The sequence below is a fragment of the Hyperolius riggenbachi genome, chromosome 4, assembly GCF_040937935.1.
Source record: "Hyperolius riggenbachi isolate aHypRig1 chromosome 4, aHypRig1.pri, whole genome shotgun sequence".
Lineage (NCBI taxonomy): Eukaryota > Metazoa > Chordata > Amphibia > Anura > Hyperoliidae > Hyperolius > Hyperolius riggenbachi.
In genome coordinates this window covers 94,439,969-94,574,108 of record NC_090649.1, presented here as the reverse complement: position 1 = coordinate 94,574,108, position 134,140 = coordinate 94,439,969, and the positions used below count along the sequence as shown (strand labels likewise).

The 134,140-nt window shown below is 45.4% G+C and overlaps 1 protein-coding gene across 2 annotated transcripts; it reads left to right on the top strand.

Annotated features, from left to right (window-relative positions):
- The first annotated feature begins 34,692 nt into the window (after positions 1-34,692).
- Positions 34,693-124,730, top strand: LOC137570422 (isoamyl acetate-hydrolyzing esterase 1 homolog). 2 transcript variants are annotated; one of them, XM_068279095.1, is made up of 6 exons: positions 34,693-34,746; positions 36,133-36,185; positions 50,828-50,973; positions 101,717-101,884; positions 108,949-109,070; positions 123,488-124,730. In XM_068279095.1, the coding sequence occupies exons 1-6, from the start codon at positions 34,699-34,701 to the stop codon at positions 123,611-123,613; spliced, it is 663 nt and encodes a 220-aa protein (XP_068135196.1). In that variant the 5' UTR covers positions 34,693-34,698; the 3' UTR covers positions 123,614-124,730. The 2 variants fall into 2 exon arrangements, with proteins under 2 accessions (XP_068135196.1, XP_068135197.1); XM_068279096.1 differs by lacking the exons at positions 34,693-34,746; positions 36,133-36,185 and adding an exon at positions 46,501-46,583.
- The last annotated feature ends 9,410 nt before the right edge of the window (positions 124,731-134,140 follow it).

The window sequence follows — 134,140 nt, the reverse complement described above, 5'->3', positions numbered from 1 at the left end:
GCAATACTAAACAAAGAGCCTTGCCTTTTTCAGAGCATCTTTCCATCTTGCCATGATCCAGCACAATATTGCTTATTCACATTTTGTTTTTGATTTTTAGAACAGTTTGGTTGGATTCTTATGTTGCAAAAATTGAAATGTGATCCCTTTTCAGGCGTTAGTGTTTTTTGGAAGTAGAGGTAAAGTTACGAGAGAGCACATAAGTTGTTTGTTCCCACACAGAAAAGGGTAGGAATTTGGCTGTCCCCTTTCGCTTTACCAGTTAATGAGGGCATTGGGTCCGACTTCTGCAGCTCCAGCTCTTCCCTGGGCCACGACACACTCAAGACCCAAATTCATTTCTTAGCTTATTAACCCTTTCACAGTTAATTTATTTAGAGGCTTACAATTGCTCCAGGCCAATTTATTTTATTTTAGCTTATCTATTTCAGATTTTTTTTTTACATCTTGCTTCTAATTGTACTGCTGTAATGTGTATTTATGGCCATTCGTCACTAGGGGGCGGTATGAGACAAGAACAGAGGACTACAGCTTTCACTTTCTGTATTTTCTGCTAGAGAGAGATGAAAACATTCCAAGAATTTACAGCACGAGTCCTGCCATCTGAGGTCAAAAGCAGCGCACTTATCTCAAACGAGATAACTATTAAAGCTGCTAATGGGTTAATAAGGTGCTCAGTCACTGGATCGGTGCTTTTTAATCCCCAAGGCGATCACTGGGCTATTAAAAGGTCAAAGCAAGGATTGCAGTAGGTCTCATACGGAGATGTCCCCTGCGGTTGTTATGAATTGTTGGATTCAATTTTTTGGATTGGAATACAGAATTGTGTACTTTTTCTATTCACATTCATGCAGCTTAAAAATTGACCAATTGAATTCCACCTAGGAAGGATTTGATTGGTCCACTTTCAAGCTGTATACATTTGAATAATCTGGCATCAATTCTGAATACAGTAATTTGAATCTCATTGATCGGCATTACTGAGGTCATACAAAACTGAGGGAACTTAGGGCAATAAAACATACCTTATAAACCATAGTGCACGGATCCCAGTTATGGGTTCTCTGATTCAGGTCTGGTGAGATAATCCAATGACCTTTGCATACTTGAAGAAATAAGGAGAACCAAGTTTGGCGGGTCTCTTGGAAGACTTCTAAGAAATACTGGTGTTTAAAAAGGCAATCAATTTGTGAGACTTGCTGGCTAAACAGAGGGGGACAACCTCAACAGAATGGTTCTATCCTCTGCAGAATGGTGCTAAAATGCCGATATTTTCCCTAGTGGCAAAGCGATGGAAATCTATCTGTAGATCTCTCAGCAACCAGTAAGAATTCCAGAGTAGAAAACTGTCTGCATTCACAGTGCTCAGTTGCATAATGCAAGTTAAAATGTGTGGGAACTAAAATGATGACTGGGCATAGACATAAATACAAAGCTTGCATGTAATGCGTTAGAATAACGCCATATGTTACATCCAGACATCCAATTTTGATTGGACAATGATTCATGTAATATGAAAATTTTTAAAGGGAACCTAAACTGGGGAAAAAATAGCAGTTTAACTTACCTCAGGCGTCTTCCAGCCCCCTGCAGTCATCCTGTGCCCTCACCATGCTTCCACAATCCTCCAGTCAGGAGTGACGTGGAATGCGACATGAAGACCATCAGCTAAAGTGGTGGCATGGGTAACTGCCGGTGGCAGTGCTAATTTACATTTTAATTAGGAGTAGCTACGTACTTATTGCTACTTGTAGTCCACATCACTAATTGCTGCTACTAAGATTGTTGATTTAGATGCAATTTATTGGATCATCAAGAACTTCAAGGGGAGAGGTTCAGTTCAGAAGAAGACTTCAGGGCATTCAGAAAAGTCCACCAAGTATTAGAACCGTCTCCTTAACATGATTCAGCTGCAGCATAGGGGTACCACCAGTGCAGAGCTTGCTCAGGAATGAAGCAGGCAGGTGCCATTCCTGATCTGCACACACAGTGAGGTGAAGAATTTTGGAGGATGGCCTGGTGTCAAGAAAGCGGAAAATTGTATACTTACCTACCGGTAATTTTCCTTTCCTAATGCGTCCATGGCAGCACATTGGGTAATGGCTCCGCCCCGTTACCTCATTGGACGTGTAAATATTTAAATAGATTCCGGAGACAGGGCACTCCGCTTTGTAACTATTAATCACCGAAGTCAGGGTGGGGCCCCTGTGCTGCCATGGACTCATTAGGGAAGGAAAATTACTGGTAGGTAAGTATACAATTTTCCGCTTTCCTCATGCTTCCATGGCAGCACACTGGGACCTAACTATTGAATAGCAGGGAGGGAAACTAATTTGCAGTTTTGAGAGTAAGGAAACTTTATTTAACAGAACTTAAAGACGAGGAGATCACAGCTCTCCCAAATTCCACAGACGTGGATGCGGAGACATCAACGTGATAATGCGAAACAAAAGTATTTATGGAGGTCCAATTTGCTGCCTGACAAATCTTAGTCGGAGGGACCTTAGAGAATGCCGCCCAGGAAGTAGCCATTCCTCTCGTCGAATGCGCCCTGATCTCACTCGGGGGATCCGCCCCAATAGCCCGGTAAGCCTGTTGTATTATCCTCACAAGCCAGGAAGCTATTGTTCTGGAGGATGCCGCTTGCCCTCTTCTGTATCCGCCAGGGACAATAAAGAGTCTATCTGACTGTCTGAAATGCTGTGTTCTCTCAATGTAAGCTTTTAATGAGCGTGAGACGTCTAAAGAGTGCAACTGGTCTGAGTCCGTGTCCTGAAAAGCTGGTAGCGACCACTCCTGGTTCAAATGGAAAAGTGGAAGAGACCTTCGGCAGGAAATGGTCGACCGGTCTAATCTGTACTCTGTCATGGAAAAAGACCGTATACGGTTCTTTATGGGACAGTGCCTGGATTTCCGAGACTCTACGTGCTGGCGTGATAGCCACCAGAAACACAGCTTTCAACGTGATATTCCAGTCTGAACATTTATCCAGGGGCTCGAACACTTCAGATGACAGATAGCTAAGCACAAGCGGCAGGTTCCACTTTGGAAATTATGTCCTTCTTGGTGGTCTAGTTTTCAGAACTGCTGCCATAAACTGTTTTATCAGTGGTTGTGTCGCCCATCTGTGGTCTGTCAGAGCCGAGATGGCGGAGACTTGGACTCTCAGGGCACTGAGACTGAGATTTTTGTCCAGACCTAATTGTAGGAAGTCCAGGACTTGCTGTGTGGTCGGATTCAAGGGGTCAAATAAGTTTGATGCTGCAAAGCTATTAAATTTCTCCCAAATTCTGTTATACGTGGAGTTGGTTGAAGCTTTCCGAGCCTGAAGAAGCGTCGCCACTACCGCCTCTGAGCAGCCCAAGCTCTGCAGTTTCCCCCTTTCAACCTCCAAGCCATTAGGTTGAGCTGCCCCGGATTGGGGTGCACAATTGGCCCCTATGGCAGTAAGTCCCTCCGCAGCAGGAGGGGGAACGGATCGTCCATCGCCAGGTGAAGTAGGAGGGAGAACCACGGTCTCCGCGGCCAGTAGGGAACCACTGCCAACAGGGTCACCGGCTCCATCATTAAACATCTTAACAGCTTGTGAATGATGGGAACAGGAGTGAAGGCATAAGCCACCGAGAATCTCCACGGAAGTGACAAGGCATCTACTCCCTCCGCTCCCTGAGCTGACATCCTGGCAAAGAACTTGGCACATTTCCTGTTGCTGTTGGAGGCCATCAGGTCCACTTCTGGTGTTTCCCAACGGCGACAGATGCTCAAGAACACCTCCTGGTGTAGTGACCACTCGTTGTTGTCGAGCCTCGTGCGGCTCAAGAAATCTGCCTCCGTGTTCTGTCGCCCCGGAATGTAAATTGCCTTTAGATCTGAAAGATGCGCTTCTGCAAATTGAAAAATTTGGCTGGTCAGTCTCAATAACAGTGCACTCCGGGTGTCCCCTTGCCTCTGGATGTACGATACAGCCGTCTTGTTGTCTATTCTTACCAGCGTGTTTCTGCCCCGAATGTGAGGGAGAAAATACTGAAGAGCACACAACACCGCCTTCAGCTCCAGAAAGTTTGACAGTTTCCGGGAGGTTTGTCGGTCCCAACGGCCCTGGGCTGTCAGTGCCCTGCAGGTGGCACCCCATCCCCTCAAACTGGCATCCGTTGTAATGGTCACCGGCGTCTCCAGAAGTAAGGGAACATGAGCCGAAACGTTGGACTTCTCCATCCACCAGACTAAGCTGACCCTCATTGATTCTGAAATCGGAATCGTCTGACCCAAACTCAGCCTGTCCCACTGTCTCAGGAATCCCGACTGAAATCCTCTGATGTGCCAGTGGGCCCAGGGCAGCATCGGAATGGTGGAGGAGAGAGTCCCTAACAGACTGAGGCACTGTCTTCCTGGTGCTGAGGTCCTCACTGCCATGTTGAGTACTCTTCCCTGGACCACTGGTATCTTCTCCATGGGAAGGGATACTGAATTGACGTGAGTCCTGAACCGTGCTCCCAGGAAGATCAAATCCTGCGTCGGATCTAATTGGCTCTTCTGGGTGTTGATTAGCCATCCGTAATCCCTCAGCGTTTTTAGTAACAGAGTCCTGTGCCGGAGTATCAAGGTCTGACTGCTGGACAAGAGGAGTATGTCGTCCAGGTAGTGGTGGAGGCGCAGCCCCTGGAGACGGAGCATCACAACTAGGGCTACCAATACTTTTGTGAAAGTCCGGGGGGCCGTAGAAATCCCAAAGGGGAGACAAGCAAACTGGAAGTGATCTTCGCCTACCGCAAACCTGAGGTATTTTTGCAGGTCTTGCTGTATTGGAATATGGAGGTAGGCGTCCTCCAAGTCCACCGATAACATCCAGTCATTTGGCATTATTGTTTGAATGATTGACTGAAGGGACTCCATCTCGAATCTCTCCAAAGAAATGTACTTGTTGAGCTTCTTCAGATCTAGCACAGGCCGAAGCTTTCCGGTCTTTTTTAGCACGAAAAACAGAGGGGAATAGAACCCCCTGCCTCTTTCTTCTAATGGTACAGTTAAGATGGCCCGTTTCTGGAGCAATTCCTCTAGGTATGAAAACAAAACCTTCCGTTTTTCTGGAGATTGTGGAATTCTTGTAGCCACAAAATGGTCTTCTGGCTGTTTCCTGAAGGTCCAGAAGTGTCCGGTGGAGATGGTTCTGATGACCCAGGCTGACTGAATATTCTGACGCCATAGTTGAGAAAAGGCTGCCAGCCTGGCGCCTACCGGAATACTCTGGACTATACTTGTGTCAAAAAGACTTCTTCTGGGCGCCCCCTTCAGGGGAAGCCTTCTGTTTGGTGTCTCTCTGAAGGTTGGAGTGAGCGTTCTGCCAGTCCTTACGGTAGCTCCTCCCCGGGCGATCTTGCGGCCTTGAATCTATTCTGCTGAGAGGATTGAGGAGTTGTAGGCTTTTTGTTGCGACGCTCCTGCGGCAGTAGACCGGATTTGCCACCGGTAACCTTTGCGATGGCTGCATCCATTTTGTCTCCGAAAACTGACCTGCCATCAAAGGGAATCTTGCACCATTGTTGCCTGGAATTGGAGTCAGCCGACCATGACCTCAGCCACAAGGCCCTCTTTGCAGTCACTGAGTAGACCATGGCCCTTGAAGAGCATCTAACGACATCGAATGCCGCCTCCCCTATGAAGTCCGCCAAAATCTTCAGGATGTCTAGGGCGGCGATGATAAACTGCTTGTCGACGTCTCTGTTTAGAGCGTCCTCTATGCCATCCACCCAGGCTGAAATAGCTTTCCCGACTGCAGTAAGGGCAATTCCCGGCGCCCCCTGCGAGGAGATAGATCTTTCTTAAGTCTAGATCCGTTTTGCGATGAAGAGCGCCTGCGAACGAAACGGAATCATCCAAGAGTAGACAGAGGCGCATTGCCACTATTGGACCTTTTTGAGCTTGCACTCCTTGTTTGATGAAGCGGGTTATACCTGCGAAACGCGTTGCGGAGTGCCAAAATAAATTGTTATTTGCGATTTGAACAATCTTGATTGTCCATCATTTCAGGAGGTAAGTCCACCTGTACTCCTCCTTTTTAGTTGTTTTTAGATCATTTTAACCTGCCTGGCGCCTCTGTCCAAATTTGCACAGTATATAGTCCACCTTGGGTGGAGGGGACTGTCCCCTTCTTTCTATCTACAGAGAGCGACTTCTTAAACCTGAGTGGGGTCAGGTTCTAATACTCCCCACCTGCAGTTCAAGTGGTTGCCTATGTGGTAACCCGTGTTTGTGAGTATATCCACATCTGTTAATTATTTCGCCAACAATTGTTAGACTTACTGCACTATATTGGGCTCTCGGTTTTTCTTTTTGTTTCAAGTGCATCCAAGAGTAGAGTCATATGCTTTGCCAAGCGCATGACCGAGGCATCCATAACTGGGGCATTGTCTAGCGACCTTGACTCCTCTTCTGGCAGCGGGTACAGCTTAGAAAGCCGATTCGCCAGTGGTGGCTTTTTCTCCAGTTTTGTCCACTCCTCCTTGAATAGTTCTTCGATCTCCACCATAAAGGGAAACGTCTCCTTTGATTTATCCAAATGTTTGTAGTACCTTTTCTTTCCCTTAGGGTCTGCTGTTTCCTGCGCCGACTCTTGTTCCCAGTCAATCGCTTCACAAACCGACTTCACAAACGGTTGCACGAGGGCGAAATCGAAGCCACCCTCAATGGTGTCTGAGGCTTCTGATGCAGGCTGGGTCAGCTGAAGCTGCGGGGGTTGAGAAGAAGTGGAGGGCTGATTGGCAATATATGTCTCCATGGACTCCTGCACGGCCTTCTTGATAAGCTCAGAAACATCCACCGCCGAGTGTCCCTGTTCGCCTGCCATTTTAGCGAAACAATCTCCACAGACCCGTTTTCCAGGTAACACCTGGTTCCCGCAGGCCCAACAGCAGTCTCCCTGAGGGACGAAGTGTGATGGGTGAGCAGTATCAGAAGAGGGATTTCCTCTGTGCCCTGACGATCTTCTACGATGCGGTGATCGAGAACGGGATCTGTGTGCCGAAAGGAGATCTCCTCTTTGAGGAACGTTTCTTCGACTTGTGGTGATGGTGCGATCTTCGTGGGCTGTAAAAGGCCAAAATTATAACCATCAGCATCAGACTCCCAATTTTGCCCAGAACCTACCTGAACCCCCTTACCTATTGGTGCGGTGCTGGTCTCTTCTGGGCGCATGAGTGTCCATGATAGGCAGGAGCAAAACACGCTCTGCAAGAGAGAGGAAGGACAGCCGGGACTTAACTAAGGTGCAAGGCATTTAAGCTTCAACCCCTACCCCAACATACCCAACAGGGCAGGCGTAAGCAGGCACACAGATAACTTATAAAGGTGCAGAGAGGCCTATGGAAGCGAGTAGCAGCCAGCGACAGACAGCGCAACAGCCAGAAACAAGCAGCGTCCAGCAGGCTAGAGTGTCCGCAACGACTGATCGCTTGCACGCCATTTGTAGCGTCCCGCACCCGGAAGCTGACGCGTGGGGAGGAGCCAAACTGAGAGGGGACACAGGTCTAGCAGCGGGGCGTAAGCGGCCAATGGTACGCCTGCATGCGTAACACTACGTGTTACTCCCCGCGTCACTTCCGCATCACCTCCGTCCGCCGCCACCCCCCCCCCCCCCCCAGCTTGAACGCACGCCAACAACAAAGGAGGAAAAGGACACGGTCCAATATGCACTCGTTTAGAGTGCCGGCTAATCACCTTGCTGGCGCCTCAAACCCGGCCGACCAGTCTAGCCCCCAAGACCAGCAGAACGGGGCACCCTCATAAGGCTGCTTTACAGTCTGTACAGAGGGTCTTCACTCGGAGGGAGGGATCGAGTGGAGGCTACATGATGCAGCCGGGTAAGGGTAAAAAAAAAAAGTAGTATTGCAGCACAAAACTGCACACATCCACTGAGGTGAGGACAGAAGAAAAAAGCGGAGTTCCCTGTCTCTGGAATCTATTTAAAGAGACTCTGAAGCGAGAATAAATCTCGCTTCAGAGCTCATAGTTAGCAGGGGCATGTGTGCCCCTGCTAAACCGCCGCTATCGCGCCGCTAAACGGGGGTCCCTTCACCCCCAAACACCCCACTGCAACACTTGGTCGCTCCTAGAGGCAGGGCTAACGGCTGCAGCCCTGCCTCCAGTCGCGTCTATCAGCGGCGCATCGCCGCCTCTCCCCCGCCCCTCTCAGTTAAGGAAGACTGAGAGGGGCGGGGAGAGGAGGAGATACGCGCTGACAGACGCGCGTGGGGCAGGGCTGCGGCGGTTAGCCTTGCCCCAACCAGGAAGCGCTCCCCGGCTGTATGGAGGAGATTTGGGGGATCAGGGTCCCCCGTTAAGCCGCGGGATAGCGGCGTTTTAGCAGGGGCACACATACCCCTGCTATCTGAGGTCTGAAGCGAGATATATTCTCGCTTCAGACTCTCTTTAAATATTTACACTTCCAATGGGGTAACGGGGGCGGAGCCACTACCCAGTGTGCTGCCATGGAAGCATGAGGAAAGGTAGCGAGAAGCTACTTCTCTCAAAGAAAACAAAAAGGCCAGACTGAAATTTTTGTAAAGAGATAGTATTAATGAGTACTGGAGTAAAGACATTTTTTCTGATGAAGCCCATTTTCAGGATGTTTGGGGCATCTGGCAAAATAATTTTTAGGAGAAGCAAAGGTGAGCGCTACCATCATTCCTGTCTCATGCCAACAGTAAAGTATCCTGAGACTACTCATGTGCGGACTCGCACACAATTATTTTTGCCTAAAAACACAGGTATGAATAAAGAATGGTACCAGCACATTCTCCGACAGCAACTTTTTCCAACCATCCAAGTACAGTTTGGTGAAGAACAATGGATTATCCAGCATTATAGAGCTCATAAGGCCAAAATGATATCTAAGTGGCTCGGGAACAAAACACTGAAATTTTGGATCCATGACCAGGATACTCCTCAGACCTTAATCCAATTGAGAACTTGTGGTCAATCCTCAAGCAGTGGGTGGACAAACAAAAACCCACAAATTCTGAAAAAGTCCAAGCATTGATTACGAAAGAATGGGTTGCCACCAGTCAGGACTTAACCCAGAAGTTGGTTGACAGCATGCCAGGGTGAATTGCCGAGGTCTTGAAAAAGTAGAACCAATGTTGCAAATATTGACTATTTGTATAAACTTGATGTAATAGTCTATAAATGTCCTTGAAACTTATAAAATGCTTTTAACTATACTTCAGTACACCACAGAAACTGACAAAAAGATCTAAAAACACCATAACACCCAACATTTTTGAGATGACAAAGAGGGACACCTTTAAGACAAGCCCCTGCCACATACCCCAGTCACGCACCAACGCCCCTAGTCACACCCCCCCCCCCCCTAAGCAACTGGCATACCATAAACAATTCATGAGAAAAAGATGTAATTTAAAGAGTTTGAAGCCGGGGTAAGTATCCCCAGAGGGGTTTCTTTTTTTTACTTTACAGTCTCTTTAACCACTTCACCACTGAGGGGTTTTACCCCCTGAGCACCAGAGCAATTTTCACCTTTCAGCGCTCCTTCCATTCATTCGTCTATAACTTTATCATTACTTATCGCAATGAAATGAACTATATCTTGTTTTTTCCGCCACCAATTAGGCTTTCTTTAGGTGGGACATTATGCCAAGAATTATTTTTTTCTAAATGTGTTTTAATGGGAAAATAGGAAAAATGTGGGGAAAAAAATAATTATTTTTCAGTTTTCGGCCATTATAGTTTTTAAATAATGCATGCTACTGTAATTAAAACCCATGAAATGTATTTGCCCTTTTGTCCCGGTTATAAAACCATTTAAATTATGTCCCTATCACAATGTTTGGCGCCAATATTTTATTTGGAAATAAAGGTGCATTTTTTCATTTTTGCGTCCATCCCTAATTACAAGCCCATAGTTTATAAAGTAACAGTGTTATACCCTCTTGACATAAATATTTAAAAAGTTCAGTCCCTAAGGTAACTATTTATGTATTTTTTTTTAATTGTAAATGTTTTAATTTTTTTTTAATTACAAAAAAAAAAAAAATGGGGAGTGTGGGAGGTAATGAGTTAATTTTATGTGTAAAAGTCATTTATTTGTATGTGAAAAATGTGTAGGGTGTAGTTTACTATTTGGCCACAAGATGGCCACAGTAACTTTTTGTTTTAATGCGACCTCCAAGCTTCCTTCCGGAAGCTTGGAGGAAGTATAAGGAGGCTGGACACGTGAGTTTTTTCTCACAATGATCGCGCTGCCCATAGGAGAGCAGCGGATCATTGCGGGGCTTAGATCAACGAACGGGAATGGATTTTCCCGTTCATTGATTTCTGGGCGAGCGGGCGGCGTGTTTACGAGCGGGAGCGCGGACAGCGTCGGGAACGCGGAAAGTACGTATTTCTCCGTCCCTGGTTGTTAAAGGATGGAAAAAGGGGCGGAGAAATACGTACGCGCGGGGGTAAAGTGGTTAAAATAATACCACACAAATAATTACATGTTTGTATTGAACACACCATGTTCACAGTGCAGGTGGAAAGAGAATGTGAACCCCTAGACTAATGAAATCTCCAAGAGCTAATTGTAGTGAGGTGTTAGCCAGAGTCCAATCAATGAGATTTGATTGGAGGTGTTGGTTACAACTGCCCTGCCCTATAAAAAACACACCAGTTGTTGGCTTGCTTTTCCCAAGAAGCATTGCCTGATGTGAATGATGCCTCACACAAAAGAGCTCTCAGAAGACCTACAATTAATAATTGACTTGCATAAAGCTGGAAAGGGTTATAAAAATATCTTCAAAAGCTTTTCTTTTCATCAATCCACAGTAAGACAAATTGTCTATAAATGGAGAAAGTTCAGCACTGCTGCTACTCTCCCCTAGGAGTGACCTTCCTGTAAAGATGACTGCAAGAGCACAGTGCAGAATGTTCAATGAGGTGAAGAAGATGCTATATGGCATATGCTAGCATTCCTGTTAGCGATCTATGATACGTAAAACACTAAACAAGAATGCAATTCATGGGAGGATAATACAATACAATACAGTAATACAATACAATAACATTTCTATAGCGCTTTTCTCCCATAGGACTCAAAGCGCTTAGGCTCTCTCAGATTCAGTAATTGGTAGTAGGATGAAGTATTTACACAACAAAAGTTATATTTCTGCAAATGCCAAACTGAACAGGTGGGTTTTCAGTCTGGATTTAAACACGGCCAGGGATGGAGCTGTCCTGATCTGTTGAGGTAGGGAGTTCCAAAACGTAGGGGCAGCATGACAGAAGACTCTGGGACCAAAAGTTTCCAAGTGGACTCTGGGTATGACTAGATTATTAGAACCTGTGGATCTGAGAATGCGGGGATTGCTACGCAGCTGCAACATATCTTTCATGTATCCAGGGCCCAGATTATTCAGAGATTTAAATGTCAGTAGGCCGATCTTGAATAGGACCCTCCATTCTATAGGTAGCCAGTGAAGGGAGTGCAGGACTGGCGTTATGTGGCAGTGACGGGGTTGGTTGGTTAGCAGTCTGGCAGCAGTATTCTGTATCAGCTGTAAGGGGTACAAGACCTTTTTTGGAAGGCCAGTGTAGAGAGCATTACAGTAGTCCAGTCGGGATGTGATGAAGGCATGGACTAAGGTTGGCAGATCTTCTGGGGGGATGAGGTGCTTGATTTTTGCAATGTTCTTCAGGGGAAATTAGGATGATTTCACCACAGCAGAGATTTGAGTTCTGAAGTTTAAATTCCCATCAATTAGAACACCCAGGCTACGCACATGATCAGAGCTGCGTAGATCCGTGCCTCCTATTCCCAGTGATGAAGACTGCAAGTTAAGTTGTTTTGTTATCATGCTCTGCCCTCCAATCAGAAGGACTTCAGTTTTGTCTGCATTTAGTTTCAGCCAGTTGTTATTCATCCATTGCTGTAGTTCACGTAAGCAGGCGTTTATAGTTAGAGTTGGGTCTGTCTCACCAGGCTTGAAGGAAAGATATAGTTGGGTGTCGTCTGAATAGCAGTGGTATGTCAGGCCATGTTTTTGGATTAAATTTCCAAGTGGTAACATGTAAATCGTGAAAAGCAGGGGAGAGAGGATTGAGCCCTGGGGCACCCCATACTTAAGTGATACAGGGGTGGACAGGAAGGTCCCCATAGACACTTTGTGGGTTCTGCCACTCAAGAAGGATTGGAACCACTGAAGAACTATGCCATCAATGCCGAAGTATTCCTGTAGCCTGTTTATCAAGATGTCATGGTCAACTGTATCAAAGGCTGCAGAAAGGTCTAGCAGTATGAGGATCGAGCACTCTCCTCTGTCTCTTGCCATGAGCAGGTGGTTGCATATTTGGATGAGGGCAGTTTCAGTGCTGTGGTGTTTCCTGAAGCCAGACTGGAATGGGTCATAACTGTTGTTTTGTAGGATTTTGGCTTCTAGCTGGAGGTAAACAGCTTTTTCAATTAGCTTGCCCAGAAAGGGGAGGTTAGAGACAGGTCTGTAGCTGGTCATTGCATCTGGGTCCAGGGAAGGTTTTTTGAAGAGAGGCCTGATGATTGCTTCCTTCAGTAAAGCAGGAATTATCCCTGATTGTAAGGAACAGTTAACAATTTTGAGGAATACCGGTACGAACAGGTCGGGGCAGTTCAACATGAACTGTGTTGGACCAGGATCCAGTACACAGGTAGTTAGGCGGAGATGAAGGAGGATGCTTGATGTGACTTCTTCATCAATTTCTTTGAAGTTTGACTAAGGTGTTACGTTGTCGCTACTAATGGTCTTCGGCGCTATATTAGGCTCAGATGCTGTAAGTTGGATGGCGGACCTTATAGCGGAGACTTTGTCTGTGAAGAAATGGGCAACTTGGTCACAGAGGTCCTTTGAAGACTCGATATTAAGTTTTTGACATGCCGGGTTGCAGAGTTTTTCCACTGTGCAGAACAGTTGGGCTGGTTTGTTAACTGCATTTGCAATCTCTTGTGATAGAAAGGATGATTTTTTTCCCGTGATTACCTTTTGGTAGTTCTTCAAGTGGAGGATTAGGGCATGTTTGTCTTCTGGGGACTGAGATTTGCGCCACAGTCTCTCATGTTTTCGGCCTTGTCTTTTCAGCTCTTTTATAGCGTTATCAAACCACTGTGCATGATGGTGTGGAGTAAGATATTTGGTGCACAGAGGAGCAATGGTCTCAAAGGTGGAGGACACACATTTGTTTTATTTAAACACCAGAGTATCAGGGTCCAAGCTGGAGTCAGTCAATTCATCAAAGCTAAGGTTATCTTGGATATGTTGAGGTGTTAGGATAACACAGAGGAACCCACTGCTCTCCAAAAATAATCCCATTGCTGCAAGTTTAACCACTTGAGGACTGCAGGGCTAAACCCCCCTAGTGACCAGGCCATTTTTAGCAAAATTGGCCACTGCAGCTTTAAGGCCAAGCTGCAGGGCCGCACAACTCAGCACAGAAGTGATTCCCCCCCCCCCTTTTCTTCCCACCAACAGAGCTCTCTGTTGGTGGGGTCTGATCGCTCCCCCCATGTTTATTTTTTTTAAATAAATATTATTGTTTGTTTTTTTTTCTTTAAAAACCCCTGTTTCTTTAAATTTCTTCCCTCCCTCGCTCCTTCCCTCCCCACAGCCAGCCAATTATGGCGATCGGCTGTCATAGGCTTCTGCCTATGAGAGCCGATCGCTCTCTTGTCCCCCATGGGGACAGCCGTGTCACACGGCTGTCCCCAGTGCAGCGCTGCTACTCATCGCAGCGCTGCACATAGTAAATAGACGGCGTGACCGCCGTCTAACAGTCTCCCGAGCAGCAATAGCCGCTCGGAGACTGAAGGCGGGGCGGAGCTCCGCCCTCCGAGCATGAGATGCGCGCGCACCATGCCCGCGATCTCATGCAAAACAGAGCCCCAGGACTTTACGCCAATTGGCGTTAGGCGGTCCTGGGGCTGCGGCCACGCCTACTGGCGTGACGCGGGCGGCAGAGGGTTAAAGTTTGCAAAATAGCACCTGGATGTTCCACAGCAATACTGCAATATTCTGTGTACAGATGAAACCAAAGTTGAGTTGTTTGGAAGAAACACACAACACTATGTTGAAAACTAGGCACAGCACGCCAATATCAAAACCTCGTCCCAACTGTGAAGTATGGTGGTGGGGGCATCATGATTTGGGCTACTTTGCTGCGTCAGGGCCTGGACAGATTGCTATCATCAAAGTAAAAATGAATGCCCAAATTTATCAACACATTTTGGAGGAGAACGTCCACCAGCGTAAGCTCAGCAGAAGATGGTGTTGCAACAGGACAATTACCCAAAGCATAGAAATAAAACAGTAGCTTAAACAGAAAACAAACACATTCTGGAGTGGCCCAGTCAGAGTTCTGACCTCAACCCAATTGAGATACTGTGGCATGACCTCAAGAAAGCGATTTATACTAGACAACAGAAGAATATTGCTGAACTAAAACAGTTTTGTAAAAATTACTCCTGACTGTTGTGCACGTCTGACCTGCAACTAACGTTTGGTTGAAGTTATTGCTGCCAAAGGAGGTTCAACCAGTTATTAAATCGAAGGGTTCACTTACCTTTGCCACCTGCACTGTGAATGTTTACATGGTGTGTTCAATAAAAACATGGAAACCTTTAATTATTTGTGTGGTATTAGTTTAAGAAGACTGTGATTGTCTATTGTTGTGACTTAGATGAAGATCAGATCACATTTTATGACCAATTTGTGCAGAAATCCATATCATTCCAAAGGGTTCATATATTTTTTATTGCTACTGTATATCAACTTAAAATATGAGAATAAAATTGAGTCAATTAAATACATTTTTCAGTAGAAAAATCCATTTTATTACATACCGTCTTTCCCCTAAAGTAAGACCTACCCCGAAAGTAAGGCCTCCCTTATATTTCAAGCATGCTTGAAATATAAGGCCTACCCCGAAAATAAGGCCTAGCTGGGGGCGGGGCGCTGTGTGTATGGGGAGGTGCGTGGTCTCTTACCGCACCTCCCTTGTGGCTGCGTCCCCCTCCGTTCCTGGTAATTCCTCCGGTGGCGGCGGCATAGTAATCCATCTGTGAGGGCGCCCTGTGACCCTCACGCAGTACGCTAGGCCGGCTCTGCGCTGGCGCCCTCTTCCTGTCATCATGTGCGCCCGGCAGATGCGTCCCAGGCGCACATTGATTAATCAGTGTGCGCCTGGGACGCATCTGCCGGGCGCACATGATGACAGGAAGAGAGCGCCAGCGCAGAGCCGGCCTAGCGTACTGCGTGAGGGTCACAGGGCGCCCTCACAGATGGATTACTATGCAGCCGCCACCGGAGGAATTACCAGGAACGGAGGGGGACGCAGCCACAAGGGAGGTGCGGTAAGAGACCACGCACCTGCCCATACACACAGCGTCTAGCCCCTCCCACCCCCGAAAATAAGCCCTAGCAGACATTTCCTCCCCAAAAAGAATATAAGACAGTGTCTTATATTCGGGGAAAGACGGTAGATCTTTACATCAGTCCTGAACAAATGAGGAAAAAAGAGGGACTGGGTTCCAAAAGATGGACAGTTGGGAGCTCTGAAACACTGAGGATTTATTCACAGTGGGACGTTGCGGAGCTGCGACGCAGTTTACCGCACTGCCATGATAATCCTATGGGACAGTGCAACTTTAGCGTTGTATTGTAACGTATCTAAACGCACTCGTTACCAAGTACAGGAAAGCATACTTTTCATTGCCTGTATGCTTTACTGTACTTTATGCAAAGGTAATGCAGCATTAATACCTTTTGCGTTGTGTTGTGATGCTGCGTTGTGACTTTAACGTCGCATCACAACACAACATCCCACTGTGAATGAGACCTCAAGCAGCAAACTTACTGTAAACCTGTATTTGTGCCATTCTCAAAATTTTTGGCCAGGACTGTAAACTGCATTTAATCTAACTACAGTTTATGGGGATTGGCTGATGCCGCATAAGTGTAATTTCTGGTTGCTTGAGAGTCAATGTTAAAAATAGGCATAGCTAAAATAGCTAAAAATCAGTAGTATACTCTTCAGTGTATACCGAAGTCCACACTGTATAGTACCCAGGGCCGGATTTGTACTTCTCACCGCCCAAGGCCAACTATTACCAGCCGCCCCAACCGTATCCTACCACCTCTCTCCACACACATCCATCAAAAAAATGTTGGGCCGATGGTGTCCACTATTGTGGCTAGTGCCGAGGTCTCCATGGCAACGTGAAGTGAATCAATCATGTCACACGGGGGAACTGGTCAGTCAAGCGATCTACAGGTGATGGGCGTGGTGGGAGCCGTCCACCACACACACACAGTCAAAAGTGGCTCACAATTGGACATTGGGTGGGGTCCGCAACACGTAAAAGTGAGTCCTGTACCCACTGCTTTCTCCAGGGTAACAGCGCTGGCCTGGCCAATCAATAATTAAGAAATGGGTACTGTGAGAGGCTGCCTTCTGTATTCTGTACTATTTGCTGGTGCTGCCCCTGGTCCTTTCATCCCCCACACCAAGTGTGTGAGACCCGGCCTTCTGTAACTGCCTGCAGCTGCTGTTATGTCATTGGACAAGGTCTGGCTTTTTGCTAGTCACACACTGTTCACAAACGTTTGGTTAACGGACTGCAGCTGCCTGTAGCACAGCACAGGCAGATGCCAGCTGGTACTAATAGTGCAGTTATCCTGACCCCTTTCATTTGTTTGGACACTTGCAAATAATGCCCACTGTCTGCAGGCCGCCCCTTGTTTATCTGGTGCCCTAGGCCATGGCCTATGTGGCCTTGCCAGAAATCCGGCCATGATAGTACCATAAACCAGAGCCGGGACACTGTATACTACCATAAACCAGAGCCGGGACAAGGTCCTCTGGCACCCAAGGCTGAGACACCAAAGTGCATCTCTCCCACCCTAGCCGTCACACACTGATTGCTATTAGACTAAGAGGCACCCCAGGGCCCCCAACACCTTCATCTCTAATTATCTGGCTTGCAGTCACTGCCATGTATCCTCTTTTCTTATTTCTTTCTGCTTCAAACACAATAGGGTAATGATAGCTGAGTGAGTTGTGCGCCCCCTCCTACACTGCGCCCTGAGGCTGGAGCCTCTCTTGCCTCTGCCTCGGCCCGACCCTGCCATAAACTCTGTATTAATGTTTAAATACAGTAATTTAAAACAAATTAGGACAAAGGACAGGTTTCATTTAATGTAACAGAGGTTTATTATTGTATAAAAAAAAAGTGTAAATGTATATTTATGCATCCTAAAAGGCCAGAATTTTTTTTCTGGTTGCTTGAGACTTCTGGTTAACCAAGTTCTGGATAACAGGGTTTTACTGTATACATAAAATTGTTTATTAATAATAGCACCACCAGATGGCACAGCTGCACCTCATGGTCAGGGATGACCTGGCAGGGATGTAGCTAGTGCAGCACTGTGCAGGTAAGAGCCTTGTGTAGAGGAGGAAACTTGATTTGGTGGAGAGTTCCTCCTCCCTCCCATCAGTCTGCTTCCTTTTCTGGATACAGCTGCAGCTCTGTGAGTTTTTCCATGTGTGTCTGTTCCTTGTTCTAGATATCCAATACACATAAATGCATCAAAATGTTCTCTTATACTAATGTTTCTTCTCATTTCATTGGTATGTACTTATTTTGAAAACCTGTGCTCATAAAGTCCCCCCTGGTATGCACCCCTCAACACATATATATTTAAAACAGGGGCGCCTCTAGCCATTTTGTCACACCAGGCGAGAAAACCTGTGCCCCCCATGAAAATAATTGTAATGCGGCAATATTTCACCATAAAATACTTGTAATGCAGCAATGTTTCACAATAAAATAATGTAATGCGGCAATCTTTCACCAGAAATTTATCATTATCATATTTTATGGTGAAATATTGCCACATTATGATTATATGTAGCCAGGTGTATAGCTGTCCGACTCCCCAGTATATGCAGCCAGGTGTATATATCCCCAGTATATGTAGCCAGGTGTATAGTTGTCCCCAGTATATGCAGCCAGGTGTATATGTCGCCAGTATATGTAGCCAGGTGTATAGTTGTCCCCAGTATATGTAGCCAGGTGTATAGTTGTCCCCAGTATATGCAGCCAGGTGTATATGTCGCCAGTATATGTAGCCAGGTGTATAGTTATCCCCAGTATATGTAGCCAGGTGTATATATCCCCAGTATATGTAGCCAGGTGTATAGTTGTCCCCAGTATATGTAGCCAGGTGTATAGTTGTCCCCAGTATATGTAGCCAGGTGTATATACCCCCAGTATATGTAGCCAGGTGTATAGTTGTCCCCAGTATATGTAGCCAGGTGTATATATCCCCAGTATATGTAGCCAGGTGTATAGTTGTCCCCAGTATATGCAGCCAGGTGTATAGTTGTCCCCAGTATATGCAGCCAGGTGTATAGTTGTCCCCAGTATATGTAGCCAGGTTTATATATCCCCAGTATATGTAGCCAGGTGTATAGTTGTCCCCAGTATATGTAGCCAGGTGTATATATCCCCAGTATATGTAGCCAGGTGTATAGTTGTCCCCAGTATATGTAGCCAGGTGTATATATCCCCAGTATATGTAGTCAGGTGTATATATCCCCAGTATATGTAGCCAGGTGTATAGTTGTCCCCAGTATATGTAGCCAGGTGTATAGTTGTCCCCAGTATATGTAGCCAGGTGTATATATCCCCAGTATATGTAGCCAGGTGTATAGTTGTCCCCAGTATATGTAGCCAGGTGTATAGTTGTCCCCAGTATATGTAACCAGGTGTATAGTTGTCCCCAGTATATGTAGCCAGGTGTATAGTTGTCCCCAGTATATGTAGCCAGGTGTATATATCCCCAGTATATGTAGCCAGGTGTATATATCCCCAGTATATTTAGCCAGGTGTATATATCCCCAGTATATGTAGCCAGGTGTATATATCCCCAGTATATGTAGCCAGGTGTATATATCCCCAGTATATGTAGCCAGGTGTATAGTTGTCCCCAGTATAGGTAGCCAGGTGTATAGTTGTCCCCAGTATATGTAGCCAGGTGTATAGTTGTCCCCAGTATATGTAGCCAGGTGTATAGTTGTCCCCAGTATATGTAGCCAAGTGTATAGTTGTCCCCAGTATATGTAGCCAGGTGTCTAGTTGTCCCCAGTATATGTAGCCAGGTGTATAGTTGTCCCCAGTATATGTAGCCAGGTGTATAGTTGTCCCCAGTATATGTAGCCAGGTGTATAGTTGTCCCCAGTATATGTAGCCAGGTGTATAGTTGTCCCCAGTATATGTAGCCAGGTGTATATATCCCCAGTATATGTAGCCAGGTGTATAGTTGTCCCCAGTATATGTAGCCAAGTGTATATATCCCCAGTATATGTAGCCAGGTGTATAGTTGTCCCCAGTATATGTAGCCAGGTGTATAGTTGTCCCCAGTATATGTAGCCAGGTGTATAGTTGTCCCCAGTATATGTAGCCAGGTGTATAGTTGTCCCCAGTATATGTAGCCAGGTGTATAGTTGTCCCCAGTATATGTAGCCAGGTGTATAGTTGTCCCCAGTATATGTAGCCAGGTGTACATATCCCCAGTATATGTAGCCAGGTGTTTTTGTCGCCAGTATATGTAGCCAGGTGTATAGTTGTCCCTAGTATATGTAGCCAGGTGTATAGTTGTCCCCAGTATATGTAGCCAGGTGTATATATCCCCAGTATATGTAGCCAGGTGTATAGTTGTCCCCAGTATATGTAGCCAGGTGTATATACCCCCAGTATATGTAGCCAGGTGTATAGTTGTCCCCAGTATATGTAGCCAGGTGTATATATCCCCAGTATATGTAGCCAGGTGTATAGTTGTCCCCAGTATATGCAGCCAGGTGTATAGTTGTCCCCAGTATATGTAGCCAGGTTTATATATCCCCAGTATATGTAGCCAGGTGTATAGTTGTCCCCAGTACATGTAGCCAGGTGTATATATCCCCAGTATATGTAGCCAGGTGTATAGTTGTCCCCAGTATATGTAGCCAGGTGTATAGTTGTCCCCAGTATATGTAACCAGGTGTATAGTTGTCCCCAGTATATGTAGCCAGGTGAATAGTTGTCCCCAGTATATGTAGCCAGGTGTATATATCCCCAGTATATGTAGCCAGGTGTATATATCCCCAGTATATTTAGCCAGGTGTATATATCCCCAGTATATGTAGCCAGGTGTATAGTTGTCCCCAGTATATGTAGCCAGGTGTATAGTTGTCCCCAGTATATGTAGCCAGGTGTATATATCCCCAGTATATGTAGCCAGGTGTATAGTTGTCCCCAGTATATGTAGCCAGGTGTATAGTTGTCCCCAGTATATGTAGCCAGGTGTATAGTTGTCCCCAGTATATGTAGCCAGGTGTATAGTTGTCCCCAGTATATGTAGCCAGGTGTATAGTTGTCCCCAGTATATGTAGCCAGGTGTATAGTTGTCCCCAGTATATGTAGCCAGGTGTATATATCCCCAGTATATGTAGCCAGGTGTATAGTTGTCCCCAGTATATGTAGCCAGGTGTATAGTTGTCCCCAGTATATGTAGCCAGGTGTATAGTTGTCCCCAGTATATGTAGCCAGGTGTACATATCCCCAGTATATGTAGCTAGGTGTATATGTCGCCAGTATATGTAGCCAGGTGTATATTTGTCCCTAGTATATGTAGCCAGGTGTATAGTTGTCCCTAGTATATGTAGCCAGGTGTATAGTTGTCCCCAGTATATGTAGCCAGGTGTATATATCCCCAGTATATGTAGCCAGGTGTATATATCCCCAGTATATGTAGCCAGGTGGATATATCCCCAGTATATGTAGCCAGGTGTATATATCCCCAGTATATGTAGCCAGGTGTATAGTTGTCCCCAGTATATGTAGCCAGGTGTATATATCCCCAGTATATGTAGCCAGGTGTACATATCCCCAGTATATGTAGCCAGGTGTATAGCTGTCCGACTCCCCAGTATATGTAGTGTATAGTTGTCCCTAGTATATGTAGCCAGGTGTATATGTCTGGATACAGCTGCAGCTCTGTGAGTTTTTCCATGTGTGTCTGTTCCTTGTTCTAGATATCCAATACACATAAATGCATCAAAATGTTCTCTTATACTAATGTTTCTTCTCATTTCATTGTTATGTACTTATTTTGAAAACCTGTGCTCATAAAGTCCCCCCTGGTATGCACCCTCAACACATATATATTTAAAACAGGGGCGCCTCTAGCCATTTTGTCACACCAGGCGAGAAAACCTGTGCCCCCTCATGGTAATAATCGTAATGCGGCAATGTTTCACCATAAAATAATCGTAATGCAGCAATGTTTCCCCATGAAATAATCATAATGTGGCAATATTTCACCATAAAATACTTGTAGTGCAGCAATGTTTCACCATAAAATAATGTAATGCGGCAATCTTTCACCAGAAAATTATCATAGCGCAGCAATGTATCCCTAGAAAATAAACGTAATGTGGCAATGTTTCCCTAGAAAATAATAATGTGGACAGCGTTTCACCAGAAAATAATCATAATGCAGCAATATTTCACTTGAAAATAATCATAATGCGGCAATCTTTCATCAGAAAATAATCATAATGCAGCACTCTTTCAACAGAAAATAATCCTAATGCAGCAATGTTTCACTAGAAAATAATCGTAATGTGGGCAGTGTTTCACCAGAAAATAATCTGCACCTGTAAAAGAAAGCATTTACTTACCTGCAGGAGACTCCTCTCTCAGCACGCAGCTTCCCCGACGATCTGTGCAGGGCTTCGGACGCCATCTTCCCGTAGCCTTGCCTGCCTGCCGGAAGACTCCGCAGGCTGAGGTGGGCTGCGGGAAGTGAACTGACAAGTCAGTTCACCACAGTCCGTTCCCCCCTTGGCACCAGTGGACATTTCAGCATGACAATGACCCAAAACACAGCGAAAGTGGTGAAGAAATGGTTAGCAGACAACAACATTAATGTTTTGCAGTGGCCCAGCCAGAGTCCTGACTTGAATCCAATTGAGAATCTGTGGAGGGAGCTCAAGATCAGGGTGATGGCAAGAAGGCCCTCCAACCTGAAAGATATGGAGCTCATTGCTAAAGATGAATGGGTAAAAATACCTGTGGAGACATGCAAAAAGCTGGTTTGCAATTTTAGGAAACATTTGATTGCTGTAAAAGCCAATGAAGGCTTTTCCATTGATTATTGAGAAGGGTATGAATAATTTTGGACTGGACATTTTTTGCTCAAATGTAAATAAAAGCTGAGAAATGTTTTTTCCCCTACAATAAGGATTCTTGTACATTGTTTTATTATCTTTTGCAAGCTCAGACTGGGCCGTCGGGAACACAGGAGAATTCCTGGTAGGCCTAGCCTCTTGTATATTAACCACTTAAGGACAAGCAGGCATATTAAAACGTTCTGCTGGAGCCTCTTAACGGCTCCAGGACGGTTTTATAGGTTAAACAGCTCTGCTGCCGCTGTGCACGTGCACGCGCTCCTGTGCATGTGCGTGTGCGTGCCCTGTGTGCTCCTGCGCATGTGATTCTAACCCGGAGATTAGTAAAACAAAAATCACAACATAGGAAAAATACAACTTTATTTCCAAATAATATATTGTAACCATACTTCGTACTTAGGACATAATTCAAATCTTGTGATAACTGGGACAAATAGGCAGATAAAATGTGTGGGTGTACAGTAGCAGTGTTTATATTAAAACTATAGGGGATGAAATTGGAGAAATAGTGTATTTTTTCTTCTTTTATTTTCCTTGTTTTTCCCTTTGAAATGCATAGAAAATAAAGTAATTACTGAAGACAAATATCAACCCCAATAAGCCTAATTGATGGTATAGATATAGATCATTTCATTGTGATTTGTAGTGATTAAACTATTGACAAATGAAAGGGATGAGCACTGAAAGGTGAAAATCGCTCTTGTCCATTATGGTAAAAACCCCTTTGGGGTGAAGTGGTTAAATGGGCATTCCCAGGCCCCGCACCAAGCAGCAGGAGGGTGTATCATGGGAAGGGGGCGTGGGGGCATGGGCACAAAGCGGTGGGGAGGGGGCCCAACTCCCCTTCCCTCACCTGGGGCCCCCCATTCCGCACTCCCCCCTCCAGAATTTTGCACAATGGCAGTGGCCGGGCAGGGAACTACTTACTTCTTCCGCGTTCCAGGCGCTGGAGATCTGCATCACTGTGCGTCACGTGTCTTTCTTCTCCAATGCCTCTCACTGTACTTCCAGATTAGCAGGAGTACAGCGAGCGGCATTGGAGATGGAAGATACGTGACACACAGAGACTCTGCGGCAGAACACCGGCGTCTGGATCCAGGATGAGGTGAGTCGTTCTCCGCCCCACTGCCACTGCACTAAAATCTGGAGGGGGGAGCGCAGGCGGGGGGGGGGGGGGGGGGGGGATCTGGGTTATCACTACAAATCACTAGTCCCCCCTGCGAAACTTTGGATGGGGCCCCCCTCTTGCCAAACCTTATCCACACCCCAGCCGTTTTCTCTATCAATTACGTTAGCGTCTGTGATAAAACTTGCATGTTTTCAAACATAAAGGCACACAGGTTTGCAAAAAACACATACAGAAAACGGACGAGTGTGCTCCCAGCCTCAGCTTATTACACTCACTCTGTTCATCTCTGATGGAGAAGAACTGGCTCTGCAGACTCCTCAAGCATCACTACAGTACACATTACTTAGGGAGGGGTAAAGAGGTTGGAGGCCAGAGCCGGCTCTAGACAGGCACATTAGGAGGGGCAGTCAAAAATAGGTAGGGGGCATCAGGGATGGGGAAATTTGCAGCGCGCAAAAAATGGGCATGGTCACGACGGCATGTGTGCGGGGCTAACTGTAATTTAGTTATACCAGCTAATGTAGTTACATAAAAAAAATAGAAAGTAAATGCACATAATGACCGATGAGAGATAGCCTTTCACCAGTAAATGCACGTAATGACAGACAGCCTTTCCCCAGTAAATGCACATATGGACAGACAGCCAGTGTCCCTAGTATAGGTAGTCAGGTGTATAGCTGTCCCTAGTTTATTAGCCAGGTGTATATATCCCCAGTATATGTAGCCAGGTGTATATATCCCCAGTATATGTAGCCAGGTGTATTTATCCCCATTATATGTAGCCAGGTGTATAGTTGTCCCCAGTATATGTAGCCAGGTGTATATATCCCCAGTATATGTAGCCAGGTGTATAGTTGTCCCCAGTATATGTAGCCAGGTGTATATATCCCCAGTATATGTAGCCAGGTGTATATGTCGCCAGGTCTATAGGTGTCCCCAGTAGATGTGGTCAGGACTTACCGTGTCCCGACTCCCCAGTATAGCCAAGTGTATAGATGTCCACAGGTGGGGTGGCAGCCGAGTCTGAGAGAGAAGAGGAAGCTGTGGGCACAGCGGGGAAGGGGGGCTGTCTCCCCCCTTTCCATCACCTTGGAGCTCCCTCTCTCTCTCTCGCTCCCTCCTCCACATATCAGCAGGTGGCAGCGGCGGTGGAACACTTTCTCTCTTCCCAGCGCGGGACAGAGATCTGTGCGCCGCTGCCACCAGTGTTGCCAACCGCCCGTAAATTTATGGGCCTTCCGTAAATTTTTATACAAATTTAGCTGCCCGCGAATTCCGTAAGTAATTCAGCAGCGTCCGTAAGGAGCAGGAGGGGAGCAGCGCATAGAAGAGGGAGAGCTGTGGGATCAGCGTGGGGAAGAGCGGACATCTACCCCCCCCCCCCCTCCCTTCCCTCACCTTAGGGCTCTCCCTCCCTCGCTCTCCCCTCCAGAACGAAGTGTTGAGCAGCGGCTGGCCGCGGGCGGAACTTACCTCTGTCTCGCTCCAAGTGCCGGAAGTTCTGGTGCCGCTGCTCTGGTCTGGACCAGAATACATCCCTCGCTTGCAACGAGACAGAGGTAAGCTCAGCCTGCTGCCAGCCACCCGCACAAGACTTAGTTCTGGAGGGGAGAGTGAGGGAGGGAGAGCCCCAAGGTGAGGGAAGGAGGGGGGAGATGGCCCCCCTTCCCCACTGTCCCCACAGCTCTCCCTCTTCTCTGGCTGCTCCTCTCCTGCTGGGGGGACACCTTGCTACCTATTCTGGGGACATATACCCCTGGATACATATACTGGGGACATATACCTCTTTCTAGTGGCTACATATACTGGGCACATATACCCCTGACTACATATACTGGGCATATATACCCCTGGCTATATACACTGGGCACATATACGCTTGGCTACATATACTGGGGACATATACCTCTGGCTACATATACTGGGCACATATACCCCTGGCTATATATACTGGGGACAGATACCCCTGGCTACATATACTGGGGACATATACCCCTGCCTACATATACTGGGCATATATACCCCTGGCTACATATACTGGGGATATATACCTCTGGCTACATATACTGGGGACATATACCTCTGGCTACATATACTGGGGACATATACTCCTGCCTACATATACTGGGCACATATACCCCTGACTATATATACTGAGCACATATACCCCTTGCTACATATACTAGGGACATATACCTCTGGCTATGTATACTGGGCACATATACACCTGCCTACATATACTGGGCACATATACCCCTGGCTACATATACGGGGGACATTTGCCCCTGGGTCCTGGCTACATATACTGGGGACATATACCCCTGCCTACATATACTGGGCACATATACCCCTGGCTACCTGTTCTGGGGACATCTCTACCCCTGGCTACCTGTTCTGGGGACATATATACCGCTGGCCACCTATTCTGCGGACACCTATAGACCTGGGGCTACCTATTTTTGGGGAACCACTGCTGTCAGATTGAGTGTATTTTGGGGAACTGCTGCCAGATTATGTGTATGTTGGGGGAATCGCTGCTGCCAGATTACATCTATTTTTAGGGAACCACTGCCATATTATCTGTATTTTTACGTGGATTTTTGGTGAAATGCTGTAAGATTACATGTCTTTTGGGGGAAGGGTGGGAAACATTATGGCAGAGCTCAAACTTCCCCGGCAGACCTTTTACAGCACTACTAAAATCATGTATATTTGGCCCCACCTATGACCACGCCCACATTCTGTTGCGTGACCACGCCCATTTTTCGGCGCACGGCGCAGGGGATTTTGTCAGTAAAAACAATCTTTTGTCAGTAAATTTTTAGGTATTTGTCAGTAAAAAAAAACGTGAAAGGTTGGCAACACTGGCTGCCACTACTCTGGTCTAGTCTAGATCAGAGTAGCGGCGCACAGATCTCTCATTCTCCCGTGCTGGGAAGCAAGGAAGTGTTCTACTGCCGCTGCCACCTGCTGATATCTGGAGGGGTGAGCGAGAGAGAAGGGAAGCCCCAAGGTGAGGGAAGGGGGGGGGGAGATGACCCCCCCCCCCCCCCCTTCCCTGCTGTGCCCACAGCTTCATCTTCTCTCTCCGCTTCTCTCTCCCCTGCCACCCGGTTGAGGTTTGAGGGGGCAGAGTAATTATTTAAGGGGACGATGCCCCCTCTTGCCCCACGCTAGAGCCAGCCCTGTTGGGGGCTGGGTGAAGTACACAAGACCTTGCTGCATACTGAATAAGGACTGTCTACAAATTTTTGTCTACAAAACTTTGTATGATTCCTTATCAATGGCTGAGCAGATGCAGTCATAATGTTGGAAATACGCGCGTCGATTCTGGCGCTCGATTCTCGCCCGATCGTTTTGCCCGCTCGATTCTCTTATCTTCCGCACGTTTTTCTTATCTGTTTTCAATTAACTTCAATGGTGAATCGAGCTGCAAAACGATCAAACGGTGATCGGACATTTCGGAAATTATATATCGAGCCTTCTTTACTGCTTGCTGACCGCGTCACGCCGATGGGCGTGGCCACAGCGGCAGCCCCAGGACCGCCTAACGCTGATCGGTGTATGGTCCTTGGGGCTCGCAGTGCAGGAAATCGTGCGCAGGCTGCGCGCGCATCTCCTGTTGGTGGGCAGAGCATCCCCCTGGGTCACTAGAGAGCGATCGGCTCTCATAGGCAGAAGCCTATGACAGCCGATCGCCATGATTGGCCGGCTGCGGGTTGGGAGAGAGGGGGGGAGGGAAAAGAAATAATTAAAAAAAAGACAATATTTATTTAAAAAAAAAGAAATAAGAAAAATATTTACAAAAAAATAAATAAACACAGGGGGAGCGATCAGACCCCACCAACAGAGAGCTCTGTTGGTGGGGAGAAAGGGGGGGGGGGAATCACTTGTGTGCTGTGTTATGTGGCCCCGCAGCTTGGCCTTAAAGCTGCAGTGGCCTATTTTAAAACAAATGGCCTGGTCACTAGGGGGGTTTAATACTGCCGTCCTCAAGAGGTTAATGGCTCAGAATCAAGCTGCGTATTCCCAGCATTAGAACAATTGTGCACAGAGCAGAACGTTTTTTCTCTCCTTGCCCTTAGTTGTCAGTCTCTCAGGACAGGGCAGCTGCATCTGCATCCCTTGCAGGGTCTATTGTTACACCTCTGGGGGCCAAGTGAGGGAGGGGGGAGTTGGGCCCCCTCTCCACCGCTGTGTGCTAGCAAGCTCCCCCTTCCATGCTTAACTGGGGACACCTATAGCTAACTACCTATACTAGAGACTCCTATAACTAACTACTGTACCTATACTATGGGCACCTATAGCTTGCTACCTACTGGGGACACCTACAGTTAACTACCTAATCTGCTGACACTTATAGCTAACTACCTATACTGTAGACACGTATAACTAACGACCTATACCAGGGGTGCCCACACTTCATCAGCTCGTGAGCTACTTTAAAATTTGCTGAGGCTAGGAGATCTAGCAATCTTTCAAATGCTAAGCTTACCCCCCTCCCCTGTATAGGTAGTTAGGTATAGGTGCCTTCAGTATAGGTTAGCTTGGTATATGTGCCTTTAGTGTAGGTAGCTAGCTATAGGTGCCTTCAGTGTAGGTTAGCTAGGTATATGTGCTTTAGTATGGTAGTTAGGTATATGTGCTTTAGTATGGTAGTTAGGTATAGGTGCCTTCAGTATAGGTTAGCTAGGACATTGCGTCATGGCAGAGGTGTCCCTGGCCTCTCAGCCGAGCCTCTCTCCTCCCCTGATTGGCCACGATCGAGACCAGCGGCCAGCAGCAGAATCTGACGGGACATGGCCAAGCGGCCGCGTTCTATAGCTGCCGGCCGCAAAATTTTATGCGATCTACCGAGCAGGCGGCTGCGATCTACCAGTAGATCGCAATCTACCTATTTGGCAGCCCTGACCTATACTATGGACACCGATAACCCATAGTTAACTACCTATACTGGAGGCACCTATAACTAACTACCTATACAATGGACACCTATAACTTGTTACCTACTGGGGAGACCTATTCTGGGGACACCTATAGCTAACTACCTATACTGGAGACACATATAACTAACTGCCTATACTACTATGGACACCTATAACTTGCTACCTACTTAGGACACCTATAGTTAACTACCTATTCTGGGGAAACCTGGGGGGAGGGGGGGGGGGGGGCTGGCTGAAATTTTCCTGGTGGACCCTCAGTGTTGCAGTCCGACCCTGATCTTTTGGGAGGCACCTATGTAATTTCCCGTCAAAAAATTACTTGCTGGTTGACTAAAAGTAACTTTAAGGGCCCATTCACACTTGCAAAACACTAGCGCTTTTGCTAGCGTTTGCTCAAGCGATTTTTGGCGATTAACGTGAAAAAAATGCCATATACACTGGCCGTTTTTTTTGCGATGGTGATTAGCACTTCTATAGCACTAAACGCGAACGCCGGGAAATCGCCTGAAAATGGGGCAGGATACAAATTTGCGTTTGACGATTTGCGTTAATCGCCAACGTTTAACGCAAATCTCCCAAGTGAGAACAGACCCATAGGGTATTATTGCACTAGCGCTTTAAAAAGCAATAGCGATGGAGCGGTTTGCCGAAATCGCCGGCAAAACGCTCTAGTGTAAATGAGCCCTCAGTCAAAATTTTCCAGGGGTATGAATAATTATGGGCAGCACTGTAGTTTACTATATCAGAATTGGTAATACATTGTAAATTTATACGGGTGCATTATACATGGACCTGGGGACAGAATTTACTATATCCAGAGTTTTACTATATCAGAGTTTACCATAACGGGATTCTACTGTATTGCTTTAAATTAGCTACAATATTAATTTGGTGTGGTTTACATATGATTTATTATTTCCTAAAACTCTAAATTTGTCGTTCTTAATATACCATATCAAGCAGGAGTACCCCTGGACCTATCAGAAGTACTTAGGTTTTGTACCACTGCGGCTCTATAGTTGGCGATCATCTAATCAGAAAGGGACGGTTTCCACTAGCTGCGTCGCGGATCGCAGCCATTTTGCTAATTTTCTACTAGCACAATTCTTTTTTTCCCGGAATCGCATTCGCCGGCCTGCGTGATTCTCGGTGCAATCATGCTCTGTAACTGGCGGCTTCACGGCACAAATGCAGCAAATGAAATTTGTGGGTTGGTGGATTGCACTTTCCAGTGAAAAGGGCCCTACCTTTCCCAGCTGTAATCCGGTTATGCCTCCATCCTGTAATGCAGTTATGCCTCCATCCTCCGGGTGGCGCTGCATCTCTAAAGTGGCGATCTCACCAGCAGGAAGCAGAGCCTCGGAGGAGAGTAAGAAGAATGCCAGCTGACGCCAAGATCCCCGGGAGGTATGTAGAAATGCTCCCGCTGCACGCATTGCTCTGCATACAGCCTCTGGCGGCTACCCCAAGCAGAGGTCGGGATTACCGCGGTTTTCCACCTCGACCCTAGCTAACAGCCAAGGAGGTTAAGCAAGGCCATTACAATGAATGAACCCTTTCCCGACCACCTAATGCCAATAGGCGTCACGAAGGTTGCACCCCAGTACCGCCTAACGCCGGCATCAAGTCCTGGGGGCGGAGATTGCAGGGGATGGTGTAGCGCGCGCATCCCTGCTCAGTTACGGCGCGGGGCTCCGTAAACAACCTGCACAGCCGCAGTTGATCGTCTGAATCAATTGGACTGGGACCGGTGGAGGGGAACAGAGGATCGTAGGATGACGGCGCAGGACATGACAGCTGCAGAGGGGAGATAGAAGCCCTAGGTAAGTGTCAGTTTTTTGTTTTTTTTTATGATCCACAGAAGCCCTTTATAGTGGAATAAAACTCTCACATAACATTCATTAAAAATGTATTTTTCTACTTTTTATTGCCCATACAGTTATCATATTTGTTTTTGTGCACAAGTAATATTGTCTGTTTACAAACTAACACTTACAAGCTAACAATGCATTTTACTGCATAGCTGCTGTATTTATATATTATATACTAGCTGGTCGCCCGGCGTTGCCCGGGTATGTAATTGGCTAGTGTTAGCTCTGTCCACTTTTTCTAATCCTAACACACAATTACCTAGTTTGTGAGCTTTGCGGTCTTTAGCATCAATAATTGGCTGTGGCTCCACTACTTTGAAAATCAATAGGTGAATTTTGATTAGCTTTTGTAGGTTCCACCTACTTTTCTGAATATTAATCCCAATCACCCACTGTGCAAAGTTTAAGAACCCTGCCATTGACAGACAGTGTAAGAATGGCTGCAGTTTACATTCTGGCAGTTACATTTTTATTTTTCTCCACTCACTGATGTCCTGATGTTTCCCGGGTATGTATTTGGCTGCTGTTGGCTGTGGCCACTTTTTCTAACCCTAACACACAATTGTCAATAGTCAATGACCAAGTTTGTGAGATTTGTGGTCTTTGGCCTGAATAATTTTTATTCGAATGAAACACATCTGATTCGCTGTTTGTAGCCCCACCCCTTTTCTAAATATTTAACCCCAGTCACCCAATGATCAACTGTACCAGGTTTGAGGCAAAATGGCAGCAATTAAATATTTGCCTTGAAAATCAATAGGTGAATTGTGATTGAATTTTGTAGGCTCCACCCACTTTTCTGAATATTAATCCCAGTCACCCAGTGACCAACTGTGCAAAGTTTTAGAACCCCACAATTAATAGTGTAAGAATGGCTGCAGTTTACATTTTCCCAGTGACATTTGTGTTTGTCTCCGCCCACTGAAGACTCGGCATTGCCCAGGTATGTATTTGGCTGGTGCTAGCTCCGCCCACTTTTTCTAACCCAAACACAAAATTACTTAATGACCAAGTTTGTGAGCTTTGAGGTCTTTGGCATCAATAATTTGCATTGAAATAAAATAAATCTGATTGGCTGTGGCTCTTCCCCTTTTCTGAATTTGAACCCCAATCACCCAATGGCCAACTGTACCAGGTACAGGTGATTAACAGTGCAAGAGGCTTGTGCCATTAACAGTGCAAGAATGGCATCAATTAAATATTCCCCTTAAAGATTAATAGGTGGATTTTGATTGGCTTTTGTAGGCGCCACCCACTTTTCTGAATATTAATCTCAGTCACCCAGTGACCAACTGTGCAAAGTTTGAGAACCCTACCATTAATAGTGTAAGAATTGCTGCAGTTTACATTTGAAATTTGTATTTGTCTCCGCCTACTGATGACCCAGCATTGCCCGATTATGTATTTGGCTGGTGTTGGCTGCACCCACTTTTCCTAACTCTAACCCTAACACACAATTACTCAATGACCAAGTTTGTGAGCTTTGCGGTCTTTGGCATCAATAACCTGCATTAAAATGAAACCAATCAGATTGGCTGTTTGGGGCTCCACCCCCTTATATAAATTTAAACCCCAGTCACGCAATGATCAACTGTACCAGGTTTGAGGCTTGTGCCATTAACAGTGCAAGAATGGCAGCAATGAAATATTCCCCTGAAAAATCAATAGGTAATTTTTGATTGTTTTTCGTAGGCTCCACCCACTTTTCTGAATATTAATCCCAGTCACCCAGTAACCAACTGTGCAACGTTTGAGAACCCTACCATTAACAGTGTAAGAATGGCTGCTGTTTACATTTTCCCAGTAAAATTTGTATTTGTCTCCGCCCACTTATGACCCTGCGTTGCCCGCTTATGTATTTGGCTGGTGTTGGCTGTGCCCACTTTCCTAACCCTAACACACAATTAATCAATTACTCAATTACCAAGTTTGTGAGCTTTGCGGTGTTTGGCAACAATAATTTGCATTGGAATGAAACAAATCTGATTGCCTATTTGTGGCTCCACCCCCTTTCTGAAATTGAACCCCAGTCACCCAATGATCAACTATACCAGGTTTGAGGCTTGTGCCATTAACAGTGCAAGAATGGCAGAAATGTAAATATTCCCCTTGAAAATCATTAGGTGAATTTTGATTGGCTTTTATAGGCTCCAACCACTTTTCTGAATAATAACCCTAGTCACCGAACGACCAACTGTGCAAAGTTTGAGAACCCTACCATTAACAGTGTAAGAAAAACAAAAGTTTGCTTTCTTAAAACAGAAAGAATTTGCCATAATTCAGGTTGGAGTGAGCTTGAGATGTCTCCCAGTGCATCACTGCTGAAAATATGCTAATTAACCATTGTTACCCTTAGAAGCTAAACACACCTCCAGAACCGCTGGAATGCAATGATGTGTCAGCTTGTTAAATTGCACACAGCCATAATAATCCAACACGCATACAGACTGTTTTGGATTGTTTGATCCTTATCAGTGCATGGCATAGATTAATTTGGCTCTATGCAGTAGGGCTTGTAACACCGAGAGGGACATGCTACCCAGCAAGGTCATGGTGACCCAGAACTCATTGGAGTGTGTAAGGGACTACAATGGTCCTAAAAGCCCCCTTACTAAGATGTTAAGAAAAACAAACGTTTGCTTTCTTAAAACAGAAATAATTTGCGATAATTCAGGTTGGAGTGAGCTTGAGATGTCTCCCAGGGCATCACTGCTGAATATATGCAAATTAACCATTCTACCCTTAGAAGCTAAACACACCTCCAGTGTAACAGTGTATGGCTGCAGTTTACATTCTCCAGTGAAATTTGTATTTGTCTCTTTTTGGTTATGGGAATAAAAAGTATCCTATACTTTATTCCAGGTAATGTACTATGTGTGTGCCAAATTTCATTCAAATCCGTCCAGCCGTTTTTGCGTGATCGAGTAACAAACATCCAAACATCCGAACTTTCCCATTTATTATATTAGTAGGATTAAAACCTATATAGTGATCACTTCTCAGCTCTCTGCTTCTATAGCAGAGAGAACTCCTTTTCAGCATTTTAGCAGACAAAGTAATATAAACAAAAGATAATGATATCACCTCTTTAGATGCTGCCCACTGAAGCAAGTAGCTTTCCACTGTAGAAAAAAAAGTGCTCTATTTAACTGTTTGAATGCTATTCTGGTTCAATTTTTTTGTGGCAGTAGATTTTATGCTGTAAATAATTTTTAGAGCAAAGAATAAGTGCTGAGTTTTATACCACTTTACCTAACGACCATGTCACGCCAATGGGCGTGAACTCAGCGGCAGTCCCAGGACCGCCTAACGCCAATTGGCGTCAAGTCCTGGAGCTGCAGTTACCCAAGGAACGGCCGCGCACATGCGCGATCGTTCCCTGCCCGTTCACGGAGCGGAGCTCTGTGATTAGCCTGCTAGCCATCGTTCGGGGCTAGCAGACAATTTTAAACGAAAGGGTAAAGAAATCCCCTTTGTTTACATCAGTACAGCGCTGCGGTCTCTGGCAGCGCTGTACGAGAGCGGCAATCCCTGGCCTCTAATTGGCTGGGGATCACCGTCCTCTCATAGGCTGATGCCTATGAGAGGCGGAGAACAGAACGGATCATCATCCTGTTCAAACCTTGAGGCGGAGGGGAGGGAGGAAGGAGAGGGAGGGGGACGGCGGCAATGAGAGCCTCTATGAGGCAAAAGAAAAAAACAAGTGAAGCAGCGATCGGACACCTCCGGCGGCATGTCCCCTTAGGGACAAAAATAGGAGGGGAGTCCGATCGCTGGGCTCCTTAGCTGGGCTGTGCAGCAGGAGGCTGAAGAGCCTGCACAGTCCAGTACACAAAACAAAAGGGCTGGTTGTTAGGGGTATTTAGCACTGTAGTCCTCAAGTGGTTAAAGAAAACCTGAACTGAAAATTAAGACAAAATAAACATACACAAGTCATACTTACCTCCCGTGTAGTCTACTCCTCAATCTCTTTCTCCTCTCCTGCATCCCATTTGTCCACTGTGATCAAGGGAATTCTCCGTCCTCCATTTTGAAAATGTCCATTACCCCATAACAGCTTCCTGGTCAGCACACTGTTAAACTGTAATATCGCCCCTTTGAGCCATAGGGAAACATGGACATTAACTGGCACATCAGTTGTCTGCTCAGCTATAACTGACAGCAACTGATATATTTCAGTTCTGACAAAATGTTGTCAGAACTGGAAGGGATCATTGTCAGAAGAAAATGGTGAGCTTCTGAAAGGAACTGATGATAAGCTAACTATGTAATGTTCATTTGAAGTTACCTCATATGTTTATTTAAAATAATTTTACTCAGTACAGGTTCCCTTTAAGTACAAGTACACCCACAGTTTAATCTGGTTGGTTGGTTGGTTGCTCCTCCTTTGCACCAGCCTTGATAAATCACCCTGTATCACTTTTTTCCCTGTTAGAAAACATCATACTTGTCGTTGTTGGATTCATTTGTCCTGTATATTGTAGGTTTCCACTGAGCAGAGATGTTGGTGTGGCCACTTCTCATTTTATTTGGAGATTCCATCACTGAGGTAAATGGATCCTTCTTCTGCTAATGCCTCAGGCTATGTTCTGTGTGCTTCCACATGTGCTGACAGTGGGTGGTGGGCCTGATTTACTAAGAAATTTCTAGAGGAGATACCGTGAGTGGTCCAGCAATCCTCTATTAGGTGGTGAAGACTGCATCCCTTTCTCAGCCCATACTGAAATGTATTGGGATTAAAGGGAACCTTAACTGAGAGGGATATGGATGTCCCCTGTTAAACAATACCACTTGCATGGCAGTCCTGCTGATCTCTTTGGCTGCAGTAGTGGCTGAATCACACACATGAAACAAGCATGCAGCTAATCCAGTCTGACTTCAGTCAGAGAACCTGATCTGCATGCTTGTTCAGGGGCTGTGGCTAAAAGTATTAGAGACACAGGATCAGCAGGAGTGTCAGGCAACTGGTATTATTTTAAAGAGAGTCTGAAGCGAGAATAAATCTCGCTTCAGACCTCATAAATAGCAGGGGCATGTGTGCCCCTGCTAAAACGCCGCTATAGCGCGGCTTAACGGGGTCCCTTCACCCCCAAATCCCCCTCGATACACCGGGGGAGCGCTTCCTGGTTGGGGCAGGGCTAACCGCCGCAGCCCTGCCCCACGCGCGTCTGTCAGCGCGTATCTCCGCCTCTCCCCCGCCCCTCTCAGTCTTCCTTCACTGAGAGGGGCGGGGGAGAGGCGGCGATGGGCCGCTGACAGACGCGACTGGAGGCAGGGCTGCAGCCGTTAGCCCTGCCTCCAGGAAGAGACAGCCAGCGACTTTTTTACGACACACTTTTGCGGGGGGTGGGTTGGGGGTGAAGGGACCCCCGTTTAGCCGCGGGATAGCGGCGTTTTAGCAGGGGCACACGTGCCCCTGCTATTTATGAGCTCTGAAGCGAGATTTATTCTCGCTTCAGAGTCTCTTTAAAAGGAAATATCCATATCCTTCTCAGTTTAGGTACCCTTTAACTTAAAGGCTAGTCAACTGGCAGCTTTCTAATATCACTATCCTACAGTAGCTCCAATTATAAGTTTATAGAGGTCTGGATCTTTTCTTAATACTTTTGCTTTGAGTGCTGGTTCTACTGCAGTCACATAGCTACTAGTGTTGGGCGAACAGTGTTCGCCACTGTTCGGGTTCTGCAGAACATGAGCCGGTTCCCACAGGTAGCACAGAATCATTATGAGTGATGGGCCAGCAGTGCTGGCATACAGTGTGGACTTCAGGGTGAGCTCCATGATGGAATTCAACCCTTGAAAATAAAGCATTCCGCTAGGGATGCATGAAGATCCCTGGAGATGACATATGGGGAACAATAAAGACAAGTTATTGGTATTCCCCTCTCTTTCTGCAGCGGCGTCCATTAATGTGTTGATTTCTTCTTTCGTCTAGTTTTCATTTCGAGCGAATGGATGGGGAGCCGCCCTCTCTAGCAAACTTGTAAGGTGAGTGCAGCTTTCAGCCACATACTTAACCACTTAAGGACCGGGCAAATTCTAGTTGATCTGTGCTGGGTGGGCTCTCCAGCCCACAGCACAGATCAGCGGGCATGCAGGGCGACCAGACTTCCCCCCCCTTTTTTCCCCACTAGGGGAATGACCTGCTGGGGGGGTCCGATCGCCGCCGGCTACTTGTGCCTTGCGGGGGGGCTCCTCAAAGCCCCCCACCGCATCAATTTTCGCCCTACCTCTTTTTGCATCCCTCTCCTCTATGGGCGGTACAGGACGGCGATCCGTCCTGTACCGCCTCTGATAGGCTTCAGGCTATCAGATGGCGGTGATCCCCTGCCAATCAGAGGCCGGGGATCGCCGATCTCCTTTACGGCGCTGCCATGGGATGTAAACACCGGGGATTTCTTCCCCGCGTGTTTACATTTAGCCTGCGAGCCGCGATCGGAGGCTCGCAAGGCAGTTCACGGAGACACCCTCCGTGAACTGACATGGAAAGGCCGCTCGTACGAGCGGCCGTTTCCATGTAATTCCACTTACGACCTGCCGCCGCTTATCGGCGTTAGGCGGTCGTTAAGTACTATTAGTTTTATCGGTTACATGCTAAAATGTGAACTAGGTGTATTCTTGGCTTTCCCAAACCTGCACAGAGCAGGAACTAAAAGCAGCAGGAAGTTATCAACAGTGGTGCTCATCCGGATTCCAGATATCTGGGAAACCCGGATATCCGACCATTTTTCAGCTATCCGATCCGGATTCCGGATCCCAGATTTCTGTAGAAATCCGGATAGCTATCTGCGGATATTTGGTTGCATAACGCGGATATACGTGGATATCCGGATCCGAAATGCTGTAACTAAGGAGATGACGTCCTGGAGCCAATCAGAGGGCTTCCAGCAGAAGCCCTGGCACCAAATCACAAAGTAACACTGGCCAGCCCCCCTGTATAATAAGGAGGGCTGCCATGATGAGACATATCGTCCCTTGCTTAAGAAAGCTCACTGAGAGACCTGCTCCAGTGCTGCTGGCCTAGCAAGCGCTGTACACAGTTATAAACGTAAAGCTGTTCAGTGAATAACCCCTTCACTATCACTACACTAATGTTATATTGTTAATTAGCTTGATTTCATAGTGTGACAGTCAGAGTGTGTGCTCCAGTGCTGCTGCAGCTGCTATGTGTCTGTGTGTGTGCTGTGCACAGACCAGGCCAGCTGCTGCCTGCTGGCCAGCTATTAGCCTTAGCTAGCTACAGTATAGGTTAGGTTAGGTATTAGGGGATAGGATAACTGTGTTATTGTGTAGTTAGTACCAGGGTCGGACTGGGACACTAAGGGCCCACCAAGGAAGTTTCAGCCTGCCCCCCCCCCCCCCGATCCCCTCCTCCTCCCCCCCCCCCCCCTTCCATTTTGGGCTCACATACACATGTACTCTAGAAATTTTGCATGAGTTTATGGTAGGGAAAAGATCGTGAGCACTTCTGAGGGCAGCCTCCAATAGGGATATGTCCACATGCGGCGCGCGCAGCGAAAGTAAATGGGTGTCACCACGCACTGGAACATCGGCGTGGTCACGATGAGTCATGGGCAGACTTTAAAAAAAAACAAACACAACATAAGTAGCGGTGTTATTCACAGAGATTAGGTCCGACCAGATACATTTTAGATAAAATATTCAAGTAGTTACATGCCTCATGATAATTCATCAAGTAGTCAAATCGCAGCAGATTTTCCGACAAAATGCAATCAGGTTGGCGGCAGATACCCCCACAACATGAAATCAGGTTGGCGGCAGATACCCCCACAAAATGCAATCAGGTTGGCGGCAGATACCCCCACAAAATGCAATCAGATTGGCGGCAGATACCCCCCAAAATGCAATCAGGTTGGTGGCAGATACCCCCCCAAAAGTGGGCAGCAGTGACCAGAAAATCGTAATGTGGGCAGCAGACACCTGAAAATCGCAATGTGGGCAGCAGTGACCAGAAAATCGTAATGTGGGCAGCAGACACCTGAAAATCGTAATGTAGGCAGCAGACACCTGAAAATCGTAATGTAGGCAGCAGACACCTGAAAATCGTAATGTGGGCAGCAGACACCAGAAAATCGTAATGTGGGCAGCAGACACCTGAAAATCGTAATGTGGGCAGCAGACACCTGAAAATCGTAATGTGTGCAGCAGACACCTGAAAATCACAATGTGTGCAGCAGACACCTGAAAATCACAATGTGTGCAGCAGACACCAGAAAATCACAATGTGTGCAGCAGACACCAGAAAATCGCAATGTGGGCAGCAGACACCTGAAAATCGTAACGTGGGCAGCAGTTACCAGAAAATCACAATGTGGGCAGCAGACACCTGAAAATCGCAATGTGGGCAGCAGGCACCAGAAAATCGCAATGTGGGCAGCAGGCACCAGAAAATCGCAATGTGGGCAGCAGTGACCAGAAAATCGTAATGTGGGCAGCAGTGACCAGAAAATCGTAATGTGGGCAGCAGACACCTGAAAATCGTAATGTGGGCAGCAGACACCTGAAAATCGTAATGTGGGCAGCAGATACCTGAAAATCGCAATGTGGGCAGCAGACACCTGAAAATCGTAATGTGGGTAGCAGTGACCAGAAAATCGTAATGTGGGCAGCAGACACCTGAAAATCGTAATGTGGGCAGCAGTGACCAGAAAATCGTAATGTGGGCAGGTTGGTGGCAGATACCCCCCCCCCCCTCAAAATGCAATCAGGTTGGCAGCGGGCAAAGATCGGCGGGGTGGGGCGGAAGCCACCCCCCTCCCTCACCTAGGGGCCCCCCTCCAGAATTGCAGCCAGCGGCAGCACCGGGGAAGAATCACTTACCAGCATGACGGAGATCCGTAGCTCTGCGTGCCGCTGGCTGGTCTCTGTCTCCTGAACTGACTGTCCAATCACGCTCTCGCAGTACTTCCTGCGAGAGCGTGATTGGACAGTCAGTTCAGGAGACAGAGAGACCAGCCAGCGGCACGCAGAGCTACGGATCTCTCCGTCATGCCGTTAAGTGATTCTTCCCCGGTGCTGCCGCTAGCTGCAATTCTGGAGGGGGGGAGCGCGGAAGGGGGGCCCCTAGGTGAGGGAGGGGGGGGGGGAGGCTTCCGTGCACAATGTCCCCCCTTCCTGCGCTTAGCCCCCCTCCTTAGCCCCAGGTGGCGGGACGGCCGGGGCCCACCGATGGGACCATCGGTGGTTCGGTGGGCCTGTCCGAGGCTGGTTAGTACTGTAGTACTGCAGTCAGTGCTAGTAGTTGTTAGAGTAGTAGTACTACTGTGTTAGCTTTCTACAGACAGAGGCGCTCACTTCTGCATCTAGACCCATTGAGTTATACTCCTGTTTGCCTGATGAAGCAGGACCACACCTGCGAAACGCGTTGCACTAAGTGGAGTTCAATAAAATATTTTTGTATTGATATATTGTGACTCAATTGAGTTATATATTTTTGAGGGAGGTAAGTCCACCTGAACATCCCGGTCTTTTAGACGGTTTTTAAACGTTTTTATTCTACTCTGGCGCCTCTGTACACCAAGCCTTGCTGAAATCTTGAGTCCACCCTCGGTGGAGGGGTGCTACCCCGTTTCCTATCTACAGAGAGCGACATCTTAAAAACCTTAGTGGGGTCAGGTTCTAATACTCCCCACCTGCACTTGAAGTGGTTGCCTATGGGTAACCCATGTTTGTGAGTATATCTAAATATTTTGCTTTTAACCACAACCAACTTAACAATACTACACCATATCGGGCTCTCGATTTCTCTTTGTTCTTCCAAGCATTCTACAGAACTGCTGTGCTGTGAGCAGTGCCAGTGTGACAGTTAGTGTCTTCTCCTCTGCTGTCTGACTGTCACTCCGCACGTGTCACTTGGCACGTGTCACGTGTCACTTGGCACATGGCAAGTGACACATGCCAATTGCCACATGCCATGTCCGGCATGCTCCTGGCACACATTACACCTGCTGTTGCTGCATTGCCCTGCTCCTGCTGCCTGTGCAGCTCCCACCGCCAGGGTGCCACAGGCCACTGATACCACCTATATTTAACCCAAAACACAATTGCTGCATAATTTTTTGGAGATGTCTTGGCTGACAACTGTCATGTCCCAGTTGTGCGGTTGGACTTTGCACACAATGTGGGCTGCACGCCCGCTGTCTGGAACCTAGGCCTGATGTTAATTGACAGCCTTTTTTTTTTTTTTTTTGAGAGGGGGGGGGGGGGGGTTTAAGTCCCCACATCATCAATTAGTGTTCCCTTTTAAAAAATAATGATGCTACATGCCTCATTTACCCTAAAAAAAGTTTTTAAAGCAATTTAAAGGACACTTCCATTTCTTCTTACTGGGGTCAGATATCCGATTCGGATCGGATGCACAAAAGTTCAAATCCGGATATCCGATCTGGATCCAGATATCTGGGTGTCCGGATCCGGGTCAACCCGGATTTTGAAAAGGGGTATCCGAGCACCCCTGGTTATCAACTGATTACAGCAGGCTCCCATTCCCATCTGGCATTCTTTATGAGGAACCAGGGGTGCCTCTAGCCATTTTGTCACTCAAGGCGAGAAAACTTGTGGCGCCCCCCCCCCCCCCCCCCCCCCCCTATGAAAATAATTGTAATGGGGTAGCATTTCACCCAAAAAATAATTGTAATGCGGCAGTGTTTCACCAGAAAACAATCGTAATGCAGAAGCATTTTACCAGAAGATAATCATAATGCGGCATCGTTTCACCAGAAATGACACTTATTGCGGCAGCTTATCACCAGAAAATAGGCAACATTTCACCAGAAAATACACATATGCAGGGCTCCACTTTCATGAGGCACAAAGGGGGACAGAAGGAAGCACAGGGACTCAAGAAGGCACACAGGGGGACTTAGGGAGGCACAGGGGGGCAGAAGGAGGCACACAGGGGGACATAGGAAGGCACACAGGGGAGCAGAAGGAGGCACAATGGGGGACAGAAGGAGGTATACAGAGGGGCAACGGGAGGTACAGGGGGACAGAAGAAAGCATGAGGGCCAGAAGGAGGCACAAAAGAGGGCCAGCATGAGGGCCAGAAGGAGCCACAGGGGGACAGAAGGCACAAAGTTGATCAGAAGGAGGTACATTGGGGGACAGATTAAGGCACAAAGGGGACACAAGAGGGCTGAAGGAGGCACACACGACTGAAGGAGGCACACAGGACAGAAGGAGGCACATGGGGCAGAAGGAGGCACAATGGGGAACAGAAAAAAGCACAAAGGGGGGCAGAAGGAGGCACTGGGAGACAGTAGGAGGCAAAAATGGTTACAGAAGGATGCACAAAGGGGGACAGAAGGAGGCACAAAAGGGGGACAGAAGAAGGCAAAGAGGGATGTAAGGAGGCACAGGGAGACAGAAGGAGGCACAGGAGGCACCGGAGGACAGAGGAAGGTGCAGGGGACAGAGGTGGCACATAGAGACAGAATGAGGCACAAAGGGAGACATAAGGAGGCAGAGTGGGACTGAAGGAGGAACAGGGGGGCTGTGTGTCAGCCTCAAGGGGGCAAAGAAAGGCACAAGGGGACATGTGGAGGCAGAGGGGGACAGAAGGAGGCACAAAAGAGGACAGAAGGAGGCAGAGGTGGCACAGGGGGACTGAAGGAGGCACATGGAGACAGGAGGCACAAAGAGAGACAGAAGGAGGCATAAAGGGAGACAGAAGGACAAACAGGGGGTCAGACATGGCACAAGGAGACAGAAGGAAGCACAAAGGGGAAAAAAGGAAGCATATGGCACAGAGGGACACAATGGCAGCTGCCTGCAGCTTACATTAAGCAGATGCAACAGAAGCAAGTAATAGAACACCCACAGGGCGGGGCTTAGTCAGGGGTGGGGCTTCATTTAGGGGTGGGGCTTAATCCAGCAACATGGCGCCCCCAGGACCAATGGCACTCCAGGCAATGGCCTGTACTGCCTATGCCTAAAAGCGCCCCTGTGAGGAACCCACTGGAATTGTTGCATATGAAGGCTGTTTGTGTATACACATAAAAGAGGCATAAGTCTAAAATAATGCTTGCTAAATATCCTTGCAATTGATAGAGCTAACCCAGAGAGAATTTCTCTTCAGACTACAAAATAAAAGTACTGCTCTTTCCTGCAGCACCAGCCGCTGCATGAGTGCTAAATGTAATTTAAAAAGTAAAAAAGTAGCAGCTTAAAGAGAATCTGTATTGAAAAAATGTTATATAAATAAACATATCAGCCTGTTCGGGGACATCTCCTAGCCCCCTCATTTTTGCCACTCTCCGCCGCAATATTGGCGATAAAATAATACTTTTATAAACTGTTTTGTGAACAGTAAAGATGGCCACCGAAACAGGAAGTATACTGAAAAGAAACAGTATGTACAGTATACTGCCTTATGTTTGCGTGACAAGTTTTAATTATTACACAGTGAATGCAGCCTTCAGATGTTATGTGCAAGTTTAGAAACAATTGTAACCTTCTCCCTCTGCTGCTCTGTGCCACTGAAGTGTGACAAGAATCATCAGACTCCTTTATAAACACAGCTGTTTCTTCTGAGCCAGGAGTCTGGGCTCTGCACTTGTGTCTGAGTACCAAATTGTCAGCATGTGACAGGCAGCTCCCTTCTCCCACAGCCTCAAAGACACAGTTGAGACTGAGAACAGGGACCTGTCTGTGAGTGAGAAATAAGTACGCAGGAGTAAGCTTGGAGGGGGCGTGCATAATTGGTCTCTATCACAGCAGAAGCAGCTCCTTCCTCTCTGAGTCGGCAAAGCTTGACAAAGAAAATAATTTAAGTTATATTAAGCCCCCTCTACACCATTCAATTCCAAGCACGATCGATTGAATCAAATTCGATTAGATCGATTAATCTGACATGTCCAATCGGGATTCGATCGATCGTGTGATTGATTTGCATTGAAAACTAGCCAAAATCAATCACCCGATCATTCAAATCCCGATCGGACATGTCAGATTTAATCGATCCAATCGAATTTGATCGCGCCTGAAATTGAATAGTGTAGTAGGGCTTTAGAGAGACAGTGCAACTAAAAAAGGCTGCAGTAAGCCAGAGTACATTAGAACAGGTATAGGAACTTGTAGGATAGGAGAAATAAGGCTGAAAATGTTGTTACAGTCTCTTTAAAGTAAACCTAAGATCACGTAAAATAAAAAAAAATTATACATACCTGCGGCTTCCTCTGGCCCCTTTCAGGCTAATCGGTCCTCGCTGTCATCCTCCACCATCTCGATCTTCTGCTAGTTACTAGATACTCTGTAAAGTACGTGGATCAGGGCATACTGCGCCTGCACAGTACTATGGCGCACCTGCACAGTACTATGGCGCAGACGCAAAACATTCTCAGCCACGGGAGCGCAAGGCCGGAGTGCACCTGCACCGACTGGCCCCAACTGACAGACTTAAGCAGCCCATACACTCAGCCGATTTTCTGGCCGACCGATCGATCCCGATCGATCGATCAATCGATTGCAAATCGGTTGGCCAATCGACCGATCGACGGCCGATTTCAATCGATTTCGATGGATTTCCATCGAACTTGCAGGGTGGAAAATTTAGGTCGATCTGATGAGATTGCTTATCAGTTTGCATTGGCCTTAATGGAAATCTGATGGCAAAAAAATGCCATCAGATCGAATTTCAATAGATTTCAAACTGAAATCTATTGGAATTCTATCCTGGTAAAAAATGTTCTAAAAACGCATCAGATAGATCATCAGATGCATTTCTTATCTATCTGCTGCCAATCTGACGAGTGTATGGGCACCTTTACCAGGATGATGGAGGATCCAGGTGGTAGCAGAGGAGGGCGAGGGACCAGTTAGCCTTAAGTTATATCTAATGTTTAGCGCACATCCATGTGGAGATATATTGAGGTGCTGATGATATTAAGGATAACAGGAACATATTTCCTTCATTTTTTGACTGTAACATATGGGATTGTCTGTTAGCCAGTCTTCCTGGAATTCCGTATAAAGTGTAAATTACCTATCATTGTCTGCTTCTAATGAGGAAACCCTTAATTAGACAGTTGCTGTGAAGCCTATACAGGTGGTCAGACCATGTTGTCTGAATAATGCCTCAGATGTGTATTGGGCTTGGGAGTAATTGGTCACCTGGCCAGAGTAAACTGAAGTCTGTCTAATGTAATTCTGTATGTAGATGTCCATTACCTCTGCCCCATTGTCCAGCAGGGGAAACTGTGTCTACTGCTAATTACCTGCCAATTGAGGAAGAATAGGCTGGTCGGCATGGCTTTTGAGTCTGGTGTCAGCCATTGGGACAAGGCAAGCCTGCTAGAGTCTTGGGGGCAGGGGGAAGCTGACACCTGAATGTTTGAAATGTATTTGACAGCCTACTGGAAATTATTGAAGAGGTGAAGTCCTTTTGATACCATTTTCTACCTGTGGAAATTGAATTATTGGTGGAGTTGAAAAGCCTCATTTAACAATCTCTTGATGTAAAGACATTGTAACCTGGGGAAATTGGGCTAAGGAAGTCTTTTGTTGGGTGTGTGGACTATAGTGGATGTTGGATCTCTGGAAATCCAATTATGACTGAGGATGTAATTAAATCCAGCTTCCCCCCCCGTCCACACAGGCTTACAGCCTCGAGGCGAATATTTCATTATAAAAACCAGGGGACAGCTACCTCAAATCAGTTCTCTTCTGACGGTAGTGGCAGCCGGTCTCCTGGCCCAAGCTAGTGAACTCCTGGTCTAGCCAGACTGTGTCCGTCCACACCAAAGTCCACGATTCTTCTATCGGGATCCCTTTATTTTGGTAAGCAAAATCGCTTTGTGTGTTATCTTTGTAACTTTATCTTGTAACTATTTTTACTTTGTTTTTTGTAATTTTTCTGTATATATTAAGTTCTGCACTGTTCTATGTTTTTCTGGAATATTAAATTATTATTTAATAAGCTTGACTTCTGCCGTACTAAACTAACACTCATAGCCTAGAAGAGACTGAAGTGTAACCGTGTATAAGTTTCATGCCTAATTGTACGCTTGAGCAACACTACCGTATGAAATTGTAATTGCATTGTGTGTGGGGGCGTTTGTCATACGTTGGCCTAAGCGCGCAGCTGACCCAATGTACGAACAACGCCAGTGCGAGTAGCGACAGCAGAGTGGCTAACAGTATCGTTCGGAACGACTGTTAGTGGGTCTTTGCTTCACGACAGTGTAAGATTGCAACTGTGTGTGTGTGTGGGTGCGTGGCGTTCCCGTATTTGGCCTAAGCGCAAAGCTGACCCAAATACGAAAACGCGGAGTGCGCGCTGAGGACTCGACAGCAGAGTGGAAGTGTCTAGCGAACAGCTAGTGGTGGCAGTGAGAAGTGTTTGAGGGGTTCCAGCCTTGTTTGTAGCTTAAATAAGGCTGTTCCCCGCTTAATCTGGTCAAACCCGCAGTCGGGAACCGTATACGCAGGCGTGCCGCGGGCCGGTTCCTGACAATCCACATACAAAAAGTTTCTAAGTACAAGAAAGTCTATTCCATTATGCCACTTCCATATCCTCCTTCTGTTTATAACCAATGACACATATGATGATATCCTCCACCATAAGGACCCTTCTGTGATGAGACCCACCAGATATCTCTGACCACTGCTAGACTGGTCAGATAGGCACAATATCCAGGATGCCTCGGAGCCTCAGGACAAGCCTCATATAGCATAATTCAGTTTAAAAACAATATCTTTATTAAAAAATTGCACTCACGAGGTAGACTTTTAGTTCAGGCACAGAGTTTTCATACGGGCTCTGCCCCGTGGCCTATGCAGGGCTCGGCAGCATTAGTTTCCTCTCCTATAGATGTAAATATAGCGCATCCTCCTCGCTTGTAGTCTCCGCAATTCCCAATGCGTCCAGCCTCCGCCCACGTCGGGGTCAGTGAGCTTTTAAATGGGCGGAGGCTGGACGCACTGGGAATTGCGGAGACTACAAGCGAGCTATATTTACATCTATAGGAGAGGAAACTAATGCTGCCGGGCCCTGCATAGGCCACAATGGATCAGAGGCACAGAACATAATAATGCAACTGAGACAATTATCAGCACTGTATGCAGCAAAGATGGAGACTTAAATGTCTTCTCCCTGGGGCCTGATGAAGCCTAGCACCTAAGAGTGCTCACCAGTGGCGTCGCTAGCGCAAAAGATTTGTAGCATGTGCCACAAACCTTTTGTGGGGTGCTCCGAGTCAGCCGCTTGGTCTCCGAAGCCTGCAAACATCCTCTCCTCCAGGCTTCTACCTCTAGCGTCTGAGAAAGCATCAGACGCTAGGCGGAAGTCCGGAAGTGAGGACTGTAGGCTCAGAGAGCGGGACGGACGACTACAGGCTCAAAGATTGGATGGATGGACAGACAGAGAAGGTGAGTAATTAGCTCATGCAGAACACAGTCATTAAGCAGCAGCGGTAGGAGTCGCGCTGTCAGCTCAGCCCAGCACACAGTCTCCCCCTCCAGCCACAGGCTCCAGTGACACAGTTAATCTTGTGTTCACTGACAGCATGGCGCTGTTTGTGTGTGAAAGGTGGCTGCAGCCTTATCTGGGGTCTAATTCGATCTGCCTATTGAACTGTAACTGTTGAGCAATGTATGGGTCCTTTTGAACTGTTTATCAAGGAGTTTATGTAATGCTGGGTACACACTATAAGATTTTCCGTGCGATTTTGCGACCCGATCGTTTTTCATGCACGATTCCGCACTCGATTCTGTGACCGATTGTCTTATCTTCATTTGTTTTTCTTATCTTTTTCCATTCACCGCTATGAGAAATCGAGGGTGGAAACGATCGGGAGCAATATCGGACATGACTGATTTTATCTATCTGATCCATCTATCACATGGAAAATTGTACCATGTGTACCCAGCATAAAGCTGATTGTTGGAATCTCTCACACTTACAAAGATATTGAGCTTGCTGGGCAGTCTGTAATTCTGTTGTACATTTGCTTGCTGTGTCAGTCTGGACGCTCATATATACCTGCAAAGCTATACTATGAATTATTATTTAGTATTTATATAGCGCCGACATCTTCCACAGCACTGTACAAAGTATATTGTCTTGACAATTAACTGTTACTCAGGGGGGCTCACACTCTAATCCCTACCATAGTCATACGTCTATGTATGTATCGTGTAGTGCAGTGTTTTTCTACTGCTGTTCCGCGGCACACTAGTGTGGAGCAAGATGTTGCCTGGTGTGCCGTACGGCAGGGGTCCCCAACCACCGGGCCGCGGCAGGTCTGGCCTCTCGCTACTCCCCGCGGCCGCCGCTCCTGTTACCTTATCATGAGCGGGCGGCCGCTTGTCCGATTAGATTCCCCCGTAGCTGGTCTCCTCAGTGGCATCTCCTATTACAGCAGCGCGCTCGGCGGCTGCTGTGATGAGCAGGAAGCGGTACAGCGGTTCCCATGGTAACAGCGATGCATATCGTCGCTACAGGAAGCCGCTGTACCGCTTCCTGCTCATCACAGCAGCCGTCGAGCGCGCTGCTGTAATAGAAGATGCCACTGAGGAGAGCGGCTACGGGGGAATCTAATCGGACAAGCGGCCGCCCGCTCATGATAAGGTAATAGGAACGGCGGCCGCGGAGGGGCACTACCTACCCATACTAGGACGCTATACTGGGCACTATACTGAGGCACTACCTACCTATACTGGGCACTATACTAGCTATACTGGGCACTATACTGGGGTACTACCTACCTATACTGGGCACTATACTAGCTACACTGGGCACTACCTATACTGGGCACTATACTAGCTATACTGGGCACCATACTGGGCACTATGCTAGCTATACTGGGAACTATACTGGGCACTATACTAGCTATCTGGGCACTATACTAGCTATACTGGGCACTACCTACCTATACTGGGCACTATACTAGCTATACTGGGGCACTACCTACCCATACTGGGCACTATACTGGGGCACTACCTATCCATACTGGGACTATACTAGCTATACTGGTCATTATACTAGCTATACTGGGGCACTATACTAGCTATACTGGGACAACTAAACTCCCTATACTGGGGCAACTATGCTAGCTATGCAGCCGCACCCCAGCCCCCCTCCCCTCCATAACCCGCTGTGCACGACACTGTCCACTAGGTCGCGCAAACACCCGCACCCCCACCCCGCCGTTCCCCGGAGAAAAATTTGGTCAGAAAGTGGTCCCCGGGCCGGAAAAGGTTGGGGACCACTGGTGTAGTGTGTGCATCATAGTCTAGGTCCAATTTAGGGGGGAAGCCAATTAACTTATCCGTATGTTTTTGGGATGTTGGAGAAAACCAGAGAACCTGGAGAAAACCCACACAGACATGGGAGAACATACACCCTCCATGCAGATCCCTGGCGGGGTTTCTAACCGGGAATCCAGCACTGCAAGGAGAGAGTACTATCCACTACGCCACCTTGCTGTATACAAGCTTTGGCTACTAGATGCAAATACTATATGTTACTCAATGCTGCTATCACTCTATGCTTTTATATAAGATGAGGTACAGTGCTTATGTGATATGCTGCACATTTGTTTTGTGTTTTTTGTGTATTATTGGAGAGGGGACTTCAGTCGACATTCTGCTGGCTACTACTTAGACCTTTGCTAAGTTCATGTAAATTTGGCTCTACCTGTGACCACACCCTCATTCCAGTCTGTGACCACGCCCAATGCTGCCCTTCAACACCCCCCCCTTCCTTCCCCCAGATCTTTTGGGATCCTAGCAACGCCCCTGGTGCTCACCATGCTATGTCAGAGCACTAAGCTGATGGTGTAAGCAGTTGGCTGATGGTGTAATGGTTAAGGGCTCTGCCTCTGACACAGGAGACCAGGGTTCGAATCTCGGCTCTGCCTGTTCAGTAAGCCAGCACTAATTCAGTAGGAGACCTTTGGCAAGTCTCCCTTACACTGCTACTGCCAATAGAGCGCGCCCTAGTGGCTGCTGCTCTGCTCTGGCGCTTTGAGTCCGCAAGGAGAAAAGCGCAATATAAATGTTATTTGTCTTGTCTTGTCTAAGCTCGGTCTTGCACAAACATGCGCACATTTCTTGATTATGAGCATAGGACTGGGGCTGACTGCTCTAAAACACATGCATGTGACCACGAGGATGCCAAGGAGAGGTATGACAAGCTGTTATTAATACATCTGCTGACTGCTATACCTCAAAGAAGAGTCACATGACTAGCTGAGCAGCCGCTGAGATGCATTAAGCATTGGATGAAAGCAGAAGTTGGTTGATCCATTATTTTCAGAAATTACATGGCTGACTGTTTATTTACTGATATTTGGTCACTGGCTGCTATTAAAATAAGAAAATGCTTGTATACCACATAGTAAGAATGCTCTGCATAGTGTAGACCTTTCTTAGTGCTATTGAAGGAAGTGACAGCATCATTGTCAGTGGTGTATCTAGAGGGGTGCAGGCATGGCTCATGCCATGGGTGCCACAGCACCATGGGTGCCATGCCTGCCCCTGTACTGTGCTGCCTTGCCTGCCCCTGTGCTATGCCACCATGCCTGCCCCTGTACTGTGCTGCCTTGCCTGACCCTGTGCTACGCTGCCATGCATGCCCCTGTGCTGTGTCACCATGCTTGCCCCTGTGCTGCGCTGCCATGCCTGCCCCTATGCTCTGCCACCATGCCTGTACCTGTGCTGCGCCACCATGCCTGCCTCTGTGCTGTGCCCGCTATGCCTGCTCCTGTGCTGTGCCGCCATGCTTGCCTCTGTGCTGCACCCGCCATGCCTGCCCCTGTGCTGCGTCGCCATGCCTGCCCCTGTACTGCACTGCCTTGCCTGCCCTTGTGCTGTGTCGCCATGCCTGCCCCTGCGTCTCCCCATCACACAGACTCAGATCAGATTAATTCTGTTATCTGTGGAACATGGTTACTTAAAGGGACACTGTAGGGGGTTCAGGGGAAAATGAGCTAAAGTTACCCGGGGCTTCTAATGGTCCCCCGCAGGCATCCTGTGCCCGTGCAGCCACTCACCGATGCTCCGGGCCCGCCTCCGGTTCACTTCTGGAATTTCAGACTTTAAAGTCTTAAAACCACTGCTCCTGCGTTGCCGTGTCCTCGCTTCCCCTGATGTCACCAGGAGCGCACGGTGCAGACACAGACCATACTGGGCCTGCGCAGTACGCTCCTGGTGCCATCAGCGGGATTGAGGACACGGCAACGCAGGCGCAGTGGTTTTCAGACTTTAAAGTCTGAAATTCCAGAAGTGAACTGGAGGCGGGCCCGGAGCATCGGTGAGTGGCTGCACGGGCACGGGATGTCTGTAGGGGACCATTAGAAGCCCCGGGTAACTTCAACTCGTTTTCCCCTGACCCCCCCCTACAGTATCCCCTTAATTTTAATGTGTATAGGGCGCACTTGGCTATTTAATTATTATTCCTGAGCCAAAAAACACATGCAACCATAACCAATTTATGCAAGAAAGGATGCCATTTTTAAAGGGGAAGGGGGCTTTGAAGGCGCGGGCCCAATTTCAGTGTTTGCCGTGGGCGCTTTATTACTCAGATATGCCCCTGATCATTGTATGTATGTTTCCTCCATTCTGGTTACAATAGGCCTGTATTTATAGTGATATGCTCTTTTCACCTACAGAAAATGTGATGTCCTGAACCGCGGTCTGGCCGGCTATACCACTAGAATGGCTAACCACATTCTGCCTGATTTGGTTACCTCCGCCAATGCAAAAGACACAGCTGCAATGACTATTTTTTTTGGTGCCAATGATGCCGTAATAAAAGGTAAATGATAGTGACTCCGCCTTCCTTCTTTCTTAGGGCCCTTTTCCACTAGCAATCGCTAGCGTTCACGCTGAACGCTAGAGATTGCTGAATCGCAATTAGCGGCGATTTTGCTATGCTATGCACTGCATTGCAAAATCGCGGCAAAAGTCGCTCCGCGGCGCGATCGCGATCAAGTAAAAAACGAATCGCTGTAGTGGAAATTACCTACCGCGATTCCTATGTTAAAAAGCAAACCGTAGCGATTGTAAAATCGCTAGCTGTTTGCGTTTTTGCGATTCAGCCAGCGCAAACGCGCTGGTGGAAAAGGGCCCTTATGGCTTTTCATTTGGAGGCATCAATTGTCTGTTTTCTACTGTTTATCTGAATGAGATAGAAGTCACCTGATAAGGCTCTGTTTGGAAAACCAGGCAACAATCTGAACTGTGGTTGCAACAGATGCATAAGCAGGAGTGACGTCATCAATAGAAAAAGTAATGTTTAAATAGAAAAAAGTGCCATCACTCATAGTATATAGCTAATGTTTGCAATCTTTATTGGTGTATAGTATAAAGGACGATCAAAAAACACTTTAAAACCAATTAAAAAGGGGATTGGTGGAGCGCTCCACTCGCCTCATTGACAGCGATACATACCACTCTCTCACACTCACGCCGGTACCGGCATTCACACAGGTGTCTTTGTGGCGGCAGGGAGAGGGAGGCACATCAGCTACAGCGTCCAGGGGTAGCTTGCTGCCGCAGTAATCTTCACCCATATGTAACAGGGACTCTCCTGCGTATATAACTCACCCCTTAGGTGATGCCCAAACTGTGATGACCTTGGCGATAAAGTAGTCCAGAGTATCTCAGCCTGCGGAGGCAACGCGTCGGTGGGCGGGGCTTCACGTCGTGAAGTTTGGTGGAGTGCTTCCGAGGCAACTGGACATAGCAACTACCATTCACCTAGTGCTTTTGAAAATAAAGAAATCCCTGAGAATCCCCCATGTGGAGATGGGCTAGTCCATCACCTGTCGGTTCTGTCACATTTCTACTACTTACTGTAAGTGACAGTAACATTTGGCTCATTTTACTCTGGGAGAAATGCACTTCTTATCTGTATAGGTTTACATATATTTTACATTTTAAGATTTTCATGACAGAGGTCCTTTAACTGAAATGTTTAGTGATTTGCCTCAGCCGAGGTTCAATATTGCACTGCCATTCTGACTGTTGTTATATCTCTCTACAGCCGTGGTTCTAAACCTGGGGTAAACCCCTGGGGGTACATCAGTACCTGTCAGGGGGTCCCCCAGGGTCTGCGGGCAAAATGGCGATGAACCTCATGCGGGAGATGTGAAGTAGCCTAGCTCTCTGACTGGCCCAAATGCTGCCTGTCATAACAGCACGTACACCCGCCCACACCACTATCGCGGCCAATCGGAGCCGCTGCTGTGACAGGCAGCATTTAGGCTAATGAGAGAGTAAAGGTGCGTACACACATGCGACTATAGTCGTTTGAAACAATCGTTCCCCGATCGTTTTAAACGACGATCGTTTAAAAAAAAGCAACCAACGATCATTAAGTCTAACGACGGACGAGCTAGATCGTTAAAAACTAACGATCTAGCTTGGCGGATTTTTACCAACGACGATCGTTTGCAAAAGTAGTACATCGTTGGAAACGGTCGTTCGTACTAGGCTTGACATGCGCATTTCGCTATTTCTCCATGAAACTTCTCATTTTTATGCGCAAGCGCAATAGTTGCTTTACGTGATGTAACGTTCGTTCTAACGATCAGATCGCTACACACATTTAAAAACTAACTTTACTTAGGTCGTTCTTTCATCAATTAAAAGTTTGTTCGTCGTTCTCAGCGAACGATCGTTGTCGCACGTGTGTACATAGCATCAGGCTACTACACATCTCCCGCTTGAGCGCCTGTGAATGGGGCAGAGCGTGCACTATGTGGGAGATCTAACAGCTGCTATTATGCAAATCTAAACTGCGCTGCAGCGCTACGGGGGGAGATTTAACTGCAGCTGTGCTAGCTAGCACATATACATTATGCATGTATTGTATACTAGTAAGTATACATACATGAGAAATATAGTATTTTCTGGGTGGGAGGGGGGGGGGGGGGCGGGGATGGTTGAGCAAGGAGGAATATATCTGCTCGGGCCCAGGGCCGGATTTGTACTTTTTACCGCCCTAGGCCGACTATACCATCTGTATGGTTGTTATCTCTGTGTGCCCCAATGAGAATTCCCTTACTTTCCATCATTGATTTCACAGACAATAGCCATTTTAGTAATGTGCATATAGATTATAAGTTATGTTTTCTTTAAGAACTTTCATGTTATGCTTGCCATTTCGTTAATGATGGACCCAGTTAGGCTGATGTGTACCTGCAGGATAGAGCTTCCAGGTCTTACTGGAATGACACAAGTCCAGGACAGAGAGTTCAAAGGTTAAAGCTGTCCTTGTAGATAAGGATGGCTGCATAGAACAGATTTACTGCCCCTCAATGAGCCACCCCTATATTTCTAGTGCCCTAGGCCATGGCCTATGTGGCCTTGCCAGAAATCCGGCCCTGCTCGGGCCACCATTTTCCTGTAGCCAGGAATAGAGGAGCAGGCCACGGGAAGGGAAGGGGAGGGGAAAGCAAAGGAGGTGGCAGAGGCTCTTCCGTCCAGCGCCATTTGCAGACTGTTTCTGCATGTGGCTGGATGTGTGAGAGGGAGCTCACATTGTGTATCACTGTATCAAAAATAGCTTTTATAGGTAGGCTGGTGGTGGAAAGAAACTGTTTTTTTTTTTCAATTTTTTTCCTTGCTGAGGTCCAGGCATAGAGTTTTGTGTGTGCTTTTAACAGTGCGAGCAGGTGACTGTACTTTCACCCCTGCCCAGCACATCTCTCCAGACTTGGGAAAGAAAAAAAAAAGTGTACAATTTGTTCTTTTTTCTTGCTGAGGCCCATAGATTTTCATTGTGTGTGATGTTATACTGCCTGACTAGTGCAAGGCAATCGTACTGTTACTACTGCCCAGCGCATCTCCAGAAACGTGGAAAAAAAAACCGTGTACAATTTGTTATTTTTTCAATCTTTTTTATTGCGTCTGCTGTTCTAGTGCGACTACTGATAAGAGAACGTATTTTGGGTACTGTCCTGAAGTAAAATTGATAAATAAAATGGCCACCTGTAAGCCATTTTGCCATACTCCCTTTGTTCTATACAGCATAGGACTAGTTCTCTTCTTTCACATGTTTTCATGGGTTTGGAATGTGCTACTAAGGATGATTTGTCTGTCTTGTAGATAAGGATGGCGCTGTGTGAATCTCACCAGTCAAACTAGCCTTAAATTAAACAAGCTACGGATGAAACATATACCTCTAATAATAATAATTAACGACTGACTGATCTCATCCACTTAAATATTAATATGTATTCATGTATTCATTTATGCTGTTGTAACGATTGTGGAACTTTCCCCGTGATCAGCGCACAACGCGTGCGCTGACACAGCGGAAATCCTCCACAAGCGTATAATTTGCAGGAACCCAGCAAAAGGTGCTACGCACCCGTAGAGGGAAAATTCCTGTCGGCAGATGGCGCTAGGGAGTGCAGAGGAACCAATCCTCTGTACCTCCACAAATGCCAGACAGGAATTGTACGGAACGCAATCGCAAGAGAGGCGATTGCGAATGCGAATGAGCAAAGGGACAGGTTGTATGTGTGTGCGCCAATCCAGTCGCCACCCCGCGACCGCACACACACAACAGCAGATATGAAATAGGAACGCGATCGCGAGAGGTGCGATCGCCAGACGAGACACAAGGCAGATCAGGACAGAATACGAGGTTAGCAAAGGCACAGCAAATAATACAATGAGGAGATACGGAAAATAACAAACGCTAGCTAACCGCGAACACCGCACTCATTCGCAACAGTGCACGCGGTTATGCGCGGTCTCCACGTGATAAGCACAATAGAGACAAGCACGCCTAACTAACCATTAACAGACAAACATGAAACAGAGGACGCGAGTGCTTGCTTAACGGTTACCTCACCGAGCCTCCAGCAAGCGTAGCAGACAGACACACGAAAACAGGGACAAGCGAGAGATAGGATCCACAGCACTAGCGAAAAGTGGCTAGCGCGATCCAAGTACAGAGTAGCAGAACAGAAGGATCCCCAGCGCTAGTGAAAAGTGGCTAGCGCGATCCCAGAAGACAGAACAGAAGGATCCCCAGCGCTAGCGAAAAGTAGCTAGCGCGATCCCAGGAGACAGAACATAAAAGATAGCTGGTAGCAACCGCTGCACCAGCTATACTCCAAGAACAGAGATCAGAACCATTTCCTGTCGACCACCATAGGGACAGGACAATGGCAACAGGCAAGACAAGACAGAACAGGCAATACAGATAATACAATCCTAACTGCACTAGGGAAATCTGCATAGCGCAGATTCAGGAATTACTCTAAGCTGATGTTTAAACAGAGAGCAAGGCTGACACCCCACCAGGAGTGTTACATAGGACGAAATCCTTATGAACAGCGAAGCATTGTGGGAAAGACATAGTACTTATAGTACACGCCTCCAATGAATGTGGCCAGGCCATTTGCATGACAACGTATGCAAATTCCTCTGCAAGCACAAGCTGCAAAACTGACAGAAGCTCTTCTTTCCAGAGTCCTGCAGCATGCAAATCAAAACAATGGTCAAAAAGCTGCCTGCAGCTGAGCAAATCATCACAGTACCCCCCGCCTCCAGGGTCGAATTCCAGACGACCCTCAAAACTGCTATTAGCAACAGACTCAAACTGGAGACTCATGAAGGTCAGGACAGCCCGACAAGGTCCAATTCCAGAGTCAGTCCACCCGAAACCGACCTCATCGGAAACAGAAGCCACCGAAACATGCCCATCAGTACTACCAGTCTCAGTATAACACCCATCAGGACTGTGAACGCCAGAGAAGAAGCCATCGACACCCTCCAGACAATACCCACCACCTTCCAAGGAGCGTCCGAAAATACCAAACCTGCCACAATACCTGTTCAAAGTGTCCCTTACAACACAAAAGCCACCGTTGATCTTATCCAGGGTACCAAGCAAAATTTCTCCCGGAATCTCCCAGAACCTTTTGAAGCTCCACAGAGATCCCAAGAGGGCAGAACAATCACCAGGCTCACATGGAGAATTACCAAGAACCCCCATGGAACCAATGACAATTCCGGATTCAGAATTACGAGGACCCCCATCAAGATCAAGACTTTCAGGGACCACTTCTGGGCATGCAAGCAGGCAGGCCATATCAGAGCATGTCTCCACCGAGGAAGCATCTGAGTACGCTGGTAACCGAGGCACACTTGGGCTTTCTGGGTCACAGAGCACACTGGGGTACACCAGCACAGGAGAAACCTCAGGACATGTCGGGGAACTGCCAACCTCAGAGTCCGACACGAGGAAACCAAAACCAGGACCGGGCAGAGAATCATCACGAGCAATGGTCTCAAGCACTGGACTTTCAAAAGAAGACTCGGACTCAAATTCAGAAATTTCTGTGACTGCAATATCATCATTGACTACATATGAGTGAAGCTCCACCAGAGCTGCAAAGGTAGTCAGCACAACAGCAATGCCTACTGAAGTGGGCAGCACCTCAGAAGGACATGGGGGGCAGGAGACATCTCCTACAAGTTCTGCTCCCTTTGGGAGGAACTCGGAGACCTCCAGAACATCAGACAAAACTTCAGGAACATAATTTTTCAAGTTTTCTTAGAAGGATTCTGAACTATCCATGTTACAGGGCAAAACTAGAACTTTATTTTGTGGACAGGGCAAATGTCCCAGGGAAGGTTCCACTATAAACTGAGACTGGATCTCATCATCATGAGCGGAATGTACAGGAATATCTACTAGAACACACACACTGACTCCCCAACTTTTATCTCACTGCACCCCGAATTCTGCGTAGCAGTCAAACTAGCTTGCAACTCCAAAACTGCAGAAAAACAGGTGAGTATAGCAGCAATACCTAGACGAGCCTCTAGGGGCACTGCAGGAGACATTGTACAAGGCAATATTAACTCATCCAGAGTACAGGGTGCAGAATCAGCATTTTTCTCAAAACAAGAAAGGGACTCACAAATGTCAGTGCAAGTGGAGATCATGTTTTTATTCATGGTACAGGGCAGATTCAGAGAAAGCGTCTTTGAACAAGGCAAAGAAGGTTCAGCATCAGATTCGCAAAACCGAAGCGCTGTCTCACTCTTAGATTCGGCTAACCATGTCGAATCCGAGAAATCAGAACGCAAAACCTGCGAATCAAAATTCACTTTAGGTTGTGAAACTGACGCTTCTATAGCGCAAACCTCCGCGATCTGCGGAGCAGACAGCAAGGCATCTAGGACCGAAACGCTGGAGCAACTGTCCCCAGGCAACGGACCCTTACAGGTGTGAACAGGGTGAGACAGAGACTCATTTGCAGGAGAAATAGCGACATCAACAGGATAAACTTTATTAGGCATAAAAATTTTACTTTTGACGCTGCATAGTCGAGAAATTTTCCCCATAGCAGGGTCACAGACGGAAGATCTCAAAGATCTGTTTCTAACTGACAAAGGATCCCACACATCCTTGAGGAAACCGGCAGACTCATGCCGATCACAATCTGCAGGAACATCCGAGAAACAGGCATCAAGTCACACAGATTCAAACTGCACACTGTCAGGAGAGAATCCTTCAGGATTCGCACAGGAACCAACCACAGCGGCATACTCATTCATTTCAGATTGCACAAAGTCAAGACTCTCATGCTTTACCCCAGAAAGGCAGGAACAATCATCCGACAACTATGTCTCTTTATTGGAATCAATTGGTTGGTGTGTGTGCAACTCATCCAAAATCGTTTGCCATACATAGATCACCAGATCCACATCATCCTTGTCACATTCATCGGAATCAATCAGAAGGTACATAGAATCGAGACAAGCATTCAAGACCAGGGGCGCCTTTACCTACTGACCACCCAGGCAGCGGCTTGGAGCGGCTTTGATGGGGAAGGCGCAATAAATTACTGTCAGTCCAAGGTGAAATAAAAATTCCTGTCCTGATAGACCGTTGTAAGGGACTGGAGAGAAAAAGATTTCCTTCTGTTTTAAGAAGGCAAATTACACCAAGCTTTGCTTTTTTAGTAGGAGGGCATTTGGTTCCTTTTATCCCCCTATACATTCCTAGTAGCTTGGGTCACCCTGAGCTGCTTGGTTACTCTGCTCTTTTCACAAATAGTCTTCTGCTAAGTCACTAAAGAATCATTCAGAGTTCAGAATTATAGATACTCCCTAAGAAGAAGGTGTCTCTGGCTTATAGCTGTTCTCTGCCCCTCCACAGAGGAGACAGCGACAGCGCCCTACGCCCAAATGTTACTGAGTCTGCAGAGGGAGTAAGACAAACAAACAAACAAACCGTAAACTCTGCAGACAGCTGTGTGCTCTGCTAGAATGTCTGCATGTCTAGATGTCAGGAGGATCACCATGACTAGCTAGGTAGGATCATCTGATCCTCTCCCCTACACAGCCTGCACTTCTCCCTGAATTCAACAGGACAGTGTTTGAAGTGTGTAATGGACACAGTGGGGGTTGCAGGTTTTGTCTTTCATTGTGCGTGAGTGAATAGGAGGGCAGCATCTAAAGCTCAAACAATGATAATGGACATGTAAGCAATGTGTGTAATTACATCCATCACTACTTATAATTAAAGATGGCATAATAATGTATTTCCATTAATGCTGTCTGTTTGCCCTCTCTCTAATGCTATGTACCACCTCACGATTTTTCCAACGATTTTCCCGATGTTCATCAATTTTTTTTTTTGAGCGACAAGTAGTCATTTACACGATGTCGTGACATCGCTTAGCGTTGTGTGGTGAAAAGTGACCGTCACTGAGGATCAAGTAAAGTACTGAGGTCGCTTGACTTCTCGTTCGTGCCCGTCCTGTAATGTCACGTGACATCTCACATACCCGCTGGCAGGAAGATGAATCGCTGGACGCTTGTCATGAGGGACACCTCGCTGGATCCATCTTCCTGTGTTGTTGCAGTCACTGTGGTGAGTGTGGAGCTTAACTTTGCTTGCCCTCACCCTCTGCTCATGCTCCCTCTCCCACTGTCTCTCTGACCAAACAACTGCTACTTGGGGAACAATGTGCACAACTATGTACACTAGTCTGAGCACTCTTCAGGGGAGCCAGTAGCATTTGGAACTATTATTGTGTATTTATGTAGCACTGACATCTTCAGCACTTTACAGAGTACATAGTCATGTCACTGACTGCTCACTGGAGCTTACAATTTCATCCCTACCATAGTCAAACTGTAATGTCCGACCATATTATTATCATGTATTTATATAGCACTGACATCTTCTGCAGTACTTTATATAGCACTGACATCTTCTGCATTACTTTACAGAGTACATAGTCATGTCACTGACTGTCCTCAGAGGAGCTCACAATCTAATCCTACCATAGTCATAGTCTAATGTCCTACCATATTATTATTATGTATTTATATAGCACTGACATCTTCTACAGCACTTTACAGAGTACATAGTCATGTCACTGACTGTCCCCAGAGGAGCTCACAATCTAATCCTACCATAGTCATAGTCTAATGTCCTACCATATTATTATTATGTATTTATATAGCACTGACATCTTCTGCAGCACTGTAGAGAGTACATAGTGATGTCACTGACTGTCCTCAGAGGAGCTCACAATCTAACCCTACCATAGTCATAGTCTAATGTCCTACCATATTATTATTATTTATTTATATAGCACTGACATCTCCGGAAGCACTTTACAGAGTACATGGTCATGTCACTGACTGTCCTCAGAGGAGCTCACAATCTAACCCTACCATAGTCATAGTATAATGTCCTACCATATTATTATTGTTTATTTATATAGCACTGACATCTCCTGAAGCACTTTACAGAGTACATAGTCATGTCACTGACTGTCCTCAGAGGAGCTCACAGTCTAATCCCTACCACAGTTATAGTCTAATATTTTCAATATAGTATTGTTTTGGGGTAAACCAGTAGACTTATTAGTATGTTTTTTAGGATGCAGGAAATGTCTGAAGTGTCTGAAGACAGAAACTCCATGCAGATTTTGCCCTGGCCAATGTTCAAGCCTAGGACTCCGCACTAAAATGCAGTAGTGCTACCCACTGAGCCTCTATTCTACTCATAGATATCTGCTCATCCATGTCATCAATTCTGACCCTCTACTACCCTTCCTCCCTCCATTCTACTTCTCTTCTCTTGTATCACTTACACTACAAACACACTGTGCTTATCTCCAGAATGGATTATGAATCAAACTGTTAGGCCCAGTGCACACCAAAACCGCTAGCAGATCCTCAAAACGCCAGCGGTTTTGGAGCAGATTTCAGAGCGATTCTAGGCATGTTTAGAGACATTTTCTAAACATGCCGAGCGTTTTTGTGAAGCAGATTACAAATATTGTTACAGTAAAAGCTGTTACTGAACAGCTTCTGTAACAAATACGCCTGGAAAACTGCTCTGATCTAGCGTTTTTCAGAGCGGTTTGCATTTTTCCTATACTTTACATTGAGGCAGAATCGCTTCTGCAAACCGCAAATGTGCAGCAGGAGGCACGTTTGCGGTTTGCTAAAAACCTCAAACCGCTGGTGTGCACCATCCCATGGAAATACATTAGCCAAGTGTTTTCACAGACAAATGCGGTTGGCGGATCGCTGCTAAAACCGCTCGGTGTGCACTGGGCCTTAAACCACCTTACCATATCAGCCCTTCAATGTCATGATATACCCACTCTAGTCCTACCCTAACAGGTGGTAACATATTTGCATATCTCATAATGTTTGTGAAAAATTATTTTGAAAGTAAGAATGTTTTGCTTGATAATCCAATCTTGCAATGTGACTGCCATTGGAACTTGTAGTGTGGATGCTGTATTTATTTGAGGTGCATACTGGCAGCATGTGCTGTATGGCATACAATGCTGATCATCCACAAGGCAAACTTAGGCAGCTGCCTAGGGTCTAGAGAGAGTTTAGGGGCCTGGTGGTTGCTAGCCCCCACCAAATCTAACTAAATAAGCCAGGTGACCATCAGTGGAGGGCAAAGTGTTATCTTGCCTAGGGCCCCATTTCATAGTTATCCCTCTCTGATGGCTTATATCATGTGTGAAGTGTTCTATAATGTATATGATTTTTGTTTTATTTTTTATGGGGGGGGGGGGGCACAGGATTTCTTGCCTGGAGTGACAAGAAGGCTAGAGGCGCCCCTGTTCAAGACATCTTCGCTTTTTGCAATGTAAAAATCGCAAAAGGCTTTCCAATCAAAATCGAATTCTTCCAGCAAGGCCCCAATATCCCAGGAAGCAAATGGGGGTTCAAACAGGCCAGTATCCAAATAATCTCCATAGGGGTGGAGTTCAGGAACAAGAACAGATTTTTTAACTGCTTTAACCACTTGACCCCCCAGTGCTAAATTTCTCCGTCCCTCTGCGCACTGCTTCACCCCCAGGGACGGAGAAAGGCGCACTTATTTGTTTACTGGCTGGGAGTGGGCGGGGACCTCGCGCGCACACTCCAGCCAGCCAGCACAGCAGGTGACTAATTGGATGTTAGGAACAAGCGTTCCTAAATCCAATTAGACGCGCCGATTGCGGACACAATGGAGGCTGCTTCAAACAGAAGCAGTCTCCATTGATAACACATTAATGTAAACAAACGTGTAGCGCGCGATCGCGCGCCCCCGCGACCCGCGCGCGCGCGCACACACCCCCGCTCTGCAGTGCAATGATTGGTTATGGGGACCCCAGTCCCCAATAACCAATCATATCACAGTAAAAAATGAATGGAAGCAGCGCTGCAATGTACAAATTGCGCTGGTGCTTCAGGGGTAAAACCCCTCCGTTGTGAAGTGGTTAAATACTTAATGCAGGAAGAAGTGAAGACACAGGACTAAATAAATTAAAAATAGACAAGGCACCTAGCCCAGATGGCATGCATCCTCGGGTCCTAAGGGAATTAAGTTCAGTTATAGATAAACCCCCTTATCTTATCTTTTGTGACTCTCTTGCAACTGGCAGAGTCCCAGTGGATTGGCGTACAGCCCACGTTTTCCCATTATTTAGGAAGGGCAAAAAATCAGATCCAGGAAATTATAGACCTGTAAGCTTAACATCAGTTGTATGCAAACTATTTGAGGGGTTACTAAGAGATACTATACATGACTTCATAGTAGAAAACAATCTTATTTCTCAGCATCAACATGGGTTTACTAAAGACTGGTCCTGTTTGACTTACATGCTCAGCTTTAATGAGATAGTGAACGCTAATGTGGATATTGGGAATGCTGTAGATGTGATATACTTGGACTTTGCAAAGGCCTTCGACACTGTTCCACAGAAAAGTCTGGTGCCAAAAGTTGAGGATGCAAGGACTGGGGAAGAGTCTGTGTGCATGGATAGGGAACTGGCTAATGGACAGAAAACAAAGAGTTGTAGTCAATGGATCATAGTCAAAATGGGAGACTGCTAGCAGTGGGGTCCCACAGGGGTCTGTACTGGGTCCAGTGCTCTTCAATTTATTTATTAATGACCTAGTAGATTCAGTAGTGAGCAATGTTGCTATTTTTGCAGATGATGCAAAATTGTGCAGAATCATCAACTCTCAGGAAGATAGGGACATATTGCAACAGGATCTGGATAGGATGGCTATATGGGCACATACATGGCAGATGAAATTCAATGTTAACAAAATGTAAAGTCATGCATTTTGGTTGTACCAATGGTCTAGCACCATACAAAATAAATGGGATACAGTTGGGGACATCAAACTTGAGGAAGGACTTAGGAGCACTCATCGACAACAAGTTAAATAATCGCACTCAATGCCAAGCCGCTGCAGCTAAAGCTAACAACATTTTGGGATGCATTAAAAGGGAAATAAAAACTTGAGATGTTAGCATAATATTGCCCCCTGCGTCACGCGCTGAGGTGTGCCTCTCTGCCCCCCTCTGCCCTCCCGCCGGATCGGAGCGCGGTGCCCGGAATTATGGCGTATGTTTCCAAGGACTGAACTCCCGCTTGGTCGATGAAATACAAGTTTGAGGCCCTGAGTTTGATACTCCCGCAAATATATATCGTGGATACTGCGGTTAGATGGGCAGGTGAAAAGTCGTCCATGCGGACACTGCATGTCGTATCAACAGAGGAGGTGGTAACTATGTGAAATAACGTATATGGCATCTACATCTGCAACGCTTATATGCATTACATGCATGGAAAATCCGATGTCCTGATATATGGCTTGGCTGAAATATTGAACTATCCTGTTTGCATAGGCCTATAAATTCACAGTACAGCTAATTGGCTAGGTGCACCAGCCTTAAACGGTCTGAAAAGACTTTTTGAAGAAACATAGTGATTTTTCGATGCTGAATGTGGAACTTTATTATTTTTTGCCATTTTTGAAAGTTGGATCTGCAGTGGGACACATTCTTTTCACATACGCCACTTATATGTTCAAGTGTCATGTTGATGATTTTTGTGGGTGACGACCCACGTTAGCTGGCAAATTGATGTGGAGGTCTGCATGTAGGGCATGGTGCTGTGATTTGCGGGGGGACATAGGGGGGCTTTGGGAGGGCACATTTTTATTGTGGTTGACCACTTTGGTATTGGGGCATGGGGTGATGCGGGCACGTTTGACATGCAATTAGCATATTAGATGCTTTAATCTTTTGGCATTGTAGGTGTCCGTGCCCGCCTCTCCCCATGTTGATGGTGTGATATGGTCAACCTTTTTTCTGGTCTGTGCACGGTCCTTTAGGACCTTCTGTTTGAGACACAGTGGGGCAACACCCCGTTTAATGTAAAATTGTGCATTATTATGGTGTGCTATATAAAACTTTTTACAGGCTTCATTATGTTTAATCAATGAATCAGTGAAAAATCAATGAATCAATGAAAAATATCTTTTTGATACTAAATAAATGTCAGGTGGTTGAACAGCATATACTGGTAGTGTGTTTGTGACTATTTTTGAATTTTTGACCAGTGCGTGTACCCACCTGTTTAGCACACCCTATTAATTACACTCCTTTGAGTAGTAGGTTTTTGTATGTGGTGTTGTACTTTGTTCTCTGGTTGAACTCGATGGACGTATGTCTTTTTTCAACCCAAATAACTATGTAACTATGTAACCAGGACAAATGGACAAATAAAATGTGTGGATTTAAATTACGATAGCATGTATTACTTTAAAACTAAAACACTACATTTTTTTCAATTTTTTTTCTTATTTTTACTGTTAAAACACTTTTAGAATAAAAGAATTCTTAGCAAAAAGTACCCCTAAAAAAAGCCTAATTGGTGGCGAAAAAAACAAGATATAAATTGTTTTGTTGTGATAAGTAGTAATAAAGTTATAGGGGAATGAATGGAAGGAACGCTGACAGGTCAAAATTGACCTGTTTTTTTTTTTAAGGGGAAAAACCCTTCGAGGTGAAGTGGTTAATGTAGTGTGCGATCCTACCTATAGCAGGATCCACATAAGCTTTGGATTGGGGCAAAAAACCTGGAAACTGATCAGCAGATGCATTATAACATCATTATCATACTGCATGGTTTTGCCCATTTCAGACTTGACAGAAATAGCCTCTTTATTTGTGGTTGCTAGGGGCAACGGATCTTTCTGCTGGGAAGCCTTCCTAGATCTTTTACGTTTAGACTAAGGGTACGTACAGACATACGATAACGATCGTTCGTTCTGAACGACGAACGATGTTAAAAGGAGGTATCGGCCGATGATCGTTTGAAGAAAGGCTACTTTGAACATCGTTCGTGTACGAACGATCTTGGAACGAGCGTTGCGTGCGCAACATGATTTATAAACTGATTTCAAACACAAGTGTCAAAAAGAACTGTTTGAGCATGTGCAAAGCTTTGAGAACGAACGATCAACGACCGATCGTTGTACAGACATTACTTTTTGAACGATGGTCGTTGGAAAAGATCTGGCAGAATGGATCGTTCTTTACCAACGACATATCTCGTTGGTCGGTCGTTTTAACGATCGTTCGTGCACTTTTTACGAACGATCGTCGGGCAATGCCGTCGGTAACGATCGTTTTAAACGACTATAGTCGCATGTCTGTACGCACCCTTAGAGGCTTTGGATGGCTGCTTTATGGATGAAAGAGTAGATGGAACAGCTGATTGAGCTGCTGACAACAACTCATTAAGGGGGTATGGTAATTGAGGTAATCTCAGCCAATTGTGAATTAAAAAGGCCAAGAATTCCAGGGGTCTTTGACTCAGGGTGGTATGATCTAACACATCATAAGCCCACATTGACATTTCACCCCCCAACAGAATGTAAACCATTTGGGGGGCCCAGGTAGACACTGGGGTGCATTGGAATTCAGGGTTCGCTAACAGTTTTGTACACTCAGACAAAAATTTGTCTGCTGATTCAGGTTCAAGTTTTTTAAATCTCTTAAAGGTACAAGAGCCATATTCGACAAAATCGTACAAATCGGAAATTCCGTCTACACTGGGGTTTTGGGTTGGGCTGTTCATACTATAACGATTGTGGAACTTTCCCCGTGATCAGCGCACAACGCGTGCGCTGACACGGTGGAAATCCTCCACAAGCGTATAATTTGCAGGAACCCAGCAAAAGGTGCTACGCACCCGTAGAGGGAAAATTCCTGTCGGCAGATGGAGCTGGGGAGTGCAGAGGAACCAATCCTCTGTACCTCCACAAATGCCAGACAGGAATTGTACGAAACGCAGAACGCAATCGCAAGAGAGGCGATTGAGAATGAGCAAAGGGACAGGTTGTATGTGTGTGCGCCAATCCAGTCGCCACCCCGCGACCGCACACACACAACAGCAGATATGAAATAGGAACGCGATCGCGAGAGGTGCGATCGCCAGACGAGACACAAGGCAGATCAGGACAGAATACGAGGTTAGCAAAGGCACAGCAAATAATACAATGAGGAGATACGGAAAATAACAAACGCTAGCTAACCGCGAACACTGCACTCATTCGCAACAGTGCACGCGGTTATGCGCGGTCTCCACGTGATAAGCACAATAGAGACAAGCACGCCTAACTAACCATTAACAGACAAACATGAAACAGAGGACGCGAGCGCTTGCTTAACGGTTACCTCACCGAGCCTCCAGCAAGCGTAGCAGACAGACACACGAAAACAGGGACAAGCGAGAGATAGGATCCACAGCACTAGCGAAAAGTGGCTAGCGCGATCCAAGTACAGAGTAGCAGAACAGAAGGATCCCCAGCGCTAGTGAAAAGTGGCTAGCGCAATCCCAGAAGACAGAACAGAAGGATCCCCAGCGCTAGCGAAAAGTAGCTAGTGCGATCCCAGGAGACAGAACAGAAGGATCCCCAGCGCTAGCGAAAAGTAGCTAGCGCGATCCCAGGAGACAGAACATAAAAGATAGCTGGTAGCAACCGCTGCACCAGCTATACTCCAAGAACAGAGATCAGAACCATTTCCTGTCGACCACCATAGGGACAGGACAATGGCAACAGGCAAGACAAGACAGAACAGGCAATACAGATAATACAATCCTAACTGCACTAGGGAAATCTGCATAGCGCAGATTCAGGAATCACTCTAAGCTGATGTTCAAACAGAGAGCAAGGCTGACACCCCACCAGGAGTGTTACATAGGACGAAATCCTTATGAACAGCGAAGCATTGTGGGAAAGACATAGTACTTATAGTACACGCCTCCAATGAATGTGGCCAGGCAATTTGCATGACAACGTATGCAAATTCCTCTGCAAGCACAAGCTGCAAAACTGACAGAAGCTCTTCTTTCCAGAGTCCTGCAGCATGCAAATCAAAACAATGGTCAAAAAGCTGCCTGCCTGCACAGGCAGCTGAGCAAATCATCACAGCTGTATTCTGTATTCCAATAGTTAACTTAGAGATTTTGTGAGGATCCAATCAGGTTATTGGTAGGAGGAATGATTGTAATGTGTAATTTGGGGTATATAACTTCTGTTACGAGCCTTACTAGGTAGACTAAAATTTCGTCTCCTGTACAGTAAATAAACCAATACTTTACTTCCAAGACATCGATTTGTGGTATTTCACAACAGTCCTTTTTTTACATTCATCCACAAACAGGGACTACCTGTATTTTGCTAGTATTTGGCTCCACCCACATCATGGCATGGCCAAACCCACTTTTTTTGCATCGATTTGTGGTATTTCACAACAGTTTGGCGAAGCCAGCCAGGAGGGTCCAGCCTGACACCCGATGCCTATCTGGTCCAGCGCTCTGAGGACAAGCTACCAGTGTGAATGTGCACAATACAGGTAAGCAGATACCTTGCATTTAGCTAAAATCTGTCACACATGGTGCTGTACCTGGAGCGCAATTACCAGAGAAGGTTTGGTTGTAAGGTGGCACTCCGAACCAGTCTGGAAGTAAACTATTGTAAAATTTGGACTTGTAAATATGGCAATCCTCACTGTCTGTGAATAGTGGGAAGAGAAGTCTGTAGGAAATGTGGAAATCCTCACTTATGTGCTGCCTGTATACTGTGCTGCCTCTGCACTTGATCCTAGTCTTCTCTGAGCAGTCTCTTGTACTGCATAGCTGAAGTGAGACTGGGATGGATTGCACCTCAGGTTGCATAGTTATGGCCACCAATAGGCTGCGAAGAGGACTTATCATCTGTATGCAGGCAGTTGGATAACTCCTAGGGAAATCCTCGTTCTTAACGGGAAGAGGTAACGGGTTGGGTATTAGACTCATCACGGCCAGAGAGTAATTACCTCTGGTTAAGCCTAGTGGAAATCCTCACTAGTTTATAGTGGGAAGGGATATATCCAGCAAGGTGATATTCTGTGTGGAAGAGTAAAGGAGTGAAAGTTATACAGCGTGTCAAATGTGGATGAAAGTTGCAGTTGTCAGTGGTAAATAATAATTATATTTGAGTGAAATTGCTTGTAAGTGGTTTAGAACATTTTGGCATATGGTTAACTAGAAGATAATAGTAACACTTGGGTTACCAGGGAAACTGTTTCAAAAATGCATTTATAATTAGGGAAAAATTAGGGACAGTTACTTTTTATTAAGCAAAAAGGCTGCGCATTTGTTAATTTGTTTGTTTGTCTACTAACATGTGCAGTTAGTGCAAGGCTAACTGTACTTGGAGGAACATTGCACCCAGTTCCTTGAAGGGGTTGTAGTATTTCACGGCAACCTCCAACGAACCTAGGGACATACTGTGCATGAGAGTGTACTAACTATCTGTAGGCCAGACAGCCATATCACAGAGATTAAGAAATTTCTAAAACATCTTCACTTTTTGTGTAGTGACTTAACTGTCTGGCATACAGAATATGGCATCACCATTGCAAGTTATGTGTGATATGTATCCAAATGATGCAAAGAATCTTACTAGATAAATGGTATGAAAAAACTAAAGTATTAACAGTGGCATGGCCAAAGACTGTCTCCTTCAATTGTAAGATCTTGAATCATTTGCAGACTTACATTGAAGCCACTGTTAAAGGGAAAAAAGCTGTGGCCCACTTGCAGATATTACAAAAATGGAGAGATCGTGCCACTGAGCAAGCTGGGTTAGAGGTTCAAACTCAGTTTGAAAAATTTCAGAAGTTAAAAGAGAAAGTTTCTGCTGTTGTGTTTGACCTGCCATTAACTCTCTCGCCAGAAGAGTTTGTTTCTGCAGTTGCGAGTGCCCTCATGCCCCCTCATCCTTACAAGCAGCCAGCTCAGAAAAAAAGCTGTAACATTCCCTGTGCTCAGGCTGTGTTAAAATTTACTGATGATAACAATCCAGCAGGAGGATATGAGAATCCGCCAGTTGGGGATAATAAATCAGACAGTCTAAATAAACTATTAGAAAGTGAGAGGAGTAGGGGAGGATTGGGATGGTACAGGAGGAGGCCATGTTCTATTTTTCCAGACACTATTAACCACTTCCCAACTGAGGGGTTTTACCCCCTGACCACCAGAGCAATTTTCACCTTTCAGCGCTCCTTCCATTCATTCGTCTATAATTTTATCATTACTTATCGCAATGAAATGAACTATATCTTGTTTATTTCGCCACCAATTAGGCTTTCTTTAGGTGATACATTATGCCAAGAATAATTTTATTCTAAATGTGTTTTAATGGGAAAATAGGAAAAAATGTGGGAAAAAAATCATTATATTTCAGTTTTCGCCCTTTATAGTTTTTAAATAATGCATGCTACTGTAATTAAAACCCATTAAATGTATATGCCTATTTATCCCGGTTATAAAACCGTTTAAATTATGTCTCTATCACAATGTTTGCCGCCAATATTTTAGTTGGAAATAAAGGTGCATTTTTTTCAGTTTTGCGTCCATCCCTAATTATAAGCCCATAGTTTATAAAGTAACAGTGTTATACCCTCTTGACATAAATATTTAAAAAGTTCAGTCCCTAAGGTAACTATTTATGTTTTTTTTTTATTGTAAATTTTTTATTTTTTTTTTTAATTACAAAAAATAAATAAATTGGGGAGTGTGGGAGGTAAGGAGTTAATTTTTTGTGTAAAACAAGTTTATTTGTGTGTAGAAAATGGTTAGGGTGTAGTTTTACTATTTGGCCACAAGATGGCAACATTACCAATTTGTTTCATGCTACCTGCAAGCGTCCTTGCAGGAAGTAGACTCTTGCAGGAAGTAGAAAGAGGCTGGGACTTTGTTATTTTTTCACAATGATCGCGCTGCTCAGCCGAGCGGCAGCAGGTCATTGCGGGGCTTAGATCAACGAACGGGAATGGATTTTCCCATCCGTTGATCTCTGGGCGAGCGGGCGGCGGTGTGTTTACTAGCGGCGGGCGGCGTGTTTACGAGCGGGAACGCGGACAGCGGCGGGAGTGCGCAAAGTACGGATTTCTCCGTCCCTGGGGGTGAAAGGATGGAAAAAGGGGCGGAGAAATCAGTACGCGCGGGGGTAAAGTGGTTAAAAACCTTTCCACCAAAGCTGCAGAAAAAGTTGAGCCAGGTAGTAGCTTTAGAAAATAAGCCTTGGACTGAAATATAGGCACACATTCTTCATTACAACAAACAGCTTGAGGAGTCCGAGAAAGATAAACAAAAGAATAAGGACAGACAGAAGACTACTCCTGTAGTGGAAGCTGCAGTTTTTTCACAAAATAATCCCCAGCAAGGCCAAGCTAATGCTGCCCCACCACGCAGGATGTCTAGCTGGGATACACAACAGGGGGGTGAAAGAGAAAGGAGAGGATATCCTTCTAGACGAGGGTTTTTTAGAGGACCCCCTTCATCACAATGTTGGATTTGTGGACGATTAGGACACATATCTAGACAGTGTAGATTTAATAATTGTCCTTCCTCACACGTTCCACCTGCCAGACAACCCCAGCCACATCCTCAATCACATTCTCCACATGCAGGTCCACAATTCAGGTCAGCAGGACCTGCACAGTACTGCTTGTTTAAATAAATGATACAGAATATGGAATCACCATTACAAGTCACATGTGATAGACATCCAAATGGTAAAACAAGTTTAATTTAGTATAGTGGTAAATGGCCTGAGAAAACAAAAATGTAATTGCATTATGGATACATTTAAGAAGTTACTACTGGGAAAAACAACATGGTTCAGATCCAAATGGTTACTAAATGAAACGTCCATGCTACAAATATGTTAGCGTTAGAGATTCAGGTTAACATTGGGAAAATCAGTATTTGGTAGTGAAAAGGTCTGCTGCAGTGTTCCATTAACCTCCCTGTACCAGCAGAGCTTGTTTGCAGCTGTGAGCTCACTATGCCCCCTCCTAAGGAATTAGCTCAAATAACAACAGTATCACCGTCTGTATACAGACTAATGGCCCATACTCACGAGGGACTTTTGTCGCCTCAACACGCGGCGCGCGCGTGTTGCGGCGACAGGTCGCCCGTGAGTATGGGCCGCGCGCACCCCGAACTGTCGCCCGAAACGGGCGCGCAACCCGAACTGTCGCCCGTCGCTGATGTCGCCAGGCGATTGAAATGTTCGCCGCCGCAACTACGGCGCAGCTGTCGCTAGTCCGCGTGAGTACGCGGACTAGCGACAGCAACCTCCATAGGGATACGCATAGCTTCCGGCGGGGGGAGGAGGAACGTCAGCGACAGCTTCCGTCGCGGCCGCTGGTCCCTCTTCCGCGTGTGTACGCGGAGGGACGTGGCGACGAGCTGTCGCCGGCCTGTCGCCCACACGCTCACGTGTGCTGGCGACAGGCTACTTTTGCTGCCCGTGAGTATGGGCCATAAGACTCTACAGAAATCATTGGCTAGTAAGGGCTCTTTCACACTAGAGGCTGCGGTAGAAAAGGCTGAAAGTCAGCCTTTTGCTTAACGCCAATACATAGCGTTTTCAAAGCGTTTTCAAAGCGTTTTGAAAGAGTTTTACAGCCCATATGAAAACGTCCTTTTTTTTTTTCTTCTATAAAAATAAGTGAACAAGATAGCTGTAAAACGCTTTGAAAAGGCTTTGAAAACGCTGAAGTTGGCGGTTTCCATTGACTATCATTGAAACGCCAACAGCCAACTTCGGCTGTAAACAGCCCTGAAAAAGCTCCTGAGAGTGTTGAAACGCAACGCTCCAAAACGCAGAGTTAGATGTGAAAGGTAAAATGAAAGTCTATGGACTTTCTTTTACCTAGCAAAACGCCAACTTCGGCCGTGGCGTTAAAACGCTGAAAAATCCCTCTGGTGTGAAAGGGCCCTAAGGGTTACGTGAACTGCCAGTAGGGGATAATAGTATTAGAGGGTAGAATAATCGCAAATGCCTTCTGTGGTAAGGAGGCAACTTCTGTTTTGTATAGCATTTTAGTAAGGAGGCTTTTTGGTCTCTTTCAGCCCCTTACACACTCCTAGGAGTTATGATTAACCATGAGCTTGCTGGGTAATCTAGAACTTAGGGTATAATGAATAAATACAAAATAATAATCGGAGGAAAAAATGAAAAATGATATCTCTTGTCTGTTGTAACAATTGCGGAATCGTCTCCGTGGTCAGCGCACCAGACGTGCGCTGACGCGGCGGATTTCCTCCACAAGCGTATAATTGAGGACACCCAGGCTAGGTGCTATGCACCTGCAGAGGGAAATTCCTGTCGGCAGGTGGAGCTGTGGAGTGTAGAGGAACAGCTCCTCTGCCCTACCACACATGCCAGACAGGAATTGTACGAAGGGAAGAAACGCTATCGCAAGAGAAGCGATTGAGAGTGAGCACAGAGACAGATTGTGTATGTGTGCATAAAACTAGTCGCCAACCCGCGACTGCGCACACACCACAGCAGATAAGAAGCAGGAACGCGATCGCGAGAGGTGCGATCGCCAGACGTGACACAAGGTTACAGCAAGGCGGAGCACAAGAGTAGCAAAGGCACAGCAAATCATACAAACAGAAGATGCGGAAAATAACAAACGCTAGCTAACCGCGAACACCGCACTCATTCGCAACAGTGCACGCGGTTATGCGCGGTCTCCACGTGATAAGCACAATAGAGACAAGCACGCCTAACTAACCATCGACAGACAAACATGAAACAGGGGACGCGAATGCTTGCTTAACAGTTACCTCACCAAACCTCCAGCAAGCGGTCGTAGCAGACAAGACAGACACACGAAAACAGGGACAAGCGAGAGATAGGATCCACAGCACTAGCGAAAAGTGGCTAGCGCGATCCAGGTACAGAGTAGCAGAACAGAAGGATCCCCAGCGCTAGCGAAAAGTGGCTAGCGCGATCCCAGAAGACAGAACAGAAGGATCCCCAGCGCTAGCGAAAAGTAGCTAGCGCGATCCCAGAAGGCAGAACAGAAGGATCCCCAGCGCTAGCGAAAAGTAGCTAGCGCGATCCCAGGAGACAGAACAGACAATACAAATAATACAATCCTAACTAGACTAGGGAATCTGCCTAGCGCAGTCCCACGAATAACTCTAAACTAATCTTCAACGAGAAGTAGCATGGCTGACACTCACTAGGAGTGTATACTACATAGCAACGGCTGACACTCCAGCAGTGTCCATCAGGAACAGACCATGGAAGGGAAATGTCCAGCAAAGCATTCTGGGAGCAGAATGCTTTTATAGTGCCAGTCATCAAAAGAAGGCAGGTAACGGATTTGCATGACTAATGTATGCAAATCCCTCAGCAACACAAGCTGCACAACTGACAGAAGGTCTCCTTTCCAGAGTCCTGCAGCAAGCAAACCTAAACAATGGTCAAAAGGCTGCCTGCCTGCCTGCGCAGGCAGCTGAGCGGATTCTCACATCTGTAAGGAAGCTTCTGTGTGATGAAATCACAGAGGATTGTGCAAGAAAGGAGAAGGGTTATGAATGGTTGTTACTAATTTGGGTGTATTTTCTGTCTAATTAGCAGATTGAGAAGTCTTGGTGTGAGTTATGCAGGGAATGCTGTGATGACTGTGTTTTCCAGTGTGTGTGAGCTGAGACTGCTTGACAATATATAGTGTGCATGTTCAGCAAAATATATCAAAGCTGGGATTTGTTGATAGCTGTTGTTGGATGGTTCAGGAAAGTTAAAATAGGAAAAGCTACATAAAGTCTATGCTGTATTTGATTGATAGAGAAGGTAAACATAATTAAGTCTGATATTGTATGCCTTTTTAATAAGTTTTGATTTTTTTTTTCTGTATAAATGTAGCCAAGTTTCAATACCAGTTCTACAATCTCTGGTCTCATAGCACTGGAATGTGTACAGAGCACACTTTTTTGGCCTGTTTGTAGTGGTAGAAATAGCAGTTTTCAAAAGACAAATTGTCTACCACCTCCTACTTTACATACAGTAGGTTTCTCAAAACATTTACGAGAAGGGATTCATAATAGGGGTATGGAAAGAATGAAGGGCCCCATTCTCACAATGTTGGGATGTGGGAAACTAGAAGACTTAGAAATAGTATAGTATCCTTATCACTTTTCATACAGTAATCAAACCCATTTCCCTTAAACATATAATTTTTTAAGGTTAATAATGTAGGCCCACAGAGCTTACACACACATGGGCCCTGGAAAACTGTAAAAATGAAACATATGACACCCAGTACAAACTTGGCAGAGCTGCTACACTCACATTTTGACTGCAATCCCTGTTTATCAGAATGGAGACAGAAGGCTTCTTTTGGGGAACTTTAATTTATGCCCTTTGCTTGTCTAGTTCTAATCAAAATAGTAAATATTCAAACAAGTTAATTGAAGGGCGCTGCTATATTAATTTAGAGATGCCTATTCCTCAAGGTCTGGGGCATCCCCTTCCCCCTACCAATACTTGGAGCAAAAAAAGTTAATACAGAGGATGGCGCTACAAACAGGCAGAGCCGAGACTCGAACACTGGTTGCCTGTGTCAAAGGCAGAGCCCTCAACCACTACACTATCCAGCCACCACTGGCTGGACTGTTCCGGGATGTATAGTTATTACGCACACAATCCAATATATATATGAAAGGAGAACGTCAGTTTTTCTAGGTATATAAATTTGTTTATTAAAAGTACAATTTCACATAAATATTAAGGTCTGATAAAAATGCCAGACTTGCTCACAATTAAAACAATGGTCATCTGAATATTTTAAACCAACAACATTCACTCACATATTTCATACTAGGTATGCACTCTCCTATGCAGCGTTCTCACATGCATAAAGCACTCACAGCTTGCACACAATAGAGCCACCTGATCCAAAAGAGACAAAAAATGATAAAAAATAACTTAAATAAGAAAAAATGTATACAAATATAGATCTCTTCTGTTCAAAAAATGCCCTCACAAGTTCTGTGTAGCACTATAGTCTGCTGTAACACTATAGTCTGCCACTCTAATAGAGCTGCCAAATAGCTTTTGTTAAGAGTGCTTGCAATAGTAGTGCTTAATCGCGTTTCTCATAAGGTTACTCACGCGTCTTCTAACAGTTATGGATTCTCTCCATGCGGGCTCCGGCCGGTAGCCTCGCACTAAGTCCCCCACTCAGAGTGCAATACGCCCGCTTCCTATGCGTAACTGTATCCGCGTAGTTCCAGCAGTACAGTAGCGGTGAAATCAGCTCTGCCTACAGCTTCCGGGCAAGTGGTTGACTGGGAGTGACGTCACTTCCCCCTGGAGTTTATTGCGTTCCACCTTGGTTTCCAACGCGGCTGTCAGTCTCCAGGCTCGTTTTAGCAGCCCGTGGATAATGCAAGAGTGTCCACACTGGTAGCTTCTCTATCAGCTTGCTCAAAACTCATTTTAGATCGACATGTTTCAATGGCTGACGGCCATCTTCCTCAGGATCAGGGTCACCAGCCATTTCTCACTTCCTGTTTTATACACAAGTCCAGCCCTTAGCCTGCTGTCTCCTCTTAAAGGGGAACTGTCCTTTTTGTTATAGTTGATATTATCTTTATGTTCCACAGCAATTCTGTATCTTGTTGAATCAGTTGTCAATAATAATTAACCTCCTCCACATTTCTGCAGATTTACACTGCTTAGGGATACAGGTGGTCCATTGATCAGGTGGTTCCCATTCATACTATGTTAAAAAGCCAAACATTTCCCATTCCTCATTTAAACCCCTTGGTGTCATAGTATTTAAATTAAAAATCCACTGACTTTCCTTCCTAGATATTTTTGCTATGTAGTTGCCACCTCTCAAGTCCCTCCCAACAATCTCCAAGCCAAAGTATACAACATCGTTTATTTTTCTTCCATGCTTCTGTTTAAAATGTTTTGAGAGGGGGTGTTCCTCCCACCCCTTTAGGATGTTGTTTAAATGCTCACCTATTCGCCTATGGAGTTCCCTCTTGGTGCGGCCTACATACCTCCTGCCGCACGGGCATATAATGCAATAAATGACACCCTTAGTGTCACACGTTATCAATTCTCTGATTTTATATACTTCTCTCCCTTCAGTAACCTGTGTGATTTTACTATCTCCCCTAGTTCTCTGACAGTTATGGCACCTCCCACATCTGATAAAACCCTCCCCCAACCTCCTCTCCAGTCTATATTCCTCATCCCTAGCTGTTGCAATTTTTAAACCAATATTCCCCACTTTTCTGTGAATAAAGGAGGGGTGCTATGGGAGTATCTCTTTAAGCACTTTGTCCCCCCTCAATACCTCCCAGTGTTTTTTAATAATTTTCTTTACTAGCCCCACCTGGGGGTTATATCTCAAACTTAATCTCATTGAGAAATTATCCTCTATCTTTCTCTGTTTCTCCTCCAGTAGGTCCTTTCTTTTCATTCCTTCAACCTCCCTCATGGCCTTCTCAATTGTATTCTTCCCATATCCTTTCTCCTCGAACTGTTCTGACATCTCTTGCATTTCTTTCTTATACTCACTCTCCTCAGTACAGTTCCTTTTTAATCTCATAAACTGGCCTTTGGGAATATTCTCAAGCCATGCTGGCAGGTGGCAGCTATTAGCCAGGATATAGCCGTTTACGTCTGTAGATTTTTTATAGGTTTTGGTTTTCACACGCCCATCCTCTATGTAAATGGCTATATCCAAAAAGTTTATTTTTTCTTTACTTACTACATCCGCCGTGAATTTCAATCCCAAATCATTATTATCTATTTTTCTCAGAAACTCCAACAGGGCTTCCTCTGTGCCCCCCCAGACGAGCAGGACATCGTCTATAAATCTTTTCCATAGGACCAGGTCCGCGCCCGGCCCCTCAGGTCCATACACATGGGTATCTCCCCAGTGCGCCATAAAGAGGTTGGCATAGCCAGGCGCGAACCTGGTCCCCATCGCTGTCCCGCTCGTCTGGAGGTAATACCCCCCCCCCCCCCCCCATAATGGAAGAAGTTGTGTGTGAGAATATACAGGATTGCGTCCCTGATAAATTTTTTCTGGTTCATCTGTAATGAGTCATCACATTCTAAGAAATATTCAATAGCCTCTATTCCTCTGTCATGCTCAATAATCGTATATAACGAAGTTACATCCAAGGTCCCCAGTATCCACCCCTCTCCCCAATCAAGAGCCCCCAGAAGGTTCAAGATGTGTCTACTGTCCTCCAGGAAGGCAGGGGTATCACCGACATACCTTTGAAGGAAGGAGTCCACATATCCCGAGAGATTGGATGTGGATTATCCAATCCCTGAAATAATTGGCCTTACTGGAGGATCAGAAAGACTCTTATGTATTTTAGGGAGGTGGTAAAACCTGGCCACCCTTGGGTGTTGAATGTTCACATAGTCATACTCTTTTTTTTGTTCAGTATGCCCCTGTCAAAGGCTGTCTTCAATAGACTGCTTAATTCCTCCCCAAACATCTTTCCGGGGTCCCGTCTTAATTTTTTATATGTTTTGGGGTCATTCAGGAGTCGTAAGGCTTCTTTTTCATAGTCAGCCCTATCTTGCACCACAACACCCCCTCCTTTGTCAGCCGGTCGAATGATAACTTCATTGTTTTCCTGTAGGTCTCTTAATGCTTTTCTCTCATGGGGTTTTAAATTATCAAGAAAGGTTGATCTGGATTTAATCTTTCTTAGGTCTTTTTCTACATAGTCTTCAAAGATCTGAATTTCCTTACTCCTTTCATTCATTGGATAAAAGGTAGATGGCTTCTTTAAGGAGGTGTGGACAAAATTATTATTTGGCTCCTTACGAACAACCGGGTTCCTCTGAAAGTATTTTTTTAAGCATAATTTCCTTGTGTATTTTCTTATATCTACATAAGTTTCAAATTTATTTAGTTTGCAAGTTGGAGCGAACTTGAGGCCTTTTTCCAAAATTTGTTTTTCCGTCTCTTTCAAATCAACTTTGCTCAGATTAAATATTCCCCTTTCCTTATCTGTTTTATTGTTCATTTTGTTGTCATCTGATTTTTTTTATTTTTTCTTTTGTATATAATCTCTTACCCCCCCTACAGCCCCTCTTTCTAGATCTAGTCCTCCTCCCCTCCTGTTTTCTCGACCCCTCGCTAAAAAAATAGTGGTCAAGGGTATTCAGTCCTTTCTGGTGTTTTTTTCGATTCTTTGTTTGTCTACCAAAGTTGTCATTCTGGTTCAGTTCCCTTAGTAGCTCATGGTTGTCATTTAGGGGCGAGTATCGATTTTAGGTTGGGATTTCCTTATATCCCCCCTTTAATTTGGTCCTACTCCGTGTATTATACTTACCATCGTAATTTCTAATATTATTATTATTGGACTTCTCTGCCGTAATGGGTTTGGGTTTTATCCCATTCCCCTTTCTTTTCCCACCTTTAACAACTGTCCAACTCTTCTCTTTTAATTCCCTATTAGGGAGTGTTTGTTTAGGTCTTACCACCGGTTCCTCCACCCTTCTGCTAGCTTCCTCATTTAACCTTATTTCTGGTTCCACTGTATTTCTCATATTCTGGTGAGTTCCTGTACACTCCTTACTGGTGGAGGATGTATACTCACCAACTTGATTATCATCATTGAGGTCCTCCCATGTCCATTCTTCATCCTCAACTTCCTCCTCCTCACTTTGTTCCTCTTCTATTTCTATCTTGTCTATAGTCTCCAGTGATCCCTCATACACACTCCATTCACAATCCTCTTTTCCTGAATTCCTATTTTAGGATTCGAGGATATGGAGAGGTATTGAGTCACGTAGAAACTTTTTCTTTTTTCTATTATATCTATTTCTAAGCTCTCTAGTCTCTTTTGAATGTTTCTCTCCATACTAAGATATTCTGGAATAGTATTGAAGGGTTATATTTCTTTTTTCATCGATCTTATCTCCTCGTCCAATTTCCAGCATTGATTTCTCCTCGTGTCTCTTATGAAGGACACCACCTGAAGGAGTTTCTGAGAAAAATAGATAATAATGATTTGGGATTGAAATTCACGGCGGATGTAAGTAAAGAAAAAATAAACTTTTTGGATATAGCCGTTTTACATAGAGGATGGGCGTGTGAAAACCAAAACCTATAAAAAATCTACAGACGTAAACGGCTATATCCTGGCTAATAGCTGCCACCTGCCAGCATGGCTTGAGAATATTCCCAAAGGCCAGTTTATGAGATTAAAAAGGAACTGTACTGAGGAGAGTGAGTATAAGAAAGAAATGCAGGAGATGTCAGAACAGTTCGAGGAGAAAGGATATGGAAAGAATATAATTGAGAAGGCCATGAGGGAGGTTGAAGGAATGAAAAGAAAGGACCTACTGGAGAAGAAACAGAGAAAGATAGAGGATAATTTCTCAATGAGATTAAGTTTGAGATATAACCCCCAGGTGGGGCTAGTAAAGAAAATTATTAAAAAACACTGGGAGGTATTGAGGGGGGGGGGGCAAAGTGCTTAAAGAGATACTCCCATAGCACCCCTCCTTTATTCACAGAAAAGTGGGGAATATTGGTTTAAAAATTGCAACAGCTAGGGATGAGGAATATAGACTGGAGAGGAGGTTGGGGGAGGGTTTTATCAGATGTGGGAGGTGCCATAACTGTCAGAGAACTAAGGGATATAGTAAAATCACACAGGTGACTGAAGGGAGAGAAGTATATAAAATCAGAGAATTGATAACGTGTGACACTAATGGTGTCATTTATTGCATTATATGCCCGTGCGGCAGGAGGTATGTAGGCCGCACCAAGAGGGAACTCCATAGGCGAATAGGTGAGCATTTAAACAACATCCTAAAGGGGTACACTCCCTCTCAAAACATTTTAAACAGAAGCATGGAAGTAAAATAAACGATGTTGTATACTTTGGCTTGGAGATTGTTGGGAGGGACCTGAGAGGTGGCAACTACATAGCAAAAATATCTAGGAAGGAAAGTCAGTGGATATTTAATTTAAATACTATGACACCAAGGGGTTTAAATGAGGAATGGGAAATGTTTGGCTTTTTAACATAGTATGAATGGGAACCACCTGATCAATGGACCACCTGTATCCCTAAGCAGTGTAACTCTGCAGAAATGTGGAGGAGGTTAATTATTATTGACAACTGATTCAACAAGATACAGAATTGCTGTGGAACATAAAGATAATATCAACTATAACAAAAAGGACAGTTCCCCTTTAAGAGGAGACAGCAGGCTAAGGGCTGGACTTGTGTATAAAACAGGAAGTGAGAAATGGCTGGTGACCCTGATCCTGAGGAAGATGGCCGTCAGCCATTGAAACATGTCGATCTAAAATGAGTTTTGAGCAAGCTGATAGAGAAGCTACCAGTGTGGACACTCTTGCATTATCCACGGGCTGCTAAAACGAGCCTGGAGACTGACAGGCGCGTTGGAAAGCAAGGTGGAACGCAATAAACTCCAGGGGGAAGTGACGTCACCAGGGCCGGGCCGAGGCATAGGCTGGAGAGGCTCCAGCCTCAGGGTGCAGTGTAGGAGGGGGCGCAGAATTCATTCAGCTGTCATTCCTAATTGTGTTTGACGCAGAAAGAAATAAGAAAAGGGGATACATGGCAGTGACTGCAAGCCAGATAACTAAATATTAAGGTGTTGGGGAGGTTGTGGGCCCTGTGGTGCCTCTTAGTCTAATAGTAATCAGTGTTTGATGGCTCGGGTGGCAGGGATGGAGGGGCGCACTTTGGTGTCTCAGCCTTGGGTGCTGGAGGACCTTGTCCCGGCTCTGGACGTCACTTCCAGTCAACCACTTGCCCGGAAGCTGTAGGCAGAGCAGCTGATTTCACCGCTACTGTACTGCTGGAACTACACGGATACAGTTACGCATAGGAAGCGGGCGTATTGCACTCTGAGTGGGGGACTTAGTGCGAGGCTACCGGCCGGAGCCCGCATGGAGAGAATCCATAACTGTTAGAAGACGTGTGAGAAACCTTATGAGAAACGCGATTAAGCACTACTATTGCAAGCACTCTTAACAAAAGCTATTTGGCAGCTCTATTAGAGTGGCAGACTATAGTGTTACAGCAGACTATAGTGCTACACAGAACTTGTGAGGGCATTTTTTGAACAGAAGAGATCTATATTTGTATACATTTTTTCTTATTTAGGTTATTTTTTATCATTTTTTGTCTCTTTTGGATCAGGTGGCTCTATTGTGTGCAAGCTGTGAGTGATTCATTCATGTAAGAACACGACATAGGAGAGTGCATACCTAATAATAGTATGAAATATGTGAGTGAATGTTGTTGGTTTGAAATATTCAGATGACCATTGTTTTAATTGTGAGCAAGTCTGGCATTTTTATCAGACCTTAATATTTATGTGAAATGTACTTTTAATAAACAAATTTATATACCTAGAAAAACTGACGTTATCCTTTCATATACTGTATATATTGGATTGTGTGCATAATAACTATACATCCAGGAACAGTCCAGCCAGTGGTGGCTGGATAGTGTAGTGGTTGAGGGCTCTGCCTTTGACACAGGCAACCAGTGTCGAGTCTCGGCTCTGGCTGTTCGTAGCGCCATCCTCTGTATTAAAATAGTAAATATTGTCCTTATGGAATGTTTCTTTCACTCTATATATCCCGATCAGTTCTTGTACTGGGACCTAATCACTAAATTTAACCATTTTATACATTCAAAAAGGGGCTGACTTGTACGGTATCAGAATCTGCAGTCTATATGTGACAGATGGTGTTATGTTTGTTTGATGAATGTTATTATGCAGCAGTTTGATGCGTGTGGGGATTGTATACTAGATCTTGTAAGATTGTATGGCTAGAAGTGCAGTCCTTTACTAGATTGTCTGACTGAATTTTTACAACTTTAAGAAGATAGTGGAAATTTTAACAGTGCAAATTATGTTCAATATATTTTAGTGCTCTGCACAAAACAGGGGGGAGTAGATTAGTTAAACAAACATATATTGGCAGATCATCAAGATAATACATGGAATACAATAAAATGAGATAAATAAATGAAGAATATTTACTCTATGAGATATAGCATTATTTTAAATAGTAATGAGAAATTGGTTGAATAAAGCTGATTTGTATGTGAAGATATCCATGTCTCATGTGAGAATGTGTGTGTGTCTCAGAGCTGTTTGACAGACAGGTTGATATTTTAAAAATCAGGGAAATTGATATAACATGTACATGTTTATCGTATGGTTAATGAAGCCAGTGCTATGAGAGGATGAATGTTACAATGCTAGATACAGTAAGTCTGTACGCAAGGGGAAGTTATTTTGTCTGTGAAGCGTAAAATGAGAGCTGTGTGATATAAATATCTGGCTGTTTTGGAGTGAAGTAAGCTGTGTGTGCGCAATTGACTGGACATTTAGAACAAAACTGTTTTACTAAATATATTATTAGAAATCGGTCTCCACATTTTCAATGTTAATCTTATAGCAATGATTGAGTCAGCTATGAGACTGAGAACTTAATCCTTAGTTCAACTGACACTTCCCATTAAAATAATTAGGGTATTGTATTTAATCAAGTAATTACTTTAATCCAAGTGCTGATGGGTGTTTTCCCTAATATTGGAGGGCACACTGTTACTACTCCTGTGTAGTGTGTTTGTGGAAATTAGTCTGACGAATATTAACTATTTATATGTTTGATAAAGAGACTTGGCAGAAGGGAAATACTGTGAATTTATTAATAAAATGTTAAAGCACTAAAATGGGAAATGTATACTAATGCTTTTAAGGGAAACACCTTAATAAGTAAGTTGCCAGTCCTATGGGTACAATCTGAAATATATGGAAAACATTTCTGATTATGGTATATTTTGGGGAGGCTTTTCGAGAGGCAGAGTTGATCCCTTGTATCACCCACAATTTTCAGGGTGACATTATGGATCAAATAAAGTGCATGTAGTTTAATCAGACAGCCTCTCATACCCCTATCTATAGCAGTTTCCTGACAGGTAGTGCCTTGACAGAGCAAAGACAGGTAATTAACAGGTAATGTTAATTCCGTAGTGCTAGATTGAACTGTAGCTTTAGGAAAAAGAGTATTGCTGTTATGGGTTGCAGGAAAATTAAAGGTTCTTATGGCTTTTCTTTTGTAGTAGTGCTGCATTATAAAAGGTAGGGCAATGTTACAATCATCATTAATGAATTTGTTGTGACACATTCAAAACTAGAGTGAAGGATAGGTTAATTGATTATACAGGTATTTAAAGTTATACTCTATGGTATTAGTGTCTTAGAGCCAAAGAAGAAACTAGAGATGCTAGTGAAAGTGGAGAAAGAACTTTTATCCAGTATTTAGCTAGGAAGTATTACATTTTTGTGGAATATAGTTTAAATACACACACCCCATTAAGCTCTTGAAACTCTTGTATTAACTTTCTTTTTATGGATTTTAATTGATGAAGTTTGACCTCTTATTTTTATGCATTTTACTAATTTGTCTATACAAGTTGTTCTTTGTTATTAGATTAGAGCCGTTGTGGTGTCCTCCAACTACTACAGATTTTGGAGATTGTCTGGTTCCAATCCACTGGACAGCTGCAGCCCTGGAAGAATGACCTTATATCTGTCTGCCCTTCTCGTGAGGGTGGCTATGTCTGCCTCTTGCCCTCCTTCTGTGTCATTCTGTGAGAACTATACTTTGTGCTTAATCATGAGTGTTTTACGGCCTGTGCTGCTGCTTTCACAGCCCTCCATCACAATCTGGAAAGACAGTGCTTTACTCCTATTTTATCCAAATACAGAAACGGACTTGAACATTCCTAGTTGTTGGGTATCCGCATATATAAGCCATTTAATTTTGCTTATTTTATGAACCTGGCCTGGACTATTTTTATCTATACAGAAGAAAACATCTTCAAGTTGTAGTTAAAAAAAAAAATCACGCTTATGGATCATTTGTGTTTTAAAGGAATACTATTGAACTTTAACACATTTCTGTCAGTAGCATACATCAAAATTGCATTAACAGCTAGTGCAAACACAGCATATCTTTTTGCTGTGCAATGTTTCTTTTTCTTTTAATTTGCCTTTTAAACGGACCCCCTGACAAGCTGACGGCGTCGGCTAATGGGGCAGCTCATTATGACAGAGGGGATTCCTTTTTACAGTGCGGTAGTGTATTATACTATTGTCACGTTTCCCCATGCTATTTATTACTATTACTATGTTTCCCCGACACTATTTAGCATGCCAGGCATCTGTCATGTAGCCTGCTATGAGGAGCGAGAGACAAACGCTCTCGCTCCTATTCTGCCCAGCCAATCCCCGCAGAAGGAGACTTCCGTGTGTCGGGCTCGGGCTGCCGCCGCATTAGTTGTTTTGTCATCGCTACGCAACGGCAACCATATGAGCTGGAGGAGGGCGCATCATTGCTCCTTCCCTTCGGCTCCTGCTTCCGATGCGCAGCGATGACAAAACAACTAATGCGGCGGCAGCCCGAGCCCGACACACGGAAGTCTCCTTCTGCGGGGATTGGCTGGGCAGAATAGGAGCGAGAGCGTTTGTCTCTCGCTCCTCATAGCAGGCTACATGACAGATGCCTGGCATGCTAAATAGTGTCGGGGAAACATAGTAATAGTAATAAATAGCATGGGGAAACGTGACAATAGTATAATACACTACTGCACTGTAAAAAGGAATCCCCTCTGTCATAATGAGCTGCCCCATTAGCTGACGCCGTCAGCTTGTCAGGGGGTCCGTTTAAGAGGCAAATTAAAAGAAAAAGAAACATTGCACAGCAAAAAGATATGCTGTGTTTGCACTAGCTGTTAATGCAATTTTGATGTATGCTACTGACAGAAATGTGTTAAAGTTCGATTGTATTCCTTTAAGCAACTTGTTGTTAAAATGAACTCTTTTAGTATGACATTCTGTGTAGTGTTAGGTTGAGTTGAAGTTTGAAAATGTGAATTTTAGGTTATACAGGATCCATTTTATTTATGCTAACTGATAACGCTAACAATGTAAGGTTGTAACTTTTAAATGTGACTGTACTATCCACAATAATGGTGGGATGTAAACTGTCTAAAGCTACTAACTGCTCTGATTAAGAACACTATTGTTTATTATTTTAACAAAGTACTGGCAACACTGAAATGCACTAATAATCTGTCATTGAATATTTATTACTAATGGCAATAACTTCTACTTACCGCTTAACTTAACCTAAGATTTTACTTTCTCTTAGTCTAAGCTTTAAATCTGGTTCTAACTGAAATATTGGTTCTAACATTAATGTTAATTTTCCCTATTAAGTCAAGCCATTTGGGAACATCTATTTTAAATGAAAAACAAAATGGTATACAACTTCAAGCGCTTAGAGTAATGAAAAGTAGTAAAATGTTTTCAGGGGGTACTTATACATTAATGAATATTCTGGAAGTGTAGTAAAATGGCTATCCTAGCCTCCATAGAGGTTGGGCAGCTGTGTGCTCCATAGTCCTACTCACCCACCCTTTGCTGGTGATTCCTAAGTGAATGTGTTCCAGGTAAGAAACATTTAAAAAGAAGCAACTACTTTACAACACTAGATGTACGAGATGAGTTCTGACTTTCCTCAGATGCAGAGTCTTTCTTCACAAGATTGCTAAGCTCTGGTGTACAGGCTGATCCCAAATGGATACAGAGAAACGGGTATGAACTGTTTACGTTTATAAACATTACTGATGAAGCTTTCTGTGCTGTCAAAGAGGAGTTGCATGGTCTCAGGCTCACTACACTACAGAACAGATATGCCATGGGTGACCTCAGCAGTTAAGGGAGGGGTCAGTGCTTTGGTTGGAGACTCTTGTTGCACTTGTATCCCTGCTAATGATCATGAACACAATGGGACTGGTTAAAGCTCCATACTTCCAAGTGCCTACATACTTTAAGGAAACAGATGGTTGAAGAAGGAGGTATAACTGGATACTTGTTTTCAGGTTGATCAGAGGAAATTCCAGCCTGGGAGTTGTCCTTAATAAAGACATTCATCATCACTTGCCTACCCCTGCTTACCCATCATCATGTTATGCTGCATTGGAGTACTCCTCATTCCCTTCTGAAAGAAACTGGTAACTAAAGCAACCACTTCTATGTTGCCTGTCCACATACACCAAGCCATACAGAGCTTCTGGAAGTCACTAAGTCGACAGATGTTTTGCAGATGATCGAAGATGGAGAATCTTTCCTTGAGAAATGGAACTCCATGGACCTTTGATGGCCAAGAGAGAATAGTTGACCCTTTTGCAAGCATTACCTTTCCCTTGTCTGTCTGTGTTGGTGTTGCCAACAACAGGGGGGAATGAAGTAAAATTGATAAATAAAATGGCCACCTGTAAGCCATTTTGCCATACTCCCTTTGTTCTATACAGCATAGGACTAGTTCTCTTCTTTCACATGTTTTCATGGGTTTGGAATGTGCTACTAGGGATGATTTGTCTGTCTTGTAGATAAGGATGGCGCTGTGTGAATCTCACCAGTCAAACTAGCCTTAAATTAAACAAGCTACGGATGAAACATATACCTCTAATAAAAATTAATGACTGACTGATCTCATCCACTTAAATATTAATATGTATTCATGCATTCATTTATGCTGTATTCTGTATTCCAATAGTTAACTTAGAGATTTTGTGAGGATCCAATCAGGTTATTGGTAGGAGGAATGATTGTAATGTGTAATTTGGGGTATATAACTTCTGTTACGAGCCTTACTCGTTAGACTAAAATTTAGTCTCCTGTACAGTAAATAAACCAATACTTTACTTCCAAGACATCGATATGTGGTATTTCACAAAAGTCCTTTTTTTACATTCATCCACAAACAGGGACTACCTGTATTTTGCTAGTATTTGGCTCCACCCACATCATGTCATGGTCAAACCCACTTTTGTTTGCTGCGGCGCGCTTTGCGCGCCGTCTTATTCAGTAGGGGGTACATTTGCTTAGGGATGACCCACAATGGGGTACATGTGCTGAAAAGGTTGAGAACCACTGCTCTACAGCATGTATTTTGTTCAGTTAGTATGCAGCACAGCCACATTGTATTCCTTTTTGGTTACACCCCTTTTCCATTATGTAACTTTTTCCCCTCCTACTTTCTGTTGACCGTTTCTCCATAGTGCATTCTGGGAAAGTTTCTGAGGTAGCTATGTGCAGAGGTTTGGGGAGCAAGCAAGGCCGGTTCTGTCATGAAGCAAGGTGAAACATTTGCATCAGGCGCAGAGATTACAGGGCAGTATGTTTTTACTGTGTGTTTACACTAACAGCATAAAGTCAGAGTAGGAGAAGAGGTCATCATTGAGGAAAAGCAGCTTGTTGTGCTATGTGAGTGGTCTGACAGTGAGTGAGGAGGGGGAAAGGCAGGAGAGCAGCATTGATTAATTTGACTTGCAGAAGGAGGTGGCACTGCTGTCCTAACTTAGGAGGAATGGAGGAGGACCAACTGGCTGAGGGTGAGCAGTTTGTTTGTCACAGACTCCCAGCTAGCCAGCTTTGAGCTGCAGCGTGTCATGCCTCAGGTTATTGCATATACTCCCTTGCTGACTGAGAACATTGAATGAAGCAGAAATATTACAGGGTATAATAGCACTACGTAACAAAACTCATTGGGAAGGGGGAAGGAGCATCCTCACAAGTTTGCCTCAGGCAGCAAAAAGTCTAGAGCCGACCCTGGTAGGAAAACACTCTTTTTGGACCTGCACCAGTGTGTGTATCTCCCAGCATTACATCTGTATTGTTGCTCTAATAAAAGTGGATGTGATAATTAAGATTCAAACGTCTGGAATGCTTCTGCTATCTGCATAAAGCGATCATATCGGTGAATCTCTGTCTATGAGGTGTCATAATGAACCCCAGGTAGGAGGTTACCAAATCGAGAACTGAAGTCAGAATAGTCAAAAAAGAAGTACATATTCCAGTGACCTGCTGCATAGCACTATCTCCAATCAAGCTTGTGTCCGCCATTATGTCTGCGCATGGCCTCACAAGCACCAAGTGAGCTTCCTACACCTAATAGAGAGTATCAGATGGTCTTCTTGAACCAGACTGTGCATCCTGCCTGCTTAAAGAGAAATCATGACCAAGTATTGAATTTCATCCCAATCCGTAGCTGATACCCCCTTTTACATGAGAAATCTATTCCTTTTAACAAACAGATCATCAGGGGGCTCTGTATGGCTGATATTGTGCTGAAACCCCCCCCACAAAGAAACTCCGAGGACCATGGTACTCCTGGCAGTTTCCTGTCTGTGAACCTTGTTGCATTGTGGGAAATAGCTGTTTACAGCTGTTTCCAACTGCCAAAAAAGCAAGCAGCAGCTACATCACCTGCCAGCAGTAAAAATGTCACCATGTGATAAATGTCAGAATGTAAATCAGGCAGAAGAAAGATGCTATGCTGCATTTTTGTTTTGTATCAATGGAGAGAAGGACTTCATCTAATATTTTGCTGGGTCGGCCTACTTAGACCGCTGTTAAGTTCATGTAAATTTGGCTCCACATATGACCACACCCACATTCTGGTGCATGGCCACACCCATCTTTGGCTGCCCAAAGTGCCCCGGATCTCTTAGGATCCTAGGAATGCCCCTGGTGTCAGTTTTTCCACACTGCAGCAACCAAGTAGCAGAAATAAGAGACTCTTATTAACCAGCTGTCTATAGCCTATGAGTGCTATCAGAAACTGTAAGGTACACTACCTTCTTATGACACTTTAAAGAGAACCTGTACTGAGTAAAAATATTTAAAATAAACACATGAGGTAACTTGAAATGAACATTACAGAGTTACCTTGCCATCAGTTCCTCTCAGAAGCTCACCATTTTCTTCTGACATTAATCCCTTCCAGTTCTGACAATATTTTGTCAGATCTGAAATATATCAGTTGCTGTGAGTAAAATATCAGTTGCTGTCAGTTATAGCTGAGAGGAAAACTGATGTACCAGGTAATGTCCATGTTTCCCTATGGCTCAAGTGGGTGATGTTACAGTTTAACTGTGTGCTGACCAGAAAGCTGTTATGGGTAATGGCCATTTTCAAAATGGAGGACGGAAAATTCCCTTGATCACAGTGGATAAACAGGACGCAGGACAGGAGAAAGACACTGAGGAGTAGACTACATGGAAGGTAAGTATGACTTGTGTATGCTGATTTTGACTTTTAATTTCAGTTCAGGTTTTCTTTAACATTGCATAACTAAATAACCACGAGGCTCTGACCCAACAAAGGAACCTTTTAATACAAGACTTTAAAAATAAGGCAGAACTCTGCATTGCTCACCTACAGGGGACCAGACCTCACACACCCAGCGCTACTAGACTCACAACACATTTGTTTAGATCATATCGGTTTGGAAAGTCAACGCTAGGAGACAAGCTAATAGAGGTCCGTGCAAGGGTGGAGGCCAAGAAAGTCCAAAACACCTTTGCTGAGAGAAGAATGCAATAAAAGAAACAGGCAGCCCTCCTTGAAGCTAAGAAAGGCACAACAGACAGCCCTCCTTGAAGCTGAAAAGGCACAACAGGCAGCCCTCCTCGAAGCTGAAAAGGCACAACAGGCAGCCCTCCTCGAAGATGAAAAGGCACAACAGGCAGCCCTTCTCAAAGCTGAAAAGGCACAACAGACAGCCCTCCTCAAAACTGAAAAGGCACAACAGGTAGCCCTCCTCGAAGCTGAAAAGGCACAACAGGCAGCCCTCCTTATAGCTAAAAAGGCACAAAAGAATGCCCTCCTGGTGGTAGCCAGTATGTAGAAATGAGAAAGGGAGGCAGAAGAGGCCACCGCCTTAGCAACTTTGAGAGTCCTCGAGCAAGCGGTGAGAGAAGAATCTGAGTTGAGCAGCTTCATTCCACCAGAAAAGGAAGATCCAGCTGACCGCACCAACAAGTATGTGTTAAAGCAGAATACGTACTATAATGCAGCATCACCTCCCATCATGCCTCCTATCAAGAACACCGTCCCAACTTTTTACGGTGATAGTGAACTGCAGATGCCTGCAATACCTCAGATTCACCACACCAGTGTGGCCACACAGCCAAAGACATCACCTCCTATCACTGACAAGGTGAATTCTAGCAACGAGACACAGTCCAAACTTTCAAGGTTTGATGACTGCCCAGAGAACTACAGGGCCTGGAGATCAGGGCCGGTTCTAGCTACAGTGGGGCCCTGGGGCAAAAGTAACCTGGGCCCCACCCTGAACTGGAGCGCTGTAAGAACAGCGGTGGAAATTTTAGGCCGTAATAAGAAGTACGGCTATAGCGGCGCTCAGACAGTAATTTGGGCACCTCAATAGGCGGCGCCCAAATTACTTTAAAAACTGGTGGCAATAGCTGACGTTCGAATTACATCTTCCCCACAATCCACAGCGACTTTTAGGGGGAATAAAACCACCGGGATGCAGGAGCAAGGTGAGACATTTTTCGACCTCACCCTATGCCCGAACCTCCCGGAGGATTAATTATAGGTACTATATGCCCTTGAACTTGGACAAGGTGAGTGTGTTCCTATCCTTACTGCCTCCCTAATGCTGCGAAGGGAGGAGGGAGCATGTGGGGCGAGGGGCTCGGCCACATAATTTTGTGAATGATGGGGACACTTAGGGGCCCCTATGGATGCTGGAGCCCTGGGGCAATTGCCCCCTTTGCCCCTATGGTAGCGCCGGCCCTGCTGGAGATCCCATTCCAGGCTGCAATTGCTGACCTTCGCCTCACTAAAAAGGAGCAGCTAGACTTGATTGTCAAGGCCCTGAATCTGCAGGCCATAACAAGAGACTGAGATCAGTGCACATGGATTATCCAGAAGCTGGCCTTGCAGCTGCATGGGAAAGACTTGAGCAAACCAATGGCAGCTATGAAGCCAGTGGAGTAGCTAAAGAGTAGAGACTACATTGGGGCCCCATAGCAAAATTTAGATGGGGCCATCAGATCTAGACACTCTTGAGCAATGCCACCCGCCCCTAATCTATGGTTATGAGTTGACTGGGCAATTTACATTTCCATGCAATATACACTGCATATAGTCCATGGTCCGTGGGCACTGAGACCAAGTCAGAGGGTGGAGAAACAAAGTGTACACATCAAGTACCACCTGGGCCCAATCCTCCCCAGTTGCTATTGCTGCTATGGCTATTGCTACGCCTCTGTCTAAAGCCATAGAAAGTGTCTTGTTCAAAAGGCTACATAATTTCCCTAACATCACCAACAAAGACCTCTCTCTAAGCACTAAGCTCCAGGAACTGAGCGACTTGCTGTAGGAGGAGTGTGATTTAGCCAAGGCAGACCCTCGTCTGACGGGATTAAGCTGCCTAGACACAGCACACGATGTAAACCCAGTAGTCAATTACCATACAGCCTACAAGAGAAATGGGCAGCGAAAGGCTCCAAATAGAAAAGAAAGTACAATGTGTCATTCTCCCCATTCTCATACTTTTGCAAGTTTACCAGTGACCAAACCTGGCTAAATGACCCCAGCTGTAACTTCAGTGACCATAACCTGCCAGCTCCATCATCATCAAGGTACAAAAACACAGCAGCTACACACTGAGACACACAAACAGTATCAGTCACAGAGACAGAGGCAGGGCCAGCGCTACCATAGAGGCAAAGGAGGCAATTACTCCAGGGCCATAGAGCTTGTAGGGGCCCCCAGTGGCTACAAGAGGAAAACATTTTTTTCAAAAAAGACCCTATAGTTTTTGAGAAAATCGATCTTAAAATTTCAAAGGAAAAAAAATACACATTTAAAAACCCGCCGACTTTAACGGTTAATAGCAAATCCACCTTAAATGCTAGAAACCCTAAATTTGCAGGCTATGTTAAGGAGGTCATTGGGAATAAGAGGGGAAAAAAACTATTTTTCAAAAAGACCTTATAGTTTTTGAGAAAATCGATTTTAAAGTTTCAAAGAAAAAAAGTATACTTTTAAATGCGGTAAATGTCACTTTTAGTAGCAAATCTAACGGTAGTGTAATTTTACATGTATCAAAAGAGAGCGCAATGAATTTTTTGATGGGGTTTCCAGGGGGTCCATGCAGTACGTATGCACCTCTTGGAAACCCCTCCGCAGCTGCAGCGCTTTGGCCAGGGATCGCTATACAGCCGCAATATGGCTGTATGAAGATCCCTGGCATTTTTTCCTATTTTCCCAATTTTTATTTTTTTATGTTTAGAGTGTGGGAATTTTTTTTTTTTTTTAATTATGTAGGGTCCCCCCTCCTGAAACTTTTTAACCCCTTGTACTCCATGCAGGCTGGGATAGCCAGAATGTGGAGCTCCGACCGATTGGGGCTTCTATACCAGCTGCAAAAAAGGTCCCTTAAAGAGGAGCTGTTAGGTATAGGGTCTCAGAGAAAATAAACACATATATCAGTAGCTAAATATAGGCTGTACTTACATTACATATGCATTTCACTGTCCACGTTTGTACTTCACAGAATTTTTATATAGTATATGCAGAGATTGATGCTCCTGACAGCTCATGGCAGGTTCCATGTTTTTCTGTCTTCTATGAAGCCAATTGTGTCGTCATGTCCTCCCTGCTTCCTGATCACAGAAAAGCTCGTACTGAATAACACAGTGTGCAGTGAATATTAATTAGCCATGTGGCTAGGAACAATAGCTGACTCCTGCAGTGTACTCTGCCCGGAGATTTATCAGTGCTACGCGCTGGACTGATTACAAGCTGCTGTAACGTCTCATTAGCAGCTGAGGGGAGGGCCCCAGAATGCTTTGCAGTATAGTATGCGGCTTGCGTCCTGCTTGGGTCTAACAACTTTTCTGATAAGCACACATCAAAGGTAAGAGAGATTTTTATCTTCACTAATGCCTTTTTGGCTTCCTTCTAAACTGTTTAACACAGGAGAATAGAGGTTTAAATTAGCTTCTGCAGCCTGACAGTTACTCTTTAATGCTGATTTTTGTTCCAGGGTATCTGTTGGGGGGGCCCCCCAGGTTTATTTTCCCCTGGGGCCCCATTGTTGCTAAAACCGGCCCTGGACGGAGGTTCCACTGAACACAGCTACACCTAATGACACTGCCAGTGATAAAGAAAAGGATCCTGACCAACAATGTCCTATCCACAAAAATGCCCTCAAAAAATGTTGGTGACTCAGAGCAATGCCATTGCCAGAATGTCAGGAGTTACTTAAAAAGTATATGCTTTAGGGGGTGTGCGTCATCAGATCACCTCGCAAAGGACTATAAATCCACTATCAAGTGTAGTAAAATCTGGTAGCGACCTTCATGTTGCAGCCATGCACCCTACCTCACTTCATGACGACCAACAGCAGCTTGCTACAGTCAGCCCCGTTCCAGATCATAGTGGGTAGCAACAAAACTTAAATTGCTAAAAACATTACCTCTTATGCCCTGAAGTGTGTGGGAAAGACCCTGATCAGTGATCTCAACTGCTTTGCAGGCATGTCTGGTAAAAGCATACCCAGCAGGACAGCCATACTAGATGAGCAAAGTAACATCTCTAGTAAAACTTGATTTCTTCGACTTGTTCAACATAACGGACATGTTCCTCCATACTCCCTAAAAACCTGCTCTGGTCAGGTAGGGACTGTTGGTAAAAGAGCTGACTGAAACATTGTTTCTCCAATCTAGGGAAATATACACACCTCTACCCAGATTTATTGAGGGTAACATTTGCCAGAAAACAGGGAAGAGATCCCCACTCCATGTGCATGAAATATAGGCGCAAGGAAAAAAGGGCACGGGTGGATAACCTAATAAACTATAAAGAACATTTTCAACTGGGCGCGAAGTGAACCCGAAAACATGGAAACAATAAGTATCGTTGTAAAAGAAACGTGAAATGAAAATAAAAAGATATTTACTTTAAAGGGAAGGTTCAGGGAGGGGATTCAAAGAATAAAAATAAATTTCCACTTACCTGGGGCTTCCTCCAGCCCGTGGCAGGCAGGAGGTGCCCTCGCCGCCGCTCCGCAGGCTCCCGGTGGTCTCCGGTACCCGACCTGGCCAGGGCGGCTGCCAGGTCGGGCTCTTCTGCGCTCCATTTCCTGGGACTTCTGCGTCCCACGACGGCGCGCTGACGTCATCGGACGTCCGCCGGGCTGTACTGCGCATGCGCAGAACTACTGCGCATGCGCCGTCGTGGGACGCATGGTTTTTATCACTGTGGCACTTTTTATTTTTAAACTGGAATTGTTAAAAACTGAGAAATAATGCATTTTTTAAATTTTTGTTCCCTTTTTCCAACTAAAATGCCTAGAAAACAAAATTGTTCTTGCCTGGTTTGTCTTGAAAAAAACGATATATAGATCATTTAGGTGTAGTGAGTAGGGATAAAGTTATTGCTGATTGAATAGGGACACCGCAAAACTGCTGTGGTCAATAAGGGGAAAACAAGGTCTGGATGCGAAGTGGTTAAACCCCTTTTCCTGATGCCCTTTCACAATGTAGAAACGATAACATATTCCATAACGTAAAATTTGTACATACAAACTAAGTAATATGACAAAAACTATAATGTTGCAAATTTCAAAACCATAATATATATTTCAAAAACGTAAATGTTCTAATGTTGAAAACTATATTTCTCGGGCACCCTAATTTCTACTTTGGGCGCCGTGTTAACGATATTTGCATTAGTGCCTATGGCTGCGCTCAAATCATCCACTAGCCATCGGCGCCCTTTTTTTCTGCTTCCCCCACTCCAGAGGCTGCATATCATCATCCCAACTTAACCTCTAGCCGACAGCATCATGCCGATAGGCATGACCGCGGCGCCAGCCCCAGGACCGCCTAACGCCGCTTGGCATAAAGTCCTAAGCAGGGATTTGCAGCAGACTGCTGGCGCCCATGCGCATGCATCTCCGTCATCAGTCCCCCAGCGGCGATCGCCGTTAGGAGACTGTTAGATGGTGCCCTCTATTTAGTCTGTACAGCGCTGCAATCTATGGCAGCGCTGTACTGGGGGACACCAAAGCAATCCTCTGTCATAGGCTGAAGCCTATGACAGCCAATCGCACTGATTGGCTGGCGGGGGGAGGGAGGGAGGGCAATATTAAAAATAAATAAAAAAAGATATTTATGAAAAAATAAATCAGAAAAATATAAAAAAAATAAACAAACATCCTGGGAGCCATCACAGCCCACCAACAGAGAGCTCTGTTGGTGGGCAGAAAAGGAGGGGGGGAATCACTTATGTGCTGAGTTGTACGGCTCTGCAGTGAGGCCTTAAAGCTGCAGTGGCCTATTTTGTTAAAAAATGGTCTGGTCTTTAGGGGGGTTTAAGCCCGTGGGTAACAGTAAATTCGGGCGCCTGAGGCAAGTGGACAAATCGGGCGCCGCCATTCACTCCCATAATAAATATCGTTTAATGGGCGCCCGACAGGAAAAAAGGGCGCCGGAGAAAAATAACGTTTTATAAGCGGCGCCCGGAGACTTTTACTGTTTTATAACTGCTTCTCATGATTACACATTATTTTATGATTTATAATTTTTTAAACATTATTTTTAAACGAAAAACAGTACAATCTTTTTTAAAACATTATTTTTAAACGAAAAATAGCACAATATTTTTTTCACAAGTTATTAATGCTTATCACAGGGGGGTCTTAGGTTTAGGCACCACCAGGGGGGTCTTAGGTTTAGGCACCAACAGGGGGGTCTTAGGTTTAGGTACCACCAGGGGGGTCTTAGGTTTAGGCACCAACAGGGGGGTCTTAGGTTTAGGCACCACCAGGGGAGTCTTAGGTTTAGGTACCAACAGGGGGGTCTTAGGTTTAGGCACCAACAGGGGGGTCTTAGGTTTAGGCACCACCAGGGGGGTCTTAGGTTTGGGCACCAACAGGGGGGTCTTAGGTTTAGGCACCACCAGGGGGGTCTTAGGTTTAGGCACCAACAGGGGGGTCTTAGGTTTAGGCACCACCAGGGGAGTCTTAGGGTTAGGCACCATCAGGGGAGTCTTAGGTTTAGGCACCACCAGGGGGGTCTTAGGTTTAGGCACCAACACGGGGGTCTAGGGGTTAGGGGTAGGTACAGGGAGGGTTACTTACTATTTTTTTTTAAACGTTATTATACGTTTCACTTTTTAAACGGAAGATTAACGTTTTCACAATTGCCAATTTCATGCACATTATTTAATGATTTATAACTTTATAAAACATTATTTTTAAACGAAATATAGTACATTATATTTTTAAACGTTATCTATGTTTATCGTTTAAAACCCCGCGCCCTTTTTTCCCAGCGCCCCTTTTTAACGTACGCAAGCCCGTGGTCCTTAAGTGGTTAAGGCACCTAGCAAATCAGAATCCTGCTGTGGACAACCACGTCAAGATCTTAATGATGCTGGGCAGAGACATTCTCAGAGCAAATAAGGTGTGCCAGCAATGCAACGGCCGCTACAAAGACTGGATTTAGGTTGGGTAATTGTGGATGATGTGTGCATTGATAAACCTCACACTCCATCTGAAGTGAATTCTTTTAAGGATTAGGTGCTAAGAAACAGACAAATTCCCCACTACAGACCATGTTCTCAACATCTCTCAACATCTCAACAACTCAAGGAACTCCATGTTTCACACGCCACCTGGAGACTTTACAAAAGGTAACTCATATCTTAGTCAATGGAAGCATGCAGCACCTAGAAATATTTTTATGGAGTCGGGGGAAGAAGGAGTACCTTTCAGCCTCATCAGCCTCGAAGGAAATAGCAGCGACCAACTCCTAACCTACGTATTGTACAGATCATACTTGTGAAAGATCAACAAGCCCAAAGGATTTATTGGCCCTATGGATCTCATCATGAACAGCCTTATCAGCAAGAATGGAAAGGCAGAATTGAGAGTCACAAGACATAAGGTGGCCATACACTCGTTAGATTAGCAGCAGATAGATCATCAGATAGATTTCTGATCTATCTGATGTGTTTAGGAACATTTTTTACTAGGAACAGATTTCCAATAGATTTCAGTATGGCATTTTTTGCCATCAGTTTTCCATTAGGTCAAATGCAAAATGATAAGCAATCTCAACAGATCGACCTAGCTTTTCCAGCATGTCAGATCGATCGAAATCGGCCGCAAATAGATCGATCGGTCGCCAATCGGCTGAGTGTATGGGCCCCTTTAGAACTGTAAAGACCTTTATCAGACTCCTCACCAAACTAATTTTATTGCTACCCTTAAGGTAGCCATACACTGGTCGATTTGCCATCAGATTCGACCAACAGACAGATCCCTATCTGATTGAATCTGATCAGAGAGGGATCGTATGGCTACCTTTACTGCAAACAGATTGTGAACCGATTTCAGCCTGAAACCGTTCACAATCTGTGGTGGTGGTGGTGCTGCCGCCGCTTCCCCCCATCCCGCATACATTTCCTGCTCCGCTGGCGCGAGTCCCCGGGTCTCCGCTCTTCTTCTCCACTCTGGTCCGCTCTGGTCTCCGGCATGCTTCCCTTCTTCCTGTCTGGGGGAAGTTTAAACAGTAGAGCGCCCTCTACTGTTTAAACTTACTGCCGGGACAGGAAGAAGGGAAGCATGCCGGAGACCAGAGCGGACCAGAGCGGAGAAGAAGAGCGGAGACCCGGGACTCGCACCGGCGGATCAGGTAATGCATTGCAGCTCTATTGCGTCGGTCGTCGGGCACTCGTACGCCGCTAGCGATGCGCTCTTTACCCGTGGGCGATCGACGGTTATTTTCCGCATGGCGCGATCGACGGGATCGGACAGAATGGATCGAAATTCGGCGTGTAGCGCGAACGATTGGCAGCAGATTTGATCCCAGTGATCGAATCTGCTGTCGAAACGGTGGCAAATCAGGCCAGTGTATGGCCAGCTTTAGAGGAAAAATCTTGTCAAGACGTCAAGAGAACATTACTTGAACCCTATACAGGATTATTTCACAATCGCCAGTTACAGTTTAATGTTCACATGATATGTTTTTCCTTTGTTTTTGTTTCAGGTTCTTCAGATACTACAAACTACCAGTTGCATAATATCCGTTATGTTTTAATATAGTGACATTACAATGTCAGATGGGGAGTGGTTTGGGACCCCATCTTATAAAGACTATAAAGTCTACAAACCAACATGCCATGTATCATGTTCTCTCTTAAAGTGAACCTAAAGTCACGTAAAAAAAAAATGAGATTAACTCACCTGGGGCTTCCCTCAGCCCCCTGCAGCCGATCTCATTTTTTTTTACGTGACTTTAGGTTCACTTTAATGGGAACCTTAACTGAGAGGGATATGGATGTTTCCTTTTAAACAATACCAGTCGCTTGGCAGTCCTGCTGATCTCTTTGGCTGCAGTAGTGGCTGAATCACATACCTGAAAATAGCACGCAGCTAATCCAGTCTGACTTCAGTCAGAGCACCTGATCTGCATGCTTGTTCAGGGGCTGTGGCTAAAAGTATTAGAGACACAGGATCAGCAGGAGAGTCAGGCAACTGGTATTATTATAAAAGCAAAAAAAAAAAACATATCCTTCTCAGTTTAGGTTCCCTTTAATTCGCAATAGTGTCCCTTTAAGGTGGTTTTATATGCCGGTCCTGAAGTGGTTAAAGTGGGAAATGTGTTGAATATTTACAGTTTGGGTGAAATAGCCAATTCATGCACTGCCCAATTACAGCAAGCCATACTGTAATGTGTTATGTTTCTGCCAAGAATAGGAACATGCATTGTTGTGTTCAGGTCAGCGGGCGATCCGCTCAGGTGATTTCAGCACACACTCTGCTTCTGTAAACAGTCATGGGCTCTGTGCAGGGGCGTCTTGTAACAATGTGTGTCAGCACGACTACCGATATCTGATTATTTGATGATCTGCAGTATCGTCAAATAATACAGATATACAAACAAGAACGTAAACTTTATTGCACAAGTGTAGTGATTGGTGCAAACAGTAACTCAGGAGTACTCCTTTAGTGATAGCCCTTGGAGACTGAGGCTATCACCAGACAGAGAGTGGTCGTACAGGCAGAGTCGGTAACAGGTCGGTCAGCAGCAGTACAGAATAGTTAGGCAAAATTGTGGTCAAATACAAGCCGAGGTCGGCAGCGGGTCGGACAGGTAAGGTACAGAATCAGGAGGCGAAAATCAGAGTCAGAGGTTCAGGCAGGAAATCGGCAACAGAATGGTCAAAGGTACAGGCAGAGTTCAAAACACAATAGGAAATACAATGGTATTGAATACTACTGATTACAGCTATCAAAGGTCTGAGCGCTAACACGAAGTATTCGCAACAACAGACAAAGAACAACTGACAGGCAGATCCTTATATGCTAATGATCACTCAGCAGTGCCGCCCAGAAGCCCAGCCAATCAGAGTGCTTGCTGAAGTCAGCTGACCGGCAGCTTACTGACGAATCTTCGTGCAGTCCCGCCGCTCTCGCCGCTCACCCTGCTTGCTCCCTGCCGCAGGCACCTAATTCAGTTGGAGACCTTTGGCAAGTCTCCCTGCTACTGCCTATAGAGCGCGCCCTAGTGGCTGCTGCTCTGGCGCTTTGAGTCCGCCAGGAGAAAAGCGCGATATAAATGTTATTTGTCTTGTCTTGTCTCTCTGCCGTCGCTATGATGGCAGAGCGCTGTGTGTCGGTCAGGAGCCGCTTTCATTGGCTTTCATTGACACACTTGTCTGTTTTCTGTGAGTGCTTTTCTGCGTGCATTTTTTTGCCATGCGTGTCTGTACGTGGAAAAACGCAGGCATTTTTTCACAGAAGCTACTTTACTTAATATAGAAAATCCACACTTTGCTTCTCTGCTCTCAGGTTTTTTTCTGTATAGGAAAAACACCAAACAGTGTGCACTGGCCCTCCTTTGATTTACATTGGCTCTCAGTTTTCCTGGGCAGAAAACACAGACAAGGGTGTTCCTTCCCAGTCTAGAGTTCTGTTTGTGATGTTTACAATTGGTTCCTGTCATTGCTGAGATAAATAGCCTTAGTTTAATCACCCGAGTTATACCTGAGTGTAGCCACAGCCATGCTCAGACGTGACTCTTGTTAGTTTGACACTTTCTGGCATTACCCAGGAGCAAAAAAAAAAAAGATGCAATTCGCAGAGTGTGAACAGAGGGGAGCAAAGTGTCTATTACCTCTCCAGCTTCCCATGCCGCATATTCGGTGCAGATTCTCCTCAGTGCTTCTTAGAGTCTGTTCTCCATGGTGAAGTTAGAATTTAAGTATGATATGCTTGAATTCGTAGGCCTCAGTTACTTTACCTAAATAGGTTCAGTAAAAGGACTTGCTCGGCAGAGGGTCTCTTTAAGGCTCGTACAGCGAAATAAAGACTGTTCTGATTTGTAGTAGAACATTATCCTGGGTCTCACCCAAGGCCGGAGTGCTTATCATGCCGAGATGTACAGACCTCTAGGCTGCAGCGGGATAAACATGAGCCATTGTTATGGAAACATTCTCACAAGTACAGATACATATTACCTAATTTCTGGGTAATAAGAGAGGAATCGGCATATTTGGCTTTTCCCATCTGAGCAGGCGCAGATAGGGTCATCCATCACATGCTATTCTCAGCCAATTGCATGTGATGGGGACTGGACCGTCCCTGCTCAGATGATGTCACATTTAACTCTTTAGAGGCTGGTATTAAAAAAGCCAACGGGCTCCAGAGAGCCACTTCTCACTTCTGACTTCCGTCTTTCTTTTCAACTTTACTTTTATTACTAACTTTCCGTAACAGGTATGCTGTATATACGCTAAGTGCAACGTATCATAGATTATAAGATAAAGCCTGGACCATTCACCAGGGATGGCCCAAGTCTACATGGAACACATAAGATTCTATAGACCGATTGCGTTGCTGAGGTAACAGGTAACGAAGATATAAGATTGCTGCTGATCACAGGAATAAACTCCTGAACCTTTGAAGACGTCTAAGCAGTTCTATCTCCGGTGCTGTTGCAAGGTGTAGTGTTGTTGCCCATAGCAACCAACAAATATTTATTACAGGCGACAGCAAGGGTCTCTTATCATGTCTTATCATGTGACCCACCAGTGAGACACTGGCTGGGAGACATTTGGATCTGGTTACCTCCACTGGGGGATCCTCTGGCTATCCATACTGGGGGTGGGGGGGGGGGTATCTGCATACCTATACTGTGGAAATAGTGGGCTGCCTGGGTGGGGGACATCTGACTACCTGTACAGGGGGAGTCATCTGGCTATCCATACTGGGGGGGGGTGACGACAGCTGGCTGTATATACTGGGGGGGGGGGGGTTGTCTGGCTACCTATAGTGGGTGCACTGTGGGGGGTCACCTGGCTACCTATACGGGGAAACATCTGGCTACTTTTACTGGGGGGTTGTTTCACTATCTATTCTGGGGGGACATCTGGCTACTACCTATAGTAGGGGGACATCCGGTCACCTATACTGGGGGGCTATCCTTTCAACAAGGTGGCTGAGGAGGGGGGCCCTAAATTTATTGCTCTGCCTGAAGCCCTATATGGTCTTAATCCGGCTCTGGTGGCTTCACAATGAGATGTAATGATGACAGTTAGGACTGGAGTCGCGGCAGGGATGATGGCTCCACAATGAGATGTAATGATGACAGTTAGGACTGGACTCCCGGCAGGGATGATGGCTCCACAATGAGATGTAATGATGATGACAGTTAGGACTGGTCTCCCGGCGGGGATGACAGCTCCACAATGAGATGTATTGATGACAGGTAGGACCAGACTCCCAGCGGGGATGATGGCTCCACAATGAGATGTAATGATGACAGCTAGGACTGGTCTCCCGGCGGGGATGATGGCTCCACAATGAGATGTAATTATGACAGTTAGGACCAGACTCCCAGCGGGGATGATAGCTCCACAATGAGATGTAACAATTGTTATCTTTCTACCAGGTACAGATGAGAATCCACAGCAGAATGTTCCCCTGGAGGAATACACAGACAATCTGAAGAATATTATTGACTATCTGAAGTCTTTGGGCATCACAGCCAAAAAAATGATTCTTATTACTCCACCACCGCTTGACGAGGCGTCCTGGGGGAAACAGTGCATTTTGCAAGGTACATGAATGACCAGATTTACATGCAGATTACTGAAGTAGTTATAAGACAGGATTGTTTCATGGGACCTTGTGAGGAAAAATTGCACAAACCAGTTTGAGGGTATGAGTAAATTATCTGCAGCTTGTAAGGAAAGCAGCAGCAGAGAGCCCTGATAGGTCCCATGTTAGGTCCTGCTGCACCTGGACTTCCTACTGTATTTCCCTGAAAATAAGACACTGTCTTATATACATTTTTCTTTCAAAATATGCGCTAGGGCTTATTTTCAGGGGAGGTCCTAAATTCGTGGAAACACAGTAGTAGTGAAGTCTGACTACACTGATTCCAGCTGTGCCCAAAAAACAAACACTGCAGAGAGGAAGATAAGGCTGCAAAATATGCAGGCTTAAAGTGAACCACACATTAAGCACCTTCATGTATTTTACCATATATATCAGCACCTACCCTGCTCTCTGTTTCATTCTTCACTGTTCAGCTTGCTTCTTATCAGCCCTAATAAAATCCCCGACTGAGCATTCAGTCTGGCTTTGCTCAGGAATCATTATAGCTGAGTCTGTCTTCTCTGATGTCTTTTCAAGCCCAAGCCTGCCCCCTTGTGGCTCTGCTATAATGATTCCTGAGCAAAGCCAGACTGAATGCTCAGGGGTGATCAGGGCTGATTAGAAGCAGGGTGAGCAGTGAAGGATGAAGCAGAGAGCAGGGTAGGTGTTTTCTCTAATGTTCCCACTGATATATATGGTAAAATACATGAGGGTGCTTCGTCTCTGGTTCAGGTTCCGTGGTTGCAGTCACACCTCACCATTGACTAAACAGCTGAAAGCAAGTGGTACATCATACCTTAACCCATTCAGGTTCCGTGGTTTTCACGTGAGAAATGTTCACCTCCCATTCATTAGCCTATAACTTTATCACTACTTATCACAATGAACTGATCTATATCTTGTTTTTTCCGCCACCAATTAGGCTTTCTTTGGGGGGTACATTTTGCTAAGAGCCACTTTACTGTAAACGCATTTTAACAGGAAGAATAAGAAAAAAATGGAAACATTCATTATTTCTCAGTTTTCAGCCATTATAGTTTTAAAATAATACATGCCTCCATAATTAAAACTCACGTATTGTATTTGCCCATATGTCCCGGTTATTACACCTTTAAAATTATGTCCCTATCACAATGTATGGCGACAATATTTTATTTGGAAATAAAGGTGCATTTTTTTCATTTTGCATCTATCACTATTAACAAGTTTAAAATAAAAAAAAATATAGAAATATTTCATCTTTACATTGATATTTAAAAAGTTTAGACCCTTAGGTAAATATTTACATGTTTTTTTTTATTGTAATTTTTTTTTTTTTATAGTAAACATTTTATTTGGGTAGTTTTGGGAGGGTGGGAGGTAAACAATAGATTTATAATGTAAATGTGTGTTCATTTTAATTTATTTTTATTTTCAGTTGTAGTATTACTTTTTGGCCACAAGATGGCGGCCATGAGTTTGTTTACATGACGTCACTCTAAGCGTAACACACGCTTAGAGTGACACATCGGGGAGGGAACGGCCAGAAAAGGCGCAGCTTCCGAGAGAAGCTGTCGCTTTTTCAGCGGGGGAGAGGAATCAGTGATCGGGCACCATAGCCCGATACATTTATTCCCTGGCTACCGAATCCGCGGTCGGGAGTGTGCGTGCACGCGCGCGATGGGCCGCGGGAGCACGGTAGCGCGCATGGTTCCTGGACGTAGTTTCTACGTCCAGGAACCAAAATAGGTTAATGTAAATGGGAGTTTGACACCAGTACTTTTTCAAAAATGGCGTGTACAAATATGCAATAGTGTGATACCTAGCATCATGCATTTTTTTTTTTTTTTTCATCACTAAGGAACTGTAGGTTTTTTTTAACTCCATGTGAATCCATATAGTGGTGTTATCCACTTAATTTACAGTTGTTCGAATAACCTAGTGTGTGGGAATTTGTAGTCAGCTTGCATGTGATGGTATGTGTGATGTCAGCTGACCAGTTTTTGTACACACGGCCGTGTATCACTAGTTTTTTTTTCGGGGGGTGGGGGCTAAAGGAGTTTTGTGTCACTGTTTATATGGTCCTTAGTGAACTTTGATATCTGTTTAAGTAGACACCTTTTGTAGTATTTTTTTGTGAATTCCCTTTGATACACACATAACTCTGTACATTTCTGTTCCAATCCTGTCCTGTCAGTTTTGCATCAGATTTCTATCTGTTTTACCTGACAGGATTGGAATTGTACACTTTTTATGTTTGAACCAAGCCATAGAAAACTGATTCAAAACTGACAGGACAGGATGGTAACAGTAATATACAGATTTACATGTGAACTAAGCCATAGAAAACTCATACATATTGTCAAAAACTGACAGGACGGGACTGGAAAGGCACTGTACACCTTTTATGTGTGTACCCACGGAATTTGACACCCGGGCCCATATGCAATTCACTTTTTCACCTGAGTTTTCAACCTGCTTGTTGGTGACTTAAAAAGCATTTTATTGACAAGTTTAAAAATATCACCTAGGAGAAAACTTAGGAAAAAAAATCTAATTGCATATGGGCCCCGGTGCTGATTATTTATTATTATTATTTATTGGATTTATATAGCGCCAACATATTACGCAGCGCTGTACTATAAATAGGATTACAGACAATGATAACAGGGGTGACAGCACAATACAGGTAATTGACAATAGATACAATACAGGTAATAGCAATAAGATACACAACACAATGCAGATAGTATACAATGCCAGATTATACACTGGAGAGGTAGTGGTAAAAATACAAGTTCCCATAATTCTGGGTAAAGTGCACACAGTCATGTATGATACACAAGGGGAGAGGGTCCTGCCAAAGGCTTACAATCTAGAGGGAGGGGTTGGGGACACGAAAGGAGGGGGTGCATCAAGAAGTTCTTGGCAGAGAGGATTAGGGCAGTGTTGAGTTGAGGTAGGCCTCTTTGAAGAAGTGAGTTTTGAGTACTTTTTAGAAGGTGTTAAAGGTGGGGGCAAGCCTGATGGGTAGTGGGAGAGAGTTCCACAGGATGGGGGCAGCTTGAGTGAAGTCCTGTAGTCGTGCATGGGAGTGCGAGATGCGTGGAGTGGATAGGAGGAGGTTGTTAGAGGAGCGAAGTGGGCGGGCAGGTGTATATCTGCTGACAGCTATTTAATAATAATAATAATCTGAACATTTGTATAGAGCTTTTCTCCTGTCTGACTCAAAGCGCTCAAGAGCTGCAGCCCCTGGGACGCGCTCAGGAGGCCAACCTGCAGTGTTAGGCAGTCTTGCCTTGAACTCCTTACTGAATAGGTGCTGACCCTATCCAGGATTCGAACCCTGGTCTCCCATGTCAAGTGCAGTGCCCTTAACCAGTACTTACCAGTACCAGTATTTACAGACACACCCCCCCCCCCCAAACAACCAATTGTTTTGATGGGAGGGCTGACGGGTTGGGGCGCCGAGCGTGTCACTGCAACTTTTGGGGGATTTTGGGGGAAAAGGAGTCATCAGGATGTGGACGGAGCTGACCGTTATAAAACTCTATACAGTGCAGAAGATGTCAGTGCTATATAAATACACAATATTAATATGGTAGGACATTAAACTATGACTATGGTACTATTAGATTGTGAGCTCCTCTGAGGACAGTCAGAAAAGGGGGACATACGAAAGAGGGGAATGCATAGGAGGAGGGGGTAAATAGGTAAAGGCACAAGAGGGCCAGATTTATCAAGAGTGTCTGAGACAAAATATTGGTAGGTTTTTAGAAATCTGTGCAGAACTGTCTCAGACATCGTAAGAAATCATTAGTGCAGATTCATTCTAAAATTGTTGTATAATAGGAGGAGCTAGGAAGCTCTCTCAGACAGTGCAGTGTGTGAGGGGAATTCCTGTTGCTGAGGTAACCAACACACCTGCTGTATTAATAGCAGCAGGCTCTGAGGAGGAATTCAGCAGGGGGAGGAGCACATCACAAATCATGTCTAGCCTGCACTCTGCAATCATGTCTAGCCTGCAGTTCTACATCTTTAGAGCTGCTATCAAGCACTTCTTATTCTGCCCCAGTTTAGGGATGGATTTGCACTTTTCTTAACTGTAGTACAGCTCTAGAAATTAATGCTAAACTGCCACTGTTACCTTGGATTTGAAGAGGAACTCCAGTGAAAATAATGCAATAAAAAGTGCTTCATTTTTACAATAATTATGTATAAATGATTTAGCCAGTGTTTGCTCATTGTAAAATCTTTCCTTTCCCCGATTTACATTCTGACATTTATTACATGGTGACATTTTTACTGTGGGCAGGTTATGTAGCTGCTCCTAGCTGTTTTGGCTGTTAGAGACAGCTGTAAACAGCTATTTCCTGTCTGTGAACCTTGTTACATTGTAACAAACTGCCAAAAGTACCGCGGTCCCAGAGCTTCTTGCGGGAGGGGTTTCAGCACAAAATCAGTCATACAGCGCCCCCTGATGGTCTGTTTGTGAAAAGGAATATATTTCTTATGTAAAAGGGGGTATCAGCTACTGATTGGGATAAAGTTCAATTCTTGGTTGGAGTTTCTCTTTAAGAAGGTTCTTATTATCATACAGCTGTTCTCCCTGCTGGTTAGAACAGATTAAGAAGAAAAAACTGTTCGGTAATGCATTGATAAATCTCCCCCAGAGAGTCTGGTGGGAGAGGAGGAATGGCAGGAAGACCTCTCACCAGGACTGCAGACATCACCAGTGCTGTTTGGCAGGGACATGCTGTTAAAAGAAGCCACTAAAATCTGAAAAGAGGAAAGAGTTATGGGGAAGACAACAGGATGGGAGGGGGAGCTGGAAAAAGATATAAGATTACCTGCAATCAAGCTAATCTAAATTGCCTGGAACTTGCTTCTCTGCTCACTACAGAAGTCGGCTGTCAGCATCTGTATCACTGGCTTCTACAAAAGCAGACTGCCCTTCATTATAGATGAATTACTCTGATCAGGATAAATAATTAATAGTCTAGGGCCACTCTGGTATTACAGCAGCCAGTGCACATGGCTACTAATGACAGGCAACTTCTGAAGCACTAAACACATCCTGCCACCTCTGCCTGCTAATGTCCCAGCTGCAGCACAGCAATCATTCTCTCTACTCATCCTGCTGCTCTGCACATTCACTCACTGCAGGCTGTGTGTAGCAAGCGAGGGGAGACATTGCCCACGGGACAGGAAGGGGAAGGGGGGCTACATCTAGTGCTGGAAGTAGTACAGTCCCCTGCACTGCCTGCTGCTATTTTCCCGAATGTTGCCCTAACTACGAAAAAAGGTCTCAGGTTCAAGAACACCACAGCGGCACCCCTAGCCATGGCTACACCCGGTGCTGTGAGCACCTGCAGCCTTATGGTAGGTATGCCTCTGGCCAGCAGTACTCTCAGTGGGTGATGTGTAATTTCAGTGTACAAAAGCTGAGACAACGGACATGTTCACTCACTGCATACCTTTACTCTGTCTCTGTGTTTACCCATTCCCTCAGAGCATGGACAATACACTGTGCAGCTCTGGCTAGTAAGGTGAGGTGACATGCCGCTCTAGTAAAATAGTGCTACAGTATTTACATATGTAGAACAAGGCAGAGCTGTTGCTCCTGGGTGTTGAGAGAACCAAGGACTTTGGCGGCAGGCCTCCATGTGCACAGGGTTCCCTTTTATCAAAGCACAGTAGTAGACAGTTGGTTACTGTTTACTACTGTGCTTTGATGAAGGGGACCCTTTGTGGCCCCAAAACAATTGTCAGCTTTACAGTATTGAAGAATTGATGGAATAAAAAGCAACTTCACGCTGAATAGTGTGCCAACCTACTTTGGATTGATTGTATCTGAATCACGGTAGTTTGGTTTACTAGCTTGGTTATGCACCCAGTGAACCTTGTGTAACGGTGTGCGACGTTGTACCCAACCCAGGGGCGTAACTAGAAACCACAAGGCCCCCCCTGCAAAACTTTAAATGGGGCCCCCTCCCGCCTTCTCTCCATGCCCAGACTCCTCAAGCATCACTACAGGACACAGCACTGGGGGAGGGGTACAGAGGCTGGAGGTAGAACAGGCTGTACACAAGACCCTGCTGCACACTGAATAGGGACGGTCTACAAATCTTTTGCTGCAAAACTTTGCATGATTCCTTATCAGTGGCTGAGCAGATGCAGTTATTAGAACTGAGCAAAGAGCAGAAAGTTTTTTCTCTCCTTGCCCTTAGTTTGTCTGTCAGGTTGGGGCCCCCTGTGGCTTCTGGTCCCCCTGCGGCTGCATCCCTTGCAGGGTCTATTGTTATGCCCCTGACCCAACCACTTCTGCCATGATTAAAGACGTACAGTCCGAAACATGTTAGCCATTTTATGCTGTACCTGAGTGCCTAAGGGGCCTTCACACTGGCACGGTGCGACATTTTACCGCAGCCTACCACTAGGGCAATGAAAGTCAGGGGCATATCACACTACACGCAACATGGTGCGCCGGAAGTCTAACACAAGCACATACTCACGTTACCATGGGCTTCTGCGACAACTTGCGGCGGAACAAAAGTCATGCAAGTCTATGCCAACGCGCATGTTTTAAAACAACCGCCACAAGTTTTACTCCCTGCGCATGCGCGGAAGTGTATTTTGTCAATACACGTCCGCACAATTCTTCTTTTCAGCAACAGGAAGTGAGCACTATAGAGCCTTACTTCCTGCTTGGCCTACTGCCCGACAGGAATTACTGCGTATTAACACGGTAATCCCCGAAGGCCTGGTTTTGGCGGTGCAGTGTGGTTCCCGCACCACACACCGCTACCGCCAATACACTGTGTGAAACCGGCCTGAAGTTTTTTTTAACTTTCTACCTCCTGGAGTGTGCAGACTTTGTTTGAACCAACATTTCCACAAGCAGCTTGGTGTCCAGCACCCCCAGCAGAGGAGGGGAAGGTAGAGTGGTGTGTCATCAACACCAGAACCTGAGGTAATATGATGTAAGTGCCTAGATATCAGCTACTGTATATATTCACACTTGCCTATGATGTCGTTATCCAGGGTATAAGCTGGACCGACGTAACAGTGTAACTGGGGAATATGCCAAGGCCTGCACTCAGGTTGGTCAGGAGTATGGCATGGATGTTCTGGATCTGTGGACTCTAATGCAAGAAGGAGGTCAGGTAAGGAGATGTAATCCTTTTCACTTTCAAAACAAGCTTTATTATTAGCTAAGAGAAAAAGTTACAAGGTATCGGGCTCGATTCACAAAGCGGTGCTAACCCAGTTTGCATGCCTAAAAGACTTGATAACCATTGCACCACACTGGTGAAAAGCCAGTTTAGGCGTGATAAGTTTAGATAAGTTTAGATCGCGCGCAAAGTCCCGCGCGCAAAGCAGCGCCATTAAACTCTATGCGAAGTGCACCAGACTTTGCTAGTGCAAAACTTTTGATCAGCTGTGCACTGCGGTGCTAACCCAGTTGGTGCTTAAACTTATCGGGCTTGATTCACAAAGCGGTGATAACTCAGTTATCACGCCTAAAAGACTTTAGGCGTGATAACCTTTGCACCACTGAGTTATCACCGATTTGTGCTGCTCTTCGCGCGAAGCTACCGCGCATACGCGCGCGCGCAAAGTCCCATAGGGCTTAATGGGAGCTTCGCGCGAAGCGCCGGGTGCTGCGCGCGCGCCTGCGCGCTTCCGCGCGGAAAACTTTGCGCGCGGAAAATTCGCGCGAGTTTCTTCTTATCACGCCTAAACTGAGTTTAGGCGTGATAAAGGGCTTTTCACAGGCGTGCAAACACTTTGCACCGCTTTGTGAATCAAGCCCATCATGCCTAAACTTATCATGCCTAAACTTATCATGCCTAAACTTATCATGCCTAAACTGAGTTTAGGGATGAAAAGGGCGTACGTTAAAAAGGGGCGCTGGGAAAAAAGGGCGCGGGGTTTTAAACGATAAGCATGGATAACGTTTAAAAATGTATTGTACTGTATTTCGTTTAAAATTAATGTTTTATAAAGTTATAAATCATTAAATAATGTGCATTAAATCGGCAATTGTAAAAACGTTAATCTTTCGTTTAAATAGTGAAACGTATAATAACGTTTAAAAAAAAAAATTACTAAGTAACCCTTCCTGTACCTACCCCTAACCCCTAGACCCCCCTGTTGATGCCTAAACCTAAGACCCCCCCTGTTGGTGCCTAAGTAACCCTCCCTGTACCTACCCCTAACCCCTAGACCCCCCTGTTAGTGCCTAAACCTAAGACCCCCCTGTTGGTGCCTAAACCTAAGACCCCCCTGTTGGTGCATAAACCTAAGACCCCCTGTTGGTGCCTAAACCTAAGACCCCCCTGTTGGTGCCTAAACCTAAGACCCCCTGTTGGTGCCTAAACCTAAGACCCCCCTGGTGGTGCCTAAACCTAAGACCCCCCTGTTGGTGCCTAAACCTAAGACCCCCCTGTTGGTGCCTAAACCTAAGACCCCCCTGTTGGTGCCTAAACCTAAGACCCCCCTGTGATAAGCATTAACCTCCTGAGCGATAATCCCGAGCTGAGCTCGGGGTATGTCGCGCAGGAGGATTTCTCAGGCCCCGCTGGGCCGATTTGCATAATTTTTTTTTTGTTACACGCAGCTAGCACTTTGCTAGCTGCGTGTAACTTCCGATCGCCGCCGCTCGCCGCCGATCCGCCGCTATCCGCCGTTCCGCGCAGCCCCCCCCCTCCCCAACCCCTTGCGCAGCCTGGCCAATCAGTGCCAGGCAGCGCTGAGGGGTGGATCGGAACTCCCTATGACGTCACGACGTCCATGACGTCGGTGACGTCATCCCGCCCCGTCGCCATGGCGACCAGGGAAGCCCAGCAGGAAATCCCGTTCTGAACGGGATTTCCTGCTTACTCTGATCGCCGAAGGCGATCGGAGTGGGTGGGGGGATGCCGCTGCGCTGCGGCTATCATGTAGCGAGCCCTGGGCTCGCTACATGATTTAAAAAATAAAAAAAATAAAAAAATAGTGCTGCGCCACCTCTTGGGCGATATAATTGTATCGCCCAGAGGGTTAATAAAGTTTCAAAAACATATTGTGCGGTTTTTTCGTTTCAAAATAATGTAAAAAAAAAAAAAATTGTACTGTTTTTCGTTTAAAAATAATGTTTGAAAAAAATATTGTACTGTTTTTCGTTTAAAAATAATATTAAAAAATGTATAAATCATTAAATAATGTGTAATCATGAGAAGCAGTAATAAAACATTAAGTCTCCGGGCGCCGCTTTTAAAACGTTATTTTTCTCCGGCGCCCTTTTTTCCTATCGGGCGCCCATTAAACGATATTTATTATGGGAGTGAATGGCGGCGCCCGATTTGTCCACTAGCCTCCTGCGCCCTTTTTTACTGTTACCACTTACCATGAAAAGGGGCTTTTCACCAGGGTGCTAACTGTTAGCACCGCTTTGTGAATCAAGCCTATCATATGAAATTCAATTTCTCTGCCAGCACCATCTGCTGGCGGATGTTTGGCTTTTCATAGTAAGTAAGGCATGTAGTTTATAACAGAGTTGTCCTATCGTCCAATTAATGTGCTGAAAGTAACATTTTTGGAGGGCTAGTGCACACTGATCGGGTTCATGAGGTTTATTTTTGTGGACTGACAGATCTCACCGAGACCTACAGATTGTAGACAGCGAATCAAGGGCTCTCTAAATGCGGCGCCTGCAGGCGGCAGTGAAAATTGTTACCTGTGTTCAGGGGAGCCAGCATTAGATTGAGCTGAGGGAGACGGGAAAGACTCATTAGGATCCAGAGGCTTCCCCCTCCCATGATAAGTTTCCCCCAAGGGCATTTTCTTTCCTTACCGGTTTTCTTTAAGGGTTCAGGTCATGTGACATGAGTTATAGTATATATTTGCATATAGTTTACACTTTAAAGTCAATTGTGAGTTTATTACCTTATGGTACTGTTTGGTGTACAGTGCTGCCCATAATTATTCATACCCCCTGGCAAATGTTTACTTAAAGTTACTTTTATTCTATCAGCAAGTAATTTTTTGATGGGAAATGACATAGGTGTCTCCCAAAAGACAATAAGACGATGTACAAGGGGGTCCGTTAAAAATGGCGCCAGTTATCGTAGGTAAACGGCGCCCCATAGAGAACCACTATCGCTAGTTATTTTTCGTTTTTGACAGCTAAAAAATGGCGCCGGCTTTAAAAACGATATTTATCATTTATATTTATATTTGTATTGCTCCCAAACGATATTTATCGTTTTAACCCTTACTTTGCTGCCGTTTGGAAAATATCTGCCCGCCGGCTGTAATGTTTAATAGCAAAGCCCCCTTAAAAGCTAAAAACACCAAATTTGCAGGAAAACATTTTTTTTCAAAAAGACCTTATAGTTTTTGAGAAAATCGATTTTGAATATTCTTCTTCTGACCATGGGAAAATTAAACGCCCGCCGACTTTAGCGGTTAATAGCAAAGCCCCTTTAAATGCCAGAAACACCAAATGTGTAGGGAATGTTAAGAAGAATAGTGGGAACACGAAGAAAAAAAATTGTTCAAAAAGACCGTATAGTTTTTGAGAAAATCGATTTTAAATCTTCAAAGAGGAAATGTATCTATTTAAATCGCGTACTGACATTTCTGTGGAAACTTTTTCCGCCGACTTTAGCAGTTACCGTATTTTTCGGAATATAAGACGCACTTTTTTTCCCCCAAAACTAAGGGGGAAAAGTGGGTGCGTCTTATATTGTAAAGGTACGGTATTTGGGCCCCAAAACATACTTACCGGTTCCTGCTGCCGTGATCCTGTCCTCCTCCGTCTGACTGCCGCCATCCAAGGGTCATCTGAGGGTCCCAGCCATCCCATCCAGAATCCCGGCTCTTCAGTGTCCCAGTCGCCAGATCGTCTTCACTGCAGACAGCAGCCATGCAGTAATCACGTGCTGCTGCCTCGCCGGCATCCTCCATGGTAACGGCGTCCTCTTCCTAGTTACAATGCCCCCCTTATGTGTGACGAGCGGCGCATGTGCGCCGGGGTCATGCATGGCTTCAGGTGCACATGCGCTGTTCGTCACACAGAAGGGGGCACCGTAACTAGGAAGAGGACGCCATTACCATGGAGGATGTCGGCGAGGCAGCAGCGCGTGATTACCACATGGCTGCTGTCTGCAGTGAAGACGATCTGGCGACTGGGACACTGAAGAGCCGGGATTCTGGATGGGATGGCTGGGACCCTCAGATGACCACAGCTGGGACCCTCGGATGACCCTTGGAAGGCGGCAGTCAGGCGGAGGAGGACAGGATCGCGGCAGCAGGATCAGGTGAGATGCTGCAGGGGCAAAGTGTAGTGTAGTTTGTGTTGGGTGCAGGATTTAGTTAGTGTAGTGTAGTTTGGGTTGGCTGCAGGGGTTAGTTAGTGAAGTGTAGTGTAGTAGTGTAGTGTAGTTTGGGTTTCTACAGGGGTTACTTAGTGAAGTGTAGTGTAGTTTGGGTTGGCTGCAGGGGTTAGTTTGTGTAGTGTAGTGTAGTGTAGTTGGTGGGGGCAGCAGGGGTAAATGAAGTGTAGTGTAGCAGGATTTAGTGTAGATGAGCAGTTCAGCTTAGATAGAGACAGTTTTGAGGGGTTTAAAGGTCCATAAGACACCCCTGCACCATAGACGCACCTAGGTTTCGTTTTTTTTTTCCTGATTTTTGCCTTCTAAATCTAGGTGCGTCTTATATGCCGGAGCGTCTTATATTCCGCAAAATACGGTAATAGCAAAGTCCCCTTGAATCCTAGCAACACCAAATTTGCAGGATATGTTAAAAAGATACTGGGAAACAATATTTAAAAAAAAAAAAATTAAATTTTTTTTTTTTTTAAATTAAAATTTGTGGGTTATGTTCAGAGTGTGGGAAATTTTTTGAAAAAAATGACGTGGGGTCCCCCCTCCCGAGCCTCTGTAACCCCTTGTCTCCCATGCAGGCTGGGATAGCCAGAATGCGGAGCCCCGGCCGACTGGGGCTTCGCACCCTGAGCTATACCAGCCCGCATGGTCCATGGTATGGGGGGGCTTCGGGGGGGAGGGGCGGCCAAGCCTTCCCCTCCCCCCCGGAGCCCTTGTCCAATTCATGGACAAGGGGCTCTTCCCCACCTCCGGTGCCCCAGGAGGAGGTGGGGGCGACGACTCCCTGGGCGGGGGGGGGGGGGTTCATGGTGGCATCTGGGAGTCCCCTTTAAGAAGGGGACCCCCAGATGCCCACCCCCCTCCCAGGAGAAATGAGTATAGGGGTACTTTGTACCCCTTACCCATTTCCACAAAGGGTTAAATGAAATAAAAACACAACCACGAGAAAAGTCCTTTAATGTTCTAAATTAACCAGAAATACTTACCTGTACCTTTAAGAAAAAAATCCCACGTCAATCAGGTCCCACGACAGTATCCTCTATCTTGCGACCTTCTGTTACATGTTGATTGAAGATCTCCGCCGCCCCGATGCCACACACGCCGCCTCCGCCGCACTGCTCTTAGCTGTACTTAGTATAGCTAAGAGCAAAAAGCATCTTTAAATTTTAGCTCCAATGGTCCCCATTGGTTCCTTAACAGACCAATGGGGATCAGGAGGATCCCCATTGGTCGATAAGGAACCAATGGGGAGCCTTGGAGCCAAAATTTAAAGATGCTTTTTGTTCTCAGCTATACTTAGTATAGCTGAGAGTTGCGTCTATGCATCTATATAGACGCATTAGCGCTAGCTGCCGCTGCCCTCCCTGCCTCCCCCCACCTGTCACCCTCACCCATGCTGGCACCCATGGGTGCATTAGGTGCCAGCATGGGTGAGGGTGACAGGTGGGGGGAGGCAGGGAGGATAGCGGCAGCTAGCGCTAATGCGTCTATATAGATGCATAGACGCAACTCTCAGCTATACTTAGTATAGCTGAGAGCAGTGCGGCGGAGGCGGCGTGTGTGGCGTCGGAGATCTTCAATCAAGATGTATCAGAAGATCGCAAGATGGAGGATACTGTCGTGGGACCTGATTGGCGTGGGATTTTTTTCTTAAAGGTACAGGTAAGTATTTCTGGTTAATTTAGAACATTAAAGGACTTTTCTCGTGGTTGTGTTTTTATTTCATTTAACCCTTTGTGGAAATGGGTAAGGGGTACAAAAACTATAAGGTCTTTTTGAAAAAAAAAAATTCCCTCTTGTTCACAATTTTCTTCTTAACATTCCCTGCAAATTTGGTGTTTTTAGCTTTTAAGGGGGCTTTGCTATTAAACATTAAAGCCGGCGGGCAGATATTTTCCAAACGGCAGCAAAGCAAGGGTTAAAACGATAAATATCGTTCAGGCAGGACAAAAAAAAAAAAAGTTTTAAAACGATAAATTTCGTTCAAAAGGTCTGCACTATTTTAACCTTTAAAACGATAAATATCGTTTTAAACATATATCGGGCAGAAGGGGGCGCCAATTTTTTGCCGGCGCCATTTTTAACTAGACGCATGTACAAGAGGCATTATTGTGGGGGGAAAACATTTCTCAGCTTTTATTTACATTTGAGCAAAAAGTGTCCAGTCCAACGTTATTCATACCCTTCACAAACGAATCCATCTGAAAATGGCGCCTGCGAATAAAGACGCACGGTGTTGCCGCTAATCCGTTTGCCGCTTATCGCTATTTAACGTTAAAGCCTTATTGTTATTTAACGTTAAAGCCTTATTGTTATTTAGCGTTAAAGCCTTATCGTTATTTAGCGTTAACACAAAGAACCCTCTCTGTACCTATCCCTAACCCCTAAACCCCCCCTGGTGGTGCCTAACCCTAAGACCCCCCTGGTGGTGCCTAACCCTAAGACCCCCCTGGGGGTGCCTAACCCTAAGACCCCCCTGGTGGTGCCTAACCCTAAGACCCCCCTGATGGTGCCTAACCCTAACCTTGACAGTGTTACATTAAATCCATTCACATTTTTTGCAGTTAAATAACGTCTGCAGTTTGGCTTATGTAGGGCGCTATTGATAAATAACGTTACTGTGGGCAATAAAGTCTGCTGTTTGGCACATGAACGGCACTATTGATAAATAACGTTAATGTGTGCCGTTTTTCTTCTTTTTTCCCTGTGCGCCATTATTATGCAGTACTAACGATAAATAGCGATAAGCGTATCTTTTTAATGCGGCGCCATTTTTATGCATAGGCGCTGTGCGCCATTATTCACTGATCCGTCACAAACTGTCACAGTCTGTGTGAAAATCCAAAGCTTTTTTTACCATTCCAAATAGTCCAATCTGTTCTAAAGCATCCTAATTACCCTGATTAATTGGGAACAGCTGTTTTAATCAACTCAACAGGTGAAAAACAGCAGCTCTCTGCAGTTGGTTTGTGGACAGTCATGGCTAAGACAAAGAAGCTCAGTGTAGACCTGCAGCTGTGCATTGTAGCTGCTCACAAGTCAGGAAAGGGTTACAAGGTCATTTCTAAATGTTTTCAAGATCCAGTGGCTATAGTGCAAAGTATTAGTAAAAATACAAGATGTTGTGCACTGTGAAAAATCTCAGAGGATGTGGTCAGAAGCCAAAAGTGACACCTGTGCTGGCCAGGATGATAGTGCGAGAGGTGAAAAGGAATCCAAGGATCACCACCATGGCCATCCTGGTGAATCTGTGTCTGGGCTCTGCTGGTGGCAATGCCTCATGATAGACAATCCAACAGAGGCCGAGTGCACACCAAAAACCTCTAGCAGATCTGCAAAACGCTACAGGTTTTTGAAGCAGATTTCAGGGCGATTCTAGACATGTTTAGAGACGATTTCTACACATGCCTAGCATTTTTTGCAGCGTTTTTGTGTAGCAGATTTCAAATATTGTTACAGTACAGCTGTAACTGAACAGCTTCTGTAACAAAAACGTCTGGAAAACAGCTCTGATCTAGCGTTTTTCAGAGCGGTTTTCCACTTTCCTATACTTTAACATTGAGGCAGAAACACCTCAGAAATCTAAAAAATGCTGCAGCCTCCGAGTTCGCGTTTGTGGAAAAAACGACCCGCCAGTGGCGGACTGGCCCGGGGGGACAGGGGGCGATTTCCCCCCGGGCCGCCTCCTGAACCTTGTGTCAGGGCCGCCCAGGGCCGATACTTATGTTATAGATAAGCTGCTGGCTTCCTCCCCCGAACGCAGTGTTGGCCTCTAGTGATTCGGGACCTCGCTCCTGCTACAGCTGCTGCTAGGCAACAGAGGTCCTGCCCCCTGTCAGCAGAAACAGTCAGCCAGTGAAGAGAGAGGGCTCTAGCGCATCATTTGAAGTGGCCAGGCTGCCGGAGGATTCTAGTCTTGCCTGGTGAAAGGAACGTTGCAGTTTCTCCCTCAATTCCAGCCTCCTGGGTGAAGCTGGAAGGGACACTGATCACAGCAGACACCAGGTACAGACCAGACACTGCCCTTTGTAAGCCGATACCTCCTCTTCATTTGTTTGTTTTCCTTTGCACAGGCCAGCTCTGATGACACTAGCCCTGCATCTCCGTCTCCTGTACATACCTGTAACCCTTTCACTGCTGCCTTCTGGTGTTAACTTTTTGCAGCACTGGAACTTTGTATTTAAGTCATGCATATTTATGTATTCTTCTGCTTTGGCTGCACACTGATACATTGTACTACATTAACAGCATTAAGCACTTAGGGACTTCTGAGGTAAAATATATAATCTATTTTTTACTCACCTGGGGCTTCTTCCAGCCCCAAGCAGCCATCTCAGTTCCTCGCAGCAGCTCCAGCCCTTCTTGGTGTCCCCGCTAGCCACCTGCAATAATGGCGACTTGCTGGCAGGGTCAGTTCTCATTACGTCAATACGCAACACCGGCATTAGAAGGAAGCAGGGGGAGAGAGAGAACGCTTATCATGGGGGGGGGGGGGGGGGCAGGAGTAGGTGAATTGACTGCCGCTGCTCCCACTGCAGGGAGTGGGGACCAAAGGAGCCACAGTGGGGGAACACAGGAGCCATGGTGGTGGGGCACAGGGGGGAACACAAGTGACAAAAGAGTGACAAAAGGTGACACAGCTGGACAAGAGGCAGAGGGGGGAACAGGTGACACAGGGACATGAGGCGACACGGAGGGGGACAAAAGAGGTAAAGGGGGAACAGATGTAACACAAGGGGATGAAATTTATTGGGGGGCAAAAAAAGACACAGGGGACATGAGGTAGCAGAGGTGACACGGGAAACAGATGTAACCCGGGGGGTCAAAAGAGGGGAACAGGTGACACGGAGACAAAAAAGGCACAGGAGAAACAAAAGTGACACAGGGAAAAAGAGGAACAGGGGACATGAGGTAACACCGAGACAGACAAAAGAGACACAGAGGTAACACAGAAAGGGGCAAAAAAAAGGCACAGGTGGAACAGGTGACATAGAGGAGGACAGAAGAGGCACAGAAATGACTGTTCTGATTTAGGAATGGATTCAGATTAAGAACAAACCTATATTCCCTATCTCTTTCATTAACCGGGGACTACCTGTATTACGCTAGCTTCTTTATTAGGTATGTCTTGCTAGTACTGAATATGATCTTTTTTGCCAACAGAACTGCCTTAATTCTTTATGGCATTATTCAGGGATTTTTGGTCCATACTGACATAATAGTGTCATGCAGTTGGCCCCACCCACATCATGCCATGGTCACGCCAATTTTTGTCATTTACCTCACTGTCGTAATACCCCCCAGACATCCCCCCCCCCAACCCCCCCCAGGGCCTCTGGGTTGTGTTTTCCCCCCAGGCCAAAAGGTCCCAGTCCTCCCCTGCGACCCGCTCTGGTGTGCACCATCCCATTCACTTTCATTAGCCAAGCGGTTTTCCCCCTGCAAGCTCCAGAACTGCTCTGGTGTGCACCAGCCTAGACACTGGCACTGCTGGGTTCCACGGAGGTAGTCCAAGGAGGATGCCACTTCTCCAGATAATAAGGCACACAAAAGCCCGCTTGGCTTTTGCAAATGCTCATCTGGACAAAGAATAATTCTTCTGGTCTTCTGAGTTATGGTCAGATAAAACAAAAATGTAATTGTTTGGTCACAATGATGTTTCCTTCATTTGCATGCAAAAGGAGAACCCTTCAACCCAAAGAACACCATCATCACTGTCAAACATGGTGGTGGGAAGGAATATAATGCTTTCCTCTTTCATCCAGCACACTGGCTGTTGCAATTGTTTAGTATTTTACTTAGTTTCATCCATGGATCAGAGGTAGCTTTATTTGTTACGGTTTGCCATCTATTTGCTTTAATATATTTTCATTATACATACCTACTGTGCTTTGAGACCATTGGATCATATTTTCGTGCTATCTGGACCTTCTGCACTTATTCTAAGTAATACATGTTTATTATACTGCCATATACGGGGCATAGCTAGAAATGACTGGGCCCCATAGCAAATTTTTTGTATGCCCCCCCCCTCAATGACCTTCCAACCCAATGCACCTCTTGGACCTCCCACCCAAACATTCCTCCAGAACCCTCCACCCCAACATTCAAACACCCCTCCAAGTCACCAGAAAATAATCGCAATGTGGGGAGCATTCACCAGAAAATAATCGCTATGTGCGCAGTATTCACCAGAAAATAATCGCTATGTGAGGAGTATTCACCAGAAAATAATCGCTATGTGTGCAGCATTCACCAGAAAATAATCGCTATGTGTGCAGCATTCACCAGAAAATAATCGCTATGTGGGGAGCATTCACCAGAAAATAATCGCTATGTGCGCAGCATTCACCAGAAAATAATCGCTATGTGCACAGCATTCACCGGTAAATAATCGCTATGTGGGGAGCATTCACCAGAAAATAATAGCTATGAGGAGAGCATTCACCAGAAAATAATCGCTATGTGGGGAGCATTCACCAGAAAATAATCGCTATGTGGGGAACATTTACCAAAAAATAATCGCTATGTGGGGAGCATTCACCAGAAAATAATCGCTATGTGGGGAACATTCACCAGAAAATAATCGCTATGTGGGGAACATTCACCAGAAAATAATCGCTATGTGGGGAACATTCACCAGAAAATAATCGCTATGTGGGAAGCATTCACCCGAAAATAATCGATATGTGGGGGGCAGTCACCAGAAAATCGCTATGTGGGGAACATTCACCAGAAAATAATCGCTATGTGGGGAGCATTCACCAGAAAATAATCGCTATGTGCACAGCATTCACCAGAAAATAATCGCTATGTGGGGAGCATTCACCAGAAAATAATAGCTATGAGGAGAGCATTTACCAGAAAATAATCGCTATGTGGGGAGCATTCACCAGAAAATAATCGCTATGTGGGGAGCATTCACCAGAAAATAATCGCTATGTGGGGAGCATTCACCAGAAAATAATCGCTATGTGGGGAACATTCACCAGAAAATAATCGCTATGTGGGGAGCGGTCACCAGAAAATAATCGCTATATGGGGAACATTCACCAGAAAATAATCGCTATGTGGGGAACATTCACCAGAAAATAATCGCTATGCGGGGAACATTCACCAGAAAATAATCGCTATGTGGGGAGCAGTTACCAAAAAATAATCGCTATGTGGGAAGCAGTCACCAGAAAATAATCGCTATGTGGGGAGCATTCACCAGAAAATAATAGCTATGAGGAGAGCATTCACCAGAAAATAATCGCTATGTGGGGAGCATTCACCAGAAAATAATCGCTATGTGGGGAGCATTCACCAGAAAATAATCGCTATGTGGGGAACATTCACCAGAAAATAATCGCTATGTGGGGAACATTCACCAGAAAATAATCGCTATGTGGGGAACATTCACCAGAAAATAATCGCAATGTGGGGAGCATTCACCAGAAAATAATCGCTATGTGCGCAGTATTCACCAGAAAATAATCGCTATGTGAGGAGTATTCACCAGAAAATAATCGCTATGTGTGCAGCATTCACCAGAAAATAATCGCTATGTGTGCAGCATTCACCAGAAAATAATCGCTATGTGGGGAGCATTCACCAGAAAATAATCGCTATGTGCGCAGCATTCACCAGAAAATAATCGCTATGTGCACAGCATTCACCGGTAAATAATCGCTATGTGGGGAGCATTCACCAGAAAATAATAGCTATGAGGAGAGCATTCACCAGAAAATAATCGCTATGTGGGGAGCATTCACCAGAAAATAATCGCTATGTGGGGAACATTCACCAAAAAATAATCGCTATGTGGGGAGCATTCACCAGAAAATAATCGCTATGTGGGGAACATTCACCAGAAAATAATCGCTATGTGGGGAACATTCACCAGAAAATAATCGCTATGTGGGGAACATTCACCAGAAAATAATCGCTATGTGGGAAGCATTCACCCGAAAATAATCGATATGTGGGGGGCAGTCACCAGAAAATAATCGCTATGTGGGGAACATTCACCAGAAAATAATCGCTATGTGGGGAGCATTCACCAGAAAATAATCGCTATGTGGGGAGCATTCACCAGAAAATAATCGCTATGTGCACAGCATTCACCAGAAAATAATCGCTATGTGGGGAGCATTCACCAGAAAATAATAGCTATGAGGAGAGCATTTACCAGAAAATAATCGCTATGTGGGGAGCATTCACCAGAAAATAATCGCTATGTGGGGAGCTTTCACCAGAAAATAATCGCTATGTGGGGAGCATTCACCAGAAAATAATCGCTATGTGGGGAACATTCACCAGAAAATAATCGCTATGTGGGGAGCGGTCACCAGAAAATAATCGCTATATGGGGAACATTCACCAGAAAATAATCGCTATGTGGGGAACATTCACCAGAAAATAATCGCTATGCGGGGAACATTCACCAGAAAATAATCGCTATGTGGGGAGCAGTTACCAAAAAATAATCGCTATGTGGGAAGCAGTCACCAGAAAATAATCGCTATGTGGGGAGCATTCACCAGAAAATAATAGCTATGAGGAGAGCATTCACCAGAAAATAATCGCTATGTGGGGAGCATTCACCAGAAAATAATCGCTATGTGGGGAGCATTCACCAGAAAATAATCGCTATGTGGGGAACATTCACCAGAAAATAATCGCTATGTGGGGAACATTCACCAGAAAATAATCGCTATGTGGGGAACATTCACCAGAAAATAATCGCTATGTGGGAAGCATTCACCCGAAAATAATCGATATGTGGGGGGCAGTCACCAGAAAATAATCGCTATGTGGGGAACATTCACCAGAAAATAATCGCTATGTGGGGAGCATTCACCAGAAAATAATCGCTATGTGGGGAGCATTCACCAGAAAATAATCGCTATGTGCACAGCATTCACCAGAAAATAATCGCTATGTGGGGAGCATTCACCAGAAAATAATAGCTATGAGGAGAGCATTCACCAGAAAATAATCGCTATGTGGGGAGCATTCACCAGAAAATAATCGCTATGTGGGGAGCATTCACCAGAAAATAATCGCTATGTGGGGAGCATTCACCAGAAAATAATCGCTATGTGGGGAACATTCACCAGAAAATAATCGCTATGTGGGGAGCGGTCACCAGAAAATAATCGCTATATGGGGAACATTCACCAGAAAATAATCGCTATGTGGGGAACATTCACCAGAAAATAATCGCTATGCGGGGAACATTCACCAGAAAATAATCGCTATGTGGGGAGCAGTTACCAAAAAATAATCGCTATGTGGGAAGCAGTCACCAGAAAATAATCGCTATGTGGGGAGCATTCACCAGAAAATAATCGCTATGTGGGGAGCATTCACCCGCGCTGGCAGTTTGATTATTTCCAGATTTTAGGGTCTAAATGTGGTGCGATTTTTTTTCACACTCTTTTAGACCATAAAACCAGGAAAAAATCCTACCACAGTGAGAACTGCGGCAGCCCTGCACTTACTACATCCCTGGGATCCAATTATGCAATTCTCCCTCCGTCCTCCGAGTGGCACTGTACCCCTATAGTGAGATCACTGTCTGCCATCATGACAACAAAACGGTGATCTCACCTGAGGGATCCAGAGCCTCTGAGGACCAGAAGAAAAATGGGTGCCAGCAGAGCTGGGACAAGGTCCTCCAGCACCCAAGGCTGAGACACCAAAGTGCGCCCCTCCATCCCTCCCACCTCAGCTGTCACACACTGATTGCTATTAGACTAAGAGGGCCACAGGGCCCACAACCTCCCCAACACCTTAATATCTAGTTATCTGGCTTGCAGTCACTGTTATGTATCCCCTTTTCTTATTTCTTTCTGCTTCAAACACAATTAGGAATGACAGCTAAATGAATTGTGCGCCCCCTCCTACACTGCGCCCTGAGGCTGGAGCCTCTCCAGCCTATGCCTCGGCCCGGCCCTGGGTGCCAGTGTGGATCCTGGGGGAGGTGAGGTGAATCGCACGCTGCGCTGCACTGTCCATGCATATAGTCAGGCTCGGGATTACCGCTCCTGGCTTGTTTTATTCCACCCCAAGCCTGACTCGGCGTTAGCATAGTGAGCCATTAAACCTCCTTAGTGGTAAGACTGGACACAGGGCATCCTGAACCCTAAGACTGGCTCTGTTTACATGTAATGTATATAAAGTATTTACATCAGTACTGACCAATGTGATTGATGTGTTCACAGAATTTTACAGCGTACCTGTCAGACGGGCTTCATTTATCTGATGAAGGTAACCAGTTCCTGGAGTCCAAACTGTGGCCAATTCTGGAGAAGAAGCTGTCCTCTCTCCCCCACATCCCCAACACCTAAAGGTGCCCATACATTATTGGATTTGCGGCACTGATCTCTGGCAGATTAGATCATAATGATCAAATCTTCCAGAGATCGATGCCACAGTGCGGCCCCCCAATCATAATTTCGACTGATTTCCATCTGCAATTAATCAAAACTATCGATCTAGCATGCTGAAAAGATCTTGCTTGAAAGGGTGGTCGTTTTATATAGTTTATAAGGCATCCCTGGGGCCAAATACTTTTTTAGTTTTGTTTTAATGCTCTAATTCCCTATAAACTAAACAAGCCTCGCCCACAGCTCCTTTTGTTCCTTGGCACCAGATCCGATACAAGGTCCTTCAGCACCCAAGGCTGAAATACCAAAGTGCGCCCCCTCCCTCACCCCAGCCATCACACACTGATTACTATTAGCCTAAGAGTTGCCCCAGGGCCCCCAACCCCCCCAACACCTTAATCTCTTGTTATCTGGGTTGCAGTCACTGCCATGTATCCCCTTTTCTTATTTCTCTCTGCTTCAAAAATAATAGGGGGATGATAGCTGAGTGAGTTGTGCGCCCCTCCTACACTGCGCCCTGAGGCCTGGAGCCTCTCTCGCCTCTGCCTCGGCCATGTTTGGCACTGTAGCAAGGGCTTATAGGAGCTCAGTCTTGGCAGGAGGAGGTTACTAGCCATTGATTTCAGAGGCAGAGGGGAGGAGGGGGGAGGAGAGGAGACTGAATTTACACACATGCAAGCTGATAGCATCTCCAGCCCTCAGCCTGCGACAATGTGACAAACAGAACATGGCTGATCTCATTGTATCACAAGAATAAATGATCATAAACTTTTGAAGCTGTTTGCAGCTAGATATGCTGTGTAAACTTTAGATAAGATATATAGACAAGTTACTTGTGTTTCATCTCGAATCCGCTTTAAAGTGACTTTGTATTGAAAAAAAGTTCCCCTGGGGGGTACTCACCTCGGGAAAGGGGGAAGCCTCTGGATCCTATCGAGGCTTCCCTGTCCTCCTCCATCCCACGGCGGTCTCACTGTAGCCCACAGAATGCGCAGTTGACAATTTGTCAGGCTGTGCAATATTTCCCTGTTCCAGTGGGGGCGCTGTTGCTGCTCTCCGCACGGAAATAGCCGATCTCAGTTGGGTCCACTCTACTGTGCAGGCGCAGGAGACTTGCGCCTGTACAGTAGAGCGGACCTGACTGGGATCGGCTATTTCCCCCTATTTCCGAGCCGAGTGCCGCTACTGCGCCTGCACTGGAGCTGTGAAGGTAAATATTTACAACCCCGCTTTTCGGGTGCTACCGTGAGACGGAGGAGGTTGGGGGAAGCTTCGATATGATCCAGAGGTTTGCCCCTCCCGAGGTGAGTACCCCCCATGGGCATTTTCTTTTGAGACAGATCATCTTTAATAATAATAATCTGAACATTTGTATCCAGTAAGTTCAAGGCAAGACTCCCTAACACTGCATTTGTATTGCGCTTTTCTCCTGTCAGACTCAAAGCTTTCAAGAGCTGCAGCCACTGGGATGCGCTCAAGAGGCCACCCTGCAGTGTTAGGGAGTCTTGCCTTGAACTTACTGGATAGGTACTGACCCTAGCCAGGGTTCAAACCCTGGTCTCCCACCTCAGAGGCAGTGCCCTTAACCAGTACACTATCCAGCCACTTTAAACTGAGTGTTATTTTGTATCAGTTCCCAAGCCTTGCTTTCTTCAAGAAAACCTGTAGTGATGTGGATATGGAGGCTACAATGTAAAGCTGGCCATACACTGATAGATTACCACCGGATGTGGCAGATCAATCGATTCCTCTCTGATAGAAATTGATTCAGGAAGGAATCGATTCCTAGCACACAGTGCACATCTATTTTCCAGCAGGGAATCTATTGAAAATCGATTGTGCTGCAGCGTTGCTGCTTGCGCTGCTGTTTGATGCAGTACAACTCTTTGGGCCGTCGGGCTACAGCTACGCTGGTCCCTCCCCCAATTGATCTAGATCTTCCATTCTGTCTGATAGATTCTTTTAATTTTTCTTCCGTCGATTGATCGGACATTTTGGGGGCATCGTTTCCTTGCAGATTGATTACATCTGCAGGAAATCGACCACAAAAAGTGTATGGGCACCTTTAGACCACCTCTCTTTTCTCCTGTCCTGCAGGACTGTTAATCTTGTGTTCATGACAATGTGCCCTTTAAGAGTTTCACTGGAAAGGGTCTAGATTGTAACCCCCTCTGAGGGACAGTTAGTGACAAGATAATATACTCTGTACTGCACTGCGTAATATGTCGGCGCTATATAAATACTTAAATAAAAAATAAATAAGGGGTATGGCCCAAACTACTGGATCAATGAGATGCAGCCAGCATGCAACTTGAAAATCAGCCTCACTCAGTAGCTGCTAAGCAACTGATCAATTCTCTACAAAACAAGTACAATTAAACATAAAAGAGCAGAAAAATTATATTTTTAGATTTTTTTTACTTTGATTATTTTCAGATTGCTCACATGGGACTATCATGTCTCTGTGACAAACATAATTCTCTCAAAAGTATACATGATCACACCACTCATATACTCTCTGTAGTCTAGGCAGTCATAGTTTCTTTCACTGAGTACCAGAGGCGTAGCTGGGGTTTTCACCACCCGGGGACAAATACAGTTTCTGCACCCCCCTCTGGACAAAAAAGGGTGTGGCCACACATCAGAATGTGGTCAAATGTTATTTAGATAGCCATTTGTGCCCCTTTACCCCATTCATATTGCCATATGTGCCCCTCTTTAGATAGCCAAATGTGCCTCCCCATTCATGAAACCAGATGTGCCCCCTTTAGATAGCCTTTTTCTGCTGCTGTTAATGCTACTGCACTCCTCCGTAGAAGGAGAGAGAGAAGTGGGGACACTTTGGACAGCCAGCGAGTCGCCACTCATGCACGTGGGGCTGAAATGGCCATGCTGAATGCCCTCACAGTGCTGCACCCGGGGACATATGTCCCCCCTTGCCCACCCATAGCTACGCCTCTGCTGAGTACCTTAACAGAGCTTCCTCACTAAGACAGCCACACCTACTGCACTGCAATAATCATCATACTGTTATAAAAATATTGTACAAGTGATTTCACATTGTGTGGAAAGATGTCTGTTCTGCTTTAAAAAAATATTAAAATTTGAATAATATAGTCACATGCAGATTTAAATTGTCTATAGATTATTCATTAAAAATGCATTTGTTAATGTTGATTGTGTTGTGTGTTTATTTGGAAAATCTTATCATGCTTACTTATGGCCCTTTTGTGCTCCTGATGGACTTTCTCCCATAGGTGGGGACAAGGCTTGATTCACAGTGGAGCCACACTAGAGTGTTTTTATGGATTGCAAAAACTAACAGTAAACCTATGTTATTAATAGGATATGTTAACACATGTGTTTGCAACAGAGCCATCGTATCCATAGCGGCCAAAAACACAAAGTCCCAACTTGCACCATTTTTCTGGAGAAGCGGATTAACCCCCTTGCCGGTCTAATTCCCGCGGCAAGCACTTTTTTAAAAAAAATTTTTTTTTAATCATGTAGCGAGCCCAGGGCTTGCTACATGATAGCCGCTGAGCAGCGGCATCCCCCCACCCACTCCGATTGCCTCTGGCGATCAGAGTAAGCAGGAAATCCCGTTCAGAACGGGATTTCCTGCTGGGCTTCCCCGGTCGCCATGGCGACGGGGCGGGATGACGTCATGGACGTCGAGACATCAGAGGGAATCCCGATCCGCCCTCAGCGCTGCCTGGCACTGATTGGCCAGGCTGTGCAAGGGGTCTGGAGGGGGGGGGGGCGGGTAGCGGCGAATCGGCGGCGAGCGTAGTATGCTGCGTGCAATAAAAAAAAATTATGCAAATCGGCCCAGCGGGGCCTGAGAAATCCTCCTGCGCAGGTTACCCCGAGCTGAGCTCGGGATAACTGGCAAGGAGGTTAATTTCTCATAGAAGCCTATAGTGGAAACACATCCATTCTGGACTCTACAAGAACCATAGTGGACCACTGGAGTAGATGTTGCCCTTTCTGCTCCAGCTGGCAATTTGTAATTGGGCCCCAGTGCAGGCCGAGGCTATATGTAGCCTTTCCCTATCACTCTCTATGTGAGGCTATGGAAGTGGTATTGTTCATTGCAATGGCCTCCACAGATGTCGATAGTAGGGGGCATCTTAGATAAGGTTCCTTCCTATCCCTACATCATCACAACTCACAGGGACCTTGCTGTCAAGCACTGCCGAATGCTTGTAGACGTATTCAGAGAACAATTTCTTTAATTTTCTACCCATGCAACCTACATATTGCAGGTCTCGTGGGAAAACCAATTACTTTTTGCAGTGAAATACAAGGCATTAGGACACTGATATATATTCACATATCTGACATCTATTTACAGGGATAAAAACCTGTAAGACCAGGAAGCATAGTAGCCCGTTTCCTTCTGGTGGGCACATAACTCTTAACTAATGTATTGGCCAATCTAATGTATTGGTCAGGTTTCATAGGGAGATGCTTGCCCAGAACCGGATCCCTCTTAAAAATATTCCATTTTTTTTTTACATAATGTTTATTGTATGATGATCACTGTCTGGAATTGGTGGTCACAAAAGCAAATTCTTTGCACTTTGTACAGGTGGGAGTGTTGCAGTGTCTCCCCTTAAAGCGGACCCAAACCAAACATTTTTTTTAATTCAAAATATTTAGTTGCACCACTCTGACACATACAAATATAAATAAACACTCCTTCAAGCCTATGAGCATTTCAGTGCATGCTTTTCACCCTCCTCTGTGCATAACTAGGATTATACTGGGGGCACCCATTAGCAATTCCTCCATTGCCGGACACCATCTACTCCACCAGTTTGCCGGATTTTTTGCCGGCAATATGAAAGGAAGGGAGGGGTTTCTCCAATAAATGTAAAATATTTTATATTTGTCATCATGCAGCTGAAAAAATGCTGCTATTTATTATTATAATTTAGAAAATAGATTTTATTTCTGAAATCTTGTATTTGTAGTTTGGGTCCACTTTAACCTAATCTCCAACCCCTCCTCAAATACTCTTTATCAATCTCAGCACCTTCATACCACTTTTCCATCAACTGGTCCACAATAATCTGAGACTGGACCCAAAAGTCACTCGTATCTCTTGCACAATATCTTCTAAACCTGCAGAATTAACCCCTAGGAACATTCTGCAGCCAGGTGGAATAATGGCATCTGTCCACAGTGATATAAGAACTTTGATTTGTCTCTTAACTACTTGAGGACCACGGGTTTATACCTACCTAGTGACCAGGTGATTTTTTTACAATTCCGCACTTCACTGTTACCTCCTTTTCTTGTTACCAATAGAGGGATTTTTGGTGGTCTCTAATTATGGCTGCGATTTTTTTTTTAAATTAATTTAAATAGTTGTTTTTTTTCTTAAATAAAATAACCTATTTTTTTTTTTACTATCCCTCCCTCCCTCCCCCCAAAATCTTCAATCACCTCTCATAGGCATCAGCCCATGAGAGGGATTAGATTGTGAGCCACTCCAGGGGATAGCTAAGTGACAAAGCTGTCCCCTGTACAGCACTGAACTAGATCACAGCACTGTACAAAAGAAAATAACTTTTCTAACAGCCTGCCAGCTCCAATCGCAGCTGGCAGGCTGTTTACAGTGGGCTGCTTTGCGACCCGGCAAGGAACGCGTGCGCATGTCCGCACCTACTCCTTTATAATCCTTGCCTTCAGGACCTAAGTTGACTTTGGATGTAGCAGCAGCAGCATGTGTACAGAGCATGGAGCTGCACCGTGTGTACAGAGCATGGAGCTGCACCGTGTGTACAGAGCATGGAGCAGCAGCGTGTGTACAGAGCATGGAGCAGCTCTGGGGAACTTAAAGAACAAGTGACACCAATGCTAACCTAGAAATAGAAACCCCATACATAAGTAGATAAATAATACTTCACTTACATAACAGATGTATTGTGCTATCCACGTAATGATTCCTGTGAATTTTATAAAGAAAAAGCAGAAAATCCTATTCAAGGCAGTGGCCATTTTGCCAAGCTAATGCTGCCATCATATCCTCCCTGACTCTTGTTTCCCCCCCCCCTCCCTTCTCTTGCTCATTTTGTATTCATTAGCTGCCCTTCTCCCAGTCTTCAGGCACTCATACTGAGGTATATACTAGGAACTACACTGTCTTATCCTCCAATCTCTGAGTCACCTCAGCCTTGCTTGTAAACACAAGTGAGCAGATAAGCAGCTAGGCAGGGAAATAAAGGGAAGAGGAGGAATATATTATAGACTAGCTGATTGCCCGGCGTTGCCCAGGTATGTATTTGGCTGGTGTTGGCTCTGCATACTTTTTCTAACCCTAACACACAATTACTCAATGACCAAGTTTTTGAGCTTTGCGGTCTTTGGTATCAATAATTTGCATTGAAATGAAAAAATCTGATTGGCTGTTTGTGGCTCCACACCCTTTTCTAAATTTGAACCCCAGTCACCCAATAACCAACTGTACCAGGTTTGAGGCCTGTGCCATTAACAGGTCAAGAATGGTAGCAATTAAATATTCCCCTTGAGAAGCAATAGATGGAGCCTACTTTTGTAGGCTCCACCCACTTTTCTGAATATTAATCCCAGTCACCCAGTGACCAACTGTGCAAAGTTTAAAAACCCTGCCATTAACAGTGTAAGAATGGCTGCAGTTTACATTTTCCCAGTGAAATTTGTATTTGTCTCCACCCACTGATGACCCGGCGTTGCCTAGGTATGTATTTGACATGTGTTGGCTCCGCCCACTTTCTAACACTAACGCACAAACACTTAATGACCAAGCTTGTGAGCTTTGGGGTCCTTGGCATCAATAATTTGTATATTCCCATAGAAATTAAACAAATCAGATAGGCTGTTTGTGGCTCCGCCCCTCTACAGCATTTGAACCCCAGTGACCCAATGACCAACTGTACCAGGTTTGAGGCTTGTGCCATTAGTGCAAGAATGGCAGCAATTTTAATATTCTCCTTGAAAAGTGACATGTGATTTTTGATTGGCATTTTTAGGCTCCACCCACTTTTCTGAATATTAATCCCAGTCACCCAGTAACCAGCTATGCTAAGTTTGAGAACCCTGCCATTAACAGTGAAGAAGGGCTGCAGTTTACAATTTCCCAGAAAAAACTATTTTTAACTCCACCCACTTTTTGTAACCTGGACACACAGTCACTACTCAATGACCAAGTTTGTGAGCTTTTGGGTTCGTGACATCATAATTGTGCTAATGAAAGCAGTTTATCCAGCAAAGAAATCTGGCTGTTTTTGGCTCCGCACCTTTACTGAATTTGAACCCCAGACACTTAACGACCGACTGTAGCAGGTTTGAGGCCTCTGCTATTAACAGTGTGAGAATGGCTGCAGTTTCAATATTCCCCTTGAAAATCAATAGGTAAATTTTGATTGGCTCTTGTAGGCTCCACCTACCTTTGCGAATATTAATCCTAGTCAGCCAGTGACCAACTGTGTGAAGTTTGAGAACCCTGCCATTAACAGTGTAAGAAAAGATGCAGTTTACATTTTCACATGTAAAAAGTTAGTTGTTTTTGGCTCCGCACACTATTTCTAATCTTGACATACAGTCACTTAATGACCAAGTTTATGAGCTTTGGGGTCCTTGGCATCAATAAGTTGCATTTTACCATTGAAATTAAACAAATCTGATTGGCTGTTTTTGGCCCGCTCCCTTCAGAATGTAAACCCCAGTCTCCCAGTGACTGACTGTAGCAGATTTTAGGCCTCTGCCATTAAGAGTGCATGAATGGCAGCAATTCCCCTTGAAAATCAAAAGGTGAATTTTGATTGGCTGCTGTAGGCTCCAGCCACTTTTCTGAATATTAGTCCCAGTCACCCAGTGGCCAACTGTGTCACGTTTGAGAACCCTGCCAATAACAGAATGACTGAAATCAATCTAACAAATCTGATTGGCTGTTTGTGGCTCCACCCCTTTAGTGAATTTGGACCCCAGTCACCCAATGACTGACTGAATCAGGTTTGAGGCCTCTGCCACTAACAGTGTGAGAATGGTAGCAATGTGAATATTCCCCTTGAAAATCAATAGGCACATTTTGATTGGCTGTTGTAGGCTCCATCCACATTTCTGAATATTCATCCCAGTCACCCAGTGGCCAAATCTGACTGTTCGTGGCTCCGCCCCCTTTCTGAATTTGGACCCTAGTCACCCAGTGACCAACTGTACCAGGTTTGAGGAATCTGCTTTTAACAGTATAAGAGAATGGTAGCAGATGAAATATTCCCTCTGAAAATCAAAAGGTGAATTTTTATTGGCTGTTGTAGGCTCCACCCACCTTCCAAAATCTTAATCTCAGTCACCCAATGACCAACTGTGCAAAGTTTGAGAACCCTGCCATTTTATATTTTCCCAGTTGTTTTGGCTCCACCCACTTTTTGTAACCTTGACACGCAGTCACTCAATGACCAAGTTTGTGAGCTTTCAGCAGTGGCGTACCTAGGGCATTTGGCACCCGGTGCTGGGTATTATAAGACACCCCCCTCCCCCAAAAAAAGTAAGGGGGGCAAAAACCGGTTGGTGCTATAACATGCGGCGCATGAAAAAATGGGCGTGGCCATGACCGGATGAGGGCGGAGCTAACTAATTTAACGTGAACCCGGGTGAGAGTGATATGGAGGCTGCCATATTTATTTCCTTTGAAACAATACTAGTTGCCTGCCAGCCCTGCTGATCTATTTGGCTGCAGTAGTGAACTGAATCACACCAGAGACAAGCATGCTTGTTCAGGGTCTATGGTTGAAAGAATTAGAGGCAGAGGACCAGCACGCCAGCCAGGCAACTGGTATTGCTTAAAAGGAGATAAATATGGCAGCCTCAATATTATTCTCACCTCGGGTTCCCTTTGTAACGAATGTGGAATCGTATTCGCGGTCAGCGCACCAGACGTGCGCTGACGCGGCGGATTTCCTCCACAAGCGTATATTTGAGGACACCCAGGCTAGGTGCTATGCACCCGCAGAGGGCAATTCCCTCCGGCAGATGGCGCTGTGGAGTGCAGGCGAACACAGTCGCAGCACAGCCACAGATGCCAGACGGGAATTGTACAGATCCAGGACAAGGTACGATCAGGCAGGGCTGGATAGCCCACAAGAAACAGAGCAAAGGGACAGAACCAATGTGTGTCCACCAAACTAGTCGCCACCCAGCGACGGTGAACACACAACGGCGGAAACGAAGTGGGAATGCAATCGCAAGAATTGCTATTGCCGACAGAGACACAAGACTGAGCAAAACAGGGCACGAGGGTAGCAAAGGCACAGCAAATAATACAATGAGGAGATATGGAAAATAACAAACGCTAGCTAACCGTGAACACCGCACTTATTCGCAACAGTGCACGCGGTTATGCGCGGTCTCCACGTGATAAGCACAATAGAGACAAGCACGCCTAACTAACCATCGACAGACAAACATGAAACAGAGGACGCGAACGCTTGCTTAACGGTTACCTCACCGATCCTTCAGCAAGCGGTCGTAGCAGACAAGACAGACACACGAAAACAGGGACAAGCGAGAGATAGGATCCACAGCACTAGCGAAAAGTGGCTAGCGCGATCCAGGTACAGAGTAGCAGAACAGAAGGATCCACAGCGCTAGCGAAAAGTGGCTAGCGCGATCCAAGGAGACAGAAAAGAAGGATCCACAGCGCTAGCTAAAAGTGGCTAGCGCGATCCCAGGAGACAGATCAGAAGAGATAGCTGGTAGCAACCGCTGCACCAGCTATACTCCAAGAACAGAGATCAGAACGATTTCCTTGTCGACCACCGCTGGGACAGGACAATCGCAACAGACAAACAAAACAGATAATACAACCTGACTGGGCTAGAAGGGGAGCCTAAAGCAACCCCCAGGAATTAACTATACTAGATAGCAACGGCTGACACTCCAGCAGTGTCCATCAGGAACAGACCATGGAAGGGAAATGACCAGCAAAGCCTTCTGGGAAACATAAAGCTCTTATAGTGCCAGTCATCAAAGAAGGCAGGTAGGGGATTTGCATAAAGAATGTATGCAAATTCCCCAGCAAGAGAACAGACCAGAAACTTGCAATGGAAAGACAGGTCTCTGTTCCAGAGACCTGCAGCCCACAGACTAGAGGAATGGACAAACAGCTGTCTGCCTGTGCAGCCAGCTGAGCGGATCATCACAGTACCCCCCCCCCTCTAGGGATGGATTCCAGACATCCCTCAAAACTGGTATCATCACAAAACTCTAACTGAAGACTCATGAAGGTCGGGACAGCCCGACAAGGCCCAATTCCAGAGTCAGTCCATCCGAAACCGACCTCATCGGAAGCAGAAGCCACCGAAACATGCCCATCAGCACTACAAGTCTCAGCGTAACACCCATCAGGACTGTGGACACCAGAGAAGAAGCCATCAACACCCTCCAGACAATACCCACCACCTTCCAAGGAGCGTCCAAGAATACCAAACCTGCCGCAAT

Coding starts and splice junctions, on each gene's coding strand:
- LOC137570422 (XM_068279095.1), top strand. CDS start 34,699: ATGTTGGTGTGGCCACTTCTCATTTTATTTGGAGATTCCATCACTGAG. Junction 50,974..101,716: donor CAATGATGCCGTAATAAAAG/GTAAATGATAGT, acceptor TCTTTCTACCAG/GTACAGATGAGAATCCACAG. Junction 109,071..123,487: donor TAATGCAAGAAGGAGGTCAG/GTAAGGAGATGT, acceptor ATGTGTTCACAG/AATTTTACAGCGTACCTGTC.